At 41.1% G+C, this 142,498-nt stretch overlaps 7 protein-coding genes across 9 annotated transcripts; 4 read left to right on the top strand and 3 right to left on the bottom strand.

The window, feature by feature from the left end:
* Positions 1-2,109: 2,109 nt before the first annotated feature.
* On the top strand, positions 2,110-15,869 carry NFATC4 (nuclear factor of activated T cells 4). Its single transcript, XM_074234776.1, has 10 exons — positions 2,110-2,356; positions 3,627-4,725; positions 6,605-6,767; positions 7,395-7,594; positions 8,618-8,790; positions 9,213-9,353; positions 12,341-12,396; positions 12,628-12,754; positions 13,081-13,656; positions 14,571-15,869. Exons 1-10 carry the CDS (start codon positions 2,251-2,253, stop codon positions 14,636-14,638), a joined length of 2,709 nt encoding a protein of 902 aa, XP_074090877.1. The 5' UTR covers positions 2,110-2,250; the 3' UTR covers positions 14,639-15,869.
* A 33,505-nt stretch (positions 15,870-49,374) lies between these two features.
* On the top strand, positions 49,375-91,491 carry NYNRIN (NYN domain and retroviral integrase containing). Its single transcript, XM_074234772.1, has 8 exons — positions 49,375-49,503; positions 49,917-50,121; positions 69,685-71,633; positions 74,462-74,592; positions 74,805-74,901; positions 83,071-83,178; positions 83,581-83,682; positions 84,961-91,491. The coding sequence occupies exons 2-8, from the start codon at positions 49,933-49,935 to the stop codon at positions 87,803-87,805; spliced, it is 5,421 nt and encodes a 1,806-aa protein (XP_074090873.1). The 5' UTR covers positions 49,375-49,503; positions 49,917-49,932; the 3' UTR covers positions 87,806-91,491.
* Positions 87,827-98,314, bottom strand: LOC141521830 (cerebellin-3-like). 2 transcript variants are annotated; one of them, XM_074234775.1, is made up of 4 exons: positions 97,622-98,314; positions 95,640-95,846; positions 95,195-95,314; positions 87,827-93,511 (listed from the first exon to the last, which is right to left on the bottom strand). In XM_074234775.1, exons 1-4 carry the CDS (start codon positions 97,763-97,765, stop codon positions 93,446-93,448), a joined length of 537 nt encoding a protein of 178 aa, XP_074090876.1. In that variant the 5' UTR covers positions 97,766-98,314; the 3' UTR covers positions 87,827-93,445. The 2 variants fall into 2 exon arrangements, with proteins under 2 accessions (XP_074090876.1, XP_074090875.1); XM_074234774.1 differs by having other exon boundaries at positions 87,827-94,338; positions 97,622-98,307.
* Positions 97,135-99,895, top strand: LOC141521829 (protein KHNYN-like). Its single transcript, XM_074234773.1, is given in 4 exon segments — positions 97,135-97,369; positions 97,748-97,964; positions 98,448-99,497; positions 99,499-99,895. Coding segments are annotated over 3 exon segments (1,638 nt in total). The 5' UTR covers positions 97,135-97,369; positions 97,748-97,763; the 3' UTR covers positions 99,886-99,895.
* Positions 99,896-100,321: 426 nt separating this feature from the next.
* LOC141521826 (cerebellin-3-like) lies at positions 100,322-104,032 on the bottom strand. The gene is made up of 3 exons (XM_074234771.1): positions 103,338-104,032; positions 101,340-101,546; positions 100,322-101,014 (listed from the first exon to the last, which is right to left on the bottom strand). Exons 1-3 carry the CDS (start codon positions 103,479-103,481, stop codon positions 100,871-100,873), a joined length of 495 nt encoding a protein of 164 aa, XP_074090872.1. The 5' UTR covers positions 103,482-104,032; the 3' UTR covers positions 100,322-100,870.
* KHNYN (KH and NYN domain containing) lies at positions 102,892-119,391 on the top strand. 2 transcript variants are annotated; one of them, XM_074234768.1, is made up of 8 exons: positions 102,894-103,085; positions 103,464-103,680; positions 104,165-105,597; positions 106,768-106,898; positions 107,005-107,101; positions 112,544-112,651; positions 112,922-113,023; positions 113,529-119,391. In XM_074234768.1, the coding sequence occupies exons 2-8, from the start codon at positions 103,480-103,482 to the stop codon at positions 113,908-113,910; spliced, it is 2,454 nt and encodes an 817-aa protein (XP_074090869.1). In that variant the 5' UTR covers positions 102,894-103,085; positions 103,464-103,479; the 3' UTR covers positions 113,911-119,391. The 2 variants fall into 2 exon arrangements, with proteins under 2 accessions (XP_074090870.1, XP_074090869.1); XM_074234769.1 differs by lacking the exon at positions 112,922-113,023 and having other exon boundaries at positions 102,892-103,085.
* On the bottom strand, positions 114,345-119,844 carry SDR39U1 (short chain dehydrogenase/reductase family 39U member 1). The gene is made up of 6 exons (XM_074234770.1): positions 119,622-119,844; positions 119,343-119,449; positions 118,811-118,893; positions 118,469-118,590; positions 117,794-117,937; positions 114,345-117,422 (listed from the first exon to the last, which is right to left on the bottom strand). Exons 1-6 carry the CDS (start codon positions 119,635-119,637, stop codon positions 117,010-117,012), a joined length of 885 nt encoding a protein of 294 aa, XP_074090871.1. The 5' UTR covers positions 119,638-119,844; the 3' UTR covers positions 114,345-117,009.
* Positions 119,845-142,498: the final 22,654 nt, after the last annotated feature.

Genomic DNA, 142,498 nt, shown 5'->3' with positions numbered 1-142,498 from the left:
AACTTTTTTTGTGAAGGGTCAGGAAGACACCAGTAAGAACAGGGCAAGCTCACCTCCTAGATGCAGAGAGTGGAGGCACAGGGTAAAAAAGCTCAAAAGGGAAAAATCGACTAAGTTAGGAGGGAGGGAAGAAGGAGGAGGGTAGGCTGGGCAGGGAGCAAAGCCAGACACATGGAGAAATTGCTGCCCAGGATCAAAGGAAATAGTGACATTTGAAAAGAATGTGAGAGTACGTGTGTTAGAAGGAGGGGGGAGGTTAGGGGCAGGAGGGGACTGGTTCTTTTCTCTGTCTTCCTAGGTCTTTGTTTCCCTCCGTTCCCTGTCTGCTTGCTTCGTTTTGTTTTCTTTTTTTTCCAAGACTGTTTTTGAGTCTCTCCTCAATGTGTATCTGTCGTGTATCTGTCTGCGTTGGCTCTCGCTCTCCACCGCCCCTAAACTGCCTTCCTCCATCTTCTCTCCCCCCCCCCCTCTCCGTTATTTCCAAGATGAGCCTGGAAGGGAAATGTAACATGAGGAGGACTGCAAAAAAGTCAAACCAGACCGCCTCCCCCCCTCTGCCTCGCTCAACTCAGAACATTTTTTTGCCCCGCCCCCAGCCAGCGCACCGCGGTCCTGGGCTCAGAGCCTGGGCCTCTCCCGACGTCACTAAGGGGTCCCCCGGGGCTGGGGAGGGGGAAGGTCCCCCTGGGCGGGTCCATTGGAAGACTGGGAAGAAGGAAGCGTGAGTCTCCTATGGAGCTTCTGAGTCTGGAGCCGACAGCCCCTAGGCTGCCCAGTCCACCGCCCCCTTTTCCTTCTTCTCCTAGCTTCCCCCTCCCATCCCCCCTCCCACACTCGATGCCTGGTTCTCATTAGTGTAATGAGCTCTGCCCCCGCCCGGCGCTGGAGTGTTTGTAAATGTCTGACCTGGGGGCCTTAGTCGCTTAACCCGTTCTAGACTGAGGGATGGGATAGGGTTGGGAGCACTGGATTTGGGTTTGGGAGAAACTTGAACTTGTTGGAGAGATTTTAATAAGGAGTCGTTGAGGAAACAGGGTTTCCTGGCCCAAGCCAAACATTTCATCTTTAGCTTTTCCTAAATCCTAAAGCCTCCACTTGGGCCCAGCCCTTCGTGATCTCTCGTGATCTCTTGCTGCCTCCCACTCCCAGACGGCAGGTGTTGCTTCTCGAGGCCACCTAAGCACCAGTGACCAGGACCGTCATGCAAACCTAGCCAAGATTACAGGCAGAATTAGAGAAGGCTTCAGGAAAACCGGACTCTTCTCTCCCCCAAGCTGGGGCGTCAAGGCCAGGCTTTGCCCCGGGAGGGTAGTGGGGAAATAGGTTTACTAGTGAGGTTAATTAATGTCACTCACTCTTGTGGTTACTTCAAAAACTACGGGAAAGTAAGGCCTGGATCGCTGTTCAGTAATCAGTTGCCGTAGACTCTGATCTCTTCAGAGAGGAGAGAACTTGGGGAGCTCATTGAGGCCGATCCCCTCATTGTACCTAGGGTGGAGGACTCGGGGAGGAGGGATTATTACCGATGAAGGGCTGACTGTTAAGGGTTTCTGGTCCGGGTCCAGGTTTCAGGGCCGGACAGTTACTCCCTAGTAAATGCCTAGTTCCGAATGCGTTGTTCCCTATAGCAGTTAGAATGACCCTGGGTCAGGAGAATGGGGAGAGGGACTGCCTGTACTTCACTTCACATCCTAGGCACACCCTGCAGAAGGCAAAAAAAAAACCCCAAAGTTGCGGGGGTCCCGGTCCCCAAAGGCACAGTGACTTGGCCGCTTTAAGAGCTTCGAACCTAGAAATCCAAAACGCAAGGGGAAGGGGTTTAGGGAAGCGGGAGGTCAGGTTGGGCAGTGACTGTCAGAGCCATTGGCCAATAGGCGTCAATAAGATTGTACCACGCGGAGGCGTGCAGGAGGGACTATTTTCCAATTCATTTTTTTTTTAGTGGGAGAGGGAGGGGGAGAAAAGGAGGTGGCGGGGAGGGTGGACTGGGACGAGGGGCGCGTGGTTTTCCCATCTCATCCCAGGAGGAGGAGCTGGAGCATCCCAGACAGCCAATCAGAAACTGGCCGGGGGGGGGCTGCTTTGAAGAAGTTTGGGGGAAAAAGTTTGGAAAAGTTTCTATAATAAAGAGGGGGCGTCGGGAGGGTGGAGGCGGCGGCGGCGGAGGGGGCAAGCCCCGGGTGAGGACACAGAAGCCCCCCTCACCCCTCCCTAGCCCCGAGTAGAGGCCTAGGGGCTCTGGCCAGATCTATGGGGGCTGCGAGCTGCGAGGATGAGGAGCTGGAATTTAAACTGGTGTTCGGGGAGGAGAAAGAAGCCCCCCCATTGGGGCCGGGGGGACCTGGGCCTGGGGAAGGTTAGTGTGGGGTCGGGAAGGGTTTGGGGGTTCAGGGAGGAGGGTTGGGGGCTGTTGAGTCCTGGGAGCTAGCGAACCTTTGGGGTGGGAGGATATGAGGTTTGAGACCGCTTTGAGAGGGCTTCCGCGGGGTTTGGGGGTCGGGGAGATGGGACTGGGGGCATGGGTACCGCTTTTTCCTTTTTAGGTCGCGGCTCGGGTGGGGGGTTGGGGCCGGCTGGTCCACAGCGCACCGCCTCCCGCGCCGGCTGTCACTGGGATGGGGAACTGGAGGGAAGGAGAAGGGAGGGACTGGCGAATGGACGAAACCGGGTTGGGATCTGAGGGACATGGGACACCCCCTGGAGAAGATGAGGTCCTGCCTTGGGTCGTATCCTATCCCGTACTTCCCACCAGAAAGCTTCTAGGCCGGGGAGACGGGACAGGACTGGACGGAACAGGACTAGGGTGGAGGGGGAATCTCTGGTCCCGCCGGAGTTCCCCCACCGAGCTTCGAGGGCCCCCCTCCCTCGTCTGGCCGCAATGAGAGGCAGATGGCTGGGAAGAGCCGGGGGCGGCGGCCGCTGCTCGCACGGAATCCGCGGCCCCCCTCGAGCCCCCTCCCAGTCGCGGCACGCAACCACCTTCTCTCCTCCTCCGGATTTGGGGGAAGGGGGAGAGGGGACACCCCGCCTCTCTCCGCCCTCCCCCAGTCACCACAGCCCTCGTGCCCCCCCCTTCCCTGGGCCCCCGGGGCCAGGCCACGGTTACGATGGTAACAGAGGAGCCTGCCAGCGCAGTTTGGGGGTTTGGGAACCGCTGCTAATTGGGTTCATGTGTGTGTCGCCCCCGGCCCCGCCCAGCACCGCCCTAAATCCTCCTCTGCTCTGCACAAGCCTCACCCCGACCAAACCCCTCTTAGTCACGCCCGCGGAGCTAAGTCCCACCCCCTTCTTCATGGCCCCACCTTCTTGAAGCCCACCTTGGAGTTGAAGGTATCTTATTCTCTGGTACCCTCCCAGGGTCAAGCAATTAGTCTGGCTTTCCTAGTGGCTTCCAGATCTCCTGGAACACCTGTAACTAGAGGGCACTGTCTCCTTTGTTTTTATGTCTCAGGATACTCGGGATACTGCAGAAATCCCTCCACATTGGGGAGTCTGCTGGGTAGAGAGAACTTGGGTAATCAGAAGCCTCAGTGGGACAGAGATTCTATCTGCTGCGCCCCCCCCCCAATTTCTCTGTCTTATCTCCTGCCCTTCCCTGCCTTCTTTTCTTACCTTCTTTTTCACAGAGCTGGACACAGACGACTCCCCTTCTTGTTGCAATCTTGCCCTGGGTGAACCTCCTCCCTATGGTGCCTCCCCTATTGGCATCCCTCGGCCCCCACCATCTCGGCCAGGCATGCACTCCCCACCCCCACGGCCTGCACCATCACCTGGTACCTGGGAGAGTCAACCAGCCCGATTGGTGAGGCTGGGGGGACCTGGTGGGGGAGCTGGAGGGGCTGGAGGGGGCAGAATCTTGGAGTGCCCAAGCATTCGCATCACCTCAATCTCCCCCACACCTGAACCTCCACCCTCATTAGAGGATACCCCAGACCACTGGGGAGATGGCTCTCCCCGTGATTACCCACCACCTGATGGTTTTGGAGGCTACCGAGAGGCTGGGGGTGCTGGCAGTGGAGGCTCTTTCTTTAGTCCCAGTCCTGGTAGCAGTAGTTTGTCCTCCTGGAGTTTCTTCTCTGATGCTTCTGATGAGGCAGCTCTATATGCTGCCTGTGATGAAGTAGAGTCAGAACTGAATGAGGCAGCTTCAAGATTTGGCCTAGGGTCCCCATTGCCCTCACCCCGGGCCTCCCCTCGGCCTTGGACCCCTGATGATCCCTGGGGTGTATATGGTCCTAGTCCTGGAGGCCGGGGACCTGAGGACAGCTGGCTGCTCCTTAGTGCCCCAGGCCCAGCCCCAGCCTCCCCCCGACCAGCCTCCCCTTGTGGCAAAAGGCGTTATTCCAGCTCTGGCACACCATCCTCAGCTTCCCCTGCCCTGTCCCGTAGAGGAAGTCTGGGGGATGAAGGGCCTGAGCCAACTCCCCCACCACCACCACCTCTGGCCCGGGATCCTGGCTCCCCTGGCCCCTTCGACTATGTAGGGGCCCCACCCGCTGAGAGTATCCCCCAGAAGACCCGGCGGACATCCAGTGAACAGGCAGTGGCATTACCCCGGCCAGAAGAGCCCACTCCATGCAATGGGAAACCTATGCCTGGTGGGGAGGAAGCTGTGGCCCCTCCTGGACCTCCTCGAAAAGATGTACCTGGCATGGATTACCTGGCTGTGCCCTCTCCATTGTCTTGGTCCAAGGCCCGAATTGGGGGACATAGCCCCATCTTCAGGTGAGGGTAACATAGTCCCTACCCTGGGGAAGGGGAGGCAGCCATGTGCTATCTGCTTCTGCTGAATGGACTGACAGAGAGAAAGGGATAGGGCTCCTTTCTTCCCATACCAAGAGGTTTTTCCTTTGCCTTCTTCTTTCATAATAGACTAGAACTTATTTGGTGACTAAAACGAATATTTATGAATGAATACAACTTTGCAACTTAATTTCACGATACATCATTTTGATTTCGTTTATGTTTTTGCAAGGTAGTGGGGTTAAGTGACTTGCCCAAGGTCACACAGCTAGGTAATTATTAAGTGACTGAAGTTGAATTTGAACTCAGGACCTCCTGGCTCCAGGGCTAGTGCTCTATCCACTATACCACCTAACTGCCTCTTCATTTTTATTTTTTTGAAAATGCTATTTTTCTTAACTCTTCTACCTATCAAGATTCTTGTTTACTTATCTAGAAGTAACTACATAGCACAGTGGATCATTTTGTAGGCACTGGAGGCAGGAAGAACAGAGTTCAAATCCTGCCTCAAATACTGGCTAGCTATATAAACATGAGCAAATAATTTAACCTCACTTTTCCATAAAATGGATATAATAATAACACCTACCTCTCAGGATTGTTTTAAGGATAAAATCAGATTATATATGTATACACACCCACATACCCCCCATACACACACACACACACACACACACACACACACACACACACACACACACACAATTATTATTCATCTCTTCCATGTCTGATTGAGTTAATTCAGACTGGAAAAAACAGATTGGGATCTCTGCTACGTGTCTCTTGTCTAAAAGGAAGTTTGGAGGAGACCTTTGGTAAGATTCCTTCTCCTGAGTGATGTAAGAGCATATTGATTTACAAAATTTCATCCTAGGCAGTCAGGGTGCTGCAAAGGACTCCACTTTTAGAACTTTCAAAGTAGAAAAGACCTTATAGAGTCTTTTATGGAGAAGAGACCTTATAGATTGTGTAGATTTTTGTACCTGGAGTTGAAGATCTGGATTTGAATTCCAGTTCTGACACTAGTTGTACTGTCATTTTTCAATACTGTCTTTGTGGTCTCATTTGTGATCTTTTTGGCAAAGATCCTGGGGTGCTTTGCCATTTTCTTTACCAGCTCATTTTACAAAGGAGGCAACTGAAACAAACAGGGTTATGTGACTTGCCCAGGGTCACATAGTAAGTATATGAGGCAGGGTTTGAACTCTGATAGCTATGTAACTTCTGAGATTCAGTTTTCTTATCTGTGAAATGGCAATGATAATATATCACCTATCTCATAAGTTACCAGAAAAGTGCTTTGTAAACTTTAAATTACTATATAAATATGAGTTTTGTTACTATTGTTATTATTATTATTGAAAAAACTTTAGATTGAATCAGCAGGTCTGAATTCTTCCACTAACTCATATATGACCTTGGTCACGTCACATCCCACGTGACTCCTAAATTTCCCAAGTTGTTTCATTGATATTTCTAAAGTCTCTTCCTGCACTAAAATACCTTTGCCTTCTTTCTCCCTTGTACTGCAGTATATAGAGAAGGGAGTGGCTTTTTGGTGTAAGGAGTGAAAAACTTTCCTTTCCTTCCTAACTCTCTAACTCCAAATGCTCTAGAGCTCTACTTTCTGGGGCCTTGAAGAAGCAGAGAATACACTTGCCCCTGTCATGTTGCTACTTCTTCCAGAGCCTTGAGAGGATCCAGGTGTTCTGTCTCCTTTGTTCCTTTGAAGCTATTTCTTAGCTCTTAAGGGAGTTCAGGGGTGGGTGGGGGTGGGGCTATTTGGGTCAGGGTCAAGGTTATCCAGGTTTTGAGTTCAGAGAGAGGGAAATAAATTTTCCTTTTTGCTCCCCTGCCCCAGGGCCTCAGCACTACCCCCCTTGGACTGGCCCTTGCCCAGCCAGTTTGAACAACTGGAGCTGAGAATTGAAGTGCAACCCAGAGCCCATCATCGTGCCCATTATGAGACAGAAGGCAGCCGAGGTGCTGTCAAAGCCACACCAGGGGGGCACCCTGTGGTTAAGGTAACTAGAGAATTTATTGAAGGAAGGATTCTGTCCCTTCCCTACTTCCAGCCCCTAGGACAGATGGGCTCCAGCTGTGTAGCCCCATAATCATGCCCTTTCCCACGATCCCTGGCAACTCTGACCTGCCTGGCCAGCAGACTGGAGGAGGGGCTAGGCTGTTTCAAGGAAGAGAATAAGAGTGGGTACTCTTTCTTTCAGTTCTCTGATACTAAATCCTCCCCATTCACCCCCCTCTTCCCACCCCATGCCATTTCCCCCTCATTCCATCCCCTGGGAGTCTTTATGATCCACTTTAGAGAAGGATGGTCAGCTAGATGTCAGGGGTAAGGTTAGACTCCAGTCAAAGGTCAGTGGGAATTAGATTGTCACCGCACTGAGTTCAATGTCTCCTTCAGTTTCTCTTGCCATCTCCCCAGCCAAGTCTGGGCCCTTCTCCAAGAGCAACACTCTTACTCCAGGCCATCTTTTCCCAATAGCCCATGTTTTTACCTCCCCTGAGAAATATATTCCAGTTTTTATTTTATTCTTCACCCCCCCCATCCCTGGTGGTCAGAAAATCTTAGGGTATAGTATGGATGTTATTGTGGTAAACTCCAACTTATGCCCTCTGTTTCCTTCCACTAGCTACTAGGCTACAATGAGAAGCCACTTACTCTGCAGATGTTCATTGGTACAGCAGATGAACGGAACTTGAGACCCCATGCCTTCTACCAAGTGCACCGCATCACTGGAAAGATGGTGGCCACAGCTAGCTATGAGGCCGTGGTCAGTGGTACTAAGGTGCTGGAGATGACTCTGCTCCCTGAGAACAACATGGCTGCCAAGTAAGTCTTTATTTTCACTCTTCAGTGCCAGCAGGGCCTGGGGACCAGGAGTCTTCAATGAGGCCCAGCATCCAGAACCAGGTCATCCATTTCTCTTCTTCCTTCTCTTTCCCCTTACCCCCTTCCTCCAAAAGGATTAAGAATTTATCCCTGGGAGTTCATTCCTAAGAGGTGGGTCACAGATCATCTAGATCTAGATCATCAAATCACTTAGAGAAGTCTATTTGGGTATGAAATGGAAAAAGCAAATGGTGATGGAAGGGATCCCTTCTGCTTTTGGAGAGTTCATTTCTGAATAAGTGTAGCTAACTGTTGATCCTTCAGAATAATCAGGAGAAATCAGTTTAAAGGATTATGGGGGAATATATTTATAAGTCAACAACAATTTATTAAGATGCCAGCTGAGTGGTAGAGATATAGAGAAGGCAAGTTCTTGCCCTCAAGGAGTTCACAATGGGAGAGATAACATGCAAATAACTAGCTACACATAAGATAGATACCTAGAAGATGGAAGGTTACCTCTGAAGGCTGGCACTAGAAATGGAGGAGGGAGATGCTGGCAAAAGCCTTCTGCAGAAGGTAGGGTTTAAGATAAGCCTTAAAGATGGAGATGATAAGAGTGAGTCTTTGAAGGCATGAGGGACAGTCAAGACAATGGAGTACCCATGTGTGAGGAGTGAGCAAGAAGGTCCATGTCATTGGCTCATAGAGTTTATGTAGAGGAACAAAGTAGAAGACTGGCAAGATGGGAAGGGAACAGGTTATCACCAAACAGAGGTTCACATTTGATATTAAAGGTGATAGGGAATCATGGAAATTTATTGAGTGGGTGGGGAGAGCTGAGAAGGGGAGGGAAATGACATGGTTAGCTCTGGGCTTTAAGAAAATCACTTTGGCAGTTGAGTGGTAGATGAATTAGAATGTAGAGGGTCTTCAATGTGTTTCCTTGGAGAAGTTCATCTTGACCCAGGAAAGAAAGAGTAAAGGGGTTCTTAACCATTTCCCTTGACCCTACATGGACAGCATTGACTGCGCTGGAATCTTGAAACTTCGGAACTCAGACATAGAGCTGCGCAAGGGGGAGACAGACATTGGCCGCAAGAATACAAGGGTCCGACTAGTGTTCCGTGTACATGTGCCACAGGGTGGCGGGAAAGTCGTGTCCGTGCAGGTGGCTTCAGTGCCCATTGAGTGCTGTGAGCAAAGGGAGAGGGTTGTGTTAGGGTACCCCCAGAAGAGGGGTTAGGTTTTTCTTTCCTTCCATTTTCTCCTGCTTATGCCCTTCCCATCATCCCACCTAACACCTGCTCATCCATGTACCTCTATGTCTATCTGTTCACAGAAGTCTCTTTCCCCATGATTCACTTGCTTGTCAATGAATTCCCTCCATACTTCTAGAATCCTTTGTTCTATATTCCTGGAATTCCCTGTATGCATGTCCACTGCTGGGATGCCTATCTTGCTTCTCCCTAGAATGGGGGTAAAGGGTAGAATTTCCTCTCTGAGACCTTAGTGGATTCTGTGGCCTTACTCTAGAATCAGGGAGTGGTGAGGGAAGAGGGAGGCTGCTTCACATTCTCCACATCCTTGCCCAGTCTCTTATTTCTTCTGGTTGCAGCCCAGCGTTCAGCACAGGAGCTACCCCAGGTAGAAGCCTATAATCTGAGTGCCTGTTCTGTTCGAGGGGGTGAGGAACTGGTGCTGTCAGGAGCCAATTTTTTGCCTGACTCCAAGGTGGTTTTCATTGAGAGGGGCCCTGGTGAGTATTCAAGGGGGAGTGAGAGAAATGTGGGAGTAAAAGTGATGACTCATGCAATAGGAAAAGGGTTAGGATTAAGGAAGGTGTTGGGATTCTAGAACAAATTACCACCAGGTCACCTAACCTCTCAATGTTCAGTTTCATATCTCTAAAATGAATATAAGATAGTATGTGCAAGTGTACTTGGGAAAGCTGAATAAAGTACAAAAGTTAGAATTATATATACATACAAATCTATCTATCTATATGATCTCAGCAACCTAACTGCCCTCCTCTGAATATTCTTCATTTTGTCAATGTTCTTTATGAATTATGGCACCCAGTATTCTAGATGATGTCAAAATAGTAGGAAAGATAATACTACTATCATCTGGAGGCTTGTTTTAATTTTATACCATTCATCTATGTGAATCTTACTATCTAATTCTTTACTTCTTTCCACAAGGACTTATTAACTAAATTAAGGGAGGGCCAACCTGAGGATGGTTGGCTTCCATGAGATTGTGGTAGATTTCATAAGATCAGATGAAGGAGGGCAATCCAGGGTCCCCCAACCCTACTTTCCAAATTTTCAATAGCTTTTCCATTCATGCTGTAGCTTTCATAGCACAGAACATGCTATGAAACAGAGAAAGATTTATACACTTCCCAAAGATTAAACCTACACAGAGTTTGGGTGGTGGTTGGAATGGGAAAGTGGTTTTGGGCTAGGATGGCAAGACACATCTGGAGAAGGGGAGTAAAAGGAATTCTTAGGACCATACTTTCCATTCTAGGACTTTGAAGCCCTAGACATATGCTTCTATTTTTTTAGTTTCCCAAGAATCCTACTCCTACCATAGATGGAAAACAGGCTCTACTTAACCCTAAGATCTAATAAGAACTAAATCTAGGAGATACATGCATGTAGTCTTGTAGAAAGGGAATGGGAACTCATTAGATTGAGCCAGCTCTTCCTTTTCCATTTGCCCTGTGTTCCAGAAAAGGAGATTCCAGAACTCAAGTGGTGTTTTGGAAATAATCAAATGTTCTGGTTTTCACCAAAAAGCCAAGTCATGTGGACGTTGCAGTATCACATTAAGGTTGATGAGTCTACTTCTACCACTGACTCTAGATTTCCCTTTTCTTATACTCAGTTTAACTTTCTGTATCATAGTAACAAAATCAAATCTGATTCCTGGGATAAAGTATCTTAATTGATGAAGGCACCTTAGAAGAAATCATAAATCTAGCTTTTGACTTCAGACCTGTGGACCTGATAGGTCTCCCAAAGTCATGCTAGGCAGGTATCCCTTCATTAAAGCAAAAATCAAATAAGATCAATAAATCTTTACAAAGAGAATTATACACTTAATTGTTTGTCCTTTTTTTCTCAAAGAGGACCATGGCATCTAGGAGGTGATGCCATGATAAACAAGAATTTGAATTTAAGTGAGGGAGTGCTGTGCTAAGTCACCAGCTTTACTTTCTCCTCCGGAGTCATCTGGGTCCAATGGCCAGATATGGATCAGGATAACTGGAGATGGCCCTGCTTGCAGTGGAAGACCTTGGCCTTTTTAAGCTAAGGCTTTTTTCTGGATCTCAGTGTGACTGAGTAAGGCGAGTAAAAAAAGAAGTGAAGCAAAGAATGGCCTCTTGCATAGTCATAAAAAAAATCATTATGAGAGGGATAGTCTTCTGGGTTTCTGACCAAAACAAAAACAATTAACTCTGAACCAATTTGGGCCCAAACAATGACTGAGTAAGTCTTGGCCTGGGACTATCATTGGCCAATATAGGAGAGCCAGAGTAATTTAGGGTTAGATACAAGTAGATGAATGGTGTAAATGGAAGATAATCTTTCAGAATGAGAGTGGTGATAGTCTTTTTTTTTCTAGTCTATTCTGGTCAGACCACAAATAGACTATTGTTTTGTTCTGGGTGATCCATACCAGGAAGGACATTGTCAAATGAATGAATAGTGGAGGGTGATCACAACGGTTCAGGAACTTGGAAGCACTGGGGATACCTTGCTTGAAGACCAGGGAGAAATTGGACATGATAATTGCTTTCAAGTGTTTTACGGACTATCATTAATTAGACTGGTTATACTTGACTCTGGAGGTAGGGGCTTAGGTGTGTTTTGAAGAGAGGCAGATTTGCATTTGGAAGTCAAGTAGTTTAACTTTATAACTTTCCCAAAGGGGAATAGTTCTAAGGAATAGGTCCTTCATCACAGGAGACCTTCAAAAAGAGGTCATCATGGTCATTGAAGAAGTTTCCTATTCAGATATTTTTGTTCAGTCATTTCAGTTGGTATCTAACTCCCCATTTAGAGTCTTCTTGGTAAATACATTAGAATGGTTTGTCATTTCCTTCTCTAGTTCATTTTATAGTTGAGGAAACTGAGGCAAATAGGGTTAAGTGACTTGCTCAGGGTAAGTATCTGAGAGGCCACATTTGAATTCAGGAAAGTGAGTCCTCCTGACTCTAGGCCAGGTGCTCTATGTACTTACTCTACCTAGCTGCTTCAAACAGTGAATTATATATATATATATATATATATAATACATACATATATATTTTAAACATAACACGAGTTAGAAATTTCACATAAAACCTCATGTTTTTTATCAGATCTAATTGGAAATCACTGCATTAGTCCACTTTTAATCGAGTCAATTTAGCAACTGAAAAGCATACATGAGGAAGGGGTCTAGTGAGAGAACTGGACCCCTCTCCCCAAGATAGGAATCAACTGTCACAACCTTCAGATATGGATTGGATTAAATGCTGCAATTCTATGAAGTATAAATGTTTGAGTTTGGATTATACTGAACTAACTCTTGGTTTCTCTAGTTATAAGAAGTCCAAATTCCCCTTCTGCTCCAAATGAAGTGGTCCAGTTATATTTTGGGGCTTCTCTTTTGTATGCCTTTGCTTCTTTTTTCTGTCCAGAGTAGGGGGTTTTCTGAGCAGGGCTTGAGTTCTGTATCCCCTTCTCGCAGATGGAAAGCTCCAGTGGGAGGAGGAGGCCACTGTGAACAGACTGAAAAGCAATGAGGTAATATGGTATCCTTGGGGGACTCCCACATGCTTGGGGGAGGTGGATAGCCAGGAAATTCCGGACTGCTCAGACCCACTGTCTTGTGGGCTTCTGAAGTTCTACATTCTCTCCACAAGGGGGCAGTTTAGTAACCCTGGAAACGGATCTCTCCCTTTGGAATGAATGCTACCTGATAAGAGTAAGATTGTTGGTCTGTTCTTTACTGCTCATTTCTCCCCCTCCCCCCAGGTAACATTGACCTTGGCTGTGCCAGAGTACAGTAATAAACGAGTATCCCGACCTGTCCAGGTCTATTTCTATGTCTCCAATGGAAGGAGGAAAAGAAGTCCCACCCAGAGCTTCAAGTTCCTGCCTGGTATGATGCCAGGAGGGCGCAAGATCCTGGTGGGGAGGTGGGGAGTCTCCAGGGCACTTGATGAGAAAGAATGGCCCCTGAATCAAAAAATGGGCCTTGGGGTGCCTGCTTCTTGGCCAGACATTCCCTCCTCTCCCATCCCCACCCTTACCCCCAGAGAAGCTACCTCCATGTACCCCAGGGAGGAGTGGGGGGAGAACTGGGGAGAGCTAAGGGGCAGTGGGGAGGAAGAGAGATAGTGAGGGACCAGAATGCCACTCACTCTCAACCACTTGTTTTTCATTATTTTATCTGTGTCCTTCATGCTTTCCTCTCACCAACCCTAGTGATCTTCAAAGAGGAGCCACTCCCAGATTCATCAATCCGTGGTTTTCCATCAGCTCCTGGCCCCCCATTTGGTACCGACATGGACTTCTCACCACCCCGACCTCCCTATTCTTCTTATCCCCCTGATGATTCCTCCTATGAACCTTCCTATTTGTCTGAGGGATTCAACTTTGGGACTCCCCCGCTCTACCCCCAGACTGGCCCTCCATCCTATAGGACTGGCCTGAGGCTGTTTCCAGAGTCTACTGGGAGTCCTGGTTGCCCCCGTCCTCCTCCCCCTAACAGCTTTCTTCCTCGACCTTTCTCTGCTGATCCCTATGGAGGAGGTGGAGCACCCTTCTCCCTGGGGCTGCCTTTCCCACAATCAGCTGCCTACCAACCCCCACTGCCATCTTCTCCCCAACCCGAGGGGCCCTTCTCACCCCAGGGTACCCACCCTGCTGCTGAGGGGTATGATGAGGTGGGGTCAGGATATGGCACAGGGGAGGGAGCCCCAGAACAGGAGAAAGACAGGGGCAGCTATGGCAGTGGCTTCCGAGAGAGCGTCCCCATCCAGGGCATCACACTGGAAGAAGGTGGGTGGGTGGGGTCTGGGTGGGATACTATAGTTGGGGGGAGGCTATAACCAAATAGAATGGGGCTTAGTCTTCTTTTGGTGACAAAGATATGCCTTTCTGGGAACTGATCCTGTTAGTGCTTGAGGGTGGGCCAGGATGAAGGTGCTATAGGGAGGGAGATTATAAAGGACCTTGGGATCACCTCTAAATTCTTTTGCCAAATTGGGGCTAGACAGATTGTGTGTGTACACAATGAGGTTCCTTTGGTCTCTGGAAAAAGTGTAGGATCATCCCAAACCCAGGGGCCCTTTTGCCAAGTTGGGTCTAGGCAGATTCTGTGCAAAATGTGAGGTTCTTTTGATCTCTGGAAGAAGTATGGGATCATCCCAAACTCAGGGGCATTTGTGATGCTCTGTTCATCCCCTACCCTATCACAATCATTCAAAGCTCTGTACCTGCCTTTCTCAAGCTGATGGCCCAGGGGATGGGGTTTGGGAGAAAAGGACTGTGCTCTGCTACTGCTTTTGGCTGAGATTTTCCCCTTCTCCCACAAATTTATGCATGGAATCTCTTTCCTTCTTCACCATAGTGATGAAGGTCTGAGTTACTATCAGGAGCCATTCAGTCATTACCCCCACCTCTGTATGAGGCAGCATGCATAGGACCCTATCCTATGGGCCAAGGGGTAAGGAAAGAGAAGGGCCAACTTTGTCTTCAAGTGTAGAAATATGATTGAGAGTTCAGAGAATCTCAGTGGTGGAAGTGGAATAACTTTGAGATTATAGATCTAGTTCAACTCTGTTGGAGAAACTTGTTAGGCATAGGACCAAAGAGTCTTAGATGATGGCCTGCATAGCAGGGTCTGAGGCCTTTGGGGAGAGAGGAAACCCATTCCAATTTCCTTTTGCTCCTCATCCACCTCTACCTTCCAGTGAGTGAGATCATTGGCCGAGACCTGAGTGGCTTCCCTGTGCCCCCTGGAGAAGAGCCTCCTGCCTGAATTGTTGCTGAGGTGGTGTGCTCCACCTGCTTCAAGCTCCCTCTGCCTGGACCATGGCTCCTGCCCTCCTCTCCCTCACTCACTCCCACACTGCCCTTCCTCCTTCTTCTTCCTACCCACCTCTACCCCTCTGTATAGTTTTGGGGTAGTCTTCCTCTGGTGCTGCTTCATTCTACCTTTGAGTTCCTGGCCTCAACCTCTACCCATGGTCTTACCCCACCAAAGTGGTGCTATATAGGAATCCGTGGGGGCAGTGAGGACAGGACTTGGTATGGGGGGAGAGAGATTAGACTGGTGGGATCAGAAGTGAAGGGGGGGAAGGTTAGAGGGAGAAGGAGGCCAGGAAAGATTTAAGGAGTTTTGGGGGGATGGTCCCTTTGTTGAGAGAATGAGATGACATTTGGGCCAGGTAGAGGGGACCCCTGGGTCTCTGGCTAATAAGGGTAAGGGGTGTATATAGATCATATGTACAGGATGTGGTATATCAGATGTCAGGGGAGATTCTGTATTAATAATAAACTGCTCATTGATTAGCATAATTGACTCAGAATTATTTGGAGGGAGGTTATTGGGATTGGGATAGGTTGTTCCCTAGTCCTGCTTTCAGGAAGCCAGTGGGATTGGAAGAGAGAGAGAGGAAGGATGGGTAGTTCTCCAGATGCTGGCACTGAATTCAAGAGTTTCCTGGAGGAAGTGAGCTGGTAAAGGAAGGAACTAGAGATGTGCTTTGTTGAAGTTCATAGAGTTTGGGAATGGGAACTGGGGGTAGGTGGTTGAAGGAATGTTTCTCTTTAAGGCTCTGGTCAAGATAGAACTATTCTATCAGAGCTACAGCACTACTACCTGATAGAAGGTTATTAAAAGAGGTGAAAATTTCAGCTTTAGCTTTAGCATATGACTCCCACTTGAGACATTTCATCACTTGGTGGTGGACTACAGACCAGTTCCTATTGTTTGAAGACAAGAGTGGTAAAATAATTTGCCCATAGTCACACAGTCAGTGGTAGAACTGAGACTAGAACCAAAGCCAGGGAGCTTTCATAACTCAGTCTAATTCACTGAACATTTGAAGCTGTCCTTCTCTGTGATGGTATTCTAAGCCTGTGGTAAAGTGGAGTCTTTGTTCTTTATTCTTTGTTCTTTGAACTGATTTCCTAGTCCCTGGTGAACACACACTCAGACACAGATAGACAGACAGATAGACACACCCACACCCACCCACCCACAAACCCATACACCCCAGTTGGTCAGGATTAAGGAAGTAGATTATAGCTGGAAACCAGAAAGAAATGCTACCTGGTCCAGCCCAGCACTGGACTCCATGGTAGGATGCTCTGGCAAGTTTAGCTAACCCCCAAATTTTGCTATCTACAGCACTGGTACCCTCTGTAGGTTGAACAGGGACCTTAGCCAGTTGTAACATCCTTTTCTAGTGATATACCCAATTGCCATTTTGAATATCTTTTCCTATGATTTAATGTAGGATTCCCTTGATTTTAGTCTCAGAGTTAGTTTGGGGAAGGATGGGGATCCAATGAGTTCTTAACATCACAAGGCTACATGCTATTTTCAGGTGGAGGGTAAGATCCTGGGTTGTAAAAAATAGCATTGGTGACTTTTGTGAGTCTAACGTTTTAAATCTGTAGGGGTGGCTAGGTGGTGTAGTGGATAAAGCACCGGCCTTGGAGTCAAGAGTACCTGGGTTCAAATCTGGTCTCAGACACTTAATAATTACCTAGCTGTGTAGCCTTGGGCAAGCCACTTAACCCCATTTGCTTTGCAAAAATCTAAAAAAAAAAACAAAACAAAAACAAACAAAAAAATAGCATTAATGGTTTTTCATTTACAATCTAGTTAAATGACTACTACATTCTAAGTTCAAGGGATACAACAGAAAAAATATCAGTGTAGCAATAACTCTGGTTCTATTCTCCTGGAGTAGTCAGCTAGCTTACTCCCCGAGTTCTAGGGGTATTGTTGGGGGGGAGTCTTTCTTCTCTAACATTGCTGATTCAGCTTCCTGTTCCAGTATATTCCAGTTCCCTCTGTCATAAGTTATTAGTGCTCCAGTTCCATTTAAGCACTTAACTTCAATTAGCCATTACTAACAGCTGTTTACTCCAAAGATCAAAAAGCAAGAACTGAAACTACAAACATTTTTCTCCAACACTTTCCTTTTTGTCATCCCTGTCCCTCAGGAGAGTGGGCTTATAATTAACACAGTTTCTACATGGGAATGGGAACTGGAGGTTGGTTGAAGGAATGTTTCTCTTTAAGGCTCTGATCAGGATAGATAGTTTCTATGTAGCATTCACCCCATCAAGTTCATTTCTATATGATTGCATGCTTGATGGATGAATAAGTGTGGACCTCTTGGGGTGTCTCTCTTCATCATATGGCTTCTGGCAAATTCTGACATGGACTCCAGCTTTCAGACTCTGGGGGTTCACACTCCTGACCTTATGAAACTTACAAGGTCACAACCATATTGAATTTCCTTCCCCTAAAATAGGAAAGAATAAATTCAAGGAGGGTTATATTTATGAGGTAATATGTCAGCTTCCAATGGGAGGGATCTAGCCCTCTCAATTTGCAGCTTCATCTCTCTTACCAGAACAGTCAGGCAGACTGAAAATGAAAGAGACTGGGTTTGGATAGCTAGTGCCTTTTGAATTCATCCTCATTTGTTTACATAAACAACTTAAAAAGCTCTTCATCTCATAATTACTGAACCTGAACCAGTTAGAGAAAGTTGGTGCAAACTCAAATTTATGAAAATTGCAGCAGTAGAACATATTACATTGTGCAGATAAAGATCAGGATTATTGGTCAACTCAGGAGGACTGGGTTTATTGGTCACATATAAAAATATTTCTAAAATGCCTGCAAAATTTTTGGAGGGAAACCATTAGCAGCTGAGAAGAATGAGTTTCCAGGACAATCTACTTACCTAGGGCTGGTGGACTCAAGAAGATTTTCACCAATTCACTTCCTTGACTTTCTGTAGTATCAATCAGTCTCTGTGTCTGTGTCTGTGTCTGTGTCTGTGTCTGTCTGTCTGTCTGTCTGTCTGTCTGTCTGTCTCTCTCTCTCTCTCTCTCTCTCTCTCTCACATTCTGTGTTTGGTGGGTTGAGGGTAGGTAGGATGCCTATCTCTCTTCTATAGGTCCTAAGCACTGGTATACCCAGGAAACATTGAATACAGAGATTGGATAATTGCTCCTATCTTTGGACAATATCCTAGTCATTTCTTTGACCAGAAATCCCCTCTGACAAATTCAATAACTTTTACATAATATTTCCTGTGTGTAAGTCATTGGGCTAGGTGCTGGACCAGAGGAAATAGCATTATAAATAAAAAAATGGTTGGCTCCCACTAAGAAGCTGTTAATCTAGTAAAGGTGATGAAGACATAAAAGAGACTGCAAGGTAGAATGAGACAAGAGTCATTGAAGACATTAAAGTAAATTTATTTATTTTTTTTTTGCAAGGCAAACGGGGTTAAGTGGCTTGTCCAAGGCCACACAGCTAGGTAATTATTAAGTGTCTGAGAACGGATTTGAACCCAGGTACTCCTGACTCCAGGGCCGGTGCTTTATCCACTACACCACCTAGCTGCTTCCATTGAAGACATTCAAATAAAATGTAATAAAAGTTCAGAGAGATCATTCTGGCTAGAATAAACTTTATGGAAGAAGTGAAATTGTTAGGCTTTCAGAGTTGCTATAGTTTCATCAGGAAGAGACTTGGGAGAGACACATAACCTTGGGAGAGGGAAGAGAGTAAGCAAACAGCTTGAGACAGGGAAGTTTAGTGGACAGATGGTTGTATTTGGAGTCAGAGGACTTGGGTTCATAATTTGGCTCTGTCACTTATCTTGAGCAAATTAGTTAATTTTTTTGGTCCTAGTTTCTTAACCTGTAAAAGGAAGGGTTGGACTTTGTCTTCTTGTTCAGTCATTTCTGACTCTCTGAGACCCCATTTGGGGTTTTCTTGGTAAAGACACTGGAGTAGTTTGCCATTAATCCTCCAGCTCATTTTACAGATGAGGAAACTGAGGCAAAAAAGGATTTGGTGACTTGCCCAGGATCACATAGCTAATGAGGTCTGAAGTCAGATTTGAACTCAAGATGTCTTCTTGACTCTAGGCTCAGTGCTGTATCCTCTCTGCCAACCTAGAGTTGAACTAGATGACCTATATATTCTCTTCAAACTACATTTATGATCTTAAAAGCATGCAGGTTACTGAAATAGGGAATAGTTTGCTCTGACTGGAGCATGTAGTGTCTGAAGGGAATTAGTAAGAGATTAAATCTGGAAAAAGAGGTTTGGGCTCAATTTTGGAGACTCCTGAAAGTCAGGCTAACTGTGTTTTGTGAGCAGTAAATTTGGAAGTTTCTGAGAAGAGGGATTGTATGATCACAGATATGCTTTGGATAGTTCATTTATGGCAGTGGTGAAAAGGGCAGATTGGAGACAGGGGAGACTAAAGTCAGGTAGGTCACATCAGAGGACATTGGAGTTGAATAATTAAGAGGTAATGAGGTCTTGAATTAGGGCCAAAGCAATGGAAACAGAAAGGACTCAGATGCAAGAGACAATATACCTTACAGAAAAAAAAGATTGTTAAAAGCTATTGTTTCATTTAGTTGGAAAAATAAATAAAAAAAAGAAAAAAAGACATGGAAGAAGAATAGATAGGACAGGGATTTGAAAAGAACTGAAACTGACTCAGATCAGACAGATAAATTAGGAGTGCTGGGGGTTTTGGGGGGGGGTTGGGGAAGGAAATAATTATCTCAACTTTGGAGATAATGAACTTGATGTGCCAGTGGAACATTCAGATGCTGATCTCTAACAGGAAGTTAAATCTGTGAGTCTCAAACCCAGAGGAGAGATGAAGGTTTCAGATATGGATATGAACATCACTGAGGTGATAATTGAAGCTCTGTGAGTGCTTCACCTTGTCGAAGGAAGGAATAGCAAGAGATAAGAGAAGAGAGGTGACAATGTCTTGGTTAAAACTAACATTTAGGGTACAGTAGGAGGAAGAGGAGGCAGAATAATAGAGACAAGGGAGGAAAAATATGCCTGAAGTCCTAGTTGTCAGAGGAGTAGGATATCACGATGAAAAGGATAACAGTTAAAGGCAGGATGATAGAACAAAAAAAATATTGGAATTAGCGTCAGAGGACTCTGCCACTTATCACCTGGGTGACCTTTGTCAAATCTCTTAACCTCTCTTAGTTTCAGTTCTCTTCTCAATTAAATTCATTTTCAATTCAACAAAATTTATTAAGCACTTACTATTGTGCAAGGTCCTAGGAGCTACAAAACCAAAACCAAAACAGTCTGTCTTCTCTGGAGGAGGGAAGAAGGAAAACCAGGTAAAAAATATATGGTAAAGGAGATTTCTTGAATGGATGGGAAGGGGAATCAGGAAAGGACTCAGTCAGTGAATTTAGTTTTTATTAAATGTTTACTATTTGCTAGACATTGTGCCAAGCATGGGGGATACAAAGAATGGTAGCAACCACAAAAACAAGAAACCAAAAGAAATAATTTTTTAAGGTTTTTGCAAGAAAGTGGGGTTTAGTGACTTGCCCAAGGTTACACAGGTCAAATTTGAACTCGGGTCCTCCTGACTCCAGGGTCAGTGCTCTATCCACTGTGCCACCTAACTGCCCCCAAAGAATCCTTCTTTGTTCTCCAGGAGATTCTGGTGTAAGTGCTGAGCTTGAGATATAACTGAAGTTAGGGATTCCAAGAAGTGGAGGCTAGGCATGAGTGGTGGAGGTAGCCTGTGGACAGAAAAGGAGAAAAGACAAGGGTTATTTTTTTAGAGGAAGCAGCTAGTAAATCAGTTTAGACAGAACTGTGTGAACAAGAGTCATGTGATATGGATGAAAAATTAGGCTGAAGCTATAATGGGAAGGGTTTATAATGAAACAAAGGCATGCTGTCCTAGAAGTGTTATCCCGGAAGTAATAGGAAACCACTCTAGCTTATTGTAGGAAGCTAGGAGTTGAAGGGAATAGAGCACTGGACTTGTAATCAGGAAGACTCATTTTCATGGGTTCTAATCTGGCCTCAGACACTTTCTAGCTGTCCTTCTACTCTTGTCTTTTTTTTTATTTTAGGCAATGGGGTTAAGTGACTTGCCCAAGGTCACACAGCTAGGCAATTATTAAGTGTCTGAGGTCAGATCTGAACTCAGGTACTCCTGACTCCAGGGCCAGTGCTCCATCCACTTCGCCACCTAGCCGCCCTACTCTTGTCTTAAATGTCTCATCTATAAAATGAACTGGAGAAGAAAATAGCAAAAACCTGATGACTTTGTATCATTACATTCTAGTATCTCTACCAAGAAAATCCCAAATAAGGTCATAAAGAGTTAAACATGAAAGCAAAGTAGCTTGATGATGCTTGTCCTTCAGTCTTGAAGAAGTTCATGACATCAGGGAGGTGATGCCATGACATGCATGTGAATTAGATTTGAGTGGAGGGGGCAGCTCTTCTAAGTCATAAACCTCAATTACTCCTCTGGAGTCATCTGGGTCCAGGGGCCAGATTTTAATTAGAATGACTGGAGATGCCCCTGAATATGAGCCAATCAGGGTTAAACGACTTAAGCTTATTGAGCAGGGAGGTACTTGAGGTTGATTATTTTGGGGGCTTTATTGGAGGTTAATTGGAGAAGAGGGAGATGGAGAAGAGGGAGATTATAACTTAAGAAGCTATTATAATGGTCTAAATGAAGAGGTTGGACTAGAGATCTAATGTCTGAAATCTGAGGTGGGTCAAGAGGATAAGGACTGAGACAAGGCAACTGGACTTGGCAATTAGGAGGCTATTTGATGACCTTTAAGACAGCCTTTTCAATGGAACTGTGTGAATGGAGTGAAGAGTAAAAGCCAGATTTGAAGGAATTGAGCTAGAGAAGTGAAGGCTCACCTCTCTTTAGGTGAGTGGAAACTAGAATGGACAAAAGATATCTTTTGTTTTTAAGGAAAGGACATGAGACAATAGAAAAGGAACCATTGGAAAGTAAAATGAGGTTAAGAAAAGAAATGATTAGCTAAGATTTATGAAGAGGTGAGAAGGGATCAGAGAAAAGGGCAGAGGACTGGGGAAAGATAGGGTAAATCTTCCTCTGATAGGAAGGAAGGAGGAGAAAACAAAGATACAGAAACATTTTGAGGTACAGCTGAAGGGAATTGAAGGAATGCACAGTTCAACAAATGTCCTTGATTTTCTCACTTTAGTCAAAGACTAAGTCATCTACTCAATGTAAGAGTTGAGGTGGGGGGGGAGAGCATGAGACTGAAAGAGAGTAGAGAGTTTGTAACAGCTGCTGTGGGGAATTCATAGGGATGAATGAAATAATTGCCAAGGAGCAATGAGCATCTGAGGTTAGCTAACTTCAATTTTACCGTACTCCAATGAGTACAGTTTCATGACTTCATTCGACAACATGAGCAAACTAATGGGATGGGGATTACCCATGATTGGGGAAGCAGATGATGGGAGTGATCCATGATTGGAGATCAGCACAAAGCTCATGACAGGTCAAAGATGTTTTTGAGTTAACTTTTCAAAGTGCTGACTTTAGAGGGGGGTAAACTGGATAGGGGAGAAAAGAAAGCTGAAATTTTATCTTACATTAAAAAAACATTTTATTGATGTCTTTTTTTTGTTCATCAAAATCATTTTCCAGGGGTGGCTAGGTGGCACAGTGAATAGAGCACTGGCCTTGGAGTCAGGAGTACCTGGGTTCAAATCCGACCTCAGACACTTAATAATTACCTAGCCATGTGGCCTTGGGCAAACCACTTAACCCCATTGCCTTAAAAAAATCTAAAAAAAAATCATTTTCCACTATCTCCAAATGGAACCATCCCTGGTGATAAAAAAAATAACATTTCAGCAAAGTATTCTGATTTTAAGTCCATTTCTGACAGTATTCTTTCCTAATAGTCCACTACTTTTCTGCATTAAGAGAGGAGGTATATGATGTGACATAATGGATAGAGTGCTGACCTCAGTTTTAGGAAGACTTATGTTCAAATCCTGCCTCACATGCCTACTACCTGGATGACCTTGGAAAAGGCTCTTTACCTCTCACAACCTCAGTTTCCTCATATGTAAAAATAGAGACAATAATAGAACCCACTTCATAGGTTGCTGTGAGATTGACTGAGAAGACTTGTAAAAGATTTTGCATATATTAAAATGCTAAATCAAATTAACAAAATGGATAGTAACTATTATTAATTCTCTGAGATTTTTACTGGTTTTTCTGAAGAATTCAGTGAGTTGAACTAATAATTCAACTTCCTTTTCATGATCCTTTTAGTTACATTTTTGTAACAATTGTGAGTATTGGTTCCATGATTTTGCTTATTTTGCTTTGTCACATAACATAGAAATAATTCCCCTTTTTCTTCTTGAATTTCTCAAAGCTATCACTTCTTATTGCACAATAGTATTCCATTCTTGTCCTTTTGACCATTCTACCCCCCACCTTTCTAGTCAGTATAGTAAGTTTATAAGTAACCATTATAAATGGGCAATAGCAGAAAATAATATTGCTAAGGGAAATCTGGAAGTTGAGGACAAACTGCCTTAAAGATCAAAAGAGAGGTGGCTAGGTGGTGCAGTGGATAGAGCACCAGTCCTGGAGTTCCAATTTGGCCTCAGACACTTAATAATTACCTAGGTGTGTGGCTTTGGGCAAGTCACTTAACCCCATTGCCTTGCAAAAATCTAAAAAAAAAATCAAAGGATCGTAAGTTACAAATTATATTATGTATTAACCAAAATTCACATCCTATTACTATATGTTGAGTCAGGGGAAGTCAAATTGGTATTGCTTGCCAAGTTGATATATAAATTCCAGAAAAAATCTAGACCTCCACCAACAGAATATCAAAAAAGATGCTGATAACTTTGAGATGATGACTGAAATTTTAAGAGATGATTTGGATATATTAATGAACTAACCCCAAGATGGTCCCAATAGGAGTTGGTTTGTTTCCCCGCAAAATTATATAAAAATAAAATCTCAAACTCCTATCACCTGAGCCCTCTTCCCTCTTCATTGAGGTCATGGTGCTTCTAACTCCAATGACTGTCCCCAAGTCATGTCTTTGCCTCTGTACCTCTTTCAATGCTTGTCTCTGCTTTTTACCTCTATATCCTTTGTGTTGAAAGTGTAACTATTACCCAATTTCCCACTGCATTCCCACTTCTAAAGAGAGGTATCTGTGACCTTGACTTGACCTATTACCTATCCAGGTAATTTTGTTGGAGTCTCTCTTAAGTAGGGACAACTCCAAAGGTCATTCCAGGATGCTTTATTAGTGGTGCAAAGATTCTTAGCACTACCAGAGGCCAGTGGTGGATATGAACAAGGTCAAGAGGCCAGCAAGACATGTGGCAAAACCTATAATGAGTTCACCAGGAGGATGTTTCTCCTGCTCAGTTAGGGGCACACCATTTAGGGAGGGAGGAGTGCTTATATAGGTTCAGGAGTGACGTGTTTGTGTGTGTGTGTGTGTGTCTGTGTGTGTGTGTCTGTGTGTGTGTGCCCGTGCGCCCGTGTGCGTGTGGTCTAAAGCTAATAAGAAATAGTGCTGTCCCTTAGACTCTGGAACAGATCTTAAGTCATCGTTGTTTATCAATTTAACCCAAAATATTGTGGTTAAGCTAGTTTTCAGAATCAGGGTGCAAAATAGGATATGTTGACAACTTGTTTAAGGCTGTTAGAAATTTCACGCAGGAAGTCAATCAGGGGCCTAATAGGGGAGCATTAGCAGGTAACAGAACACCAGGATCAAGACCCTTAGAAGTTAAATAATAGCTGTAGCAAGGAAGAGCTGATCTTTGGGTATTAATTGAAGGTGGAAGACAAAAAAATGGGCAGGGATTGCTCCACTGACTAGAGTTGAGTGGTTTTTTTCTAGTGTATTTCTCCCAACCATCTGAATGGAGATAGGGCAATCCTCTTTAGCTTCTAAGTGTGGATGAGGTATTCTCATCAAGCATCAGAGTAGTGGTAAGGCTTATCTCTAGAAGCAAGGTAAGGGAAAGATCATAAGACCATCTTGATAGCAATGGTCTTATGCCAAGGAACAAGGTAATATATCAGAACATATAGTTAGGAGAGGCCCAGACATGGGAGTGGGACAGCAAGCCAGCTAGGATTCCAGAGACTCCTTGACCATGCCATTTCTTCCCCTGCCAAAGTTCCCTTTTACCTACCAATCAAGGAAATCACTGTCATTGGAAGTCATGAGAAGGTTCTCAAGTCAATGTCCTTTTATTCTATTTTCCTGATTTCATTTATGCCAAGAACTGGTTCTGGGTGTACAAAGGCAGAGATGCTTCAAATATATAAATCCATGTACTTCTTGTATGTTAGAGTTTTGGGAATTCTTTGGCACTAGGTCTTAGAAGCAAATCTGGTTCTTATGTCAACAAGGAATTCCATTTTCTTCTTGATTTCCCACTCTAGTTCCATTGTTCTATCTGATCTATAGTAAGTTCATTCCAGAAAATTTTTTTAAAACTATAATGCCTTTGTTCCTTCCACCCCCTTAAATAGTTCCTGTTGGTCTAAGACTTGGCAACTTTCCCTATTGTCTGTTTCTTCTTCTAGTTGTTTCTAACCATTGGACAGCCTAAGAAATTTTATATGGACCTGATTGACCACCAGGTGATAGCATTATTTTTTTGACTTTGACAACCCAAGGGGGAAAAAAATGCTCTTCAGTATTGTCCAACCCTCTTTTGCATCTGAAGTGACAGTGTAGGTATGATAGGAAGGTGGGAAGAAAGTACTAAAGATGACACATTTTTAGACCTTCAATAAACTATAATTTGATTGTTGATACTCTGTGTGGAGATCCTTGTCCAATGACAAACAAGAAATCATATAGCTGTTATACATGGAACCAGAAGAAAGATGGAAGTTGCAACAAATAGGATCATTCACAAAGAAAGGAATTGGGAGAGCGAGTTTTATTATATGATAAAATGCAATAAGAAGCATTATTTCATTGGATGTTTGGTCATCCCATAACCACTATATTGCAGTACTAATTATAAATATTTGCAAAAAGATCACCATGAAAATAATTACTGCTTATATAACAACATTGATTTTGGCCTATGAGTTGTTCTCAGTCTGGAAAGTCTGGAGTTTTGGAAATTGGGGCCTAACATTGCAATGAGACACTTGTCCTTGTTCTGATATAATGGAATCACAACTTTTTGGGTCCAAGGAAAGACCATTATTGAATTTGACTCATGACCTTTCCTGGCAAATTCAATCCTAACCCTATTTTTTTTGTTTTGCTGAGAGTTTCTATTTTTATTGTTAAAACAGTAAAAAAATGAATTCTATATAAATTTTTTTCATTTGACACCATTGATCACTCCCTTTTTGCTATTTTTTCCCTTAATTTACATGATAATGTACTCTCTTTGACCCTGCCCTCTGACCTCTCCAACCTCTTTTTCTAATTGTGACCTTCCTTCAAGTGTCTATTTTTTCTTTGTTCTTTTTGTATTCATTCTCTTTTGGTGATCTCTGCTTCCAAAGATGGATGATTCTTTTTCTTTTTTTTTTTTTTTCAAGGCAAGGGAGTTAAGTGGTTTGCCCAAGGCTACACGGCTAGGTAATTATTAAGTGTCTGAGGATGGATTTTCACTCAGGTACTCCTGACTCCAGGGCCGGTGCTCTATCCACTGCCCCACCTAGCTGCCCCAAGGATGGATGATTCTTAAATCCAAATTCCAACCTCTCACCTGCCTTAGGAATTATGGATATATCTTTACTTTTTATAATTACAAAATCTCAGAGTTGTCAGGAAACTTTGAGATCTTCCTGTCTATCCCTAGAATAGATGAAGCATGAATATCTTCTAAAAAAAAATCTTTGATTAGTAAATATCCAAACTCTGATTGATCACTTTCCAACAAATAGCAGTTCCACAGTGAAAACATGTTACAATTAGTAAAGAGACCTAAGTTGCAATCATAGAAATCATAGAAAGTATACACAGAAAAGTATAATTCCAGACACAACAGAATGGAGCTTTCCCATTGGGAGAGAGGTAATTCAGCACAATCAAGAAAATGTGGGATCTCACCTGAGGGGAAATTCTCTAAAATCTGGTGCAGCAAGCTAGGTATAGTGTCGTCAGCTTCTTCCCAGAGTGTTTTTTTCCCCTTCAACAACCTGAAGTGGCACTAGCATTATTAACTTCTCTCAAAGCCAGAAGTGCCCTAAACCTCAAGAAATTGAACAGATCAGAAAGGACTGTTTCTCTCCTCTTTCCCTCTCTCATCAACTTTATCTCACCCTTCACATAGGCTTAGAGCATTGATCTCCATCAATAAGAAGAGCATGCTATATCAATAAGTCTTTGGAACTCAAGTTACATATAACTTTAATTATAAATTGAATTCCTCCTCCATATTACAATCTATCATAGATTTGAAGATAGTCTCTATTTATTCTCCCTCAGCAAAGTTTTTCTTCTTTAAGAAAAATATTCTCTAATAATTACCTAGCTGTGTGGCCTTGGGCAAGTCACTTAAACCCACTTGCCTTGCAAAAAAAAAACTAAAAAAAAAAGAAAAATATTCTCGGGGCAGCTAGGTGGCGTAGTGGATAAAGCACCGGCCTTAGAGTCAGGAGTACCTGGGTTCAAATCCAGTCTCAGACACTTAATAATTACTTAGCTGTGTGGCCTTGGGCAAGCCACTTAACCCCATTTGCCTTGCAAAAACCTAAAAAAAAAAAGAAAAATATTCTCTCTTCTTTCAAATGAATTTTGGATGTGTAACTTGTGATCCAGCTCTTATAAATATCAACTTCACTTTTAGAATGTCTTAGCAATTATTGTCTTTGATTCATGTAACTAACCAGTTTCTCATAAAAATATCAGAGTATGAATTAAACCAAAGGGCAAAATGTCCTCTAGCAGTACTGCATTTAGATACTAAAAAGAATAATGCATCATAAATATAGAACAAGATTTATTGCATACAGGTAAGACAACACATAGAGGATCAACACCTGATATCTCCCTCACTTATTTTTAATATTCTCAAAAACCTTGATTGACAGCAGAGAACAAGGTAACATAATGTCTGGATAAATGTGAAAGTATAAATGGCCAGGAAATAGGACACAGTGGAGAGTGAAGGCAGAAGGGCTCCTAGATTGTTGCCCCATACTGCTAGATAAGATTGTCAGAAACAGGGGTTTGTGACCAAAGCAGGACTCATATCCTTTCATAAATAAAGATGGGGGGTATAAGATAGGGAAGTGGGGGTGGAAGAGGGAGAGATAAATAGCAGGACCAATATAGAGACAAAGAGAAAGAAGTAGTTGAAACAACTTGCCTTTCTTCTGTGCTTCTGACTCTCTAAGCTTTGATATCATGTTTCCTGAGTGAATACTTTCTATGCCTACCTTGACTGCTTTTCAATTCCTTTTTATATATTGTCTTTTTCAATAGAATGTAAGCTCCTTGAGGGTAAGTACTTGGGATAACTTGAGAACTGAGCTCCCTTTCCATAGGCCTAGATAGTCTACTACAGTAGCAGTGGTGTTAAGGTCCAGATTCATTTCTCCAAATGGTGGCTTTGATTCTCTCTGCTTCTATACTCTAGATCTTTCTTGCTCTTAGAATTCAAAATTGTCAAGGAACTTCTCTCCAAGAGGTTTGATCCCAGAACTTTGTCCATATTGTCCAGGAATCCCTTCACCATTGCCTTTGGTTGTTGCCATCTCTCTGGCCACCATGGTTCCATTGAATGGGCTGCAAGCCCCTATAGGCTTTCCTCTTGGTCTCCCTTTCTCTCTCAGCCTTTATTCTCTAGATCTGAATTTTCTCTCCCTCTTAAAGTTCATCTCTAAGAGTATGATTCTGATTACACTAATCAAGACTGAATCGATCATTCTCAAGAATCCTTGATGTCAATGAACCAACAGTACTTAGGGTGATAAAATTCATTTCACATCCCATCACAGAGATATCCAAATCCTGAATTTGGTATCAGTGGGGATATTTATACTGAGGGAATTGAAGGAATTTAGGACAGCAAATGGTTAATTGTGGGAAAACCACATCGACACCATCTTATGTTTCAATCCTGGAACTAGCTTTCTATTTAATTATGAATGAACAAAAGTAAAAGAACCTGACCATAAAAATCTATTATGGTGACAGGGAAGCTTAAGACACAAAATCAGGAGACAATTATTGTAAAACATCCACAAGGTAAGCCTCAAAGAAAAATTCAGACAAATACAGACAAACAAGAAAATTATTCCAATCTTTTGGGGTTATTCTCTAGACCCTGGTGGAGTGATAAAGTTAGCTACCAACTGGGGAATTGGGACAAAGATCCCCAGAATTTATGAAAGCTATGCAAACAAAATATTTACAGCAATTCTGTCTAATTAAAATTTTTATGCCAAGATAAGGGACTGATTCAAATTTCAGAGTAAGAGTGATTTCCCAATTGAAAAACAGAGAAAGGATATTGATAGACAGTTTTATTTAATATTTTTCCAATTATAGTCAATTTTTTACATATATTTTTTAAAATTTTGATTTCCAAATTCTCTCCTTCCCCTTCTCCTTTACTGAGAAGACAATCAATTTGATATAAGTTATACATGCACAGTCATGCAAAGTATATTTTCATATTAGTCATGCTTTGAAAAAAAATAGACCATCTTCCCCCAAAAAAATCTAAAGAAAGGTTTTTTTTTTTATGCTACATTCCATATTCAGGCTCCATCAGTTCTTTCTTTATAGGAGGATAGTATTTTTTTAATTGAAAGTCCTTTAGAATTGTCTTAGAATATTGTGTTGTTGATAATAGGTAAATCATTCACAGTTGATCATTTTACAATATTATTGCTACCATGCACAATGTTCTTCACTTTGTATCAGTTCAAATAAATTTTATCCCAGAAACCATCCTGCTCATCATTTCTTAAGGCACAAAAGTATTTCATCACAATCATATACCACAACTTTGTTCAACTGTTCCCAATCGATGGGTTTTCCCTCAATTTCTAATTCTTTGCCACCACAAAAAGAGCTGTTATAAATATTTTTGTATATTGAGATTATTTCATACCTTCCCCTCTCCAACACACTTTTTTTGGTTTTGTTTTTTGTTTCTGGGTCAAAGGGTATGAACAGTTTTATAGTCCTTTGGACATAGTTCCAAATTGCTCTCCAGAATGTTTGGTTCAGTTCACAACTTAACCAACAGTGCATTAGTGTCCCAATTATCTCACATCCCTTCTGACACTTATTTTCTTTTTCTGTCATATTAGCCTATCTGCTAGCTGTGAAGTGGTAGCTCAGAGTTGTTTTAATTTCTTTCTCTGATCAATAGTGATTTAGAGCACTTTTTTTCATATGACTATAGATAACTTTGATTTCTTTGTCTGAAAACTAATCCTAAGAAAAAATGGTCCTTATTAAATCTAAGTAGTTCAAGAAATACAAATTAAAGAAACACTGAGATTCCATCTCATACTTTCCAGACTGGCAAGGATGATAAAAAATAAAAGTGACAATTTTTGGAGGGGCTGTGATAAAACAGGCACATGAAGGTTCTATTGGTAGAGCTGTGAATTGATCTAGGTGTTTTGTAAAACTATTTGTAATTATGCACTAAAGCCACTAAACTTTACATATTATATCCCAGTGATACAACTGCTAATACATCTATGTTCCAAAGAGATAAAAGAATGAGGAAAAGGACCTGTCTGTTCCATTCTTTACTATTACAGAAACAGTTGCATAGTAGAGAATCTTTGGTGTCAGTGAACTAACATTACTTAAGTTAATAGAATTTATTCACACCCATTACAGAGACATCATCAAAATTCCCAAAGTGCTATTAATGAAGATGCTTATGCCCTGTAGAGGGAGACATCTTCAAGAATAACCTAATCTTTGTGAAAGTGACTGGCTAAATTATGGGCTCCTAGTCTCAGGAAATCATCACCCTGATATTTCCTCATCTCTAGCCTGATCATCTGCATCATCCTAGAAGTATGAATCCCCAAGGGATTGAGATCTCATTTCTAGAGTAGACACTGAATTGTGGAATAGCATCATGGAGGACTTGTCACTCCCAAACCTATATTATTGAGAATTAGACATATCTCCCCCACCAAGTTTTCAGGAATTCTCAAAATGTCCTAAAATAAAAACTAGGCACAGAAGGAAAAATTCTTTCATTTGTCTTCATTTTAACAAGGTATGGTGATGATAGCTGAGAAAGATAATTCCCAAGGGGTAACACAGTACCAAACTCTTCCCTCTAGCCCCAACTCTGGCTTTGTAGCATACCTCAGTTCAGGCTTATGCTCTGAGATCTACTCAGTAATATTTTTGTTGCTGCTCAGGTCTCTGTCAGCACACTTTGCCCCTGCCCTTGCCCCACCATTCTGTGACAGCAAACAGCAGACCTAAAATGTGTGTGGTTACTTATTCCTTGCTCTCTGTATCCCATAAAGGAGATACAAGTATTGAAATCCAAAGTTTTGGTTTGCTTTTGATCTTTCTGCTGCAGATCAGCCATAGAACTAAAGAACCAAAGAACTAAAGAAGGGACTGAGGTAAGGTGATATCATGTGGAGGTGGAAGCGTGGGGGTGGAGGGCTGTTCCAGGCCTGAAGGAAAAGGGACCAATATGCATCTAGAAACAGTTGTTTCTCCAGATGAAGCTTGAGTCAGGAACTGAAGCTGATAAAAAATTAATTTCCCAATTTGGGAGGAGGCTGAGATAGCTTTGAAGTCTAGCCCCGGGAAGATCTTCTAATAAAGAATATCTAGTAAGAGAGTATGTGATAGGGATATATAAAGGGGGAAAAAGGCTGAAATTACCAAAGGTCTCATAAAAAAAGACAAAATAAAAAACCTTGAGCTCAAGCAAATAAATCAAAAGGGGAAATTTTTTTTTAGGTTTTTTTTTTCAAGGCAAATGGGGTCAAGTGGCTTGCCCAAGGCGACACAGCTAGGTAATTATTAAGTGTCTGAGACCGGATTTGAACCCAGGTACTCCTGACTCCAGGGTCGGTGCCTTATCCACTGCGCCACCTAGCCGCCCCTAAAAGGGAAAATATTAATAACAGGAAGTCAACCTCCAGAACTTTAAAATTAGTTCATACATCTCTGAAAAAACATTACAAGACAAAGAAAAATAAAGCAAAATTTGATGAGGCAGCAAAACCTGTGGATTCTCTTTGGAATCACAGCAGGATGTTACCAGTGATATAAAAGAAAAATATAAATCTTGAGAGCAGAACTATATGACCTGTACAGGAAAAATAATTAGCAGAATGGAAAAACTTGAGTCCATGGTGGCAAATCTCTCCAAAGAAGCAAAAGGGAAAAAACCCTATAATTCCATGAAGAGCAAAAGAGTAAAGAAGAAATAAAAAAAGTATAAAGCCCCTGAATCAAAAAATAAAAATATAGAAAGTACAAAAATGAAGTTGAATTGAGAATAAAGAAATCCTTTTTAGGAAAAAGAAATAGAAGAAAATTTTTTTAAAACCCAGCAAAGTAAGTTGAAATGTAAGAGAGGAAGAAAGGAATTTAATTAACTACTTAATGGAGAGAGAGAAAAGAGGGGAGAGTTAGACAAATAGGTAAAAGGAAGAAAGAATTTATAAATAAAACTCTAATATAAAGGGTGGGTAGGAAGAGAAGTTCGGGGGTAGGGGAAAGAACCTATCAGAAGAGAGTTTCCTTAATATAGATTAAGCAAAAATGAGAGAAGAAAGTGTTCTTTCTTTTTTTGGGGGGGCGGGGAAGGGGGTTGCAAGGCAATGGGGTTAAGTGATTTGCCCAAAATCACACAGCTAAGTAATTTAGTGTCTGACTCCGGGGCCAGTGCTCTATCACTGTGCCACTTAGCTGCTCCAATAGTATTCATTTCTTTTTTTCTTTCTTTTTTTTTTTTTTAGGGTTTTGCAAGGCAAACGGGGTTAAGTGGCTTGCCCAAGGCCACACGGCTAAGTAATTATTAAGTGTCTGAGACCGGCTTTGAACCCAGGTACTTCTGACTCCAGGGCCAGTGCTTTATCCACTACGCCACCTAGCCGCCCCAATAGTATTCATTTCAAAGAAAAAAAGAAACAAAAAAAATCTTAATTCAGAAAATTTAGGGACATACAGAAAAATATAGAACAAATTCTCTTAATCTTAAATGCGAATGAATTAAACAATCCAATAACATAAAAGATAATTATAGATTGAATAAGAAAACAAACTCTTCATGATATGTTGCTTATCAGTTTTGCCATTTTTTTCTCTTCATCTTTTTTATTTGAGCAATGTAACAAAAACATAATCAATACAATTTTAAAAAGGATAAAAAAGCATAATCCTACTACTGATGAAGAGAAATGTGGATACTGCTTTCCCGGTTCTGAATCATGATTCATCGTGTGGCAATAATTGAACCCAAGAAGCCAGCAGCTACACTATGATTCATACATAAAAGATCATCTCATAAACAATTAAAGGATCAGGGAAGAAAGCATCTTTTGCAACTGTAAATAGAGGAAGAGTTATTGACCTAAAAAGGGATGGGGGAGGATTACAGAAGGTAAAATGGACAATTTGTATTATGTAAAAATAGAAAATTTTTGTAAAGTATTACTCTTTTTTTTTTGCTGCCTTATCTCACTGTTTACCCATTCTGGTCCCACTAAAACCTCCAATCTTTTTTAAAAACGGTAAATACTTCTTTGCTAATCTCATCTAGTAGAGAAAGAGAAAGGGGAGAGAAAGGAATAATCATTTATATAGCATTCACTATGTGCCAGGCATTTTGGTAAGCATTTTACAAATACTGAGTTCAAATCCAGTCTCAGACACTTACTAGCTGTGTGACCTTGGACAAGTCAACTGACCCTTTCTTCCTTGCATCCAGGGCCATCTCCATTCATCCTGATTCAGATCTGGTCACTGGACTTAGATAGCTCTGGAGGAGAAAGTGAGACTGGTGACTTAAGAACAGCACCTCCTCACTCAAATTGAACTCAGGTCCATGTCATGGCATCACCTCCCAAAGGACAACCATCATCGACATCATCACCATTACAAATATCATCTCATTTGATCCTCAAAACAATCCCATGTGGAAATTGAGTGAACCACTCAGAATCCATCTTGTGACTCAATTCTAGAGTTAGCCGTTTCTATTTGGTTATGAATTTAATCCAGTTTCTATCTTGTAAGAAAACTTTATTCAGTTATGGGAATTGTGAGAATACATTATTGCATTGTTTGAATCTAGAACATTTCTATCTATTGCTCAGAGACTTAGCTAAGGACCTAGGTTAAGCTGACCAGAAACTCAGTCAGATATGAAAATTGATGAAGAGTTTTCTTACAATTGTTCATCTTAAGCAGTCCATATGTCTTATCTAAAAATCACCCCCAGATTGGTTAACCACTTATTGCTTCCATGTTCCTTTGATGGAATATAAATATGTGAAGGGAATGGGGCATCTCTTTTTCTGATTTCAAGGAATTGCACCTGTTTGATCTCCCTTTCCCAACTTTGAAAGTCCCTCATCTTTCCTTCAAATAGAAGTCAGTTTACCTAATTTTGTTTTCTGATTAATTTTTTTCTTTTAATTGGTTGTATTTGATTAATTGTTTCTAATACATAAAAATATCATTTTGTATTCAGGTCTTTGAATTGACAGAGGAGTCCACTGACTCATTTATTATGCCTGTTTTGCTAATAAATCATATAGCTTAGATTCTCCATTCATTTATTGCTATCTATCATATCTTCAAGGTAGTTACTGTTCTTGTCTTAATTTTACATTTAAAGAAAGGGGTTTAAGTGACTTGTCCAGGGCTACACAGCTAGTTTAGGTGTTTGAATCTGAATTTGAACTCACATCTTCTGATTCCAGTTCTAGAGCTTTAATCACTGCACTATAAGGCTGTTCTAGTACTTATACAGCTGATATCTCAAAATAACTAGCAAAGCCTGGGTCAGATGTGAGGTGCTTATTTTAAATTCTCAATGATTAATTGATAAACTTCCAAAAATTTATTATTGTGTATGGTTTTTAGAAGGTGTCAAAGAAAATAAGAAGAGGTAATACATTCACATTTACACTTACTCGTTCATTTACTCAAGTACTTACTCACCCATTACAATCTTAGATTGGAATTTATTTGTTTCTGCAGGTTTATCTTTTTTTTTTTTGCACTTGAGTATTTTATTTTCAGTTCTATGTAAAGATAGTTTCAACATTCATTTAAAAACATTTAACCTCTTTTTTATCTTTTGAGACTTTTCTTTTTTTAAAAAAATTATTTATTTAAGGCAATGGGGTAAAGTGACTTGCCCAGGGTCACACAGCTAGGCAATTATTAAGTGTTTGAGGCCAAATTTGAACTCAGGTCCTCCTGACTCCATGCCTGGTGCTCTACCCACTGTGCCACCTAGCTGCCCCTCAACATTCATTTTTATAAGATTTTGAGTTTCAAATTTTTCTCCCTTCCTTCCTCTCCTCACCAAGATAATAAATAATCTGATTTAGGTTACATATGTAAAATCACGTTAAATACATTTCCACACTAATCATGTGGTAAAAGAAGAATCAGAATGATAGGGAAAAACCACAAGAAAGAAAAAACAAAAAACAAAAAAGTGGAAATAGTATGCTTTTATCTGCATTCAGAGTTCATGGTGCTTTCTCTGGATATGGATGGCATTTCCATCAGAAATTTTAGAATGACAGTACTTTATTGTTGAGAAGAGCTAAGTTGATTATTACACATTTTGTTATTACTGTGCAAAATGTTCTCCTGATTCTACTCACTCACTGAGCATTAGCTTATGTGTATGTCTTTCCAGGTTTTTCTGAAATCCACCAGCATACCATTTCTTTTTTTAAAAAGTTATTTATTTTGAAATTTACAATTTTTCCCCTAATCTCACTTCCCTCCCCCCACCCCCCACAGAAGACAGTCTGTTAGTCTTCACATTGTTTCCTTGCTATACATTGATATATGTTGAATGTGATGAGAGAGAAATCATATCCTTTAGGAAGAAAAATATAGTATAAAAGATAGCCAAATTACACAATAAGATAACTTTTTTAAAAAATTAAAGGTAATAGTCTTTGGTCTTTGTTCAAACTCCACAATTCTTTCCCTGGATATAGATGTTATTCTCCATCACAGATACCCCGAAATTGTGCCTGATTGTTGCACTGATGGAATGAACAAGTCCATTAAGTTTGATCATCACCCCCATGTTGCTGTTAGGGTGTACAATGTTCTTCTGGTTCTGCTCATCTCGCTCAGTATCAGTTCATGCAAATCCTTCTGGCTTCTCTGAATTCCCATCCCTCCTGATTTCTAATAGAACAATAGTGTTCTGTGACATACATATACTACAGTTTATTAAGCCAGTCCCCCAAATGATGGACATTCACTCGATTTCCTTTTCTTTGCCACCACAAACAGGGCTGCTACAAAGAGTTTTGTACAAGTGATGTTTTTAACCCTTTTTCATCATTTCTTCAGGGTATAGACCCAGTAGTGGTATTGCTGGATCAAAGGGTATGCACATTTTTATTGCCTTTTCCACATAATTTTAAATTGCTCTCCAGAAAGGTTGGATGAGTTCACAGCTCCACCAACAATGTATTGGTGTCCCAGATTTCCCACATCCCTTCCAATCTTGATCATTGTCCTTTCTGGTCATGTTGGCCAAGTCTTACAGGTGTGAGGTGGTACCTCAGAGATGCTTTAATTTGCATTTCTCTAATAAGTAATGGTTTAGAGCAATTTTTCATATGACTATGGATCGCTTTGATTTCCTCATCTGTAAATTGCTTTTGCATATCCTTTGACCATTTGTCAGTTGGGGAATGGCTTATTTATTTTTACAAATTTAACTCAGTTCTCAGGATATTTTAGAAATGAATCCTTTGTCAGAATACTAGTTGTAAAAATGGTTTCCCAATATACATTTTTTTTTTATCTTGGTTGCAGTGGTTTTGTCTGTGCAAAAACTTTTTAATTTAATGTAATTGAAATTATCTAGTTTGTTTTTAATGATGTTCACCATCTCTTCCTTGGTCATAAATTGCTTCTCTTTCCATAGATCTGACAGGTAAACTATTCCTTGACCTCCTGGTTTGCTTATAATATTGTGTTTTATGTCTAAATCCTGTATCCATTTTGAGGTGTTGGTCTAATCCAAGTTTCTTCCAATTTTCCCAATAGTTTTTTTTTTATCAAAGAGAGAGTTTTTATTCCAATAGCTGGACTCTTTGGGCTTATCAAACAGCAGGTTACAATAATCGTTTCCTGCTATCGCACTTAGTCTATTCCACTGATCCACCATTCTGTTTCTTAGCCAATATCAGATAGTTTTGATGACTGATGCTTTATAAAATATAATTTTAGATCTGGTAGGGCTAAGCCACCTTCTTTTGCACTTTTTTTCATTAAATGCCTGGAAATTCTTGACTTTTTATTTCTCCATATGAATTTACTTACAAATTTTTTCTAACTCATTACAGTAATTTTTTGGAATTTTGATTAGTAGGGCCCTAAACATGTAGTTTAATTTTGGTAGAATTGTCATTTTTATGATATTAGCAAGGCCTAAACATGAGCAGTTGATATTTGCCCAGTTATTTAAATCTGATTTTATTTCTGTGAGAAGTGTTTTGTAATTGTTTTCCAAAAGTTTCTGAGTCTGCCTTGGCTCCCAGGTATTTTATATTGCCTAAAGTGACTTTGAATGGGATTTCTCTCTCTAGCTCTTTCTGCTGCATCTTACTAGTCCTATATAGAAATGTTGAGGATTTATGACAGTTTATTTTATATTCCATGACTTTGCTGAAGTTGCTAATTATTTCTAGTAGTTTTTTAGATGATTTTTTGGAATTCTCTAGGTATACCATCATGTCATCTGCAAAGAGTGAGCAGCTCACCATTTCTTATAGAACAAAGGTATTCCTTCACCTTCATAAACTACAACTTGATTAGCCATTCCTTAATTGATGGGTATTCCCATGATTTCCAACTTTTTTGCTTCCATAAAAAGAGCACTGCAGACCTATTTTGGTCAATGTAACCACATAAATCCTTTGGTCCTGCTTCCCTAAATTTATGTAACTTGTGAATGTCAGAAATGAAACACTCTCCTAAGGCAAAAAAAAAAAAATCACAAAATTTATTTTGGTTCATAGAGACAGAATGTTAGCTCAATAAGAAAATATCTATTCCATCCACCTCATTTTACAGATAAGAAAATGGAGGCCCATAGACAGAGATATATAAGGATATGCTTATGGTTTTGCAACTACTTAGTGACAAAGTTATACCAGCCCCAGGTCTTCTGATTCTGAATTTAGGAATTTTTCTACAAACATGCTGGGTCAGTATTGGATTTAGCTATACTTTTAGATGAGAATTTGTCCCATTTTATTAAACTACTTGCCCCACTATCCTCCATTTGGATATCTTTCTAATACAAAAAGAAATTTGTAGTTTCAGAACCTACTTGTTGTGATCTAACATTCTGTGATTTAATATCTGTCTGTTGAGTGTTTCCATTGCAATGGAAATACTTCATTTTTAAAGTTGCCATCTTCCATATTATTCCACAGAACATTTGTATTGGAAGGGACTGTAAACATAAATAACCCAATACTTATTTTTTTTTCTTTTTACATCTTAAAAATTTTTTAATGCCAAATTCTCTCCTTCCTTTCTATCCCTCCCCCACCTACTGGGAATGCAAATAATATGACATCCATTAGACATGTGAAGTATGGGGGTGGCTAGGTGGGTGGCGCAGTGGATAGAGCATCAGCTCTGGAGTCAGGAGGACCTGAGTTCAAATCCAACCTCAGACAATTAATAATTACCTAGCTGTGTGGCCTTGGGCAAGCCACTTAATCCTATTGCCTTGCAAAAACCTAAAAAAAAAAGACGTGAAGTATGTAAAGCATATTTCCATATTAGAGATGTTACCAAAAAATCCAAGAAAAATATGCTTCAATATGCACTTAGAGTTCATCAGTTTTCTCTCTGGAGGTGGATAGCATTTTTACCATGAGTCTTTCAGAATTTTCTTGGATCATTGCATTGGTCAGAGTAGCTAAATCTTTAATAGTTTTTTTTAATCTTTAGAATATTGCTCTTATTGTATACAATGCTCTTCTGGTTCTGTTCACTTCATTTTGCATAAGTTCATATAAGTCTTCCCAGGTTTTTCTGAATTCATCCTGATCATCATTTCTTTCTTTCCTTTGGATTTTGTTTTTTTAATAAATACATTTATTATTCCAATTATGTGCAAAGACAGTTTTAAATCTTCAATTTTTGTAAGAGTTTGAGTTCTACATTTTTCCTTCTCTCCCTTCCCTCCTCTTCCCCTCTTTGACAGCAATATATAGGTTATACATGTATAACTATGCTAAATATATTTCCATATTAGTCATATTGTGAAAGAAGAATCAGAACAAGAGAGAAAAACATATGAGAGGGAAAAGAACATAAAGCATAAAACAAATTTAAAGATCTGACAATAGTATACTTTGGTCTGCATTCAGACTCCATAGGTCTTTTTCTGGATGTGGTTGGTGTTTTCTATTACAAGTCCTTTATAATCATTTTTTGTCATTGTACTGTTGAGAAACTGCTCATCATTTTATTTTTTTTATTTTTATTTTTTTAGGTTTTTTTTGCAAGGCAAATGGGGTTAAGTGGCTTGCCCAAGGCCACACAGCTAGGTAATTCTTAAGTGTCTGAGACTGGATTTGAACCCAGGTACTCCTGACTCCAAGGCCGGTGCTTTATCCACTACGCCACCTAGCCGCCCCTCATCATTTCTTTTAGCATAACACTACTCCAACACAACCATATGCCACAATTTGTTCAGTCACTCTCTAATTGATAGGAATCCCCTCAATTTCCAATTCTTAGCTACCACAAGAAGAGTTGCTATAAATATTTTTGAACAAGTTAGAAACTTTTCCTTTTCCTTTGATGTGCTTGGGATACAGATATAGTAGTGATATTGCTGTAGTTCAATATTTTGTATGAGATGATTTTACATAAACGAGAGAGTTTAAATGACTGATCATTAAGCTAGTGAGTGGCAGTGTTGTGAGAATAACTCAGGTACCCTGTCTTCTTTCACTCCACTTCACTATTCTATATACCACATCATACTTTTTCTTCAATTATACTTGGATGAATATTTATGATGATGTCGTTAAAATAACCAGAGAACTGTCTTTTAGGTTTTCCCCCTTTGTTTTTTCATAATTACTCTCAATTATTTTGGATTCATAATGTCCCCAAATCATTTTATTATACCATTCCAAGGATGGGAGATAGCTTTCATCAGTCATTCAGACCTTTCCTTATCCTTAATACATTTCTGGGTCATACATGAGTCCATAACCACATCAGAACATTTAAGAATATTCCATTTCTAGGAAGTTGCTAGTCTCATTCACTTATCCTATCTCCCCACTGATTCACTACTTAGTCAGCCTGGATAGATGGAAAGTAGGAAAGACAATGCTTCCTCTCCTCATAGCAGAGCTATGCTATATGATACCCATTAGATATATGAAATCATATAAAATATAGCAACTAAAACTGAAAGGAACCTCAGAAACCACCTGATCCAAAGGACCAAAAGTCAAATCCATCTAGTTTTATCCAACGTCCAAAAGAGACCATCTAGTTTACATAAAGGTGGAAATTTCAAGTTGAACTCATGTCTCTTGACTCCAAAAATTCAGTGCCTTTCCCATTATTCCATGCTGTATTTTTGTAAATTCCAGAGTTTGTGTGTTTTATTGTATCCTATAACTATTTCTGATGTTGATTCCCAAATTTTTACGTTTAACACTAACCTCTCACCTGAAATCTATCACTGAACTGCCATTTACCTGGCAGATATTTGACTCATGGGCATGTGAAACTTAAATCCAAAATGAAATTTATTAAAATGTTTTAAGCTCAATATCATATTTTATTTTACTCTTTCACATAATTCAGTATTAAAGTTTTAAAACCCCATTGCTTGAATTAAAGTACAAGTTTGCCAAGTCAGAAAGAGAAGGAGAAATTCTTTTTTTTTAAAGTTTTAGATTAGTCTGGGGTCAGTGAGAGCACAGTTATCTCTTCCACATCATGACTTTCCCCATGACTTTCTCTGGTTGCACAAGAAAGTAAATGGGAATTTTTAGGGTGAGCTTTGTGGAAGCTGCAGATGATACATGAAGGCCAGTAAATGACATGGATAAAAACTTAGAAACTCAGAAATGCATAAGATACATGTATATTATAAAACAATATTAATATATTTTATATTTTAATACCACAGTAATTAGGATGTATTCTCTGGCATAAAGGGAGGGTTAAATATTTTATAGAAATTTACCAAATCATAGGGCTCTGAGATGTGGAAGTGAGAACTTTTACTTTTACTTTAGAAAGAGGGATGGGTTCTGGGGCATGGCTTTGGTAGGAGTTTTTCTGGTAGAGGGACTGACAAGCTGCAATATTCCTTTCTACTCCTTTCAAGCCCTCTATCTCTAGGGAATGCTATCCTACTTCTCTGGGAGGACCCTGGAGTCTCTAACTTTTCAATTTATCCTAGGACTCCCTCTCTATTGTTCTAGTTCTGTGGAGGAGGGAAGAAGACTTTGTGTCCTGTAATTTCCTTCTCAAACTAATCTGAGTCCAAGAAGGAAAGGGCTGAAAGGGTTTTGGGAAGAACTAGATTTAATTTGCTTACTCTCCAGGCTCCCTCTATCTCCCTACTGCCTTTACTCCCCCCACAGCAGGAGGAATGCTCATTATCAGTCATTCCACTTCACTACTCCCAGGTCCTTGAGCATAGTATACTGGTCCAAGCACTTTATGTTATTAAGGAGAAAACTCTAGATTCAGTGGCTCTGGATTTGAGTTCAAGCTGTGCCACTTATCTTGGGCAAGTCATTTTCCTCCAATGGTCTTTTCTATCCTCATCTATTGAATAAAAGAATTGGACTAGATGACCTCCAAGGAATTAGGGATTCTGAAAACTTTGATCCATGGACCTCCCCAAGGGGTGGGTAGTGGGATCTCTCAGTTTAGGCAACTCTCTCTCTCTCTCTCTCTCTATTTATACAGATTGGCACTTGCTCTGTAACTTACAGACTTAGGAATTTGAGGTAGAGAGTAAGGTACCCTCTAACGTAGGTCTTAGAGGTCCTTTTGTCCTCTTTTTACAGACAAGAACTGGAGACTCAGAGCAATTAAGTGATTGATATTTTGAAAAATAAAAATGTCAGGAATACAATTTGAGCCCCAGTCTTCCTAATTTCAAGTCAAACACTCTATGTCTACCAAGAGCAAGAGCAGTGGAAAAATAAATTGCAAACAAGTCTTTTTGCAGAACCTTGAAGCACCTTGGACTATGATTTATAAGCAAGGGGAAGTGGTTAGTGGTTTTGGAGTAACCGAGTTACCTGGCATGTAAAATTTCTTACCTGGATTTTAGAGATTATTTAGTCCAATCTTTATATTTTATAAGGTGAGCAAACATATCCAGAAAGTGGCATTCAAGATATTCAACCAAGTAGTGACAGAACTGAATATAGAACTCAAGTTCTAGATTAACTTCATTAGCTTTTCAACTATGTGAAGTTGCTTTAGATTATATCACCAAGGAAAAGACTCAGGTGATAAGAGATTGTAATATTGGTTTTGTAGAACTCATTCAATTGCACCTTGAGACACATTTTTTCAGAAGCATAATGTGTGGGTACACAGGCTATTCTAACAGCCATGACACAAATCATCTCCAAGTAAACCACCACCTGGACAGTCTCAGGAGCTGGCTTGCCGCCCTGAGAGATAAGGTGAGCCGGAGTCCTTGGGAGCCAGAGTCCTTGGGAGCTGGACATTCCGCCCCACTGTCCAAGGGCACTAGACACAGCTGTACCTTATCATCTCCTCCCTAATGTACCCTCCTACCCTGTAATGCAAGAAGCTGCGTATACACATTGCTTGCATCCCTAACAAATACCTCATTATTCTTTGTTCTACCCCGGAAGACCTAACAGTATATATGTAATAGCTAAGCAATAATAAAATTGAGCTGGAGGCATAAGGCAGTAGTGGCTTGACTCCTTATTCTCAGCTCCCCTCCTGGAGGGAGGTCGCTGCTGTGGGCCCCAAGGAAGCAAGCCACAACAATAATGAATAGGAATTATAATGAATTGGAGTTGGGAAGATCTGAGTTCAAATGCTGCCTTAGATTCCTGCTAGTCATTTAATTTGCTGAACAATCTGTTTTTATGAATTGGCTCTAGCATTTCCCTAGATGATGGTGATGAATATAGGTTTGAATTAAGGAGATAATTGTGGAAATGGAAAGAAACAAAAGGATTCAAGAATCCACACATGGCAGAGTCTGCAAGTTGGGGAAAAAGGGAGGAGTTTTCTAGAGATGTAGGGAAGAGAACCTAGGAGTTTTGGTGGAGAATATTTTCCATCAGTTATTCAAAGATGGAGGTGGGGACTGAGTTAAAGAGTGTCATGAAACCCTTTGATAAAAGGGGAGGGAGCTGGAAAGATTGAAAGGAACTGACAAGCTATAAGAATACAGTATAAGGCCTCAGTTTTACCATCAGTTATTCTCTTTTTCAAAATAGTTGGGTATCAGGCCAAAGGAGGGGGAATCAAACCTGGGGAGGATGACAAATACCCTGCTTTTTCTTTTCCAAGTCCCACCTTTTGGGGAAATAAAGTAAATGAACTTCTTTTTTTCCTTCATTCCCTACCATGTGATCAGAAGACAGTACCCGACTGGTGGGTGTAAACTGGAATTGTAGAAGTACCACCAAGCTTGATAGAGAGAAACTAGTAGACAAACCCCCAGATATGTGTGGAAGAGTTCAAGAATCCAATATGATATTTTTTATAGGGGGGACCATGAGCTCCTTTCATCTCCAGTTCTAAAGGGGATCATAAGCCAAACTAGGATCTGTTTCTTGGCAAAAATCTACTTTTATTAACAGGTTGTTATTTCTAAAAGTCAGTCTGCCTTCATCTAGGACAAGTTTTATCTCTTATCCTAAACTTATTTTAACTTTAGTTTTTTTTTTTTTACGGGGTTCTTATAATAGCAGATCATAGAGATGCTATACATACCTCAAATTCAGCAAAGCATTTGACAAAGTCTCTCAAGTTTTTCTTGTGGATGACTGGAAGATCTTCAGAAGAGGGGGAACTCTTATGATTGGCTAATGGGGCAATGTTCGGCAACCACATCGACTTTGTTTTTTGTTTTCCACAGGTCAACAGCTACTTGTCCTTTTGTTAGCGGGTTTTTGCGGGCTGTCCATAGGCTTTAAGACTTTGTCATTAAAGTCTTGGTCTTACACTTACTAGGAAGATTCAGGGCAGCTAGGTGGCGCAGTGAATAAAGCACCACTCCTGGAATCAAGAGGACCTGAGTTCTTACTAATTACCTAGTTTAACCCTAACTAATAACTTAGTCACTTAATCCATTGCCTTGCAAAAAACTAAGAACTAAAACTAAAACTAAAAATTAAAAAATCACAATGATCTGAGTAAATACTGATTATTGAGTAGGGGCATCAAAATTATTTTTATAATGTGCAATGAACTAGATTACAATGGAAGGAAATGAACTAGGTTACAATCTAGTGTGGTGAATTTGGAGACTAGGAGGATGACTAGACACAACAAAATATTATTAATGACTTCATGTTAACTTGGAAAGAGATGTCTAGGGAAAATGAATGTCTCACTGAGTTGTTCTTGGTCATTTTCTGTTGTTTAAAGACTTTTTAAATCGGTGACTTGGGGGAAGGAATATATGGCATACTTGTTAGATTTTCAGATGACACAGAGCAAAGCAGAAAGGGAACCACATTAAGATTCAAAAATTTCAATAGGTCAAAATATGGACTAGTCTACTAGGATACAATATAACAGTAGGACCAAATTTAAAATTCCATACTTGGGTTCAAGAAACTAGTTAAAAAAGTACATTATGGGGTAGATTGTGACTAGACTCCATTATGTATAAATAAAACAGGCATTTCCATATACATAATAGAAAAAGACTGTTATTTACAAAATTATAAATCTTTATTAAGTACAGCTTGCTTTTCTTTTTAAATAATAATAATAATAATAATAATAATAATAATAATAATAATAATAATAGGGGAAGCTAGGTAGTGAAGCAGATAGAGCATTGACCCTGGAGTCAGGAGGACCCGAGTTCAAATGTGACCCCCCCCCCCCAGACAATACTTACTTAGTTTTGTGACCCTGGGCAAATATTTAACCCCATTGCCTCACAACTCCCCCCCCCCCCCAAATTAAAAACTAGGCTACTATGTGCTAGGCTGTACTAAGTACTTCTGCAAACATTATCTGATTTAATCCTCACTACAACCTTGTGAGGTAAATTTTGTTATTGTCCCCAGTTTACAGTTGAGGAAACCGTTGCAAATAAGGTTACATGATTTGCACAAGGTCACAGAGCTACTGTGTTTCTGAGGCTGGATATATCCACAATTCTATATGATAACAAATTCTCAGTGCTGTCTTGTTTGTTTCTGCTACTTCTTGGTCTTCCTTCTATTTGTATTAAAAAAAACCCAAACCTCAGTGACTTTCCTTCCTCCTTCCCTCCCTCCCCTCCTTCCTTTTTTCCTCTTTTTTCTTTTCTTCCTTCTTCTCTTTCTTTCCTTCCTCCCTCCCTTCGTTCTCTCTGTTTCTTTTTCTTTCTCTGTCTCTTTCTGTCTCTCTCTTTCTACCCTCTCTCTATCCAATGGAAAAGAAAAAGAAAGCCCTTCTAACAAATATATATAGTCTAACAAACCCCCACATTGACTGTATCTGAATATAAATATTTTATTTTGCTTCTTGAGTTCTATTACATCTATGTACTAAAATTTGTCTACTCATTCTCCAAAAACTGAGTTTTCCATTTAGTTTCCATTTGTTAACCAAAAAAAAGTGCTGCTATAAATATATATATATATATATATATATATATATATATATATATAGGTTGTATAGAACTCTGAACATGGAGTCAGAAAGAGCATAGTTCTAATTCTTCCTCAGGCACTTATTAGCTAGTCATATGAACTTGGGCAAAGAATTTAATCTCTTACAGCCTCAGTTTTATCATCTTTAAAATGGAGCTAATATTAGTACCTACCTAACAGTGTAGTTGTGAGAGCTAAAAAAGATATATTCTGAAAACTTTAAAGTTCTATAGAAATGCTCATTATGATTACTTACCCTTTCTTTAATTGCCTTTGAGAGCATAGGCCTATGGCAATATAGCTGGTTCAAAGGGTATGCAGTTTCATGAGATAAAGGAATTTTAGTAGATTGTAAACTCAATACAAGTTAATAATGCAAGATCTGCATTATTAGAGAGGCAAAGATATCAGAATGGAGGATGTGAGACTTCTGCTGTACATGACCCTGGTGAGACCACAACTGGACTATGTTAATCAATCCTGAGCACATCATTTTGGGAAGGGGAATTAAAGACCATCCAGGAGCTGATCTAGCTTGTGAGAAGCAATACAAAATGAGGATTGGATTAAGGAATTGGAAATATAATTAGCCCAGAGGAGAGAAGATTTAGGAGAGAAATGATAACTGTTCAAATATTTGAAGAGCTGTCATGTGAGAGAAAGATTTAACTTGTTTCCAGAGAGTAGAACTAGAAACAGAAGTTATAGTGAAACACATTTCAACTCACTGTATGGAAAGACTTCTTAAACCAGCTAAATAAAAAGGGCCTCCTTCAGTACAGATCTTTAAGTAAAGATTGGATGGACATTTCTCAGAGGTTATAGAAGACAGTCTTGTTCAGAACAGATTCAATACTAATTTTTATATAATCTTTTGCTTCATAAAGAAGCCCTAGAAAATATACTTTCACTGGTTTGGAGTATGTAGTAGAATGTGGTTATGTTTTGGGGATTTTGGGGGTTTTATAACCATTGCCCAAATAAATCAGAATAGGATACAGACTGGTAAATTGTAGTTTATTTATTCCCTCAAGACAGTTACATGAATCATTAATAGGTGATGGACATGTGTCACATAACTCTGCAAATGAGATATGTCATACAGATATGTAGGTATCTATATTGTGAGAAAGTATATATATGTATGTATATGTGTGTATATGTATAGGGGTACATATAATATGTGACACACATATATCTTGCTGAGGTATGTGACCAGAGAGTGTGACACTCAGGGAGCAAAACAGAAGTGATAGGCTTCTTACACATCTGTAAGGAATGTAGGTAGGAAAAGGAACCTATAAGGATGCTTAAATTGTTAGAGGAAAGAATGTAGCATAGACATTTACAGCAGACCAAAGAAAATACTATCTTCTTTTTTAATCTGTCAGCTAATTAATAAATGTTAAGCTCCTATAAGCTTTACTGGATAGGTCTAAAGCAGGTACCCTGAAGGTTTGGCCTGTATGAGACCTTTGAAATTGTTTGATCTAGTTCTACCACTGAAACTGCAAGCAGGACTTGAAATTCAATAAATCTAGGAGCCTGATGAATTAATTAAATGTTTGACTAAATATAGCAGGCTAATTTTTAAGTTGTTAATTTTTATGACCCCCAATGATATTATAAATATTCAGAAGTTCCTTGGCGGAAAAAAGTTCCCTACTCTTGGTCTGAAGTGTTTAAAAGGTTACTGACTGGGAGATTTGGGGAAAGGAGGCAAATATAGAACAAAATGGAGTCAGTTATGTTCTCCCCAAAATTCACTTCAATGGTAGCAAAGAAATAGGCAGTTGATGCTCAAATCAGGCAAGCAATTATAGCAATGCCACTTATCAGGAAAAAAAGCACAATTAGGCATTGAGCAAAATGGCATTCCCATTTTGCTATGTCCTTAGAGATTTACAGTACTACAGACTGTGGGTAGGTTAGATATTGCAATCCCAAGGACTATAAGAAATTACCTTTTCCACGGGAAACCTTGTTATACCTGAGCAGAACAAAGGCAAGCACCTGTTTAACCTGTGTAACTTTATTCTGTTAATCAATTACTTGTTCCTGGAATAGTCTAACCTCACTCAAATCTGCACTACCCTCATTTGTCTCTGTTGACATTTCCTCTGTTTTGATTTTTCCCCCCCTAGTAGCTGCAAGAATAAAGAATGCCTTGGCTAACTGAAAAAAAAAAACAACCAATCCATTAATTCTTCAATAGTGAAAGATAACAGCTGGGAACCAAGAACAGGGCTTTCTAGTTAGGTCAAAAGGAGCTAGAATTATGGATTTAAAGGTTTAGAGACAGAAGCATTCTTAGAAACTATCAACTTTGAACCTTCTTGTTTACAAAGATGAAGGTTCAGAAAGTTTTAGTGACTAAGGTCACAGATGTAGCAAATAAAGAACTACCTTATGAACCAGGTCTTCTTACTCCAAATTCAATGCTTTTCACATGTTGTCTTATTGAAAATCCTTATTAAGCACCTACTACCTACAAAACACTCTGCTAGATTGTGGATGCAAAGATCCTGTAAAGATACCTTCCCTCCTATCTGGGTTACCATCATTGGGCCACCTTTCTAGTCGAGTATAAGGCCTTGTTTCTGTTCTTCATTAAACTATTTGGGAAGATAACAGATTCACCTGAGGGAGAAAAAAAAACCAGGTAGCTTATATTAATGTATTGTAGACTATTTGAGAATGACCATATGTAAAAATGTGCTTTTGCCTCAGATGAATTAAATACTGAATAAGAGAACTAAAATCACTGACACACTGCCAAACCTATTTCTCTAGCTCACAGGTCTACCAAGACTTCAAGAGATGGTTGAGATGAATTTAGTGACCAATTTCTCCCTCGCGTGTAATTTTTCCTTTCAAATAGTAACTCATATTTACTGACTAAAAGACACTTAAAGACAAAGGTTAAGTCTTAAAAATCATCCTTCCTCTCCCAGACCCTCCATCTGAGGTCGTAGGGAATTTCAGATGACTGCAGAGCAATCCCAGTCTTTTTTGTGTCTTCAGGAATTTTGTAGGATGGTATAGGTCCTGTGACCCTTTAACTTCCTGTTTGTTCTCCTGACCCAGAGGTTCCCTAAAATCTAAGCTATCTTCCCCAATAATCTGTGTTAACTCCTTTCCTGCAGAGAAGGAATTGCAGGAGCCTGTTGCTTTGTGGGGTGCCAGTAGGTAAGGGGGGGTGGAGTTAGTTGGAAGTAAAATTGACCAATTCTCCCAGATTTCAGAGGAATGGGCTTTGCAAACATTCCTACCTCTAGACCTTGAACCTCACCACCATCCCTGTCCTCCTCTATTAAAGTCGTTTGGGAGGAAATTTAACTTTGACCCCTGGATTCTGGATCCTGGCCCAAAATTTAAAACTTCGTTTGATAATAACCAGGGACCCTCCTTTCTCCTCTTAAAGGCTTTCCCTCCACCTCCTTCTCCCTTTCCCCTCCTCCGCTAACTTCACAGCCTAAAGAGAGGAGAAAAGTGCATTCTGTTCTCCAGGAGCTTGAAGAACGAAGGCTGGGGGACCTGGAGTGGTAGAGGGTGGGCGGTGGAGGGGAGGGCGTAGGGGCGGGATTGAGTTTGGAGCCAGTCCCACCCCCCAGCCCCAACCCCAATCCCAGGGTAGAAAGAAAGTGCAGCTTGAGCGGGGTAGCCGAGTTAGTCGGGGTCTGGGGCCCCGGGAGGGCGGGATCCGGCGCCGAAGCTGGTGGGTCCTGAAGGAACTGGCTCGCTGGGAAGAAGTTTGAGGGGGCAAAGGCAGAGAAAGGGACCGGGACTCAAGTCCTGGGTTGGAGGGTCCCAACCACAGTGGGCAGGTCTCGAAATAAGAAGGGTGCTGAGGCAGGAGCCTCAAGAGCAGGGACGGGGACTGGTAGCGGAGCCCTGGCAAGAGGGATCCGTATTCCCAGTTGGTGGGTCCTGGAGGAAGCGGGGCTTCTGGGTCCCAGGAAGAGCACTGGGCCGGGGCCGGGGCCAGGGCAGGAGCAGGGGCTCCGGCGAGGCAGCGCAGTTAGGGAGTTGAGTTTAGGGGTTTGGGAAGTTGCGCGCTGCAAAAGGGGCAACGTGTCACCTTCCTCCGCCTGCCTCCGACCCCCGGGACGGGTTGTGTCTCTCTCCTAGGGTGGGCCGCGCAGCCATGCGGGGCCGGGAGCCCCCGGGACGCTTCACTGTGCCGGCCGAGGCGGAGGACTCGGTGCTAGAGCTTCGACCCCATGTGGAGCGCATCTTTAGGGTGCAGCTGAGGGTTCTCGGGGAGCCGGAACCCGGGGCCCCCAGCATTTGGTTGCAGCTGGAGGGCCCCCCGGAGAACGTGGGCAGAGCCAAGGTAATCGCTGCTCCCCTCCCCCCCTTGGCCTTTCTATTCCCCTCCCTCCCCACCCAGAGCCCCTCTTTGTGCGAGAGAGCTGGTCTCAAACTCTTGACTCAGCCGGAGGGTCCGAGGAGTTGTCCAGTTCTTTCCCCAATCTGCTTTGGATGGCGCCTCCTCAAAGTCTGGCAGAGGCCTCCAACTATCTTTTGGAGTTCTCTCAGTCACCGACCGACCCCTCAGCCTCCCTTTTTCCTGCCCCACCCTCCTCTCTTGCGTGTGTCCTCCCACGTCCATCCCCTCCCCTCCTGTAATGTGAGAACTCGACATGCTCTAACTTTGTGTATGCGTGCCTTGGGGGGTAGGCCTGTCCTCTGAGTCAGAAATTGGGGGTGTCTGTCCCCCGAGACACTTTCAACCTTGTTTTACGGGACCCTCTTTATTAGTTAAGGTGTGTTCTTTTCTGTGATCTCTGCCCCTCGGCCTCTGCTTTCAAAGCCAAGTTAGAAATCTGTTTCCACGTGACCCAGGGCTCAACCGAATCCGTTTTCTAAATTTTAAAACTTAGAAAGCTTGGAAATTATTCAACTCAATCCCTTTGCTTTGTGTAACATGAGAATGTGACTTAGCCAACAGCGTCTTAGGTTGTGGGATCAGGAGGAAACTGAGGTCTAGAGGGTTTGTGTGTTTTTTTTTTTTTTGCCAAGGAAATACAGTAAGAAGCACAGTTAGAGCTAGAACTCAGGTCTCCTGATTCCCAATATGTTTTAAAACCTTACCACACCACATTGCTATTCTTGTCCCTTGGGGGCTAAAGGAATGAGAATATATTGGGGCGGGGGAGTCAGAAGGAAAGGAGCTCTAGAGGGCTCCTGTAGCGCCTTGAAGTGGGCGGGGATTGGGGAGGAAATTGTAGGCTGCCAGGATGAAAGAGCCTGCTGTCTGTGGTTGGAAGTTTGACAGACCAGGTCACAGTGAACCTCTTTTTTGGTTCTGGCTGGTTTTCTCCACAAGTCTCCCCTTGGACTCTGCTGCCCTGTCCCCTTGGTCCCACCCACCCTATAACCCCCCCCCCCCCCCATCATTACTGAAGCCTCTCTCTTTCCCCTAACATTGAGGTCTCCTTCCTATTATCTTATCATCTAGATTAGAAATGCTACTCAGGCTTTCTCTTTCCTCTTCTACAGTTTCTCCCCCTCCCCCCTTTCCCAGCTGTGCCTCTACTATACTGTCCAAATGGGCCCTAGGCCATGGGGTGGAGGAGGCCTAGTTACACAGCAGCTGGGTTTGGATCTTCCACTAGACTTGTTTAAACACCGCAGTTTTCTAACTCTTCTAAGCATTTAGGGGTGACTTCATACAATTCAAAGAGAGATGGCAGTGTCCTACTGGCCCAGGGGACTGAGTTTTTCTTCAATTATAAATTCGGTTTGGGGTGGGTATTTTAATGAGAGGGCATTCTAATTTTCACGAATGTGAAATGAGCTGACAACCTTTTCTGGGAGTGTCTCCCATGTCCTCAAGTAATTGTTCACATTTATATAACATTTCGTGGTTTACAAAGTGCTATTAGTATCACATTCTCACAATAAACCTTTGACGTAGCCAGTACAAAGAACTGTCATTGCAGTTTTGCAGATGAAGAAACATGGTGGGAATGAGCTCATTTAATTAGTAGTTTTTAAGAAAAAATATTTTATTGATGTTCTTTTTTATTGCATTGTTGTTACTTTTCTTCTCCTTCAAGAACCCTCTTCCCACCCCAGAAGGACCATATTTTTTAATAAATAAGTACAGTTAAGCATAATATTGGCCAAGTCTGAAAATGTATGCTTTCTTATAGTCTATATAGTCTAGCCTCTCTCTGCTGAGAACTTGGGAGGCCTTATCCCAGTCCTCAGAGGTAATGATTACTTAAGTTACTGATCAGAGTTCCATAGTTTTTCAGTGATATTTTCTTTAACATTATCATGGCCACTGAATTGTTCTTCTGGTTCTATTTACTTCATTCTATATTGTTTTATAGGAGTCTTCAAAAGTCTTCCTGAATTCTTTTTTTAATTTAAATTTTTTTTTAACTTAACAGAAATGAAAGAAAATAGGAGTTTCCGTATGGGGAAAAAAAAAAGAAAAAAGAAGATTGTTCATGAAATTTTGAATCTCTAATACATCTAGTTTTCTCCTTCTATTATATGTTTATATAATAAATTAAAATATAATTTTCAAGCTTTTCCTATTGGTCTGAGCTTCTTTCTATTCTATCACTTTTAAATTGCTTCAATGACTCTCCAAACTGTCTTCTTTTTCTGTTTCTTGGCAACTTTCTTACTAGCTTTCCTTAATCCTTTCTTCCACACATATATTCATATATCTGGAATACATTGCTAGTATAATTCATGTGGGCAGTACTTTCCTCATCAATTTGATTGCAGAAATTCTTATAAAATAGATACAAATTCTTTATCACTTTTTATTCTCAATGCTATAAACTTCTTGACTGTTTCTAAGAGTGTTATTCCAATCTTGCAATTTTAATAGTGAATTCTTCAAGTTCCTTCAAAATCCTATCTTTATAAAGTACTAACCGAACCATGGGTTGTAAAATATTATTTTTATCAGCATGTGTCCATATCTTATTACTCTTTTTTCAGTTAGCTTTCAATTAAAATGACAGGTCCATTTGGGGGCATTGTACTTTAAGATATTTTGGAGAACTTGCGAAAGAGATTGATGAAAATGGTCATAAATCAATCTCAAATAAGTTGAATATGTCAATAGTTCAAAGTTTTAGTAAATGGTATTCATAACTTGTAGCCAAAACAAATTCATTTCCCTGTTGGTCAATCTTCTGGTGATGAGCATTTTCAAACCTTACTACAATGGTTCTGAAACTTGATCCTGAATTTTTATGTTCATAAGTTCTCAAGACATAGCATTAGTTTATCGCATTCATATACTAAAAAGTTTTCAGAGCTGAGACTTGATTGGGAAGATTGGGTCTGTGTGCTAGCCTGGGCAACAATAGGGGGATGTATTCTGCAAAATTCTTTGAAAACTATCTCCTTCACACCATCTTTCCTTCTAACCAAAGTTCCAATACTTTTGTTTCTTTAGGATTGTACCTCTCTTGAAGGCCTTGTCTAACATAATATTGTATCTACCTCCTTTTCCCATTCTTTTAGTTCCTTGGAACCCATCACCACTTCTGAGGAGTTTAACTCCTCAGGGTTCTTTTTTTCTTTCAATTCTGCCATTCTTTCACATATGATCAATGGATAAGTGTTTATGGAGCACAGGAGTACCTGAGTTCAAATCTGGCCTCAGACACTTAATAATTACCTAGCTGTGTAGCCTTGGGCAAACCACTTAACCCCATTGCCTTGCCAAAAACACCCCTAAAAAACAAAAAAAAAACCCCAAGTGTTTATGGAGCACCTACAATGGGCCTAGTGCTCTCATAAATTCTAGGGATACATTTAGAAAGAAAGAAACACACATGTATACAGATTTCTATGTTTGTGAACAACCATGACTCATCAAGAAGCCTGAGATTATAAGAGGTTTAAAGTAGAGGCATGGGAAAGACAAGGGATTTTGACAATATTGTTTATCCTCTTTTATTGAAAAGTGCAGGTACAGAGAATTTATTCCAAGTGCAATATGGGAGATGAAGATGTAGGCCAATATTAGAAACAATTCTTACTTTCTGGCAATTTAATCAGGTTCAATTGCCTTATCTATAAAACGGAGGTGTAACAGCAGCAGCAGTGGGAGCATCACACCTAAAATATCCCCAAGTTGAGCCCAAGATCATCATCCTCCCACAATTACTATCTAGCATATATAATACTTCAAGATATATAAAATATTTCCCCTATATTATCTCATTTGTGCTCACAACAACCTTGTGATATATATGCTATTATTATTTACATTTTATAGATAAGGAAATTAAGACTGGAAAAGGTTAAAAAATTGCTAGAAAGTGTCTGAGGCTGGGTTTGAATTTAGGTCTTATGCCAAGTACAGAGCTCTACCTTTCTGCTATCATCTGCTTGTGATATTTATGTAAGTCAAATACCTTTTTGTACCTCTAATTCTTTATCTTTTAAATGGAGTTGGACCGGAGAGTTAACATAACATTCAATGACTCTAAAGTGAATAAAATTTCTCAAGTATAATGATGGTGTACTATTGATCCTATTTAAAAATAAATTTTTAAAATTAATTTAAAAATTAAAACATTTTAAAATCTTTTAATGTGACAATTGAACAGCCTTGGTTTTATATATAACATGATGTGTGTATGTTCATAGCTATATAAATATATAAAGAAAGGGAGGGCAGAGTCAAAGAGGTCAATGAAAATGAAGTGAATGGGGGGGGTGACTAGAAATAAGAAGCTTTGGGAAATATTTGAGATGGAGAGGGAGGGTTCTAGTGCCTTTCAAGGTTAGAGGACCATGAAAGGTCAGATAAGTTACAGGGTCTTGTCCTCATATATGTATATTTTTGTTAGGTTTTCTGGTTTTTATAAGGAAATTTCTTTCTAAACCTCCAGGGGATCTCTAAACTGTTTTGTTGTACTCAGATTCTTAAAAGAATGAATACATTACTTGTGAATATTATTTCTGGGCAACAGAGAAAAACCCTAGGATGGCTTGGCTTTTCTTTGGTGAATTAGTGAACAAAAAGAACTCAGTACTTTTTTCCTTTTCAGAGAAAAGCTTGGGAAACAGACTATTCCCCATCCTTTTCCTTTCCCAAGTCCCTGGGTCTTTTTTTGTTTGTTTGTTTTTGTTTTTGTTACTTTTGTTTTGCTTATTTTAGTGAGTGACTTGGAAACAGAAGTTGGTTTTCTGGAGGGAAAGATTGTGGGGAAGATATTTTGTAAACTTTAGAGAGTTATAGCAATATGAACTGTGTGTTCTCATACTTCTAGTGGATTGTAACCTCTTTTGAGAATAGGGGGGTTTATGTTTTTTTCTGTTTAAAAGTTAAAAAATAAATATATATTTGTAAAAATGTTAAAGGAAAGAGGGGAAAAGGCAATTCAGCAAAAGTAATCAACACTGATTCTTGAAATATATTCAATATTCTGGATGAAGTTTTCATCTCATCTCTGAGACTTGTTTAAATTGTAGTTTTATATTGTTCAGTTTCAGTTTTTAAAATTTCCATCTACATTATTGCAATAATAGCAGTCTCCCCACCCCCCAGTTCTGCTTACTTTGCATCAGTTCACATGTCTTTTCTGTATTCATCATATTTCTTTTTCTTTTTGTTGAATAATAATATATGTTACTTTCACATGCCACAATTTATTTCAACACGCCCAATTTGTGGACATCTACTTTGTTTCCAGTTATTTGCTACTGTAAACAAGTGCTTTTGAAAATATTTTTATGAATGTCTGTGCTGTTCATAATCTTTTTTTTTCCCAGTCTGCTGCATAGTGTCTTGAACATTTTATGTACTTAATTGAATTAAATTGCATTGCATTAAGGTATTTGAAATAAGGAGAGAAGGACATGAAAAGCCACATTTCAACTTTATAGCTGGTCTTATAACCAAAGGGGAATCATGGGAATAGCAGTTGGAGAGGTGGAAAGGCACCAAAAAGTAAATTTACTTTCTTGGTCGGGGGTGGGGGGGTTAAGGAATTGCCTCTTGACTAGTGTAGAGGTAGTAGAGGGAGAGTGAGATAAGATTCTTATGAAAATCAGATTAAGACATGTGATGGCAGTGAACGATTTATGCTCCTATCATTGTATTTAATGATTTAATTCACAAACAAATATTATTTGTATTTATATGAAGCATTGTGCTAGGTTATAGAGGAGAAATAAAACTTAGATCAAATATTGTTCCCACTTTATGAAGTTCTAGTTGGGGAATATCACACACTATTATCTGTAAGATGAAGTAAGTTTATCAGAGAAGTGAAAATAAATTACTATATATAGTCAGAGGGTGTGGAGGAAATCAGGACATTATCAATTGGCTTGCTTCATGGAGAGAGAGGCTATTGCTTTTAATTTGGTTTTTGAAGGGTGACTTAGGAATTTATAAATTGGGGTGAGGAAAGGCAACATCTCAAGTATAGGTAGTAGGAACAGCAAAGGCAAAGAGGTGGGAAAATCTGGAGCCTTGCTTGATGGAGGGTGAGTAATCCATTTGACTGGAACATAACAGGTGGGGAAATTATGAGATGTAAGTTTAGGAAAAGGCAGGTTAGTTAAATTAGGGAGGATCTTGAATGCTAAGTTTGAGGAGTCTGAACCTAAGTAATAGAGAACCATTGAAACCTAATCTCTCTTCCGTATTTCAGATCTGAATAATCTACTTCTTACTGGGCACTTCAATTTTGATATCTTATTGTTAAACATTTCAAACTCAAGAAAATGGAACTCATTTCCCCTTCTCTGAATTTACCTAATTCTTCTGAAAATACCATCATCCTTTTAGTTGTCAAATTCTTAACCTTGGAATCATACTTGATGCTTTCCTTCTTGCCTACCCTCCTCAACCACATCCAAACAATTGCCAAGTCTTCTCAATTCTGCTTCTCTGATATCTGTTGAATCCTTTTTCTTCTGTACATTATTAATCTCTACCTTCCGTTCATGCTTCCATTGCTTCTCTCATGGAGCCAGGGTAACTCTTGAGTTTGATCAGCTGGAGAGAGATTTCTCTAAGGCTGAGAAAATCCTTTACCATTAATGGTAACCTACTTTTTCCCTCATGCAGTGAACTGTGTGTCAGCTTATATATTATATATACTCTTTTTTAAAATGTCATATTATTTTATTTTATTTTTACAATTGCATGCGTTTCTCTAATCATTAGCGATCTAGAGCATTTTTTCATATGATTATAGATAGCTTCGGTTTCTTGATCTGAAAACTGCCTGTTCATATCCTTTGACCATTTATCAATTGAGGAATGACTTGTATTCTTATAAATTTGACTTATTTCTCTATATATTTTAGATATGAGTCCTTTATCAGAAATACTTAGAGTAAAAATTATTTCCCAGATTTCTGTGTTCTTCCAGTCTTTGTTGTATTGGTTTTATTCATGCAAACCCTTTTAAATTTAATGTAATCAAAATTATTCATTTTGCGTTTTATAATATTCTCTATCTCTTGTTAGACCACAAACTTCTCTCCTCTCCATAGATGAGACAAACTATTCATTGTTCTCTTTATTGGTTTATGGGATCACCCTTTATATCTAATACTACTGATTTTGACCTTATCTTGGTATAGAATGTGTGATATTGATTTGTGCGTAGTTTCTGCCATACTATTTTACAGTTTTCCCAGAAGTTTTTTGTCAAATAGTAACTTCATATCACAGAAACTGGAGTCTTTGGGGTACTTCCACAGTAGAATAGTATAGTCATTTGCTACTCTGTCTTGTGAACCTAATCTATTCCACTAACCCACCACTCTGTTTCTTAGCTAGCACCACACAGTTTCGATTATTGCCACTGTATGTTATAGTTTTAGAATTGGTACCTTCTTTTGCAATCCCCCCCATTCATTCATTTCTTTTATATCCTTGATCTTTTGTTCTTCCAGATGAATTTTGTCAGGGGTGGCTAGGTGGTGCAGTGGATAGAACACTGGCCCTGGAGTCAGGAGTACCTAAGTTCAAATCCGGCCTCAGACCTTGCTGTGTGGCCTTGGGCAAGTCACTTAACTCTGATTGCCTTGCGAAAAACCACAATGGTCAGATGAATTTTGTCACTATTTTTTCTGGTTCTACAAAAGAATTTTTGGTAGTTTGATTGTTGGCAATGAATAAGTAGATTAATTTAGGTAGAATTATCATTTTTATTATATTAATGTGACCTTCCTTTGAGCAACTGACATTTTTTCAATTGTTTAAATATGACTTTATTTATGTGAAGAGTGTTTTGTAATTATGTTCCCATAGTTTCTATATTTGCCTTGGCAGGTAAACTCATAAGTATTTTATGATGGCTATTGTCACTTTAAGTGAAATTTCTCTTATCTCTTGCTGCTGGGTTTTGTTGGTAATATATAGAAAGGCTGATGATTTATGTAGGTTTATTTTTCATCCTTTTGATGAAGTTAATTGTTTCAAGTAGATTTTTAGTTGATTTTTCCAGGATTCTCCATATATACCATCATATCATCTGCAAAGAATGAGTTTTATTTCCTCATTGCTTATTCTAATTCCTTCAATTTCTTTTTCTTCTCTTACTACTAAAACTATTTCTAATGCAATATTGCATTCCTAACAATGGGAAACTGAAATCCAGGAGAAGACATGATTTGTTAAAGGCCATATTGCTAGTAAGGAGCAAAACTAGGATTCAAATCCAGATTCTCAGATTCTAAATTCATTGATTTTTTTTTTATTATGAAATGCTGCCATCAAAGATAAAAGAAATAGGCAATAAATAATGTAGAGAAACATACAACTTCATAGTTACATTAAATATATTGTTATTTCCCCCTTACAAACTCATTACAAACCACTTATTCTTCTACAATTGGATTATGTGATTAACTTTTAAGTTGCTGTTTAATGATAGAATCTGTCTATTTTATATGCATCTGTACTATTTGTCTCCAAGTCTTTATCTTATCTCTACAGTGGGTTAAATTTCAAGGTAGAATTTGAACCCAGGTCTTTCTGACACCAAGGCTAGTTCTTTATCCACTACCCTAAGTTACATATTAATAAATACTTGCAGATTGATGATGTAGCAGACACAGCAGCCTGACCCTGGAATCGGGAGGACTTGGGTTCAAACTCTGCCTTGGCCATTTATTATTATGTGACCCTGCAAGTCACTTAACCTTGATTGCCTCTAAAAAAAAAAGAAACAAAATAAATGCCTGTCAGGTTGTATTCAAACTTTATATATAACTGTCATGTAGAAGAGGGGTTATAGCTACACTTGATGTTGGGAACACAAAGGTGAATCTTTTTTTTTTCTTTTTTTTTGTTTTTATTTATACATTAGTAAAATATCTTTGTTTAAGAGTAAACATAATACTCCCCCCCATAAAAATATAAAGCCCTATGAGAAATAATGTAAAAGAAAGAGAAAAAGATATGTTTCAGTCTGTGTTCTGATACCATTAGCTCTGTCTCAGGTGGATCACGTTCTTTATCATAAGTCCATCATAGAAGTTACTTCCATATTTTTCCGCAGTTGCTGTTGCTGATTGTAACTCCCTCCATCCATTCCTTCCCACTACCATCTGTTATATTTTCTCTCTCCTTTCACTCTGTCCCTCTTCAAAAATGTACTGTGGGGCAGCTGAGTGACAAAGCAGACAGAGCACTAGCCCTGGGGCCAGGAGGCCCCAAGCCCACATTCCACCCCAGAGACCCAGCAACCCAGCAACCACCTGGCCCCATGGTCCCGGACACCTAGCCAATCCCAGCACCATGCAAAAAATAAAAAATAAAATAACACAACGGTAAATCTTAAAGCGAGTCCCTATCTTCAGTGAGCTTGCATTTTACTAGGGGTATCCCATATAAGTAAGTGAATATAGTCATGATTATTTGATGAGTTAGAAAGCACTAAGGAAGGATTAGGAAAGTCTATCATGAGAGAGAGTCTATGTGCTTTAAGACAGTCAGGGATTCTAGAATGCAGAGGTGAGGAAGGATTGCAACTCAGGGATAAGTAATAAAGTCAGGAAATGGAAGGTAGATTGCAGGTATCAGCAAGTAGGTTTGTTTAGCTGGAATGTTCATTTCATGAAGGGGAAGGATATGAAATAGGCTTTGAAAGGCAGAATGTCTCCAGATTGATAAAGGCTTTAAATGTCCAACAAGTTCTGACAATCAAATTTTACCCTAGATGTAATAGAATCATTGAAAGTTCTTGAGTGGGGTGTGACAAGGCACGATTTTTGCCTTAGGAAGATTAATTTGGCAGAAATAGGACTGATAAATTGGGGGTGGGAGACAGAGAAACAGAGACAGGAAACAGGGAGACCAGTGAGGAGGCTGTTGTAGTCCAGGTGAAAAGTGAGATTTCAGACTAAAGTGGTAGCTCCACTAGAGTATTGTGAGGGTGGGGTTAACTTCTATTATTGGTATTTTGCCTCTGTTAACATAGCCTAAGACTACATTAGTTTTTTGACAAATGAACCACACAGTTGATTCATTTTCAGCTTATAGTGTGCTGCAAATACTTTTAATACCTGGATTATTATTATTATTATTAATTTTTTTTGCTTTTTTTGGAGGGGGGTTGAGGGGAAGCAATTAGGGTTAAATGAATTGCCTAGGGTCACATAGCTAGTTATGCCATATTTGAATTCAGGTCCTCCTGATGCCTGACTCCACTGTACCAACTAGCTACCCGATTACCTGAATTCTTCTCTAGCCTCATAGTCTCTACATTTTAATTGTGCAGTTAACTATATTTAAAATTCAAGCATAGAACTTTGTATCTTCCCTTTTAACATTTTCTTTTACTATATTTGATACATTGTTCTAGCCCATCAAGGTGTTGTATCCCATCTCTATAGTATATTGTTAACTATCTCTTTTCTGCAAATTTGAAAAGCCTACTATTTATTTCTATATCAAAGTCATTGATAAAAATATTGAATAACTCAAGGCTAATGACAGATATTTGAAGCGCTCTATGTGAGACTTCCCTCCTCTCTAGATAAACTTTAATTCTTTTGTCACTACTCTTTGGGACTTGTCATTCAGTTTACAAATCCCTCTAGATGGACACTAATTCTTTAGTTACTGCTCTTTGGGACTGTTCTTTCAGTTTACAAATTCAAGTCTTGCTTAAAATGTGGTAACTTGAACTGTCATTTTGACTGTTGTAAATATACATACTCTCTTATATATGTATAATTATTCTATAAATTTATCAGCTCTCCTCTGGATGCAGATGTTGTCTTTCTTCACATGTCTTTTATTTTAATTAGTATATTCATAATAGTCAAAATGACATATTTGCTTGAAGTCATTCTCTTTTTTTTTTTTTTTTTCAAGGCAATGGGGTTGCCCAGGGTCACACATCTGGAAAGTATTAAGTGTCTGAAGTCAAATTTGAACTCAGGTTCTCCTGACTCCAGGGCCATTTGCTCTGTCCACTGTGCCACCTAGCTGCCCCTCCAAAGTAATTTTTAAAACTGTATTGTTTTTACTGTATACAGTGTTCTCTTGATTCCACTCATTCTATATTCTATATTATTTCATGCGTGTCTTTCCATGCCTTTTTTAATATCATTGAGCTCATAATTTCTTATAGCACAGGAGTAATCCAGAACATTTATACAACACAACTTGTGTAGTGATTCCTCAATTGATAGATATTCCTGCAATTTTTAGTTCTTTTCTGCCACAAAGAGAGCTTCTATAAATATCCCATTCACATTTAAAGTTATAGATACTATTTGTGAATTTCTCTTCATCTTATTTTTACTCACTATTTTCTTCCTCATATAATCCTGAATGAAAATAAAATGGACATGTGACTTTCAAGTATTTGTAACAAAAAGACTAGAACTCAATGGAAAATTAGATATAAAAGATCTATAAGAAATATAAGGAAAACATTAAAGATAAATTATAAGGTGCTCATTAAGGTCAAACTGTTTACTTATTATTTATATGAAAATGTAATTAGTATTCTTAAAACTCATCATTACAAGGATGGCTTGAAAGAAAAGTTGGGGCTGAGTTGTGTATAATGGAGTGATTCTAAAAAACAAAATTGGGTAGGAAAAGCTGACAGGTAGGAAAAGCTAATTTTATTATAAAATTAGGATGTGAAAGGAAGAATTAATATAGAGGAAGCAAGAATAGATAGAGGGCTGGTGATGTTGATCTCTTCTAAATGACTTGCATTTTGTGAGAGCACATAGGTACTCTTGGACTGTCATTTCATTTATCCTGGATCACCTAATTTCTCTGACTTCCAGATTACTCATCTACATGATGTGTGAAATGTGCATTTTTTAGTGTAAGGAGGCAGTGTCTTGTGGTAACATGTGTGAATTGAGTAGTGCAAAAACATATATTAGTTTAACAGATATAAAACTTGGAAGGGACTTCAGAGGTCATCTAGTTTAATCTCTTTTGGAAAAAAAATTTTTTTAATTAAAACAATTTCCTCTCCCTCTCATCCTTCCCACCATTTAATTCAAAACATACAATAAAGAAAAGCCTTGTAACAAATAGGCCCCAACAGAACAAATACCTACTTTAAAGGGTGTTTCAGAAGTCTTAAAGAAGAGTTGAGCTACTTTAATAGCTTAAACCCCCTGCTTGAAGACTTCTGCGATGCCTTATGTAAGTCTCATTCTACACCCTGAGTCCCTCACCTCTCTGTTAAGAAGTAGGTAGCCTTTTTTCTTCATCAATCCCACCTGAGCATTAAATGACTTCAACCCAAGGTCACATTTCCAGTAATTGTCAGAGGTGGAATATGAATCCAACTTTTTTGACTCCAGAGACAGGAGTGTTTCCATTATAGTGTATTGCAGGCAGATAGGTGGTGCAGAGAATAGAACACTGGATCTGGAGTCAAGAAGGGCTTGAAATCAAATCCAACTTCTTGCTGGCACCTGCTAGCTGTGTTATCTTTTGCAAATCATTTATAATCTTTTCCTACTCTATAAAATGTGAATGATAACAGGGCCTACTTCCCATAGTTATTTTGCAGCTCAAATGAGATAAGATCTGTAAAACACTTTGTAAGCTCTAAAGTGCTCTAGAAATATTAGCTATCATTATTTTTATACTGTCTTTGTTACTGAGGACCTATGTGACTGGGAAGGTGGTGGGTTTTTTTGTTGTTGTTAATATTTTATTTGTTTTCCAGTTATATACAGTAGTAGTTTTTTGAGTTTTACAATTTTCCCCCACCCTCCCTTTCCTCCCCCTATCCCCCCCACAGAAGGAAGTCTGATAATCTTTACATTGTTTCCATGCTATACATTGATCAAAATTGAATGTGTTAAGAGAGAAATCATATCCTCGAGGAGAAAATAAAATATTAGTAATAGCAAAATTATGTAGTGCATAAAACACTTTAAAAAAATTGAAGGTAATAGACTTTGGTCTTTGTTTAAACTCCACAATTTTTTCTCTGGATAAAGATGGAATTCTCCATCACAGATACCTCAAAATTGTCCCTGATTGTTGCACTGATAGAATGTGCAAGTCCATTAAGATTGATCATCAATCCCATGTTGCTGTTATGGTGTACAATGTTCTTCTGGTTCTGCTCATCTCTCTCAATATCAGTTCATGCAAGTCTATCTAGGCTTCTCTGACATCTCATCCCTCTTGGTTTCTAATAGAACAATAGTGTTCTATAACATACATACATACATATATATATATATATACATATATATATATATATATCACAACTTGTTCAGCCATTCCCCAATTGATGAACATTTACTTGATTTCCAATTCTTTGCCACCATAAAAAGGGCTGCTATGAATATTTTTGTACAAGTGATGTTTTTACCCTTTTTCATCATCTCTTCAGATAGATCCAGTTAAGTGGTATTGCTGGATCAAAGGGTATGCACATTTTTATTGCCCTTTGGGCATAATTCCAAATTGCTCTCCAGAAAGGTTGGATGAGTTTACAGCTCCACCAACAATGTATTAGTGTCGGGGGGTGGCTAAAAGCTAAAGCACCAGCCCTGGAGTCAGGACTACCTGGGTTCAAATCTGGGCTCAGACACTTAATAATTACCTAGCTGTGTGGCCTTGGGCAAGCCACTTAACCCCATTTGCCTTGAAAAATCCTAAAACCCCCCCAAAACAATGTATTAGTGTCTCAGATTTCCCATATCCCTTCTAATATTGAACACTGGCCTTTCTGGTCATATTGGCCAATCTGGTAGGTGTGAGATGGTACCTCAGAGCTGCTTTAATTTGCATTTTTCTAATCAGTAATGATTTAGAGAGCAATTTTTCATATGACAATGGATAGCTTTGATTTGAAGGTGGGTCTTTTTATTCAAATCCTCCTTTTTCCTCCTCTCCCACTTTGAGAACTAAGGGAAAAACAAAACCCATGTTGCCAACATATAAAAATAAGCAAAACAAATTTCTATGTTTGCCATATCCTAAAAGAATAAATGTTTCAAAATTTTGTTCTCTCCATCCTTTACCTCTGTATCAGGAGAAAGTAACATGGAGGTGGGCTTTTTTTTTTTTTAGGATTTTTCAAGGCAAATGGGGTTAAGTGGTTAAGTGGCTTGCCCAAGGCCACACAGCTAGGAAATCATTAAGCATTTGAGGCTGCATTTGAACTCAGGTACTCCTGACTCCGGGCCCAGTGCTCTATCCACTGCGCCACCTAGCTCCCCTAAGGTGGGCCTTTTTTGTAGTTGAAATGAGAGACAATGATAAGACATCCTAAGATAACCAAACCACAAGAGAAAGATCTCTATTGTTTTGGGTAGGAGGATTCATGGAAAGATATGAACAAGAATTTTACAAGCTAAGTCCTGGTAGAGTTTTGGAGTATCTTGATAGAAGGAATTTTTATAATGATGAATTCATTATAGTATCAAAACATCAGAATAGTAGCAATTATTGATTCTCTGTGAACTAAATAGTTGGAATTAAAGACCCAAGTTCTTAATCTTTCACTATTCTCAGACTCTAAGGTTAGACACTGTAGGGTGGTCAGTCTGAGTTGGTCAAAGGAGTTTCTTCACTTAGGAATTCCTAATGCTTGTGAAATCACAGAGCTGGTTAAAAAAAAGTGCTATATAAATTTGAATATCATCATCATCAGCATCATCATTCATGTTATCAATAGAAGTGGACAGTAGTTAATAGAAGATAGAAGTCAAGGAACCCAGGGTTCAAGTTTTAATATCTCCTGGCTTTGTTAATCTAGGCAGGCCACTTAGCCACTCAGTAACTTAAAGCAATTCTAAGAATATAAATTCAGATCAGGTGGCAATCCAAATTGGTAGAGGGAGTTTCTTCACTAGGAGTTTCCTACAATGATGTAGTCATAGGTCAAGATTCCACACTCTGCTCCAGCTCCTGCAAAGTCACCCAAGCTGGAGGTTGGATAGATTGCTGGAGATTTAATCAGGAAAGACCTCCATTCAAATCCTGTCTTCAGTACTTAGGGCCTTTGTGCTCTGAGCTGAAGTTTTCTCATCTGTACAATTGGGAATGGTACTTGCAGCACTTTACCAGATGTTGGGAAACTGTTGGGAAACACTTATACATCCCAGAGTGGCAGGTAGGTGGCACAATGGTTGTTAAAGTGATGGTCCTGGCATTAGGAAGATCATCTTCATGAGTTTAAATCCATCCTCAAACACTTACTAGCTGTGTGGCCCTGGGGCAAGTCACTTGTTTGCCTCAGTTCCTTATCTGTAAAATGAACTGGACAAGGAAATGGCAAACCATTCCAGTATTTTTGCCAAGAAAACCCCAAATGGAGTCATGAAGAATTGGACACAACAGAAACAACTAAATAATATACATCCAAGATGATGTATGAAAAATTCCTTGCAGATTTAATGTATTATATAAAGTCATTTTCAGTTATGAGTCTTGAGAAGCAGTTTTTTTAATTGATTAGAGAAGGAAAGGGAAAGGGAATAAGCATGTATATAGTTCCTACTATGTACCAACAAATTTTATAAATATTATCTCATTTGATCCTCATAGAAAGAAGTTAAGTGCCTTGCCCAGGATCACACTGCTAGTAAGTGGCTGAAGCCAGACTTTGTACCCTGATCTTCCTGACAACAGATCCAGTGTTATCTCCTCTGTGCCAGCAGCTTAGTCATAGAGATCTATATACAAGCAAGTCCTTTCTCTGATGTTTACTAATTTTGTAATCCTGGGTAATCTTGGGTGGTGTAGCATATAGAACACTGGCCATGAAGTCAGGAGGACAGGAGTTCTAATCCAGTTTCAGACACCTGCAATTTACTAGCTCTTTGACCTTGACTAAGTCACTTAATCCTGACTGCCTTGCATCCAGGACCATCTCCAGTTGTCCTGAATTATATCTGGTCACTGGACCCAGATGATTCTGGAGGAGAAGGTGAAACTGGTAACTTAGCACAATACTCAAATCAAATTCATGTGCTTGTCATGGCATCACCTCCTTGATGTCATGGTCTTCTTCAGGAATGAAGGACAAAATTCATCATCATAAAATCTGGGCAAATCACTTAATCTTTCAGTGCTCCAAGGACCTCACTGAAACTTTAAAAAAGCAAGAATGTGCTGATTTGAATTGGGAGAGGTAATTTCCTTTCTGTGGGTTCTCAGGGGTGAAGCAATTAGACATGTAGGTGGGGAATGTTTTGGTTTCAGCAGTCCATGAGGATTGGTATCCCATGTTAGTAGGGGATTGTTTTCCTATGGTAGAAAAAACTGGAGATTTATTGAAACTGGGGATTTCTTTTTTAAATTTTTTATGTCTTATTTATTTGTGAATTTTACAATTTTCCCCTAATCTCACTTTCCTCCCCCTACCCCCCACAGAAGGCAGTCTGATAGTCTTTACGTCATTTCCATGCTATACATTGATCTAAATTGAATGTGTTGAGAGAGAGAAATCATATCCTTAAGGAAAAAGTAAAATATGAGAGACAGCAAAATTACATAAGATAACTTTTTTTTTTAAATTAAAGGTAATAGTCTTCAAACTCCACAATTCTTTCTCTGGATACAGATGGTATTCTCCATCACAGATACCTCAAAATTGTCCCTGATTGTTGCACTGATAGAATGTGCAAGTCCATTAAGATTGATCATCAATCCCATGTTGCTGTTATGGTGTACAGTGTTCTGGTTCTGCTCATCTCACTCAGCATCAGTTCACGCAAATCCTTCTAGGCTTCTCTGAATTCACATCCCTCCTGGTTTCTAATAGAACAATAGTGTTCCATAACATACATATACTACAATTTGTTCAGCCATTCCCCAATTAATGGACAGAAACTCAATTTCCAATTCTTTGTTACCACAAACAGGGCTGGTATGAATATTTTTGTACAAGTAATGTTTTTACCCTTTTTCATCATCTCTTCAGGGTATAGACCTAATAGTGGTATTGCTGTATCAAAGGGTGTACATTTTAATTGCCCTTTGGGCATAATTCCAAATTGCTCTCCAGAAAGTTTGGATGAGTTCACAGCTCCACCAACAATGTATTAGATTTCCCACATCCCTTCCAACATTGATTATTGTCCTTTCTGCTCATAGTGTCTAGTCTAAAAGGTGTGAGGTGGTACCTCAGAGATGCTTTAATAATAAGTAATGGTTTAGAGCAATTTTTCATATGACTATGGATCGCTTTGATTTCCTCATCTGTAAATTGTGTCTGCATATCCTTTGACCATTTGTCGATTGGGGAATGGTCTGTTTTTTCATAAATTTGACTCAGTTCTCTATATAATTTAGAAACGAGTTCTTTGTCAGAAATATTAGTTGTAAAAATGATTTCCCAATTTACTACATTTCTTTTGATCTTGGTTACAATGGAAAACGGGGGATTTTCTAAGGTGTTGGAGCAAATTGGAGTCTTAAAGTGATATTATATTGTTTAGTTGTGTCTCACCCTTCATGAGCTCATGGATCATACCATCTGTGGAGTTTTTTTAGTGAAGATAGTGGAGTGGTTTGTCATTTCTTTCTTCAATGGATTAAGGCAAGCAGGTTAAGTGACTTACCCAGGGTTCCACAGTTAGCTGAGGATGGATTTGAACCAGGTCTTCTTGACTTTAGTCCCAGCACTCTATCCATAGTACTATCTAGCATAAAAATGCATGTAATTAGCAAACCCAAACAGCCTAAGGCATAAAGAGTGATTTGGGTGAGTACTAGACATAGATCTTCATAGTTACTATACCAATAGTCAGTCTTTATATGTTGCTTTAAGGTACATTATTTATAACCAGTTATGGGAGCGAGGGAATGAGAGGGAGAGAAAGTAAATGCTTGTTAATTGAAGGGGGGAAAAAGCTTATTTGGGAAAAGAGAAAGAATGACAACTTGATATATAACTGCTATATCTCAGGAATGAACAGGACCTTGGAGGTGATCTTATGTAATTATCTAATTATGGATTAGGAAACTGAGACCCATAAGGGATAAAGGACTTGCTCATGATCACATATCCACTTGACTACAGAAGTAGACTTAGAATTCATGTTTCTTAGCTTGGATTCCAAGAGAAGAGTTGAGGAGATATGTTCCTCTCCTCTTTTTTTTTTTTTTTTTGCAAGGAAGAGAAGAGTAGTTATGGATTATGGGAATGTACAGGTCCAGGAATTTTTACTGGTTTTCCCCATGCCTACAATGATCTCCCTCTTCCTTCTAGGCAAGGGGTACTGTAACTACTAACCTCCCTGACTTCCTATATGTTTCAACAAGATTCCATCATCTTCAAGAAGCCTTCTCCAAGCCTTCTTATTTCCAGTTCCTTCCTTCTTTTTAATTTCTTCCTATTTACCCTGTATATATATAGATTACTTTGTATATAATTGTCTACATGTTGTCTCCCCCATTAGATTGTAAATAAGCTCCCAGAGGGCAATCTTGTTTTGTATCCTTGTGTTTAGCACAGTGACTGGCACATAATAAGTACTTTAAAATTTTTTATTTTTTTCTTTTAAATATTATTTTATTTTTCCAATTACATGTAAAAACAATTTTTAACATTTATTTCTTATATAAAATTTTGAATTCTAAGTTTTCTCGCTCCCTTCCCTCTCTTTTCCTTAAGACAGTAGACCACTTAATATAGCTAACGAAAGTTTATTGCTTGATTATGGATGTGTAAAATTGGATGTACTATCAGTTATTGATGTTTTGATTAATTTTACTGACCTTCTTTCCCCTCTGTCCTTTTAAATCTTTGTTACAAGGGATGGCTTAATTAGTTGAAAAAGGAAGTAATGTATATTCAAGAATGGAGATAATATGAAAGCAAAAAATATGATTTAAACCAACCTCCCTCCCCATGTTGACTTAGACTATTTTTTTCACCTACCTTACAACTCTATTTTTAATTTTTATCCACAGTCCTATGTCCCTATTCTTTCAAGTCTTTCTTCCCTTCCCATTCTACACCCAATTTCAATTATCTCTATTATATTGAGAAATGGGTTTGTGTGACAGGAAAGAGAGAGATTGCTTTTAGAACTGAGTGGGGATAGATGCCAGTGTTGTGGTATGGGTTAGCCCAGGTGATTCTGAGTCCAGCTTGGACCTTCTAGCATCTTGAGTCCCTCTTAATCAGGGTATCCTATTTTTTTTTTTATGTGAACATTTTTGGCAATCTGGTGAAGCTTCTCAGAGTAATGTTTTTAATTGCATAAAATAAACAGGATTACAAAGGAAATAAATCATATTAAGATAAATTATCCAAATGTTAAGAAAAAAAGTTTGTAGACCTTGGCTTATGAACCCTTATCTTTGATGGGCTTTTTTCCCTCTACTTATATTTAGGCTGTGGTACCAAAGGCAAAGTCAAATTGGTGGGTGGTGAGTGGTTGGGAAAGAGAAAGAGAATTCTTAATTTTTCTATGTTTCTTTCACCAGGAATATGTGAAAGGCTTATGCAGTCCGGAGCTATGGGAGGAGGTCAACTACCCACCAGCCCTACACTGTATCTTTCTTGGAGCCTGCAGCCTCTTTCTGGATTGTTTATGTTGGGGCACCTCAGCCCATATGGTGCCCCAAGCTCCAGGCTCCCTGTTGCTGGGGGGCCTGGCTGAAGCTTTCTTCATGGCCCAGAACCGGGTAGAGGGACTGGCAAAGCGGCTAGGGCGTGACTCCTTCTCATCCCCCAAGTCCCAAGGGGTCCCAGAGGCTGAGGTAAATAAGGCTTTCCGGGCCCTGTTAGAAGGCCGAGAGGATGAGCACTCTGGGGCCCTGCTTCGCCTGCCTCTGGCTGTCCAGGAGGAGCTCTTGAGGTTGGTGCAGGAAGCTGTGAAGGATGGAGGAGATGCAGAATGGATGGGCCCTCTTGAAGCTCCCCTGGATGGCTCTCCCAGGCCTCGACCTGGGAGGATATCAGCCAAACCCCTTTTGGAGCTCAGGGCGCTCCAACGTGGCCAGTACTGTGGGTCACGTGGAGAACCTGGAAAGGTTAGCCAGACAGAAGATAGACAGGGACATGTAATTAGAGAGGGCATGACCATCCTAGAACTAGGGGGACGAAACAGGGGCAAACGTGTGTATAGGGAGATTCCTAATCTGATTCCCAATTGCAGGGGGAATAAACGGCCAGTCAATTCCCCTTCCTTTAGGGAAGAGATGCTTGGCTTAATAAGACAGGTCTTGGGGGATGGATTGAGCCCACTTACCCTCACCGGGCCTTCTAATGTTGCTAGTGCCTCAAAGGCACAAGGTTCCCATAAACCTTCCTCAGAACCCCGTATTCGTTGGGGGGATAGTTCTTCCAAGAGGAAGGAGGACCCTCATGGTAAGAGTTCAGAAGAAGGGACAGAGCAACACAGGGTAAATTTCTCTTCTGAGAATTATACGAAATTACGCTCTGCCCAAATCAGGGAGGTAGGGTTAGCACAGAAGCAGCTCCATAATTTCGAGGTAAAAACTGCCTTTAAGTCCCAGGCTACAATTCCATTTGCTTCCTGGAAGAGTGTGGGCTTCCCTGGAACCTGGGGGCAAGGTAGTCCCTGCAGACCTCTGTGGTTAGGGCCTCAGCATTGTGGTGTAGGGCACTCAACCTTCTGGAGGGTACAGGATGGGCATTCGTCCCCTTTTCCCTGGGGCCTAGAATGGGGGCGCAACTTATCGTACAATCAACCTAGGCAAGCAACTCCCCTCAAATATAAGGTGCAAGCACAAAGTTCTATCCCTGTGAGACTAGATTGGAAGAGTAGACCTCTCCTCAGGGACCCCATCCTGGTGCCCCCATCTTGTAACCCAGGGTGGTGGCAGGTGATAAAAACAGCTCCTCAAATGTGTCAGAGACCAGTGACCCTGACACCAGGGGGCTATGATGTCTGCTCAGGGAGCCTGCAGAGAAGCACTCTTGTTGGGGATTGGGAACCAGGGATACTTCCCACCTGGCTTCATGAACCAAGGTTGGTTAGTACTTTTGGTGAACAAGGACCAATACAAGAACTGGTGACCCCTTTCCCAGAGATGTCTCTTGCCAGGGCAGAGATCTTAACAGATATTCTTCGGGATGTGTCTTGTGGACAGCCCTTTGGCCCTGTCCCTGTCTCGCTGCTGAAGTACTTTGGGGAACCTGAGAAGCAGAGACAACCAAACTGCCAGCCAATCCACTGCTTTGCCAGTGGTCCAGTTTTCAGGGAGAATCGGAAGAAGAGCAAATGCCCCAAGACTGTGAGCAGTGACCAACATGTGCCATTTGTCCATCCGCAAGTGAATAACTTGGTGACCAGCTTCCAGCGTTTTCATGAGGCCCTGAGAGTACCTTTCACTTTGAGTCTTGAAAACATCCCTGGGAAACCAGGGCTTCGTCATATCATCATTGATGGCAGCAATGTGGCGATGGTGTGAGTAATAATGGGACTCTAGGGCAATGATTTTGGAGATCCGGGTATCAAGGTGTAATGTGGTTTACCAAGATGAAATTTAGTTACAACAAATATCAAAGGTAGCCTTGAAAGGGGAAAGAAGCTGTCAAATATGGAGAGCACCCCTATCTGAAATGTCCTTTCATCTCAACTAATCCAAGTGTTTTTCATTCATTTATTCAACATATATTTATTAAGCATCAGGTACTATGTTTACTATGAGAACTTAAAATTTAATAGAGATGATGAGATATATATACACACACATAAGAAAGATATAAAGGAGTGTGTGATTATTGTGAGTTGTTCAGTTGTCTCCAACTCTTCACGACCCTGTGGACCATGCAGTCCAGAGGGTTTTCTTGGCAAAGATACTGGAATGGTTTGCCATTTCTTTTTCTGATGGATTAAAGCAAAAAGGAGATTAAAGTGACTTGCCTAGGGTCATACAGCTAGCAAGTATTTGAGGACAGATTTGTACTTGTCTTCCTGGTTCCAGGTCCAGAATTCTATCTACTGAGATACCTAATAGATATCTTAAGTAGGAAGGAAGGAAAAAAAAACATTTCTAAAGCACTTGTGGCACAAGCACTGTAGCAAATGATTTAAAATATTATCTTGTTTAATCCTAACCAAAAAAAAGTCAGGTGCTACTATTATGCCTATTTTATAGTTGAGGAAATTGAGAATAGGTGACTTGCCCAGAATCTGAGGTAAGATTTAAACTTTTTTTTTTTTTGTAAGGCAGGTGGGGTTAAGTTGCTTGCCCAAGGCCACACAGCTAGGTAATTATTAAGTGTGTGAGGTTGGATTTGAATTCAAGTACTCCTGACTCCAGGGCCAGTGCTCTATCCACTGCACCACCTAGCCACCCCGAGATATATACTCTTGAAGAGAAGTCTTCCTGATTCTTAGTTCAGTGTTTTATCCACTCTACCACCTAGCTACCTGAAAAGAACCTTAGAAATACACTAATCCAGTCCATTCATTTTATAGATGATGAAACTTAGGTCCAAAAAAGTCGGTTACAGAGGTAAAATTTGATTTCAGGTTTTTTTTGAATCAAAAACCAGCACTTGTCTGTTAGATTGTGCAGTTTTGGACCAAAAATGAAAGGTATGATATCAAAGGACAGAGATGCAGGGAGAGCATTATAGGTATAGGGAACAGGGTGAGCAAAAATACTGAGGTGGGAAAAAGTGAGACAAAATTTGACAGGAATATGTGCCACTTAGCTAAGGCATAGTTCAGGGGCAGCTGGGTGGCATGTGGATAGAGCACGAACCCCGGAAGTCAGGAGGACCTAAATTCAAATCTGGCCTCAGACACTTAAAAATTATCTAGCTGTGTGATCTTGGGCAAGTCACTTAACCCCATTGCCTTGTCAAAAACCAAACAAGTCTTATATTTATTATGAAGCCTTCCCTGACTAAACTAACTCAGAGGGTATTCCTCCTCCTTTGAATGTATAGTACTTTTTGTCTGTACCACTCACTTGTCAAAACTGCCTTGTCACAGCTCTTCATATAATTTGATCTCGGGTGGGCTAGGTGGTGCAGTGGATAGAGCATTGGCCCTGGAGTCAGGAGTACCTGAGTTTAAATCTGGCCTCAGAGGCTTAGTAATTACCTAGTTGTGTGGCCTTGGGCAAGCCACTTAACCCCACTGCCTTGCAAAAAACAAAAAAACCTAAAAAAAAAAGCTATTCATGTAATTTGAAATCCTTTACAAGACTGTAAGCCAGGGGTGGCTAGGTGGTGTAGTAGAGCACCAGCCTTGGAGTCAGGAATACCTGGGTTCAAATCTGGTCTCAGACACTTAATAATTACTTAGCTGTGTGGCCTTGGGCAAGCCACTTAACCCCATTTGCCTTGCAAAAACCTAACCCCCCCAAAAAAAAGACTGTAAGCCTCTTGAGAGCAGATATATGAGCATAAATAAATGTGTATATATACCTATGTATATGGATTATGTATATATATTTTATATGCTTATATTAATATGTATATGTTAATATATACACACATCTACAATATGTATATAGGCATCTAGCTGCCATGATAGTATACTGATCCTGGAGTCAGGAGAACCTGAGTTCAAATCCAGTCTCAGAAAAGTATCTTTATAGCCCTGCAAGTCACTTAACCCTAATTGTCTCCTTCCAAAATATACTATATTTATTATATGTATATATATATAGAGGTAGGATGTGTAGTGTGTATATATTTGTTCTGAATTATCCAGCATAATGCCTTCCATTCAGTAATAAATAGGATGACTATGTGGTAGAGTAGAAGGTGCTGAACTTGAAGTCAGTCTAGACCTGGGTTCAAATTCTGAGGCTAATATTTAATTAGCTATCACAGAACTTTTCTGACTCTGTTTTCCCCTCTGTAAGATGAGGGAAATAATACCTATTCTATAGGATTATGAGAAAAAACTCTTTGTAGATCCAATTTTAACTCTTTGTAAGTGTGCCATTATCATGATGCAAGGAAGGAAATAAAGATATCAAGGAAGCCAGACCCAGACTTTTGGTAATAATTTCCTTTTTAGTGATTTCTAAGTGATTCCTTGACATGAGGGGGTTTCACTGGTAGTCTGTTGGGTTGTGGCCCAAATAAACATTGCCCTGATTTGCTATACCCTAGGGGTGGCTCTTGGGGGAGGTGTGTGGGTATTATAGGACATTATCAGGGATCAGAATAGGGCTCTAATTTGTCTTGTCCCCTTTAACTTGTGTTTTAAGGAAATGATGACTCTTTCTACTTCCATCCCTGACCACCCTTTCTTTTTTCCCCTTCTAGCCATGGCCTCCAGCACTTCTTCTCCTGCCGGGGAATTGCTCTAGCTGTACAATATTTCTGGGATAGAGGGCATCGAGAGATCACTGTTTTTCTACCCAACTGGAGGCTGAGGAAAAACAGTAGGGTAAGAGGTGAGGGCAAGTAAAGTCTTTGTACTTTTGTTAGTTCTCAGCCTTTCCCTCCCTTGGTGCCTCCCTCCCCTGCCTGGACTTGTATTATATCCACCTCTTCGTTCATTTGCCTCTTCTGCTTTCATTATCCCAGCTTTGACTTTATCACCCCCATTCATCCTTTGACTCTTTCATCTGGCACTGACCCCACTGCTCCCTCTCCCTTCCCCCAGAGGGTCACTACTTGACGAAGCTGCATTCTCTCAGCCTGCTCTCCATTACCCCTTCCCGATTCGTGGATGGCAAGAGGGTCACCTCCTATGATGACAGGTAACACCTTTCCACACAAGGCACTGTGGTGTATGATAAGGTTTTTGACAGAGTTCAGAAGACCAGAGTTTGAATCCTAGCTCTGAAACTCAATACCTGTGAGGCCTATAGGTGAATTATTCCCTTTAGACTCAGTTTTCTCATCTGTAAAAGGGGGAATGATAATACTGAGCCATCTACTTTCCAAGATCTCTGTGAGAAATATATTTAAGTTGCTCACATTTCTGTACAACTTTACTATTTCTAAAAGAAGACTTCTACCATCTTAACTTCTTGAGCCTTTTTGAAGTAGATTTTTTTTTTAGATTTTTGCAAGGCAAATAGAGTTAAATGGCTTGCCCAAGGCCATACAGCTAGGTAATTATTAATCGTCTGAGGCCGGATTTGAACTCTTGTACTTCTGACTCCAGGACGGATGCTCTATCCACTGCACCACTTAGCAGCCCCTCTTGAGCATTGTTGGAGAAGGATATAAGGAGATTGGGTTGGATGTAGAGTTTGAGGATGACATCTTAGGTTCTAGTACCAAAACAATTCTAAGAAAATGAAAAGGGGGGACGGCTAGGTTGGCATAGTGGATAAAGCACCGGCAGAGTACCTGGGTTCAAATCCAGTCTCAGACGCTTAATAATTACCTAGCTGTGTGGCCTTGGGCAAGCCACTTAACCCCATTGCCTTGAAAAAAAAACCCTAAAAAATAAAAAAAAAAGAAAAAGAAAAGAGACCCTGGGGATAATGTCCCTGGAAGATAGGGTCTGAGAGTAGTCCTTTCTGAGGGAAAACTAGTGAAGGGAAAGGAAGGTGGGGGGGAGGGCTCACAAAGGGAATTTCATTATGTTTGAAACCAAAGACTGGAATTTTTAGAACTAGAGTAGGTTTTTATATTTGTTTATTCAGAAAATCTTCATTAAGTTTCCCTTTCCTGGTGCAGGGCACAGTAGGAGATTCAGGATACATACCTTCAAGGAGTTTAAAATTTGACATTTGTAACAAAAGTTAGAATACATTAGTGCTTAATAAGAAGAAAAAGTGCCATGAGACTAAATGAAACATTTTAACTGTGGGGAAGGGGAGATTCTGATTATGGAAGACTTCATGAAAGAAGTGGCATCTGAAACAGAAATTTTAGAAGATAGTCAGAACTAGGGAGGAAGAACTAGGGAGGAAGAATACATTTCAGGTATGGTTATTAAAAATGAGCAATGAAAATGTAGGGGGCAGCCAACTAGTCCATGTTTATCTGGGGAATAGAATATGTGATGGAGACAGAGGTGAATGGGAAAAGTGAGGATGGAGTATGCAGGATACATTGGAGGTAGATTGGAGTTAGCTTAAAAACTGGTCTAAAGGTTTGGATTTTATTCTAAAGGAACCACTGAAAGTTTCTGAGTAAACAAGTAACATAATCAGAGTGGTATACTAGGAATATAAATTTGGAAGTAATTATATGAATAGATTAGGAGAGGAAAGATGGGGGGAATTTATAGAGATAATAACTTTAAAAACAAAGAGACACTGAATTAAGGTTGTAGCAATAAGGAGATTAAGAAAGAAATGGGGGCGGCTAGGTGTTTCAGTGAGTGGATAGAGCACCGGCCCTGGAATCAGGAGTACCTGAGTTCAAATCTGGCCTCAGACACGTAATAATTACCTAGCTGTGTGGCCTTGGGCAATCCACTTAACCCCATTGCCTTGCAAAAAAACCTCAAAAAAAAAAAAAGAAATGTTTTTGAAAGATACAGCACAGATCAATCAGTAAGCATTGATTAAAAGCCACTATATGTTAATCATAGTACTAGTCTCTGACAATACAAAGGAATAAAATTAATACCACTTGGTAACTGATAGGATATTTCTTAGAAGAGATAGTGACCAAGAAAGGGTGCAAGATGACTTCAGAAATGTAGGGGTAGTTGATTGGGAGAATGGTGGTATCATTGAAAACAGGAAGAGGAGTTTTTGGATATTCAGTTGTTTTGGTCATGTCTGAGTCTTCATGACCCTATTTTGGGATTTTCTTGCCCAAGATACTGGAGTGATTTGCTATTTCAACAAAGAGGAACACATTTATGGGAAAAGATGTTTGAGATCTTGAAAAATCTGTGGAATATGTTATAGGTAGTTGAAAATGAAATCTAGGGCAGCTAGGTGGCTTAGTGGATAAAGCACCAGCCCTGGAGTCAGGAGTACCTGGGTTCAAATCTGGTCTCAGACACTTAAGAATTACCTAGCTGTGTGGCCTTGGGCAAGCCACTTAACCCTGTTTGCCTTACAAAAACCTAAAAAGAAGAAAAAAAAAACGAAAATGAAATCTAAAGGTGGGAAGAGAAATCAGGGAGGGATAATAGTCCAAGTGTTAATTATACATCAAGGAAGATACTAGATCAGGGAAAAATCTAAAAAAGAGTATTGAAGCTCTAAGAGTGTATTAGATCACCAAAGGAAGGGTAGGGGAGAAAAGGAAAGAGGAAAAAATGACCAGAAAGACCTTTGAATATTGATCATGATAAAGGAGCAAGAAGGAGCCACAGTAGTAGTCAGAGAGATGAGAGGACAACCAGAAGCATGAATGTCAGAAACTAGAGGAGCAAAATATTTCCAGAAAGTTATTACTATCAAAAGCTGTATTGAAGGAAGATGAGGGTTTAGAAAAGGCCATTGAATTTGTTGATTAGGAGGTTGTTAGTAACTAGTGGAATGATAAGAACAGAAGCTAGGATATAAGGACTTGAGAAGAGAGAGATTGGTGAGGGAAATGGAAGCAGTGAGTATAGATATCTTGATCAAAGAGTTTGACAGTGGTGTTTCTTATGCAAGAACTTTTTTCTTTTCTTTTTCCCATTGGATGAGTATTTGTGATAATTCTCTAAATTAGGGAGTCTCTTTTGGAAGAACATAGGGCTCCTATTGATTCTTACATTCTACAACAGGGCTTTCAATGCCATGCTTTGCCAATGTAGCATAAAATGAGATGATGACATTAACTGTGTTATAAAGGATGGTTGAAGAACAGATTGATTTTTTTAATAGGATAGGGGGAAATATTTGTGGGGGAAAATTATTAATATGATGAATATATTTAAGACAGAAAAAGAAGTAGAGAAAAGTCTTGAAAGAGATGGGGACTCTGGGGCTTTGTCCATATTCAGATCCTGGTCGCAGTCTGGGCCCCCATACTATCATAGAGCAGGGACCCTCCTCACAGCCCTGGGGCAGAAGGGTGTGCTTGTGGTCATCCACAGACCAAAGCACAGGCCAGGAGAACCTTCAGAACCTCTCATAAGACCTTGAAGAAACTGAGGTCCTTGCAGGGGTGCCCCAATAATACTCATAATCTCAGGAAGCACCCACAAACCAGGGCACAGGCTGGGGAAATAAGTAAACAGGAAAAAAAAAGGAACCTAACCATAGACAATTACTTTGGTCTCACGGAGGATCAATGCATACTCAGGGGATGGAAAAAGTCAAAGCTTCTGCATCTAAAAACTCCAAGTAATATAGAACTTGGGCTGAGGCTATGACAGAGCTGAAAAAAGATTTTGAAAATCAAGTAAGGGTGGTAGAGGAAAAATTGGGAAGAGAATTGAGAACAATGCAGGAAAAACATGAAAACCAAATCAGTGGCTTAGTCAAGGAGATCCCCCAAAATGCTGAAGAATACATCATGTTGAAAACCAGTTTAGGTCAAATGGACAAAACAATCCAAAAAGTTAATGAGGCGAAGAATGTTTTAAAAAGCAGAACTGGCAAGATGGAAAAGGAGATAAGAAAGCTCTGTGAGGAAAACAAATCCTTCAAATGTAGAATGGAGCTCAAGGAAGCTGATGACTTTGTGAGGAATCAAGCTACAATAATTCAATACCAAAAGAATGAAAAACTAGAAGAAAATGTGAAATATTTCATTGAACAAATAACTGATCTGGGAAATAGATCTAGGAGAGACATTATTGGGCTACCTGAAAGTCATGGTCAGGAAAAGAGCCTTGACTTCATTTTTATTTATTTATTTTTATCAAATTTTACACTTTTCCACCTAATCTCGCTTCCCTCCCCCACTGCACCCCCACAGAAGGCAGTCTGATTTGACTTCATTTTTAAAGGATTTTTACAGGAAAATTGCCCTGATATCCAATCTCCTGAAAGAGATGCAAAAAAAAAAATTAATAACCTTCAGGAATATTATAGCCAAGTTCCAGAACTCCCAAGTCAAAGAAAAAATATTACAAGCAGCCAGAAGGGAACAATTCAAATATTGTGGAACTAGTCAGCTTAGAAGCATCCACATTAAAGGCTCATAGGGCTTGGAATGTAATAGTCTGGAAGGCAAAAGAGCTTGAATGCAACTGAAAATCAACTACCCAGAAAAATTGAACTTCCTCTTCCAGGGGAAAAGATGGTTTTGAATGAAATGGGAATTTCAGATGTACCTGTTGAAATGACTAGAGCTGAACAGAAAATTTGATCTTCAAGTACAGGACTCAGGTGAAGCATAGAGAGGGTGGACAAGAAGGATAAATTATGAGGGATTCAATGGTTATGAACTGAATTACAATTATTCCTGCATGGAAAGACAATACTGATAATACTCATATGAACCCTCTCATCTAATGCAGTTTTGGGTTTTGGGGGTTGTTTTTTTTTTGCAAGGCAATGGGGTTAAGTGGCTTGCCCAAGGCCACACAGCTAGGTAATTATTAAGTGTCTGAGGCCGGATTTGAACTCAGGTACTCCTGACTCCAGGACTAGGGCTCTATCCACTGTGCCACCTAGCTGCCCCTTTTAATGCAGTTTTAGAAGGAGCATGAGTAGACAAGGCACAGGAACGAGCTGAATTTGAAGGTATAATATATTGTAAAAATGGAGTCAATGGGTGAAAGGGAAATGAACTGGGAGTAAGAAAAAAGAGAGGTAGAATAGGCTAAGATATTTCATGTAAAAGAGTCAAGAAATAGCTTTTGCAATGGCATGGAAGGGGGGGAAGGTGAGGCAGAATAAGAGGATTCTTCTCATCAGAAATGACTCAGAGAGGAAACAGCATACATACTCAATAGGGTATAGAAATCTAGAAGAAAAAGGAAAGAAGGGAGACAGGGGAAGGAGAGGGGGAATGTAGGTGATAGAGGGAGAGGGTAGATCATGGGAGAGGATAGTTAGATGTAATATATTTTCTTTTTTACTTTTTTGTAAGGTGGTGGGATTGGGTGGCCTGTCTGGGACCAAGAAGCTGGGTAGTTGCTGGGTCTCTGGGTTGGGATGTGGGCTTGGGGCCTCCTGAACCCAGGGCTGGTGCTCTGTCCACTGTACCACTCGGCTGCCCCATAGCACATTTTTGAGGAGGGACAGAGGGAAAGGAGAGAAAATATAATAAATGGTAGTGGGGAGGAATACATGGAGGGAATTATAATCAGCAACAGCAACTGTGGAAAAATATGGAAGTAACTTCTCTGATGGATTTATGATAAAGAATGCAATCCACCCCAGAGATGGAGCTGATGGTATCAGAACACAGACTGAAGCACATTTTTTTCTCTTTCTTTCACTTTATTTCTCATGAGTTTTTTTTTTTATTTTTGTGGGGGGAGGGCAATTATGTTTTACTCTTACAACAAGAATATTTTAGTACTGTGTAAATAAATTTAAAAACGGAGTCAAAAAAAGAGATGGGAAAGATTAAGATTAAAGCAGTTGAGAGAAATGATTACTTCTCTCTTGTATTTAGTAACTAGTTAATTAGAATCAAGGTTTCTACTCTTTTCTACTTATTTATTCAGAAATCAATTGTAGGAAATCTTGGGAAAAACTTGCCCAAATTACAAGCAATACAATTTACAATACAACATTACAAATTATAAGTAAAACATGATGTTCCTAACTGATGAAATAACAAAAATAACAACATCAACTAGTATTTGTAAATTACTTTAAGGTTTGTGAAGCACTTTACAAATACTAAGTCTTTTATTCTCACCCCACCTTGGGAGGGAGGGAAGAGCTGTTATCCCATTTTGTAGATGAGGAAGCTGAGGTAGACAAACTGATTTGACCAGGATCATGGAGTTAATAAGTGTCTGAGGCTAGATTTATGCTCAGATATTCCTGACCCCAGAATTCATAGAACTTGACCAAAAAACTTAACTTTACTCAACAGTAATAATAATAATAACAAAATATTGTCCTGTGGGTTTATGAAGCAAATTAGAGCCATTTACAGAAGCAATCCTAGATCAATTTCTTCTAACCATTTCAATTCCGTCATTTTGCAACAAACACCTCTTAAATGAGCATCCTTATTAGGGAAAGAAAAAAAAAAGAGAAGACAACACATAAGATATGTAGACAAAAGACATTAAAGGATATGTCCCCAGTTGAAACTGGGGGGGAAGGACTGTTTAGTCCTCCCAATCTCTTTCTGAATTAATGTGTTGGTGTGGCAGCTACCAAGATGGCTTCTCAGCTTTCCTCTTTTGTTCAGACAAAATTCCATCTCAGAAATATGCTAAAAATGTTCCCTACTTTTAGGAAGTTCCAAGATACTGTTTAGTAGGGTTACAAGTGTTGGTGATCAATAAGGTTGTAGAAGGTCTTATCTATAATTTCTGGGCTTGGGCCAAGGTGGAGATTTACATGTGAAATTATAATTGAGGAGATTGGGAGTGTTCCCCCCCCCCCCTTTTCTACTGGTTTTAGGGATGAAAGCTTTATCACTAAAACTGCATAGTATATGGGCTAGTAACCAGTTTCTGTGGAAATGAGTCTTCTAGGAGTTCTACCTCTAATTTGCATGGACATTTCTCAGATAATAGGCTTGGGTTATTCTCTCAGATGAAGAGCAAGGGCTCTCTGATGGTATGTTAAGTTTCTTTCCCCTTGGGATATGAATGCTTAACTATTTCTTTGTTCATGGACTTCCAACATAAAGTAGTATATATGCTGTGCAAATTATTTTTACTTTGTTTCCACTGAGGGTACTGCTAAAACTATTGGCATGTGTAGGACTATTCTTTTTATCACTGACGTCCTTGGAGAATGTGCCTAGGAGGGACATCTTTGGATCAATATTATAGACATGATAGTCACTTTCTTAGCCTACTTCCAAACTTTTTCCAAGAATGTTTGGAGCAAGTCAAAGCTAGTGGGAATTGTGGGAGTTGAGTGAACTTCATCTTGTGATTTAATTCTGGAGCTAGCTCAGTTCCCTTTCTATTCAATTATTGAATTCCATTTAATGTCTGTCTTGTTAAGAAAACCTGATTGCATTGTTTGAACTTAGCCCTGTGGTTGGGAAACTGGACCATCTCTACCTGTTGCTTAGAGACCCTAACTAAATCTAACTAACCTAGGTCATGCTGACCAGATCTAATCAAATCCAAAGATTGATGCAAGGAGTTTTCTCACAATTATACATATTAAGTAACTCATATGCTTTATCTGAAAACTTGCCCAGTAGTGGGCAATAAGTTACTATTTCCTTATTCCTTTGACTGAATACAGACAGTTGGGAGAGAGGGGAAGTAGGGAGTGAGTTTGACATCTCTTTTTATGATTTAAGGGAATTATTACCTGATCATTCTTCTCCTTCCAACTGGAGAAGTCCCTAATATTTTCTTCAATTAGAAAATAGATTGTCTAATTTTATATCTTGGTTTATATCCTATTAATTTTTTCTTTTAATACATAAAAATCTGTCTCCCAAACTGAGACCACATTCCAATTTATTAAGCAACTGACTTGCATTGCTTAATAAATCGATATGCTTGGAAGAGCAAACTTTTGTTCCTTTAATTATTTCAGATTTCTCCCATCATAACTTCCACTAACAGAATATTACTGTGCAGTTACAAAACCCTAAGTAGCAAACATAGCTCTATACACATTATAAGAAAGGTCATAGAAACCACAAACTGGATATTGAAATGAATCTAGGCAGTCTTGTTTAACAGGTTCAACAATATGAGGAAAGCATTTGGTAGGTTTTTAAATATTATAGAAATGTCAGTCATTTTTTTTTCTCCAGCATATCTCAGTGTGAGATTGTTGGATATCTCCTTAATAGGTTCCCAATAGGACCTTTGTAGATCCTTTTATAGTGAACTCGAGCAGCCTGGAATTGAGGAGGTGGTTTTGAATCCAATTGATGAATTGATTTCTCTCCACCCCAACCTTGAGCAGGTTTATGGTGAAGCTATCAGAGGAGACAGATGGGGTCATTGTCACCAACGATCAGTTCCGGGATTTGGTGGACGAATCAAAGAAATGGATAGGGATCATTAGAGAACGGTAAGGGTGATGCTCCAGGGGGACCTGACCTTGTGGCCAGGTTTAGGGGGCTTTTCCCTCTTGCAAGACATGCAAGCTCTGTGGAGATTTGGGAGGAGGGGGAAAAGGGGAAAGAGACCCTTTAGGGAGAGGTGGATCTATGTCTTATCAGCCCCCTATGAGATGAGCTGTTGGGTTTTAACAGCATCTGACAAAGCACTTAAACCAAACCTGGGTAGGGCTGAGGATCTTGGGTAAAGTTTGAGTTAACTCCCTGATCCCCAGGAATCAAATGATAATATTTGTAAAAGATTCTGACACATAGTAGGCATTTTGTAACTGCTTATTCCTTTCCTTCTCCCTTCTAGGGAGTATGGAAAGGAATACTTATATGACTTGTCCTCCTCTCTTTCACTGGTCTAGTCTGCTACCCTTCACTTTTGTGGGGAACATCTTCATGGTTCCAGATGACCCACTAGGGCGGGATGGCCCTACCCTGGACATATTCCTGAGGAGAACAGATGGGTAATTGATTCCTCTCCCCAAGTAATACCTCTCTCGCTCTCTCGCTCTCTCGCTCTCTCGCTCTCTCGCTCTCTCGCTCTCTCGCTCTCTCGCTCTCTCGCTCTCTCGCTCTCTCGCTCTCTCGCTCTCTCGCTCTCTCGCTCTCTCGCTCTCTCGCTCTCTCGCTCTCTCGCTCTCTCGCTCTCTCGCTCTCTCGCTCCTTTAAAAAATTAAGACATTCCATAAAGTAACCACCTCGCAGAGATAGCAAAAATCTAGCACATTCTGCCCCCATGTGTCGGAATGAGGTAGTGACTATTCATTTATTTAAACCTAAATATCCATTAATCTTCCCTGTGTCTAACTGTAAAGGCTCATTTGTCCTTCCTGGGCAGGAGCTTCCAGCCACAATCCATTTGAGAACATAGCCAGTGGTGGCACTGAGCAAAATGTTAGAATAGATAAGGTGACTAAGTGGGTACAGTGGCTTTCTTAGGAATTCTTCAGTTGAAATTCTACTTCAGACACTATTTAGCTGTGATATTTTGATGTAGTCAGTTCACTTTTCTTTTCCTCAGTTTCCTCATATGTAACATAGGAATACTAATAGGACCTACCCTTACAGGATTGTGAAATAATGAGATAATTTATATAAAAATACTTTGTAAATTTTTTTTTTAAAATTTAAGGCAATGGGGTTAAATGACTTGCCCAAGGTCACATAACTAGGTAATTATTAAGGGTCTGAGGCTGGATTTGAACTCGGGTCCTCCTGACTCCAGGGCCAGTGCTCTATCTACTGTGCCACCTAGCTGCTCCTATGCACCAAGTAAATGCTATGATTCTCTTGTAGTCTCTTCCCATCTTCTTTTTCTACCTTCTCCACACCACATCCTGAATTATTGTCTTATTCCTGAAAAACTCTGTTCCCAACTAGTTTTCAGCTAATACCTGCCAATTTATTAGATTATATGAGTTTAAGGTGAATTCCTCTCCCAAATAATAACTTTTAAAGACTATAGTACCCAAAAGAATGTATTTCTGGTGGTGAGGTCTGGGGCATTATGAGAGAAGATGTAAGAATAATATTTTAAAGGGCAGAAGTTTCTACTTGGTATGTCTCAGATTATAACATGCAGGAAGTTACTGTTAGGTCTTGGTGATGCTTGAGGATGAAATGGGTGTATTGCTGTGTTTTACTCGTCATTTCCTAAGGATCACTGTTTAAAATAGTTATTCTTTTTCTTTCTCTCTCCATCTCTCTCACACTCCCTCTCCCAATCTTTTCTCATTTTTCAGGTTGGAATTGGCTGTTAGCAATTTTCTGAAGGTCTGGGAGACAAAGCCTCCTACCAAAGCCTCCTTTCTCCCCATAAAAGCCAAGGGGCTTCAGGGTAAGAAGCATCTCAAGAGAGGCTGCTATGGACCTCAACAAAAGGGGAAGGTGAAAAAACTGACAGAGGGTGTAGAGAAATTGATGGCCAAGGAGGAAGAATCTCTAGACACTTGCCTGTCCACAGTTTTCCGAGAAGAATGTCCCTTCCTTTCAGATGATATCCTCAGATATTTTAGCCTCCAGGACAATACTTCAGAGACCTCTCTCTCTCCCTGGAGAGGCTCTTCTCAACTTGACATTCCTTGGCATGGGGCAGGGCAACCCACATGCCAAAGGGTCCTTGACCACTTGGCTCAACTAACTGTGCCAACCAGCTTTTCTGCTCTCTCCTTCTTTGTGGGATTTATGGGATGCCACAAAGATGTGATCCCCCGCTATTCCTCACTTGTTGCCCCTCTCCATGGCCTTCTCAAAAAGAAGACACAGTGGCAATGGACACCTGAACATTCTCAGGCATTCCTGGCCCTTAAGCAGGCTCTGGTGTCAGCCCTCTCCTTGGTCCCCCCTGATCCCCAATTGCCCTACCGTCTGGAGGTGGCAGTGAGTGAAAAGACCTTGGCAGCTGTCCTAACACAGGAGCGGGCAGGGCTGAGGCGTCCCATTGCTTACACCTCAAAACCCCTCCTCCCCCAGGAGGGCAAGGCTGCTCTGAGCAGAGGTGGTGGCCTCTGTGCTCTGGCTTGGGCTGTGAGGCGTTTTGCTCCCTCGCTTGGATCTGTTCCTGTTGTTCTGGAAGCCTCCTATACCTCTGGGGAACCTGAGCAGAGGGAGAATCTAGAAACTTCTGACACATGGCTAGCCCGATGGTCCCTCCTAGTACAAGATAAAGATAGGAGGACTTTGGGCACATCTTTCCTCCCGGGGCCTTTGGGTGACAGTGGCCTCCCAATGCCCACACCTGATTCATTGCCTCAGTTTTTCCAAATATTGCCACCTTTTTCTGACTTGTCTTCCTTTGTATGTATTTACACTTCAGGGTACTGCTTTTACCAGGATACTGAGTGGTGTGCAGGTTTTGGGTTGTATGTCCTGTCTCCTGACAGTCCCCCCCTGTCCCTCTCTTTCTCATGTTCCCCTCATACACCAACCTATGCCCACCTGGCTGCTGTGGCTTGTGGCCTGGAGAGATTTGTTCATTCCTGTATTCCTCTAGTTTTTCTGGTTAATTGTAGTTGGCTTTTCAACATCCTTATAGATCTTCTTCCTCTCTGGCACTCTCGTGGTTTTCTGTCCTCAGATGGGGCTCCATTGCCTCATCCAGCCCTGCTATCTTATATTACTTCCCTGGCCTCCAGCCTCCCCACTTTGCCCTTCCTTTTTAAAGCCTCTTATAAGGGAGCCCTATTCAGTGTAACAGTAGAGTCTTTAGCCAAGCAGGGTGCCCAAGGGTCAGGGCCACTGTGGAAGTTGCCAAGGCATATCATGCCTTCTCTTGGAGTGGTCTCCAATCCCTTGGGCAGTAGCCCAAATCTTCAGGCACTACAGGAGAATGATGCTGTTTTGTTAGAAGCCATTTGCCAGCTGCAGGCTGGGCGTAAACTTCCTGGACATTCACCTCTTAAACCTTTTGAACCTGGTGTCAGTTTTGTTAGGGAGTGTAACCTGCTCATGTATAGAGAGATGAAAAGACCCAAGGTCTGGATTGTCCCAGAACAAATCCGGAAGGATCTGATTTATTCTGTGCATGATGTTCCTCCTGGTCCCCATGCTGACCCAGACGAGACACTCAGGAGGGTGAGGATGTTAGGCTGGTGGCCCAAGATGCACGGACAGGTGAAGGCCTACTGCAAATGCTGCTTGTTCTGTACCTCAATAAACAACCTAAGCAAGGAGTCCAAGTGTATGCGGACTCAGTGGAACACTACATCAGCAATGCCCTGGTCTAATCTTCAGATTGATGTGATTGGGCCCGTGCCTGCCAGTGAGGAGGGCCACAGGCATGTGCTGATTGTGGCCGACTCCTATTCCTCCTGGACAGAAGCTTTTCCACTGAAGTCCTTCACGCAGATGGCGGTGGCTCAGGTGCTGGTCCAGCAAGTGTTTTCCCGATGGGGGTTGCCAGTGAGGATGGAGGCAGCTCAGGGATCTCAGTTTGCCAGGCATGTCCTAATGAGCTGTGGTTTGGTGCTGGGAGCCAAGCTGGGCAGCATCTCTGGGGATATTCAGCCTGCTGAATTGAGGGACAGAAACGCAAACCAGGCTTTTAAGAATTTGTTGAAGGAGTTTATCATTCTTAATGGGAAGAACTGGGCCAGTTGTCTGCCCCTTCTGCATATGGCCTTTAGAGCCCTGGAGTCTGGACCCACACCTTTTGCGGTTGTGACTGGGAGTGAGATGAGACTGGCTGAATCCTTGTGGTGGGAGCTCAGTGGGGCCCATGTTGAAGGGTTGAAGATGGATGTGTTTTTACAGCAACTGAAAAGTAATATACTTGAAAGTCAACTGCAGGCAGCTCTGGCCTCTGGGGACCAGTCTATCATAGCTCAGAGTAGCTACTTCCAGCAAGAAGTTCAAGGGAAGGAGTGGAATGTGGGAGACCAAGTCATGCTCTTGAACTTCCCCAAGCCTGGCACAGCTCGGTGGGTTGGACCCTATTATATTGTAGACAGACTGAGTCTGTCTCTTTATAGGGTCTGGGGTTACCCAACTCCAGGTAAGCTGGGAGTCACATACCCCACTAACTTGATGAAGCTATATCCCCAGGGTGGTGCTCCCTTACCCTCAATGATATTAGAACAGTTGGAATAAGATACTACCCCCCCCTTTTTGAAATGGAGAAAAGGATACCTTATCTCTCCCCCTATTCATTACTCATCCACAGCCTCTCTTGGGCTTCAGCTAAGAACTAAATTTCTCCATCAGCAACCCTGACAACTTTGCTCAGGGGATAGTTTATACAGTACCTGTTATTATATTTGACTCAGCCAATCTATTCTTTCCTTTCCGTCTCAGAATCTCTTCCCTAACAGGTTTTAGTCCTCAGGATCTCTGAATGGGAACCTGACTCCCCTGGGGTGGTGAAATCTCAGCAGGGAGACTAGCTATTTTTAGCTTCCTTTAGCTATTTTAGTGTAGAATTATCTAGTATCAACTTTGCCAGGATGTTTCAAAGCCTAGAGGACTGAGAGCAGTGACCTCAATAGGTTGTTTAACAGATTGCATGGTCACTTCTCTCAGACCACATTTAGGTCGTATCAGTGACCCAGGCAAGACTGTCCCCTGTCCCACTCAGCATGTTAATGTTGAAAGGTGTTGGTATTAGATTCAGATACAACATACTTAGAAATTAATAGAACTGGGTCTGGATCTCATCCAGTCACTGGTGGCTTTTGATTCGGAATATAACCCAAAAAAAGTATTTTGACTCCTCCAGGGTGATTAATGGAAGCCTCTAGGCCAATAGTCCCAAATCACAGAAGAATAGGAGTTTTGGGAAAGGACTTTTCCTACCTAATTTTACTCCAATTCCCCAAAACTCATTCAATGAGAACACTCTGGAAATCTTGATGCTAAGAAAAGGATCAGTGAGCCAAAAGAGCTTGTCTTGACTTGACTTGACCAATTCTTTGTTACTTAAGGGATGGTAAAATTGAGACCTGTGTTGCTATGATACCAGAACTCTGCACTGGCCCTCCTCTTAAAAACACACTCACACTCACACTTTTTGAAATAGCTTTGCATTATACCTCTGTTGATGGGACCTTTTACACGTGCCTTCTATATAATAGGAAAATTGATTTGAAACATTTTTTTTTTTAGGTTTTTCAAGGCAATGGGGTTAAGTGGTTTGCCACATGGCTAGGTAATTAAGTGTCTGAGGTCGGATTTGAACACAGGTACTCCTGACTCCAAGGCCGGTGCTCTATCCACTGTGCCACCTAGCTGCCCCTATAATAGGAAAATTGAACTCATTCACTGAACCCTTACCTTTTCTTACCCAAATAATCCTGTATGAAAATAGCTTTGCCCTAAATTATGCCCTGGATGAGATATTATGTCTTCCATGTAATGGAAAAAATTAGGCTCACTCTTAGGGTCTCCTTTCATCCTCCTTACACTGCCCTACTGAGTGAAATAATCTTTTACCCACATTATTCTCTGAATGGGACTTTGTGCTTTTTGGGAAATGGAATTCATTCCTATTGTACTCAGTCTCCCATCTATAAGCCAATTCTTTTATTTTTCCTTGTAGTAATTGGGGTGTGGGAGTGAGTCTTATTTTGATTTGTAAATCAAACTGGAAGAAAGCTTGTGTTCTATTGGATAAAAATCAGGCTGGTATTGAGGAAGGGGGGGAAAAGTCTGAAATGGGATTGTTGACCAGACTTGATGAGTTTAGAGGTAGAAAATATCATTCATGCACCCACCCCTATTTTTATAGAAAAATAGGAAATTTTTTGATTTATCCAAAGTTACACAGCTAACTAATGGCAGAGTCACTTGATTTTCACTGCTATTTCTTTCCTGTTACTGTGGTTGAGAGATGAATGATTTAGGGTAGAAACAAAAGCAACTACAGACTTTTTTAGCAAGAGTTTAAACTTTTACCTCCTTTAACTGTACCATTGGAGAAAGTTGTTTCCTTATGTCCGACGTAGTTTTCACTGCTATTGGCTTTTCTACCATCTTTGTTACTTCTTGCCCTTTCTCTTGATAACCCAGTGGCCCTACCCTTCATCCTTCAGTTGATATCAGAAATAGGAGAGAACTGTTTGGCGAGATTCCTCTGTGCATGTGTTTAGGTTACCTGAACAATCTTGCAGGACTATCCATGCATTATCCCCCAACCCTCCCAAAGTGGCCCATGTTAACTACTATGGTACTACATCTTTTGTTGTTCAGTCATGTCTGACTCTTCATGATTCCATTGGGATTTTCTTAGCAAAGATACTGGACTAGTTTGTCATTTCTTCCTCCAACTCATTTTACAGATGAACAAACTGAGGCAAACAGGGCTAAACAACTTGCCCAGAGTTACACAACTAGTAAGTGTCTGAGGCTGCTTTTGACTCCCTTTTCCTGACTTTAGATCTGGCACTTTATCCATTATGCCCCTAGGTATAATAATCAGCGTTATACCTGCCCTCAAGGCAAACTAGTCAATAAACATACATACACACACACCCCATAATTAGGTCAGAGTTCAGCAAACAACTGATATGAGTGGCACCTCAATCAAGTGAGTTTATCTGGATCTGTATATCACATCATCTTCCACATAATTTGATGTGAAAATATTTTTCAAATGAATGATTGGTAGAACGTGTTGGAGGGAAAGAAAGCAGGGAGACCCAGTAGAGCTTAAAAGGTTCCCAAAATGGGTTAGGCAATGATTTCCTTTCCTGTTTGGACTTTTAAGGATCTTGCTTGTAACACCAGATTCCCACTGGAGAGTACCTACTACCTTGTTTTTCAGCTAAACCCATTTGCCTGATCAGAATGAAGGTTGCCTCTCTCCTTCCTCCCTCCCTTTGTGATATCACTCTTGGAAATTGAGGAAGTGAAAGAGGAGGGAAAGAAAGCTTAAAATTGAATTGCTTTAGCTTGTAAGAAGGAAGATCATTTCACCTCTGCAGATGAGGGAATCAAATGATTTTTGAGTCAGAGAAATCTTGGATTTATATACTTCCTGGTGTGTGTGTGTATATTCATATTCCCTGGATGACCTTGGGTCATATTTACATATTTACTCACCTCTCTGGGGACTCCATTGCCTCACCTGAAAAATCAGTATTAACTTCTAAGGTTTCTTCCAACTAAATCTATGATCCTATGAATAAGAATAATATAATGGCTCATGTTTCTACACTATATATTAAAGTTCTTTTTTTAGAATATTAGGATTGGAAGGAACCTAAATAAACCCCTTATTTTACAACACAAGAAAATTGTTATGTGAAGTGATTGACCTAAGTAAGGTCATATAACTCATGAGGTGTTGGAGTCAGCGCTACAATTCAAATTGTCTTCTGAGACCTAGAGATGTTGCAGTTTCTGTAAACTACAATATAATTCATGATATAATATCTGGTTCATGGTTGTTGTGAAGACAAATTCTTAGAATTTTTGTAACTGCAAGTGCTATTCTTCCTCTGGGAATGTAAATCAAATGATACTGCTTGCTGGAGATTTTGTTATACATGCATACAAAACTAAAAATTAGATAAATTACTAATTGAGGCCTTTCCTCCCATTCTAGGGGATTCTTGTATGTTGTAGAGTTTACCTTACCTCCTCTTCCTCTATAGAATTTGTTAACATTCATTTGTAGAATCTCAATTTTCATCTACTCTGTATGTATCTTGTATGTACCTATGTATATGCATGTTGTCTCTCTCCCAATAGTGTGTAAGCTCCTTGAGGGCAGCTACTATTTTTCCTTTGTATCTCCAATGCTTATAATGCCTAGCACTTAATAAATGCTTGTTGATTGATTAGTTTTATTTGCCTCAAGGAACAAAACACTAAAAATACCTGTCAGAAGGATTTTGAATTCTCATTTGAGAAAACAACCCAAGGCGTTCATTCTGGCAATGGTCAAGTAGTTAAGATCTAGAACTCCCTGCTATTATTATCATTTACTACTCATTTACCTATGTTATTATTTCTGCTTTTGTTAATCATTTACTACTCATTTACCTACACAATTTTCAATTGTTTTTCAATATCTTTTGCTTGTATCATTTGCCCAAAAAGCCCCATAGCTTCTAGGATGATACAAAGGACTTGCCCAACCATCTCAAGTCATTACAATGTTCCGAGATCACAGAATATAGATCTGAAATCAGAGGAAATACCTTGCTTCCCCAATTTGGAGAAGAATTGCTTCCAAGAAATGAGAGGAACAACCCCTAGCACATCATCAGAGAGGCCATTTTTGGAACTCCAAATCGGATTGGAGCTTTCCATTCCAATCAGAACACAGACCTGGAAGACCATATCATCCCTGGAGTCTCTTTGCTATTGTTAAATCATTTTAACCATATTTGACTCTTCAAGACTACATTTGTAATTTTCCAGGCAAAGATACTAGAGTGTTTTGCTATTTCCTTCTCCACCTTATTTTATAGATGAGAAAACTGAGGCAAACAGGTTAAGTGACATCCCCAGAGGCACAAATCTAGTGTCTGAGCAAGTTATAAAGACTAACCAATAAATCTCCTTAGGACATGTAAATCTTAGGCATGAATTTTCTTTTTCTTCCTCCAATCTCTATCAAGGGGGGGTGGCTAGGTGGCGTAGTGGATAAAGCACCGGCCCTGGAGTCAGGAGTACCTGGGTTCAAATTCGGTCTCAGACACTTAATATTTACCTAGCTGTGTGGTCTTGGGCAAGCCACTTAACCCCATTTGCCTTGCAAAACCCTAAAAAACAAAAACAATCTCTATCAAGGAAGATGATTTACACATAATTACTCATTTGGAGAGGTTCTTGCCAACAAATGTAGAAGTTATAATAGGTAGGATAAAGTGACTAAAGAAATAAAACCCTCATTCAGATTATTGCTTGAGTGGTCCTAATTTGGAAGCTTCTCTCATTTGGTTGTAGTTCCATAATGCCTAGTTACCTCCTCCTTTCCTGATATGTCATTTCAAGAGTCTCAGCACCAATTAAGGAGTTAGGAGTTAAATGGGAGGGAGAAGAAGAAAACTTTTTGAGTCATCCTTTCCATAGGATTGTCCTTAATTTCTCCCTTCATATCTGCTAGAATTGCTTCCTTTGTTTTCTTTCTTCTCCCACAGTCAAAGACTTAAGACCAGGGTTCCTCCATCCCACTCTTCCACTCTTTAGGTAGGCCAAATGGGAGCAACAGATCTTGGGGTTAACCAAGTAGGCACTATTCTGCCAAGAGGAGTCAGACACTAGCTGAGTGACCCTTGGCCAAATCACTTAACTTCTATTAATCTTAGTTTCTTCATTGGTTTAAAATGAGAATAGTACTTTGAAGCCTGGTTGTAAGGATCAAATGAAATAATATATTTATAGTGCCTCACAAACCTAAAAGTGCTGGCTATCATTAGTGTTTTTTTCTAATTTAAATATTTTGTTTTTCCAACTACATGTAACAGTAGTTTTTAATGTGTCTTTTTTTGCAAGGTTTTGAGTTTTTACATTTTTCTCCCTCCTTCCCTCCCTCTGATAGAAAGTAATCTAAGAGAGGCTCTACACGTATAAACATAGATTCAGATTGGCTGGCTATCATTATTGAAGAAGATCCCTGAAGTCCTTGGTGAGGAACTGTGCCATTCTAATCCCCTGGACCTGAAATCTTCCTTTAGCTTTAGTTTCTTCTCCCTCCCCCACCATAACTAACCCCATGGTCATCCGAAATACCAAGTAGCAGTTGGGCAGCACTGAGGATCTGGCTCTCTCTACAGGAAACAATTTTCATGCACTCTGGGGCTGGTACCATCTGGGTTTCTGTGGGGTTCCTGTCAGCCCAGTTTCTGCCACCTGTCCCAAAAGATAAATATTTTGGAGAGGGCAGTAGAGACAATGGAATTAGTAGCAGTTTTTTTTAAACCTATGCCATAAGTTTTTCATGGGTTATGGAAACAGAGAGGGAAATACAGGGCAAAATGGGATATTATGGTTGGGAGAGCATAACTGACTCTGACTGAAATTAGGAGGGATATACTGATGACAAAATTGGCTTTACATATGTAGTCAACTCATTTATTTATTTATTATGGAGGGTTTGGCACTTGAGCCCATGCAGAAGAATAGGATATGAACATATCAGTTATATATGCTAGAGTTTAAGTATGATCATAATTTTGGGGAAAAGAAAGGGTCCTCTTAATAGCATTTATCTAAAGGATAAGCTATTCTTGGACCATATTTGCATGTATGATTTGTTGGTGTAGAGAATACAGTCACACTCCCTGATCCAAGGATAGTACTGCTGGTGTAGAAATGAATGAAAATTAGAGACCCAAGATTAAATAAATTCCATCCCCCTTAATATACCTGCATTGAGGAAGGTGAAAGGAAGTGAAGAAAATCAGAGTCTGTATGTGGAGGGGATGGGGTGGGTGGGGGAGTGGGGTAGGTGGAAGTGGGCAGTAGGGATGCACTCTCCCTCAGAGAGGAAAGATCAGAAAGCCAGAGAAGCTAGAGAACTTCCAGCCACCAAGCAGGTTCCCTCGGCGCAGACGCAGGGACACACGATCCCCAGGGTCCAGGGGTAAGAGAACAGAACTAGTGGCTGCCTCTCTTGTCACATCAGGATCATTGGCAAAAGCTGAGATCACAGGCCATGTATTCAGCATCAGGCTTACCTGGGGATGGGAGAATTGGGGGTATTAGGACCTCTATCTTGTAGCTCCCACCTCCCTCTACAGCTGAAGAAATCTTTGGATTATGATATAGCTTCTCTTTCAGTCATCATCAATCATCATTCCTGAGGCAGTGGATAGGTGATCCAGTGGATAGAACACTTGGCTTAGACTGAGTTCAAATCCAGCCTGTCTCAGACACTTCCTTATGTGACCCTGGGCAAGGCACTTTTTTTTTTTTTTTTGCTAGGCAATGGGGTTGAGTGGCTTGCCCAAGGCCACACAACTAGGTAATTATTAAGTGTTTGAAGCTGGATTTCAACTCTGGTACTCCTGACTCCAGGGCCAGTGCTCTATCCACTGCGCCACCTAGCCGCCCCTTAGGCACTTCTATCTAACAGTTTCCTCAACTGTAAAAGGAGATAATAAATAATAGCACCTATTTTTTTAGGATTCTTGTAAGCTTAGTTCATGTCTGACATATAAATAGTCACTTAAATACTTGTTTCCTCCTTTTCTTCTAAATCCTAGCCCTTCTGAGAGAGCAAGGATTAACTAGGCTAACTTAGGGTTCTGAATTGCCTTGGGTCAGAAGGGCCCATTTCCCCTGACTTGACCTGTCACCACCATTCAACCTTTACAAGTGGTCTCTTTGACTTTGCCAGGATCTCCAACCATGCAATAGTCAGAGTTTGGCTAGTAGAGGTGATCCTGAGTCCTCTGGAATCCCTTGGTCACTGACTTTTTGTGGGATAGGTGACTAAAAAAAGTCAGAACTAGAAGTCAGAAACACAGCCTAAGTCAGGAATAGGGTTGAGTGTAACTTGTCTGCTTTCACCTATTTTTTTTCTGGGCTCACCTGAACTGTCTGGCGGTTGTATACCTTCACCACATGGAACCGGAAACTGTAGACACCCCGGACAGGGGCAATAAAGGAACCTGAGGTCCTGTCAAAGCCATTGCCTTCATTTACCAGAACCTAGGGAGAGGGAGATGGGGGAGGGAAAGAATAATATGGGAAGGGTAAGAACGAAGGTTTGGTAGTGAGGGAAAGGGTGGAGAGTAAGGGGAAGGAGTAGATGAATGTGATAAAAGGGCAAGGAGAGTTTTGAATAAGGATATTTGGGGGAAGTGGAGAAAGGTGTAGGAAATGGCAAAAGTGGAGGGACTATGGAGCTGGTTTTTCTTAAAAAGAGATGAACCCTGGGAGATGAGAGATTGAGTGGGACTCAGAATAGAAACCAGTTTTCCTCTCCATTCAGGAATCAGCAGGTGAGGTTGGTGGGATGGGGGAGAAATGTTACCTGGTCAAAGTAGATAGCACCACTCGTACCATTGCCTGTTTCTCCAGCTGGTTCGTGATGGTGGCTCCGGACAGCAGCAAAGGCTACCCTCCCTGGAGGAGCTTCACCCAGGGCTGCCCCACCTGGACTTCCTGTGGTTGCCCGACCAGGTTCACATACCACAAGGCACTCTCCTTCCAACATTACAGGTTCTGTCCCTTCCTGTGCCTGCCCCAATCCAAAGGCCAGGAGTATAAGTGTCAGGAAAGACATTACAGGATATTTCCCAGGGGTTTTTCCTCAGTGACCAGAACCCTTTTATCCCCAGTGCCTGAGATATGAAGCCCACTATATCTCTCTTTGATTTCTTTAGACTTCTTTCTCCCTCTTTCAGTTTCCCTCTCAAGTCTCCTTCTATCCTTCCTGCCCTCTTCTGCCTCTTTGGTCTCTCTTGGTCTTATACTAACTACCCCTCTAGTCTCTTCACCCCAGTCTTCTTGTCAACTAGTCTTACTATTTTTTGTTCCATCTCTACCTGGGACCCAGGATTTGTATGTTTGCGAGTTCTACCACTCACTGCTTCTTCTGCTGTGGATCCCTCCCCTTTGGCAGAGTGCTCTAGGCAGCCAATGGGCCCCAGGAAGGAATGGATGGACAAGGAGGAGGGATAGGAGGGACCATAGCCAGGACCCCAGGGAGAATCTGTCAGAGCCAATGAGGCAGGAGCCAGAGCTGATGAGAATATGTATGGAAGTCCTTTTCCCTCTGTCCCCAATTCCTTACAAACATGCTTTTCTCTTTATCTTTTACAAAGTGCTATGAAAACATAACTATATAGATATTTTTAGCAGTATTTTTATTATCTTGCTCCCTTTAATAAGCCTTATTTCTTCCTCTTCCTTTCTCAGTTCTTCCCCAGGTCTCCCTAGTATCTTTTTCTTGTACTGAGAAAATGTTATAAAGTTATGGAAAGAGGTAGCCATCTCTTTTCCCATGTGATTCGAGTGCTGGAAAGAAAAGTGAACTAGGAACCACAGAACATGAGTTCTAGTCTGTATTCTATCACTTATAAGCTTTATGACAAAAATTCACAAACTTTTTGTCCTCTGGACCCCTTTAAACTATTAAAATTATTAAGGATCCCTAAAGAGCTTTTGTTTCTGTGGTCTATATCTATGGTTATTTATTGTATTAGAGATGAAAATTAAGGAGTAAACTAGGGGAGATAGACCGAGAGGAGGTTTATGGAAAACAGAGGCAAGAAGAAGAGACAGGAGAATGGCAGGAAGAAGTCAGAAGTGAAAGGTGGAAGGAGGGCAAAAGGGGGACGGGAGGAGAGGATGCCCCGTTTAAGCAGGGCCTAAGACTGGATAGAGCAAACCTCTGGAGTTCTTCCTCACTACCGCTTCTCCCCCCCCCCCCCCCCCCGCTCTCCCCAAAATCCTGGTTGTAGACCCAAAGTCTCAGGCTAGGTCAACCCCAGGGTGGAGCTGGATAGACTCCTCCTCTGACCAGGAAGTGAGGAGCTAAGCAGTTGTGTACGAGAGAGAGAGAGAGAGAGAGAGAGAGAGAGAGAGAGAGAGAGAGAGAGAGAGAGAGAGAAGTCAGGAACCCTGTGCTCTGGAAGGGTCCAGTTGTACTACAGACCTGCTCCCTCTTCTCCTCTCAAAAGGGTGGGAGCAGAGGGTTCACGGGCTAGAGGATCCTTGAAAATAAGATCCAAGCACTACGCGAGCCCACTGCCAAGACGGGTAAGTGCCTTTCTGTCCTCCCATTCGTTCCTGTGGGTCGGATGGAGATAATAGGGGAGAGCTAGGCGACATCCAGACAGAGAGGATCAGGGTTCATGCGCCCCCTCGGGAGAGCCCCCATGCCCAGCTGGGAGAAGGGGGTCTTTCCCTTCCAGCCCATCCCGGGAGAAGGTGGAGAAGGCTGGGGAAGCGGGGTGGGCTGAAGGCTGGACCTAGGGGGCGGAGTAACGGGTGGGAGCAGAGTGGGATTACCCTTTGGGACTCCAGGTTCTGGGCCATGACGTCGGAGCTGGGCTGGGAGTCGGGTGCCGTCCCGGTGGCCGAGAGCATCGGGCCAGAGGGGCTGCCATGTCCCAGCCTCTCCTCCCACCCTCTCAGGGCCGGCTTCGCAGCCATGCTCCCCTCGGGGGCCTCTCCCGGGACCACGGACCGCTTCACGGTGTTGGCGGATGCGGAGGACGTGGTGCTTAACCAGCGGCCTCAGGTGGAACGCATCTTTCGGGTGCAGCTGAGCGTCCTTGAGAAGACCTGCCCGGGGAGCCCCCACATCTGGCTGCAGCTCGAGGGGCCCCGAGAGAACGTGGGCAGAGCCAAGGTAACCCTTCCTCTCCCTTTTCCCCAGGCCTCCTGGAGTGGCAGGATCGGGGAGGGAGAAGGTCCAGGGAGGGCCCACTCTCCTGGCCCCTTCCTCAAGCTCCTAGGAAGCCTGGGTGGACTCTGCTGCTCTTCCTCGGCCACTTCCTTTGCCTCTGCCCGTCTCTCTGGCAACCAGAAGGGCCCAACCCGGGGGATTTCCCGACTCTAGTCGTCTTTTGATTTTGGTTTCGTTTCTTTCGGTCTGCCAGATTTCAACTTTTCCATTCAGAGGCCGGGAGAGGAGGTTGGGGTGGGGAGTGAAGGCTGAGATTCCTTATCCTTCCCAAACATTGCTACCCTTCCCCCTTCTCTTTCCATTGGTTGGTCTCTCTCTCCCCCCCCCCCCCCCCCGTGTGTGTGTGTGTGTGTGTGTGTGTGTGTGTGTGGCCCTAGTACTGAAGCACTGTCAACTGGAACTATTCTTCCCTTTCCATTCCTCCAGGAGTACCTGAAAGGCCTTTGCAACCCAGAGGTGTGGGAGGAAGTCAGCTATCCTGCGGCCCTGCACTGTGTCTTCTTTGGAGCCAGAGGTCTCTTCCTGGACTGTCTATGTTGGGGTACCTCTGCTCATGTGGTGCCCCAAGCCCCTGGCTCTCTGTTACTTGGAGGCCTGATTGAAGCCTTTGTCATGGCCCAGAGCAGGATGGAAGATCTGTTAGGGCGATGGAAGCAGCAGTCCACAAGTGCCAGGGAACAAGTGATTCTGTCCTTCGAGGCCCTGGTTGGGAGTTATGGGGATGAACATTCCAGGGCTCTCCTGGGTTTGCCTGTGTCTATCCAGGAGTGGCTATTAAACTTGGCAGAAGAGGCAGGTAGGGGGCAAGGGCTGCTAGAATCTCCCCTGGGGCAAGAGAGGAGCCCACTTCTCTTGGGGAATGGTGGTTGGGAAGACCCTATCACAAAGACTTACATTGAGGGCAGAGAAGTCAGGGAAGGTGGCATTGCCTCATTGGGCACTAGGTCTGTGGAGAAGGAAGAGATTAGGAAACAGTGTCTGACTTCTGATCCTGGAGAGAGAGACTGGGAAAAACTGTGGTCCATGGAAGAGAAGAATTCCAGGATGATAGTAGAACTGATCAGGGAAAAGGATTGGCAAACACAGAATCTCTCTGGGCAAAGAAACTTGGAGAGAACAGGGAGTCCTAGGGAGGGATTTCCTAGGCAGAGGAATTCGGGGAGGGAAGGGATTCCTGAGGAGAGAAATTGTCCATCTAGGGAAAGGAACTGGGGGAAGGATGGGTTTCTTGGGGAGAGAGATTGGAATGGGGAGGGCTTGACTAGGGGGAAGGACTGGGATAGAGAGGGGCACTTTGGGCAGAGGGATTGTGGGGAAAAGAGACACAGTAGGGAGGAGGACCAGGACAAAATATGGTGTCTGGAAGAAAAGGACTTGAAAAGAGTTGAACTACCTGGTGAGATGCCTCAAAGAGAAGGGTCCCAGAGCCAAGATCAGTTCCCAAACCCACACACATTCAAGGCTGATTTCACTCTGGGGGGTGAACCAGGCTGCAGCTGATTCCTATGGCCATTCTCCTCAGGCAGTGGTGGGTGATCAGCAGTTGAAATGCCCTCTAACACCCCTCCTTCAGCTCAGGAATGGAGAATCCTCCTCACCAATGGGACTCAACCTTCTACCTGGGTCTCAACCCACATGGGTTGTTTCTCCAAAGCCTGGGGATGGGCAGTCTGTGGGACTAAAGAGGCAGGAGCCTCAAAAGGGAAGCTTAGGTGGCACCACTGGTGGCAACTATGAGGTGACCAAAACCCAGCGCTTTCTGGAGGCCTTGAAGACCCCGTTTTCCTTGAACCTCACTAATGTGCCTGGTACAACAGGTCTCCGACATGTTATCATCGATGGCAGCAATATAGCCATGATGTGAGTATTCCACTAACCTCTAACTTAAAAAACACTGCTTAGGAAACTACCTGAGGCATAGGGGCTTAAAGAAAATAATAATAGTAATCATAATAGCTAATATATATAAAGTACTTTAAGGTTTGCATAGAGCTTTGTTCCTACTATCTTACTGATCCTTACAGTAACACCATGAGATACTATTTATTACCCCCACTTTTGAATGGAGGAAACTGAGGCAAACAGATAGGTGACTTATCCAGACTCATCTAGTTAGGAATTATCTGAGATAGGATTCCAACCTTAGATTTCCCTGATTCCAGGTTCTTTGCTGTCTTGTGTTCCAACAAAACTATATAATGAATAAGGTAATGAATGGATTATTCAGTGCTGTACTAATAGCTCAAAAGGTTTTTTTTTTGCTAGGCAATGGGGTTGAGTGGCTTGCCCAAGGCCACACAACTAGGTAATTATTAAGTGTTTGAAGCTGGATTTCAACTCTGGTACTCCTGACTCCAGGGCCAGTGCTCTATCCACTGCGCCACCTAGCCGCCCCTTAGGCACTTCTATCTAACAGTTTCCTCAACTGTAAAAGGAGATAATAAATAATAGCACCTATTTTTTTAGGATTCTTGTAAGCTTAGTTCATGTCTGACATATAAATAGTCACTTAAATACTTGTTTCCTCCTTTTCTTCTAAATCCTAGCCCTTCTGAGAGAGCAAGGATTAACTAGGCTAACTTAGGGTTCTGAATTGCCTTGGGTCAGAAGGGCCCATTTCCCCTGACTTGACCTGTCACCACCATTCAACCTTTACAAGTGGTCTCTTTGACTTTGCCAGGATCTCCAACCATGCAATAGTCAGAGTTTGGCTAGTAGAGGTGATCCTGAGTCCTCTGGAATCCCTTGGTCACTGACTTTTTGTGGGATAGGTGACTAAAAAAAGTCAGAACTAGAAGTCAGAAACACAGCCTAAGTCAGGAATAGGGTTGAGTGTAACTTGTCTGCTTTCACCTATTTTTTTCTGGGCTCACCTGAACTGTCTGGCGGTTGTATACCTTCACCACATGGAACCGGAAACTGTAGACACCCCGGACAGGGGCAATAAAGGAACCTGAGGTCCTGTCAAAGCCATTGCCTTCATTTACCAGAACCTAGGGAGAGGGAGATGGGGGAGGGAAAGAATAATATGGGAAGGGTAAGAAGGAAGGTTTGGTAGTGAGGGAAAGGGTGGAGAGTAAGGGGAAGGAGTAGATGAATGTGATAAAAGGGCAAGGAGAGTTTTGAATAAGGATATTTGGGGGAAGTGGAGAAAGGTGTAGGAAATGGCAAAAGTGGAGGGACTATGGAGCTGGTTTTTCTTAAAAAGAGATGAACCCTGGGAGATGAGAGATTGAGTGGGACTCAGAATAGAAACCAGTTTTCCTCTCCATTCAGGAATCAGCAGGTGAGGTTGGTGGGATGGGGGAGAAATGTTACCTGGTCAAAGTAGATAGCACCACTCGTACCATTGCCTGTTTCTCCAGCTGGTTCGTGATGGTGGCTCCGGACAGCAGCAAAGGCTACCCTCCCTGGAGGAGCTTCACCCAGGGCTGCCCCACCTGGACTTCCTGTGGTTGCCCGACCAGGTTCACATACCACAAGGCACTCTCCTTCCAACATTACAGGTTCTGTCCCTTCCTGTGCCTGCCCCAATCCAAAGGCCAGGAGTATAAGTGTCAGGAAAGACATTACAGGATATTTCCCAGGGGTTTTTCCTCAGTGACCAGAACCCTTTTATCCCCAGTGCCTGAGATATGAAGCCCACTATATCTCTCTTTGATTTCTTTAGACTTCTTTCTCCCTCTTTCAGTTTCCCTCTCAAGTCTCCTTCTCTCCTTCCTGCCCTCTTCTGCCTCTTTGGTCTCTCTTGGTCTTATACTAACTACCCCTCTAGTCTCTTCACCCCAGTCTTCTTGTCAACTAGTCTTACTATTGTTTGTTCCATCTCTACCTGGGACCCAGGATTTGTATGTTTGCGAGTTCTACCACTCACTGCTTCTTCTGCTGTGGATCCCTCCCCTTTGGCAGAGTGCTCTAGGCAGCCAATGGGCCCCAGGAAGGAATGGATGGACAAGGAGGAGGGATAGGAGGGACCATAGCCAGGACCCCAGGGAGAATCTGTCAGAGCCAATGAGGCAGGAGCCAGAGCTGATGAGAATATGTATGGAAGTCCTTTTCCCTCTGTCCCCAATTCCTTACAAACATGCTTTTCTCTTTATCTTTTACAAAGTGCTATGAAAACATAACTATATAGATATTTTTAGCAGTATTTTTATTATCTTGCTCCCTTTAATAAGCCTTATTTCTTCCTCTTCCTTTCTCAGTTCTTCCCCAGGTCTCCCTAGTATCTTTTTCTTGTACTGAGAAAATGTTATAAAGCTATGGAAAGAGGTAGCCATCTCTTTTCCCATGTGATTCGAGTGCTGGAAAGAAAAGTGAACTAGGAACCACAGAACATGAGTTCTAGTCTGTATTCTATCACTTATAAGCTTTATGACAAAAATTCACAAACTTTTTGTCCTCTGGACCCCTTTAAACTATTAAAATTATTAAGGATCCCTAAAGAGCTTTTGTTTCTGTGGTCTATATCTATGGTTATTTATTGTATTAGAGATGAAAATTAAGGAGTAAACTAGGGGAGATAGACCGAGAGGAGGTTTATGGAAAACAGAGGCAAGAAGAAGAGACAGGAGAATGGCAGGAAGGCAGGAAGAAGTCAGAAGAAGTGAAAGGTGGAAGGAGGGCGAAAGGGGGACGGGAGGAGAGGATGCCCCGTTTAAGCAGGGCCTAAGACTGGATAGAGCAAACCTCTGGAGTTCTTCCTCACTACCGCTTCTCCCCCCCCCCCCCCCCCCCCCGCTCTCCCCAAAATCCTGGTTGTAGACCCAAAGTCTCAGGCTAGGTCAACCCCAGGGTGGAGCTGGATAGACTCCTCCTCTGACCAGGAAGTGAGGAGCTAAGCAGTTGTGTACGTGAGAGAGAGAGAGAGAGAGAGAGTGAGAGAGTGAGAGTGAGAGAGAGAAAGAGAGAGAGGAGTCAGGAACCCTGTGCTCTGGAAGGGTCCAGTTGTACTACAGACCTGCTCCCTCTTCTCCTCTCAAAAGGGTGGGAGCAGAGGGTTCACGGGCTAGAGGATCCTTGAAAATAAGATCCAAGCACTACGCGAGCCCACTGCCAAGACGGGTAAGTGCCTTTCTGTCCTCCCATTCGTTCCTGTGGGTCGGATGGAGATAATAGGGGAGAGCTAGGCGACATCCAGACAGAGAGGATCAGGGTTCATGCGCCCCCTCGGGAGAGCCCCCATGCCCAGCTGGGAGAAGGGGGTCTTTCCCTTCCAGCCCATCCCGGGAGAAGGTGGAGAAGGCTGGGGAAGCGGGGTGGGCTGAAGGCTGGACCTAGGGGGCGGAGTAACGGGTGGGAGCAGAGTGGGATTACCCTTTGGGACTCCAGGTTCTGGGCCATGACGTCGGAGCTGGGCTGGGAGTCGGGTGCCGTCCCGGTGGCCGAGAGCATCGGGCCAGAGGGGCTGCCATGTCCCAGCCTCTCCTCCCACCCTCTCAGGGCCGGCTTCGCAGCCATGCTCCCCTCGGGGGCCTCTCCCGGGACCACGGACCGCTTCACGGTGTTGGCGGATGCGGAGGACGTGGTGCTTAACCAGCGGCCTCAGGTGGAACGCATCTTTCGGGTGCAGCTGAGCGTCCTTGAGAAGACCTGCCCGGGGAGCCCCCACATCTGGCTGCAGCTCGAGGGGCCCCGAGAGAACGTGGGCAGAGCCAAGGTAACCCTTCCTCTCCCTTTTCCCCAGGCCTCCTGGAGTGGCAGGATCGGGGAGGGAGAAGGTCCAGGGAGGGCCCACTCTCCTGGCCCCTTCCTCAAGCTCCTAGGAAGCCTGGGTGGACTCTGCTGCTCTTCCTCGGCCACTTCCTTTGCCTCTGCCCGTCTCTCTGGCAACCAGAAGGGCCCAACCCGGGGGATTTCCCGACTCTAGTCGTCTTTTGATTTTGGTTTCGTTTCTTTCGGTCTGCCAGATTTCAACTTTTCCATTCAGAGGCCGGGAGAGGAGGTTGGGGTGGGGAGTGAAGGCTGAGATTCCTTATCCTTCCCAAACATTGCTACCCTTCCCCCTTCTCTTTCCATTGGTTGGTCTCTCTCTCCCCCCCCCCCCCCCCCGTGTGTGTGTGTGTGTGTGTGTGTGTGTGTGTGTGTGCCCTAGTACTGAAGCACTGTCAACTGGAACTATTCTTCCCTTTCCATTCCTCCAGGAGTACCTGAAAGGCCTTTGCAACCCAGAGGTGTGGGAGGAAGTCAGCTATCCTGCGGCCCTGCACTGTGTCTTCTTTGGAGCCAGAGGTCTCTTCCTGGACTGTCTATGTTGGGGTACCTCTGCTCATGTGGTGCCCCAAGCCCCTGGCTCTCTGTTACTTGGAGGCCTGATTGAAGCCTTTGTCATGGCCCAGAGCAGGATGGAAGATCTGTTAGGGCGATGGAAGCAGCAGTCCACAAGTGCCAGGGAACAAGTGATTCTGTCCTTCGAGGCCCTGGTTGGGAGTTATGGGGATGAACATTCCAGGGCTCTCCTGGGTTTGCCTGTGTCTATCCAGGAGTGGCTATTAAACTTGGCAGAAGAGGCAGGTAGGGGGCAAGGGCTGCTAGAATCTCCCCTGGGGCAAGAGAGGAGCCCACTTCTCTTGGGGAATGGTGGTTGGGAAGACCCTATCACAAAGACTTACATTGAGGGCAGAGAAGTCAGGGAAGGTGGCATTGCCTCATTGGGCACTAGGTCTGTGGAGAAGGAAGAGATTAGGAAACAGTGTCTGACTTCTGATCCTGGAGAGAGAGACTGGGAAAAACTGTGGTCCATGGAAGAGAAGAATTCCAGGATGATAGTAGAACTGATCAGGGAAAAGGATTGGCAAACACAGAATCTCTCTGGGCAAAGAAACTTGGAGAGAACAGGGAGTCCTAGGGAGGGATTTCCTAGGCAGAGGAATTCGGGGAGGGAAGGGATTCCTGAGGAGAGAAATTGTCCATCTAGGGAAAGGAACTGGGGGAAGGATGGGTTTCTTGGGGAGAGAGATTGGAATGGGGAGGGCTTGACTAGGGGGAAGGACTGGGATAGAGAGGGGCACTTTGGGCAGAGGGATTGTGGGGAAAAGAGACACAGTAGGGAGGAGGACCAGGACAAAATATGGTGTCTGGAAGAAAAGGACTTGAAAAGAGTTGAACTACCTGGTGAGATGCCTCAAAGAGAAGGGTCCCAGAGCCAAGATCAGTTCCCAAACCCACACACATTCAAGGCTGATTTCACTCTGGGGGTGAACCAGGCTGCAGCTGATTCCTATGGCCATTCTCCTCAGGCAGTGGTGGGTGATCAGCAGTTGAAATGCCCTCTAACACCCCTCCTTCAGCTCAGGAATGGAGAATCCTCCTCACCAATGGGACTCAACCTTCTACCTGGGTCTCAACCCACATGGGTTGTTTCTCCAAAGCCTGGGGATGGGCAGTCTGTGGGACTAAAGAGGCAGGAGCCTCAAAAGGGAAGCTTAGGTGGCACCACTGGTGGCAACTATGAGGTGACCAAAACCCAGCGCTTTCTGGAGGCCTTGAAGACCCCGTTTTCCTTGAACCTCACTAATGTGCCTGGTACAACAGGTCTCCGACATGTTATCATCGATGGCAGCAATATAGCCATGATGTGAGTATTCCACTAACCTCTAACTTAAAAACACTGCTTAGGAAACTACCTGAGGCATAGGGGCTTAAAGAAAATAATAATAGTAATCATAATAGCTAATATATATAAAGTACTTTAAGGTTTGCATAGAGCTTTGTTCCTACTATCTTACTGATCCTTACAGTAACACCATGAGATACTATTTATTACCCCCACTTTTGAATGGAGGAAACTGAGGCAAACAGATAGGTGACTTATCCAGACTCATCTAGTTAGGAATTATCTGAGATAGGATTCCAACCTTAGATTTCCCTGATTCCAGGTTCTTTGCTGTCTTGTGTTCCAACAAAACTATATAATGAATAAGGTAATGAATGGATTATTCAGTGCTGTACTAATAGCTCAAAAGGTTAAAGCAGATTTTAAGATTTTCAGTGTGAGTATTTACCCCTCAAAAATTGGCAAATACCACTAATACTTCTGTTTATTGCCTAGACTTCAGAAAATGCTAATAATGCAAATGTGTCATAGATATATATACCTTTTCCCCTAGAGCGCCAGTTAAATTTTGTCAGCACCCCTCTGATAATTGTCATTATTTTATAGCTGAAGAAATGGAAATAGGCTCAGATGTGATGCTACTTGTCTCCAGTCATGTGGTTGCTGGTTGGGGAAGGAACTAGGATCTGAATCCAGGTCTTTGTTCTAGTCTCAGCAGAGTGACTAATTTCCTGTGTGATCTTGGGAAAATCATCCTCTCTATGTCTTAGTTTACCAGAATAAACAAGAATTTTATCAGATCATCTCTAAAGATAATACCTCATTTAAGACATAGAGGGTGGCATCAGATCTTGAACATGGATCAGTAGAGCATTCTAATTTTTGGCTTTAAGAGAACCTGCTTCCAAATGCCTACTCTGCCATTTTCTTCCTATGGAGACTTTGAGCAAGACCAATATCCACTACTTCAATTTCCTCATCTATAAAGTGGGTTAGACTGGATTCTATGTTTCTGGCTCTCTGACCAGTGATCTCTTTTTCTATCACATTGGTTGTCATTTTATCCAGAACAGTGGTGGGACAGCAGACAGGTTGGTCTGCCCTCTTTGAGCCTTCTGGAGGATGCTTTAGTCATAGGAGTAGGGATGGAAAATCTTGTCCTTAATTTGAACAACTTGCTTGCTTTCTCAGCCATGGCCTCCAGCATTTCTTCTCCTGCCGGGGCATAGCCTTAGCTGTGCAGTATTTCTGGGATCGGGGACACCGAGAGATCACAGTCTTTGTGCCTCAGTGGCGCCTTAGGAAGGATGCCAAGGTGAAAGGTGAGCAGAGTTTCACCCCAAGACTATTTACCCACTACCTTCCCTACCCAGGGACTAACAGACCATTCAATCCCTTCCCACCCTCATCCTGATCCCTCCCCCACAGAACGTCATTTCCTGACTAAACTACAGTCCCTCAGCCTGCTCTCTGTCACTCCCTCTCGAATTGTGGAAGGGAAGAGGATTACCTCCTATGATGACAGGTACTCCCCCAACCCAGCCCTAATCTTGTAACAGGGAATGAAGGGAGGGACAAAAGGGCCCATGCAGGAGGGGAAGTTAGAAGAATCTATTTTTAGTCTAATTTGGGTAAAGTTGGTATCAGTGCCCCTTCTTGCCAAGTCAGTTAAGACAATCAACAAGCAATTTGTTAAGTGCTATGCACCAGGGAAAGGCTTAAGTGTGGGAGGATACAAAGGAAGACAAAAACATGGAGCTTATATTAATTGTTCTAGTTCCCAGTTCTCCCTCCACTGTGTGTATGTATGTATGTCTGCCTATGTGTCTTTGTGTCTGTGACTTGCCTCTGTCCTGTCTCTCGAAATTCAGCAAAAATGCTAGAAAGTATATTTTTTCCCTGTGACCATGGAAGTTAGGGGAGGACCATCACTTTCTCTTGGGTTGGGTACCTCTTTTCTTTGGAGAAATGGTGCTTTACAAACTTGAGACAGAGCTAAAAATAGGTCTACCACCAAATCTCAAGGGTTCAGTTCCTTCATTTGGATAATTAGGGGCTTGGATTAGATGACCTCTAAGGTCCTCCTAATTCTAATAAGTGATGAATCTAGCTACTGTCTGGGATAGAGGGGCTGACTTTTGTTCCTTAAGGTCCCTTGAGCACAATCATATCTGATTCTATCTCGGATCTCTGATGATTCCTTCCTAGGCTAGAAACCTGTTCTGTGTTCACTAATTCAAATTACAATTGGAGAGCACTAAATTTCACAGTAAAAAGGAAGCTCCATGGCAGCTAAGGTGACTGTGTATATAGAGTGCCAAAACTGGAGTCTGGAAGACTCCTCTTTGTGAATTCAAAACTAATCTCAGATACTAACTAGCTATGTGACCTTGGGCAAGCCACTTAACCCTGCTTGTCTCAATTCCTCATCTTCCACGTGAGCTGGAGAAGGAAATGGACAACCTCTCCAATATCTACCATATAGACCCACTTCCACTTGTACTTGAACAAAAATCTCACTACCAGCCTCCCAACAAATAAGTCTTTCAGTCAAAATTTAGAGAAGTCAAAGAATGCCTTTTGAGGGAGAGCCTACTACCTCCCAAAACTTAAATTTCAAATGGCTTTAATCGGTGGAAAATTTCTGAGTGTTCAATTTTATCTTTCTTTGCAAGACACATGCAGCTTAATGTCCCAAGCCCTTCTATCCTTATCTCTTGAAGTCTGTCCCAGTTCATGTTTGTTGCCACCATGACTGCTCTCTATCATATCCTCTGTTCTCCCCTTATCCTTTTGCCTTCAATCTTTCCCAACATCAGGTCTTTTATGAGTCCTGTCTTCTCATTATGTGATCAAAGTATTTAAGCTTCAGTTTAGTTTTTGACCTTCCATTGAATAGCCTGAATTAATTTCTTTAGGTATTCACTGATTTGATCTCTTTACTGTTCCAAAGATCTCTCAAAAGTCTTCTTCACCCCAATTCCAGAGCAGCAATTCAGAAGCATTAGCTTTCCTTTTAAATCAGTTTTTACAACATAATAACATAACAAAAATCTCCTGGAAAAACCAAAGCTTTGACCATACTGACCTTTGTCTGCAAGGTGATGGCTCTGCTTTTTAGTATGTTGTCCAGATTTGCCATAGAAATCTTTATTTACATTCAATCTAGTTCTCATTAAGAAATGACCCTCTGCCTCTTACATCCTTTGTTTCTCTGTCCTTTGGCTTCAAAGCAGAATTATTTTGAGTTCCAATGGGAGTGGGGTGAAAGATTTCACAGACCTAAAGATTCGAGTACATATAAGTTTATTATGCCTTTGCAAAGCTATTGCAAACGAACTGGTCCTTCAACAGAATAATCAAGGTGGGGGGGATATACTATGACTTATATAGGGGAAAAGGGTATAGTATACATGCTGAGAGAGACAGGGTTCTTTGCAGACAAGGATGATTATCTCACTATTGAGTAACATTGTTATAAATTTTTTTGGGGTACCTTAGTTTCACTTCCAGGAGAACCTGGTGATCCTGGTCCCTGTCTGGGGCAAGATAGCTTTTACATGATGTAGGGGAATATAGGATGGATATAGGGTACATGATGTATGGGAAAGTTTCTGACCAGATTCAGAATATGTGAGATACACAGATACAAAATATCAAGTTTTCCCAGAAATGGCATAAAACTTCACTGTTCCTTTAGGTCACACAAGATGGGCTTTCTGTGGGCACAAAGTTAGCTTGTAAAGGTACAAGTTAATTATTTGTTTACTGTTGGCCTAGATTTCATCATCAGAAATGGTTTCATCACATCCTTCCTAAGTCTTCTCTGGGATAAATTTTTCCAAGTTTCTGCAACCAATGCTGTAGTCTTAAAATCCCTTGCAAGCCTAATCCATCACTTTTTTTTTAAGGTTTTTGCTAGGCAATTGGGGTTAAGTGGCTTGCCCAAGGCCACACAGCTAGGTAATTATTAAGTGTGAGAAAGGATTTGAACCCAGGTACTCCTGACTCCAAGGCGGGTGCTTTATCTACTGCACCACCTAGCCGCTCCTTTAATCCATCACTCTTACAGTGCTTGGAGACTAGATTTTTTTTTATATATTTTAAAATACTTAATTATTTTCAAAAAGCTGGGGACAGTGTACTTTTCTGTCCAGAGCAGTTTTCATTTATAATTTCTTGAAATGTAAATCTAGAAAAATTAGACTTTAAAAAAAGCCCATTAGGTTTCAAATGAAACTACTTAACTAAGTCTTTGAATTCTAATCATTCTGGCTTTCATTGAATGGCCAATAATAACTTCCAGCTCTTGCATCTTAGGCTCCTCTTTATTTAGATTTAGATTTAAAATGTGAATAGCAATTGTTTTCTCTTCTGGCCTTTAACTCTGAGAATGTTCCCTTCCCAGATTGTTGTTTAGATGAATTTTTGTAATTTTGTCTACTTTTCTTGACCCCTTTGGGGTTTTCTTGGCCCAGGTACTGAAGTGAACTTGCCATTTTCTTCTCCAACCCATTTTAGAAATGAGAAAACTGAGGCAGATGGGGTTAAGTGACTTACTCAGGGTCACACTGTGTAGGGAGCTCCCTCTATCTAATGTGCTTTTTGTGGTCTGGCCACTGAGAGATTATATAACTTTCTCAGGGTCCTAGAGCCAATGTATGTCAGAAGATCTTGGACTCAGCTTTTCCCGAATATGAAGCCAGCTTTCCACCTACTATGCCATGCAACCTCTATGTAAATATTTGCAAAAAAAAAAAAAAATGAGGCGATTTTGAAGCAGAAACACTAGCTGGGGAGGTCAGAGGGGGAAAAAATCTTTTGTAAGAGGTGGAAGAAGAATTAAACACTGAATTCTAAGTCATGGAGTTGCGGAGGGAATGCATGCCAGTCATGGGGACAACCTAAATAAATACCTGAAGAGAAGAAATTGTGGAGTGTGAGGAAGACCAATTTGGCTACATGAAGGGGAATAGCTTATAATAATCCTGAAAAAGTAGATGATAGAAGGCCACTGAGGATGGATTGGAGAAAGAAAAATTTTGAGGTAGGGAGACCAACTTGGAGGGTATCTTAACAGTTATGGGGAGAGGTGATATTTGTATTAGAGTGGTGTCAATGTGAATGGAGAAAAGGGGATGATGCTAGATATGGTTGAGGTAGATATTGATTCATTAGGTACCGACCTTCTCCTCAAGGAATTTGTAAAACAAACAAATTAAAAAAAAAACAAGCTATCAGGCAAAACCAGAAATATTTAGTTATTATACCAGGCAGGTGTAAGAAAAGTACAAACATAATGCTATAGGAATTTTTTTTAAAGGCCACACATAATAAGCTGCAGTGGGCTGAACCAATCCAAGTGGCTGCAGTGTGTCTGCAACTCCTCAAAGCTGGGTTGGAAGCTCTCCTGGATGGCTCTCAGTTGTCTTGTAGATCTCAAACCTGGATGGTCTTCCCCATTCCCTTCCCTTCCTTGTGGCCACATACCATATTGATAATACAAGTAGCCCAAGATACTTGTTCAAAAACTTTGTCAAAACAGTCCTTAGCGTAGAATTGAAGACCTTTCATATTCTGAATGTAACTTTCATTTTCAGTCTTAATTTCTACTGTTCTCTTTCACAAACCCCTTAGCTCTGGCTAAACGGGTTTTCACATTGCCTCTGGCATATGTCATGGACATTCCTGCCTTCAAACTTTGCCATTTCCCTTTTGGATCTCCATATTCTACTTATCCCTTCAAAGCCCAGTTCCAATTTAAGTTCAATCCCATTAAACATAAAATTTTTCCTGAACATCATAACATATAATTATACCTCCTTTCTCTGAGCTAATAGTAATAACACTCGTGGTTGATACTTCTGTATTGCTTGAAGGTCTGTAAAAGAATTATAAGCATCTCATCTGGTCCTTGATACTACTCTGTGAGCCAAGTATTATCAATGTGAGGAGCACTGAATTTGAGAGTCTAGAGAACCTAGGTTTGAACCCCACCTCTGAAGCTTAGTACCATTGTGTCCTTGGGCAAGTTACTTAACCTTCTGGACTTAGGTTTCTTCTTTTGTAAAATGAGGGCAGTGAATAAATGACCCTTAAGGTTCCTTCTGGCTCCAAATCTCTGATCCTTTGCTTTCCATTTTATGGTTGAAGAAACTGAAGCTTAGAAAAGTTATATTTGAGTACTTCAAGATCACCTGAATGTTTTTCTTAGTGCCCTTTCCACTATTTCCACATTATTTCTCAATAGTTCTTGGTATCCCTGGTTTATAAAAGAGTACATTGGTATCATAGAAGTCTTGTAACTTACTTGGTGTCACAAAGCTAGTAAATGATAGTTATTTGAATCTAGGTCTTTTGATTGCTTTCCCCCCCACTATTCCATTCTGCCTCATGTATGAGTTTGATGTGGCTCCTAGGTGTAAAAGAAACCTCATAAGGACAGGGGCAAGATGATGGTGTCTTTTACACAGTAGGGAACAAGAGAGTCAACAAATAGCTGCTGTATGAATGAAGGAAAAGAAACAAGAGTTGGGTGAAGAAAAGAGGGTGAGAAGAAAATGGCAGAAAGCATAGGGAATGGAAGGCAGCCCTGGATCTCATGAACTAAGGCCCAGGAGTTATTATTTGTCATCTTAGGTCTCTCATGAGTTTGAATTTGGAGAACCCAAGAGAACTCTCAAAGTTCTATGAGGATATTCTTTTGGGTCTGTCTTCTCTTTGGTGTTTCCTGGGTTCCTAGATTCCTAGGTTCCTATTTCACAAGTTTTAGATAGTTGATGGTGGATAGGCTAATGTGAGGTGAAGGGGGAAAATGAGAGGAAGCCCATCTCATTCCAGAAATATTGATTAGTGGGAGTAGGTCATGTCTATGGGACTCCCCAGGATTTGAACTGTAGGGAAGGGAAGGGGATTTTTAAAGTTCCAGGAATGAACAAATCCATTACTCTTTACCTCATATGGGCAGGTTCATGGTAAAGCTGGCAGAAGAAACTGATGGAATCATCGTTAGCAATGACCAGTTCCGAGACTTGTCAGATGAATCTGTGAATTGGGCAAAAATCATCAGAGAGCGGTGAGGAAGCCTTTCTTAAGACAATGGGGCACAGGATTTCTTACATTCTTCAAAAGCGGTTCCAATTTGTCCATGGGGGATAGGGGCAATAAGAAAGTGGTTGGGGCTATTAGGGCTGGAAATGGTTCCTGATAGTTCTGGTGGGGTGAGTTGTTGAGTCTTAGACTCATCCACAGTGTCTGGTGAAGCATCCCTTGGGGTAGGATGTCAGGCTTGGGGGGGCTGTTCTTGATGGTTTCAGTGATGGTATCTCTTCTATCTCTGGCCTAGTCTGCTGCCTTTCACTTTTGTGGGGAACATCTTCATGGTCCCAGATGACCCATTGGGGCGTGAGGGCCCCACCCTGGATGAGTTCCTCAAGAAACCAAATGGGTAACCGGTCTAACTTTCCCCCTCCCTTGTTCCTTTTCTCTTGCCACTCTGTGGTCCCCTCCTACAGTCTCCACTGCACAAAACTCCAACCCAGCTTACTTGGGTGGCATTGTGACCTCTTTCTGAGTCAGTTGTCTGGGCATTTGGATGAATTGCTAGGGACTTGTATTCAAACCACCTTTCTAGGGAATTCTGAAACAAAAATTTCTGGACCAGACAATATTTCAGGGCCCCCACAAACAATAGGAGTTTTTGATCAGGGTATTTGGGTTTTGCAGGACTTAAAGAAGTTGAGTGAGCCTATTTTGAACTAGACCTTTTTTTTCAAAAGGGAGTTTTTTTTTATCTTTGCAGGCTCTGCTAAGAGGTGGGTTTTTTCTTTTTAGTGTTCAGCTTTGAGAACTTCCATGGTTATGGCCCCACTTTTCCTCCTTCTTCAAGGGCACTTGGGGAATGGTCTCAGCTCTCTTATTGACTCTTTAGTGTCTTGGTCCTCTTTCCCCAGGCTGCAGATTTCAAGAGGTCGCTCAACTTCGAGAGGTCGCCGAGGGCCTCCTCATAGTCGACCTTCCCGACCCAGCTCCAGGGCCCGATCCCAGGTTCGATGTGGAACCAACCCTCGACCACTACCTCGACCCCGATCTCAGCCTCGACCCCACACCAGGGGCCTGTCAGATTTTGAAATTCAGCCAAAGCAGCAGGAGCAAAAGGAGGAAGATGAGGGAATTAGTGGCTTACGAAGGGCAAGAGAAACTGAGCAGCTTCGACACAAGCTGCTGGAGGTGTTTTGGGGACAGGACCATAAAGTGGACTTCATCCTACAACGGAATCCCTCTAATAGGGACCTAAACCAACTCTCAGAGGCCCTGCTCAATCTGAACTTCTGAGCCCTTCAGAGGATGGGGGTTGCTGGTGAGGTACATCCTGAGATCTGGATATTTAGGTCCTATTTCTGGCTAAAGAGTAAGATCTGGGGAACCCTGGACAAAACAGGGGCAGGAAGTGGGGCCTCTTTTTCCCCTTGGCAAGACTGCTTGGTCTAACTTCACAACTAACTTGGTTCCTAGGAACTTTGAAAGGAGTACAAGATTCTGCCAAATCCCCAAATTCTTAGTGTCATGTGACCCACATTACATGTGGACACAGCTGGGAAGTAATGAAAATTACACTGCTCTAGGAATCAGGAGGTTCTAAGCCTTGGGTCTAGTACCCTTGGCAAGGGGGGTACTCAAGTAACTTTAGGTTAATCCTAAAATTTTATATTTCTCCCATGGTAAAATGGAAGTAAAAATACCTGTGGAGGAGAGTCTTGATCTCTACCATTTTTCTGGTATGGTTATCTGCTGATTCTCACAGGGTTCATTTCCAGGAAAACTTTAGTATTCAAGTGGGTGCTTGGCAGATCTTAGTTTGGCTTCTTCGTGTTAGAAGTCCCAGACTGTTCCCCTTTTAGAGAACCACCAATCCAAATATATCCTATTGTTACATTTGGGTTTATATGTGATGGAGTTTACAAAAAATATTTTCAGGGTTCATTTAAAACGGCAGCTTTTGTCCAAGGTATTTGTTTGTTTATTGATCATTACCAACAACTTGACAATGTGGCTATGGTTAAACTTGCAGAAATATTGGGGAGCAGTAATCAGTTGGATGATAGATAATAAAACATCTCTGAAATGATCACAGGTTATTATATTTGATTTAGTAAAATTTTTATGTAGGAACAAATCAGTTTTGCGTGTGTGTGTGTGTGTGTGTGTGTGTGTGTGATGGTGATATATAGGTGTATATGCATAAACAATAGGGTTGGTTACCTGATTATAGAACGTGGTTATCAGATGTCTTTGGGGAATGAATGTCTAGAAAGGATGAATTGGGAGGGTTCATGTTTTATTTCCTTTTCTACCTTGACAATTCTTTCCTGGTTTCAATTTTTTCTTCTCAGGGATTCCTCACAAGTACCTTCTGATGATAGCTAGCATGGGTGCTTTAAGTTTCTCTAACTAGGAACAGGGTTATTGGGTTCTAAGACTCCCATCTTTAGAACCCATTCCCTGTTGAACTTGGGACTTTTTTTGGGGATGGGCACCCCCATTAGTGATAGCATTGTATACCTATTAAAAGGCCCCTGGGGAGAAAGATTTTGGACAGTATTTTAGAAACATGTGATATAGTAGAGTTGTGATTGGTAGCAAGATAAGGACCATAAATAAAATTTCATGCCATACTTATTTATAAGATCATTGAAGCATGTTTCTGGATCAGATAATTCAGTTGATGTTTCCTTAAACTGTAAAATGTCATCTAAATGGGTTTTGTTGAGACTTGCCCTTTGAATGTATCCTTACCTGTTATTTGGAACTTTCTTAGGTAGTCTATCCTAGGTCCTAAGGACTGTGGGAAAACTGGATTGTAATATTGCCCAGGTACTTGGGTCAGCTCTTGGTTTTTCTGTCCCTGTTTGGGAAATCTTGGTCTCCTTGCAAGTTGACATTTTCCATTTAAGATCTAGGTAGAAATTAGATAATTTGGCAGCTTCTGTGCTTTCTTAGCTTTTTTTTTTAGGTTTTTGCAAGGCAATGGCATTGTGACTTGCCCAAGGTTGCACAGCTAGGTAATTATTAAGTATCTGAGGCTGGATTTGAACTCAGTTCCTCCTGACTCCTGGGTCAGTGCTCTATCCATTGTGCCACTGCTGCCCCAAGTTTTGTTCTTTTAATTCTTGAAAAATGGTGTCTTTACCACTACCCTGCTAAAGGCTGGGCTATAACTACCTGTTGCTTTGAATAATCAGTCTATAGAGAAGATCTTTATTTATAAACAATATTTGTAAATATTTTTTTCTAGTCTCATTTTAGTTCAGACATTATGATACATTTAATTTCTAGTTTCCCTTTGTGACTTGTCACTTAAACTAAAATTGTTTTTTCATCTATGGAATGAGGATTTGATTGTCTCTCATAGAAGTATAGTGACAAATGAGCTTTAAAAACTCCATCACAGGTATGGGTTTTTTCTAATTTTCTGAGAGGCTTAGAGCTTTGCCTGGGAAAGTAGTTCCATAGTGACATCATTGTGTCTAGAATGACCAAAAGGTTCCAGGAAAAGAGGTGATTTTTGGTTAGTACTTGGAAAGGAAAATAAAAGAAATTTAAGGGAAAAAAATGTGTGATCTAACTCTTGGAACCCTATGTAGAATGGTGAAATCCTGCAAGGACCATTGTCCTCTAAGATTAACTAAAGAGAACTTGGCCTAGGACAGTACAGCCAAAAGAATGGACCTGTTGGAAGCTCATTCTAAGGCCTTGTGGCCAGTCCAGAGGTGACAATTTAAATTGGTTAAAAGTTTTAACCTGATTAGTGATTTGTGAGTTGTTTAACAAAAGTGAAAGATGAAACAACAGGGTGTATTTATATAAATACACACACACATGCACAAGCATGCACCCATAAATAGTATAACTTTTAGTGGAATAAAGAAACCTGAGTTTCATCCAGACAAAAATGATTTATTTAGGACATATAGCTCGAGATTGGGTCAAAGGCTCTTAGTAGCTAAGGACAATGATCATAAGGTTTCTATACACAGTTAAAGTACAATTTGGAGGGAGTGAAAAACAGGAACAAGATAATAGGGATTGAGATACTCGGTTTCTTATTGATGGAGAAGATCGGGAGATACCAAGATGAGAGGGAGGGGGTGGTTTTGTGAAATTCCTTATGTTGAGCGACAGGAAGGGGAAATCTTGTGAGCTTCAAAATTAGAGAACTTCTAAGAAGTTGAAATTTAACTTATGAAATGGTGGATGGGGCAAAATGAAATCACTAATACTAATTTTATTATTTTAAATATATGTGTTTCTAAACACACACATACACATACTCTGAACGTTTCAGTAAAATAACTTAGGAAACTGGTTACATACACAGGCTCAAGATCTAGACAGGATAGCCCCTATCAGAGAAAAAAGATAGTTAAGTCCCCTTCAAGACACAACCTGTTTCAGGGCAGCCTTCAGTTCTGGAAAGGCATACTGATAGCCACTGGCCAGAGTCCTTCGAGGTATCACCTTTTGGCCCTCCAGAAGCATGACAGCACGTTCCCGCCCAAAGACTGCTTGGACAGCAGTAGTGGGCAGGGGGAGGAAGGCAGGGCGGCCCAGGGCAGCACCCAATGCCTTGGCAAATTCAGCATTGGTGGTAGAGGCTGCTGGGGAAACCCCATTCAGGATCCCATTAACATGATTCTTCTCCATGGCATGGACCAAAATCCCTGACATGTCTTCAATGTGGATCCAGGGAAAGAACTGTTGGCCTGAACCAATAGGCCCACCAAGGCCTAGGCGGAAGGGCAGCAGCATGTGGCCAATGGCACCACCCCCTTGGCCCAGCACAGCACCTGGCACACATCAGAACAATATACAGGGCAGGGCTAACAGCTTACTGGTTAGTCCTATTGTTTCCTTATTCTGCCCCTTAGATTCTTTTTTCTTGGTATGATTCCCATTTTATCTTTCTATTCTGCTGTAGTTTGCCAGAATCAGCAATTGGGAGATTCGGTTTTTATTTCTTACTCTCTGGGGCCTTAAGGTCTATCAACCTTTCCCTCTGCCCAGAAAGACTGGCTTTAGGGCAGTCTCTGGACTTTTCTGGAACAGAGATGTTATAGTTTCCTTTTTAAATGCACATCCCGACAATCCCTAACTTGGCTTTTCCCCACTTACTTCATTCCAACCCTAAGGAGTTTGAAACCCAACCTAGCCCCCTCACCAGATCGAACCACCACCTGGCGTGTGGCATCCCCAGGAAGCTTGGCTGCTGATTCCCACTTAGAGACCAGGTTTGAGAAGAAGTCAAAATCACCACCAGGACTGTCCTCATCATACTCTGCAGTCAGGCTGGGCTGGTAATAGGCTATTAGAGAAAGAATGTCCCTGAGTTGGCTACCTTCCCAAATGACTTCTGCGTTTGGTTTTTGCAATGACTACTACTATATTGGCACCCACAGACTCCCTTTAGCACCTTGGATTTCTTCTGGCACTTTTCTTAAGTGATACTAAAGATGATATAGCTAGTTCATCACCTCCCTTGATGCTGATGATGGAATCCAAGATGGGAGTTTTCCTTCAGCTTTGGAACATCTCAGGTAAATTATATTTTTACTGGACCTATTTTGCATATGTATGGGGATTAGAAGAATGGGGTAGGAAAGGGGTTATGACTTCCTGAAACTAAAAGGAATGTTATCCTTTTCTACTTTCTTGAGATTACAGTCCCACAGTTGACAGCAGGAGGGTGGGAAAAGTCAAACTGTTTCCAGGGGCCAAGTGATTCTCCTGGCATTAACATTAAGACCAGGCTTCTGGTCTCACTTAGGTGGGAGCAGAGCTCAGGCTGCAGTCCTCCCTAATCCCCCTCAAAAAGGAGATAAGGTCCAGGATGTACCTATGCCTGTGACTAAGACCCAGGCCTTGGGAGGGTCTTTAGCCTGGCCAATAGCTGTGGCCAGTATTCTGGTAGTGTCTAGCCGGCTGCTGAGTAGGTCCTTCTGGTAAGCTTCATTCCACCTGTAGACAATGCAAAGAGGTGAATCTTGAGAATCTCAAGTTACCTAATAGTCATTCTCATTCTGACCATTTTTTTTTCTTTCCTAGTCCCTGCTGATGTGTGACACTGAGAGTCCTCAGAAGGAATGACCCCCTAACTCCCATTCTACATCAATCGTGGCTTTTTGAGGACTCCCTTCAGTCCCTTCCCTCCACCACTGAGGATACTTTCCCAAGTGACCTTCGGAAAGGGTTGAGGATGTTCTCCCCAGCCAGGTTGACCACAGCTTCACAAGGGGGCAACCCGGAGTAGGTAAGTTCATTCTGTGAAAAGAAAGCAAAAAGATGGGTTCCAAAAGGGCCAGTTTTCCTCCCCAGTTTTTTTCCACCTCTGGGATATATTTCTTTTTTATTTATTTTGAGTTTTACAACTTTTCCCCAGCCCCCACAGAAGGCAATTAGTCTTTACATTGTTTCCATGGTATACATTGATCCAAATTGAATGTGATGAGAAATCATATCCTTAAGAAACTGAAATATAAGAGATAACAATATCAGACAATGATACCAGTTTTTTTTCCAAAACAGTGCGACATATACTTTGAAGGATGCTTTTTTTACCCTTGTGCCTCCAGTGAGAATACGGAGTTCTATCCTGGCACACTTCCTCAAACGTGGGCTCCTCGTGTACCCGCTTTGAAATCCCAATTTTTATTTCAAAGTTCAGTTTTGACAGTCGGAGGGGAGGCGGATCTGGCAACGCCCTCACCTACCCAAGTGATGCGATTGGCCCCGGGCCGGCGGGAGACCAGGGTCACCTCGTGGCCTCGGGAGAGCAGCAGCTGAGTCAGGGCCCGCCCGATGAAGCCCGATCCTCCGCCTGGACACAAAGCAGCGGGGCCCTCACCGGGGGCACAGGGCCCCTCTGGCCCGCGCCCCCCGCTCCCCGGGGCTGATCAGAGTCCGCGGCGGCCCCCCACCAGGCTGCCAGCAGACAAGCCGGAATCGCGCCGGCGGCTCCCCGCCCCCTCCCTCCGCGGCGCCCCGCTCACCTATAAGCACCTTCATGGCGGCGGCGGGCGCTCTCTGCGGCTGCGCAGCCGGAAGGCCCCGCCCCTTCCGGGCCCGCCCCTTCCGCCCCCGCCGAGCCCCGAGGGGCCTGCTGGGACAAAGGAGAGGAGTTCCACAGAGTCCGGCTCCGCCCAGCCGAGAGTCTTTAAAGGGACCGGGACGGTATGAACCTGGCAAAGGAGGGAAGGGGGTCCTGGGCCGGAAAGCCTGGTAAACACGCGAAGCCTCCCCATTTAGGATGCCATTCCCGAAGCTGTACTGTTGCTAGGGTGGACCGGGCGCAGATGCTGCCATCTGTGACTGCTCTGTGCCTCAGTTTCCATCTCTGTAAAATGAGGGGGTTGGACTTGGGGGCATCCAAAGCCTTTCTCAGCATTAAAGTCTAACATTCCCCTTGACAGTTGTAAAGAGAAGGCCTCGGGGCCTATGGTGAGCTAGGAAATGAGGGAGGACCAAGGTGGACTGATGGGCTTCATCTCCCCTGGCTCTGGGTTCCAATCCTGAACCCTCAGAGAGGCCAAGAGGCGTGCTGGGTGGCCCGAGATCCCCCCCAACTCTGAAATCTTTGATTCCTTTCCCCTATAGAGATGGAAAAATTGGGTTTAAAGACTTGTTTCATCTCCTTACTCATAAAATGAGAGAGTCAGACAGTGTCTTGTGGAGCCTTCCATTCTGCTCTCAGCCCCTAGGGAAACAGCCAAGAGTCTGAAATGTGGGATCTCGAGGCTGGGACGATAGATTCTCTTCCTTTAGAATTTAGGAGTCCTGGACTCAAAAAAGTCAAAATGATACATTCCCTTTGGACATGCCGAGTTCAAGACCTCTACCGGACAGGCAGTTTGAGATGTCTCAAATGCAGTTGGAGATTCAAGGTTGGAGGTCAGCAGGCAGTGCGGCAGGATAGTTTTGAAAATCATAGTAATTAATTCCTTGGGAAATGAAATCACCAAGTGAAGTCTGACAGGCTAAAGAAACAACAGTACAAAACTACATGACTTTTGTTACTTCTTAAACTTGAGATAAACCAATGTCCACATTCTCCTTCACAGCCTGTGAAGCCAAGTGGCTATGTTCATCAAATTTGCAAAAGGAAGGAACCCCTTTCTAAAAGTTACCTACCTAGTCTGGAAACATCAGACCATCTTCCTCTAGAAAGGACATTTTGTGTGGTTTACTCAGAATATAATTCTCCCTAGGCTCTTCTCCTACCCATACTATGTGATGTTTTGGGCTTTTCTGGGAGTTCAATATGTTCTAAGTTTTCTTTTCAGTGACCTTTTGATCTTCCCTGCCTTGTCCTTTAAGCATGATGTTTCCCTAGTATTTTTTTTTTTTTTTTTAGGTTTTTGCAAGGCAAACAGGGTTAAGTGGCTTACCCAACAAGGCCACACAGCTAGGTATTCCCTAGTATTCTGAAACATTCTCTTTATTCATACTATTTCCTCGGTGATCTTTTCTGCTCTAGTCCCTTAATTTTTATCACCTCTATGCAGAAAACCCTCAAATCTATGTCAACTTCCATTTTTCCTCCAGCATTCTGGAGATCTTTATTGGGATATTCTCACCTAGAAAAATCAACAGTTGTAAAACAGAAAATATTCTACCAGGACCTCCCCTCATTTTCTCTTTTCCTTAATGACACATGCCACCCAGGTGCATTACCTTTTAGTCATCTCTGATACATTCTTACCTGTTCTAAATTTAATCAGTTAAGTCCTTTAGTTTCCTCTTCCTCCTGGTACCTCCTCTTTATTCCCATTTCTGGTATAGTTTCAGTCCTCTTCCTCTTTCTACACTGTTATACAACCTTCTTTAATGCTGGTTTTTCTCTACATCAATCTATCCTCCTGGTTTCTTTCATGTTTCAGCTAAAACCCTCCCTTTTCATGGTTTTCCTAAATTCTAGTGCTTTCCCTATGAGTTTGCATCCAGTTCATCCTGTATATTATATCTTGTTTGTACATAGTTGTTTGCATATTGTTTTCCCTCCTTGAGTGTATAGCAGGGATGGTTTTTGCCTTTCTTTGTATACCCAGCCCTTAGACACAATGTCAGGCCTTAATGTGTGACTTGTATTCCCAAATAATTTTTCTAATGATTAGTTCTCCCCCGAGGTCAACTTCCTTACTCTGATTGCTTCTGTCAGTCCAAGATAAGATCTGTGTGCCTATGATGGGAGGCAGTATAGTTGAGTGGAAATCAAACTTTGGACTCCAAAGAGTTCTGGGTTTAAATGCTGCTTCAACCACTTCCTGTGTGATAGGTTCATACCTATCCAGGGGACTAGTCTTTTGAGTGTGAGATCCCCAAGTGCAAAATGGAAATAATATTACTCATAGTAATTGGACTAAATATATGTAAAAGCTTCTGCCACTTAAAGTATTAAAAGGGTGTCCCAAAAGTTCTAGTGCAATTTAAATTTAGGATCTGTAAAATTTTAGCAATTTCTACCCCTAACATTTTCTGTTAGTACTCTGAATCTTGTATATTTCTGTAAATATTCCCCATGCTATGAGGGTTACCTGAAATTTAAATACAATGGTTTTTCTTAGTTTCTGAGACTATCACAATTCTTGGTACACTGTGGGTGATTAATATTTATTGATTGAAAGTCCCTAGTCTACTTTTGCTGCTACCTCAGTTTTTTTAAGGTCCTATAGATCTTATACTATAGACCAACACATTTTTACCATTTTAAGACTTAAATTTCTTAAAGATTATTGCCTACAATAAGACAAAGCATACTGAATTTTAAAAATAGAATTGATTTTTTTAATAGAATACTCTCACAAGAATTGATAGACAGGAGCTTATCTTTTGATAATTTATATACAGGCAGATCTTGCTTTAATGTAAATTTGCATTATGCCAATTTTATTCTCTATCCCTAGGCTGGACTCTGGCTCAGTCTGGTAGTAGGATCAGGGCAGCAGCTCTCTGCCTGTGTTCCTTTTCTTGGTTGGACTTTGGGAGGCAGAAGAGCTAAAGAGGTATCAGTGCCATGGGGACCCTGCCAGGCTAGAGGGAAGTCTGGAGAGCTATCTACTTACTAAGCAAGAACAGGCTATCTACTTTCTTACACAATGCTTTCCCTTTTGGGCATGACTAGCAACTTTGATTTTTTTTTTATCTAGTATTAAGGACCAGGCAGTGTGTTCAAGGGTGTGCTGGTAAATGTTTAACAACCAGCTATGCAAAAAATATTTTTATTTTATTTACAGTCTTAAGTTTAGTCAGCATTATAACATTTCCCCCCATCACTTTCTTAAGGCTAGACAATCACAAGAAATCAAGTTGCAGTGTAAACACTCACTGACCAGTGTATGACAGTGACAGCTGAACTGGTTGCAGCACACTGGGAATGGTTATATAGTTTGGAGAATTCCTTACTCTAAGCTCTGGTGATAACATGAGCTACTTCAAGTGGCCGAGCTTTGCTGGCTTAATCCTTGGCAAAAAATTTCCAAAGATTTTATCACAAGATGTTCCTAAAATTTATCCTGTAAATCTGAGGGTTCCCCAATAACTTTGTCTTAAACCTTAATAACCACTTTCAGCTTCAGTGCTCAAAATCTGACTTTCCCCACTCAAAGAAAAAACTGGGGGTTTTGGAGGGTGAGAATGCCTGGGAGTTCTTACATCCTTGGTCAGAAACCACTTGCCAGCATTTAAGTGTCTTTAGTGGTAATTAGGTAGTTAAGGGAATTATAAGACCTTAGTTTGAATCCTACTTCAGATGTATGATCTTGGACAAGTAACTTAGTTACTCTGTGCCACAATTTCCCCATCCATAAAATGGGAATAACAGCACCCTATAAAATTTCAGCTATGTTGAGATTGATTACTGTTGATTTGACTTAAATATGCTGTCATTGTTCACATAATTTAAAAATTGAATTCTTCCTTCCCTTATATACCTCTCCTATGGAATCAGTTGCCAAGTCCAGTTGATTTTACATTTGTAATGTCTTCCCTTAACATTTTTTACTCTTAATTCCTACTCCCCACTATCCTAGTATACAGACTTTCAGCACCAATTGCTTGGACAGTTGCAATATTTTCCTGATTCTACTCTCCCCTAATCCCCAATCAATTTTTTACACCATTGCCTAATAATGTTTCCTGAATTTAGATCTGATCATGTCTCCCATTTTAAACAGGTCTTAGTGGTTCCCTCCTGCCAATCAAATAAAGATCATACTCCTTTGTCAAGCATTTTAAGGCCTTCCTCAATCTGGCATCAGACTTTTTCTAGTATGAATTATATGCTGTGTTGAATATAGAATACTTCTTTTATACTCTGTGCATCGGTAAACCTGAACTGCTTGCTGGTCCTAACCTCATCCTGAATTTTTACTTTTTGCTACTTCCTCCCAACTGTACCCTATCCCTATTCTCCATTTTATTAAATTCCTTAAAAGTCCAACTTAAGTAACAGCATCTCTATTGTCTTTATCATTCTTCCATTTGATGATCTATTCCTCCCTTATTCTTCCACAGGAGTTTTTGTACCTCTTTACTGTTCTTATCCTGTATTATTTTGAATAATAGTTCAAATAATCAGATCTAGAACTGGAAAAGATCTTTCAAAGGCATTCAGCCTAACCTGCTTATTTTCCAGATGAAAACTGAGACCTAGTCAAAATCAGTGACTTACCTAAGGTCACATGAGCCCCATATGGAATGGATGAAATTTGAACCCAGTTCTCCTGACTCTAGTTACATATATATCATATTCCTTTTCTTGTGTGATGAAAGTAGATGAACATGAGTATTGCTGAGTTTTGGAGAAATATTCTTGTGAGATAAAGTAGCTTCTGAGACAAAGGAAACAGCTATATGGTTTGTACTTGACTTCCTTCTTTAATTGACAATAGCTAGATGAAAAAATGAAAAAGAGGCCCCTTTTCCATTTTAAAGGATTTCCTGATAACATAGGGAATTCTGCTGAGACTAATCACAGAGAATTTTTATTTCCCACAGGAACAAATATTACTTTTTGGAATTTCTGTGACCCTCCTAGCTAGCATACTTCTTGCATTTCTTTTTTGCAACTGAAGAAGAGATTATTGCTGATTGTGTAAAAGTTTTTTTTTTTTTTCAAGGCAGTAGGGTTAAGTGGCTTGCCCAAGGCCCCACAGCTAGATAATTATTAAATGTCTGAAGCTGGATTTGAACTCAGGTGATCCTGACTCCAGGGATGGTGCTCTATCCACTGTGCAACCTAGCTGCCCCAATGCCACCTAGCTGCCCCACTGCCACCTAGCTGTCCCTGTAAAAAGTTTTAAAAACCTAATTAGCACTCTGAGAAACTGCAGCTGCTAACAGGGAGCACCCTTTCTTAGAATACTGATTTCTTTACTTTTCAGTCCCCCTACTCATTTTTTGGCCTCCAATCCTGAATGCATGTTGATTGATAAGATTCTACCTTGGTTCTCAAGGAACTTAGACTAGGTAACACCAAAACACCAAACTTGAAGCTACCTGAAGGCAGGCACACCTAGATATTCTATTTCTATTTCCAGCTCAGTTTTCTGTACATGGTAAATACTTAACTAATGTTTAATAGATCTTGGAGTGTCTGTAGATTAAAACCTCTAACATTAGCTTAATTTTATCTTGAACCATGATCTTTTAGTGGCTCAGATTGATGGTGCCTCTGATTATCATATCACACATAGATTTATAAAACTCCATATGACCCTTCTTTTATTTGTGTACAAGAGGGAATCTGGAATTCTTAGAAGCTGGATTCTCAGGATAATAGCATATCACAGCTGAATATTCCAGTTGATCGAAGTTGACTTTTTCCTTCTCCTATAGAGATTGTGATCAAGGCTTTTGATGCTTGAAGGAAAACCCCTGAATTCTGATGTTTCTTATGGTCTGACTCTGGGATGTAATGGAGCTGAGGAATGGGGAAGCTATCTAGATAAATTTTAGGACTCTAACTGGTGCAGATAAGAGGTATAGCTGGGGAAGCAGAGTTATTTAATTTCTGAGTTACATAGGGTCATAGATTTAGAGTTGAAGGGACCTTCACAGATTTAGTCTGACACTCTTATTTTAATCAGTAAGTGGCACTGCTAACTGCTAACTTCATTCTATTTCTAATAAAAACCAAGTTGTGGGAAGGCTCCCCTCCTGTTCACCCTGATGGTGGTGTGTTCCACACAACACCAGACTTCTGGGGAATTCTTTATAGTTTGTAGTGTGATGAGTAAAATCTGAAATTGAGGAAACAAATTGATAAAAGCAAGTTTCTAAGCATATTGATTAGTTAGCTATGCATATTAGAGCTTTGCTCTGGACTTGAAATACAGTAGTAGACAAATTTTTATGCATTAAAAGAAAAATAACAGGATATAAAACTAGTTAACTTTTTTTTTTTTTGCAAGGCAGTGGGGTTAAGTGGCTTGCCCAAGGCCACACAGCTGGGTTAAGATCGGATTTGAACTCAGGCATTCCTGACTCCAGGGACAGTGCTCTATGCACTGCGCCACCTAGCCTCCCCATGAACTTTTAATTGGAGGAAAGATTAGGGATAGCCCATGCTGGGAAGTAGAGAGTGAACAGGTACAATTTCCTGAAATCAGAAAAAAGGTGTTTCACTCTCAGCTTCCCCTCCTCCCCAAGTGTCTATATGCATGCAGTCAAGAAACAAGGAAGCAGTAAAGACCAGTTACAGGGCTAATTTTCAAACAAGACATATAGGTTGCTTGAGATGTATAATTATGAGAATAAAACTCTGCATAAACCTTCAGATCTGACTGGATTTCTTCTGGTCAGTATAACCTAGATCTTTAGTTTTCTCACAAATCCCATAATTGAATAAAATTTTTTTGCAAGACAGAAATTGTACTAGACCCAGAATTGAGACACAAGATAGAATCATTGTAGTTTATTCAATTCCCACAATTTCCATAGTAGATAGTGATTATTTTCCTCTCCAAATCTCTCTGGATGACCCCTTTAGACTAAGGGGTCTGGTTAATGTGGGTTTAAACAAGAGCCCATATCCCACATTGGAAACCCTACCTCCCCCTTTAATTCTACTGTGTCAATGAAGAATTTTAATCATAAGCAATATTATAAAATGGCAACTTTGACAAAAACAGACAAGCATGAACCCTCTATGTAGAAGTTTTTACTATTATGCATTCAATCAACAAAACTCAAAATTGGACATACATTTAAAAACTTCCACACAGGCCTTAATCTTTAACTTGTCAAAGGTTTCTGCTCAAAACCAAGAGTTCTAGGATTCAGTTTTAGGTTCCCAGACTCAATCTTGGCCTATAAGGTGAGAGGTTAGCTATAAATCCTCTTCTATACAGTTGAAAAAACTCAAGCCCAGAGAATGAAGTGATGTGTCCAAGGCCACAACACAGCTAACATGTCTCTGAGCCAGGATTTCACCCCAGGTTCTCTTGACTCCAGATCCAGGGTTTTTCCCACTATACTTTCCTTTTCCCCCCAATTTTTCCCCTAAGAGTTACAGTGCTTGGGAAATAGAGGCAGATGCAATATAAGTTCAGAAAGGCCAACTTTTCAAAGTAAAGCAGACTCCTGTTTGCATTTAGACTGCCCAAGTTCACCATTCTCAATCAGGAGGAGAGCCCTTCTCCTCATTCATTAATTCATTCATTCAACAAATATTTATGGAGTGCTTGCTATGTGCAAGACAATGTCCTAGGAAATGTAGAAACTACTAAAATAAAACACAATCCTGTCTTTCTAGGAAATGTAGAGAATACAAAGACAAGAAGGACCTAACCCCTATCTCTTTGAATGAAAGTTCCCATCTAGGGAGGGAGATGGCCTACATACAAATAATTCTAAAGCCAATGTATTGTGGAAGTGCATTAAGGCAGGTACAAGGTACTGTTACATTCAAAGAGGGAGAGTTTGCTTCTCTTTGGGAGGAGTATCAGGGAGAGCTGTCACTGGACTTGGGAGACCATCCCCCAAGGATGGCCAGATTGGAATTCTCCAATCGAGCCAAAGAATAACACATTCAAAACTCCTTCAGGATTTTAAACTCAATTGTGTTTCTGCTTAAAGAATCTCATCCTCCTCTCCCTTTTAAGGATTGAGGCCCTTCCGGCAGATCTCATGCCACAGTTTCTTTTTTGATTTAACTCCATTCTAGCCTTCCTTTTGATTCTGCCTTGTCCTTGTCCTTTTGGGGACATTTCTCTTGAATTCAGGCCCCTTCCCCTAGTCTGTTACCTCTCAGTGCCACTACTATTGTTATGAAAAGTAACTTTCTTTGTATTTTTATAAAATTCTTCCAAAGATAATCTCAAGTAGAACTTTACTAGTCCCTTTGGAAGGCAGAACTTGATTTTCTTCTTTTATGTTGGAGAAATTCTCCAGTAACCTCCTGGTTTCCAAATCAAGCATAGAGCTACCCCTCCAAAATAACTCCACTACTGCTATGCTCCTGGTTTTTCAAATGCTGGGGACAGATCACAGCTACACATGGGCTTTCTGTATGCAGTATATGGGCCGTGAATCAAGAGTGAGTATTAACAGATGGACAGCCTGCAATACTCAAAGGAATCAGAGAAAGGCTTTCACATGGTTGGGAAGATTCCCTCCAGAAAGGAAATAAATGGACTAAAATTGCATCCAATGGGAAGGTGAGGTTGTGATCTGTACTAGTGGAAGGAATGTACGTTTTGGGGGTGAGATTCATAAAAGATTGGACTCTCTTCTTTTCTGCTCACATTTTGCATTAGACTGTATTCAGCCCAGACTAGTCTGTGTTGAACATGTAAATAAGAACTAATCTGGACATATTGGGGAAAGCTCTAGTCTTCCCTCCCTCACTTCGCTACCTGACATCGCAGCAGTAGCAGCTGTTCCAAAAGTCTGCTGCTATTTTTGGAAGGACTAGCATTTGTAATGCTCCTCTAGACTTCATTTCACTACCTACTCCCATTTTTCTCCATGTGTAATCCTTGATTCTCCTGCTAGGATTTTTAGTATAACCCCTTTTGTGAGGAATCAGTGGAAGGAAAGTGGTAAAGAACAACACATGAACTTGTTTTGTATCACCTTGGCCCTGTGGATTGTTAGAGAACCTAGGCTCATCTTTTAATTCTACTACCAACTTTATGATCTTGGCCTCCTTGGGCTTCCATTTCTTCCACCTATAAAATGAGGGAATTAGACTAGATGATCTCTAAGATCTTTTCCATCTTCTACCATTTTGTGATGATGGCATAAACTATTCCAGTGAACTAGTATGAAAATCCTATGCCAATGGTGTGTCATCATGGAAGATGATGTGTCACACCTGTAGCATGGGCATGAGCTTTTGGGGTCCATTAAGAGGGGAAAGGCAAGGGGCTGGAGAACAAGGATATTCTGCTTCTTAGATTTAGGCTTCTTTCCTACCTGATAGCCTCTGAAGATTTTTTTCTGTTCCTCTCACATTGTGACTGAGTTGCCTAAAACTTAAGATGGCCAAAAATGCACCCTGTTGGTTTATACCACACTCTAGACTACAGACTTTGTGTGGAAGGTAGCATCTTCTCTGTAGGTTATCTTAGTCCTTTTTTTTCCCTTGGGAAAACTGACTCAGACTTTCAGAGTTTGACCATATTGACACACTGACAGAATAAGAAAGTTGATGTGGTAGAAGACCCTATATCTCTGGAAGATCTTGAGCTGAAAGGAGGAAGATTCTCAGAGCAGACTTAAGTGCCCAGACTTAAGTGTCCTATTTCTCACACTTAGTTTCTTTTTGTCTCCCCATCTTGCTTGCTCTCCTCAGAGAAACCTATATTCCATTTGACTCTCGGTATCCTATACTTCTGAATTAAAGAGCAATATTACCCTCAGAGTCTGTTTTAGGGGGGAAAAAGAAACAGCAGACAGTTCTGTGATTTACTATAATTATGTCAATGTATAGAATATAATAATGCCATGGCATTCTTTCCTCTTAGGAACTGAAGTGATTAAATGATCCAATCGCCTTTGGCAACTCAGGGGTTTAAATTAAAGGAAGGTCACTTATGAATGTAAAGTCACTTCTGAATGTAAAAATTACCTGCCTGTGCTTTGCTTATGGATTGGAAGGGATAATGAAAATTATCTCTGAGAAGGTTTTGCAGGAATCCAAAGGAAATAGATGCCTAGGAATCAGAAGTTTCAGGCAAAGAAAACACAAAGTACAGGAGAATAGATATAGGTAAAAGAGGCTGAGATATAGCTAAAGAGGAATAATGTAGGTTTGTTGAGTGTTATTGGAGGGGTACACCTTTTCTCACTCTTACCTTATGAATGAAGAGCTGGGAATTGGATCACTCAGACACCAAATCTGGCATCTTGCTCGAGGCTCTGATTCCTTTTCTTTCACTTTTGTGAAAGATAGAATGAAGAACCAACTTAGCAAGTATTGTGAAATCCATCCAGGTAGGTAGGTCTATTTAGGGGTAAAGGGTTCCTCATTTAAGTAGTGAGCAAAGAGGGAATTAGTGTGATCTTCCCCCAAAGGATTAGATTGTAGGACATAGAATTGAAGGTGCTTAGTGCCAATGTCTGGGAATCAGTACATCTGACATTATTGACTAGTTCTCTGTTTGAATCCTGAGGCACATAAAAGGTCAACCTCTATAGAAGGTAGAAGCCTTTTCATTTTTATTTCTTATAGTGTTCTGGACACTGATTTCTTTGAGGACTGACAGAATTGATATGGGAAGTCAGATGTCAGGATCTTGGGCTTTGGAGTAAGGTACCACAGGTGACAAAGTGGGAATAATTGAAAACCAACTCTCCTTCCTCTCTCTTCTTTCTCTTTCTGTTTCTAGGGATAGAATGGTGGTTGTGTGTTGGTTGGGGTAAGGGAATGAATGGAATAGGCATTTATTAAGTGCCTACTATGTGCCAGTCACTGTACTAAAGGATTTATATTTATAAACCTCTAATTTGATCACTCCAGCCCAGTAAGTAGACCTTCCTCCTAGAAATCCTAGTCCAGTTCTTCACTTTGGGATTTGGAGGATGGGATTCTGATTTGGAGGATGTCAAAGTTGGGGTATTTAGGATGGAGAGGCCAAGGGAATTTCAGAGACCTCTTGGGTATGGGCAAAAATTTCACAATTTCACAATTTCACCATCCTTTTAGTATCTTAGGCTTCTGCTAGTCATTTAATGATTGTTGCAGTTTGGAAGAAAAGAGAATCTCTAGGTTACTCCCTCCTCTGTTTTTCCCTTCATGGAAATTTTGAGACTCAGATTTGTATCCTGTAGGTCCCTACCAAAATCTGAAGCATTTTATTGGAGTATATCTCTATATTAACCTTAAAGAACTTCCATATGTTTGTTTTAAAGCAGAATCTTATTGGGATTCAAGATTTCAATCATTCTCAGAGTATGAGATGGAAGTATGAATGCCTTTCAATGAATTCGGAAATCAAGGCTAGGAAGATTCCTAATTAAACCCAATTACTGTAGCTCCTCTTTTCTCCCCTCCTATTTCTTTCTCATTTTTTATTCCTAGCTTCTAGTAAAGGACGCTCCATCTTCATGCCTGCATTTTCCATCATATTCCCATCAGCCTCTTATACTCTCAGGTTGCATTCAAGGGTTAAAATGATATGAAAAGTCATGGGGTGGGTTAGCAGTGTAAGGACCTTTCCAAAGAAGTTTAGACACATTTTCCTGCTATTTGATCAGTGAGCAAACCTTCCAGGATTTCATCTTGTTTTCTAGAAAGGCAAAAAAGGTACAAGTGATTCTCCCAAGCTTCTTGGCAGCAATCCAAGGCCAGATGACTAGAGTTTTCCTATCTCTTCTGGTTTTTCTTCCTAGGACATAGGAAGAGTAGCAGAGGGAGAAAGGACATTGTAGGAATTAGGAAAGGGAAGGTATTTCAAACTTTGAGTATGTGCTTTAGGTAGATGAGAGGAGAGGCTTCTTCTTTTGAGTTGGAGACCCTCTAAGCATATCTCATATAACGAATTTGATTTTTTTCTCTTGGACAGAAAATGCTATCATAAGATTATGTGAAAATGTCTTTTAGTGTCCACCTTCTGATCTGGTTAGAATTGTTTTCCCATCCCAAGACTATTTGACCATGTATTATTATTATTAGTGTACAGGAAGCTAGAACAAGAGGCATAATGTAAATGCCCAGCATGCTCTTGGCCAACAGGCATACTTGCAAGATAGGGCAGAGTAGAGCCACTCTTTACATAGCTGCTCATGCTATCTATGTATGCTTTAGGCAGTTACAAGACTACAAATTGACTTTAGGAATTAATCTCAGTCATAAGGAACTTGGCCAGTGTGGCTATGTTCCAGGGTATTGACATGGCAGGGGCTACTTTGTGTCCTAGTCTGCTCCCTCCCTGCTCCACACCAACCTGCTCCATGTGGTACCTTACTCTTCAAGGGGGAACAATTGTCCTTTTAGGTCCCTCTGACTACTTCCTTTCTGTTCAGTTAGTACATCATCCAACAATTTATCCAACAATTACCCTCTGACTACCTCCTTTCTGTACAGGTAGTACATTACCCAACAATTACCATAGTGCCTATTGAGTGTATCCAGCTGGCAATTTAATTTTAGCCTCCTTGCAGATGTTCATTCTTTCTGGAGGTAAGAAGATAAGAGCTGGTAGGAGCAGCTTTTCAAAGGTTTTACATTAGAAATAACTTAAAAGAATTAAACTGAATGGCTAGAGAATGAACCTCCATTAGGTTCCTAGCTTGAGAGACTTTTTAGGTAAGATCTCTATACTTTGCTGCTGTTCCTCCTCAAGTTGGGGAGTTATCAGGGTGATGGAACACTAGAATTATGGATCCAGACCCTGGACCTCACCTTCCCATGTGAATAGAATGAACACTTTGTCTTGGGGAGGGAGTGGTAAAGTCCTCCCCTGCCATGGCCCAGAAGCTTTGCTGCTCCTCCTAGGGCTCAAATGAGTGAGTTGAGGAAGGAGAATATACAGAGCAAAGTGTTAATGAGGTGGCAGGAGTTAATGTTATTGTAAGGCAAAGAAATTATGTCATTATTCTTGCCTAACCAGTGGGCTGTCTCTAGTCAAACTCAACTATTGTCATTTAAAGGCATGAAATATTTCTGGGACAGGCAGAATTCAGTATCATGCCCATGGTCTGGATTTCTTTTTAGGGAAGCTCATTAGAGGATATGAAATGCAGCCACCCCACTAAATCTAAAGATAAACAAGAAAGGTGCTTCTGATTGTCCCTAGTGAGATCTTGGCTTGAAACAGTTTTGTTTTGACAGCTACTCTGTAACCAATGGGGAACCCCAGCTCCTTTGCTCTTTCTCCTTGTGCACTTCCTCCTCTTTAGGGTGGGTTCTGTAACTTTGGGTATTGGAGACCTAAGGAATCAATTCAAACTGGGAGTAAGAGGTTTTTGTGGAGGGGAGAGCAGGTTATCTCTGCATCAGTGAAAGGCAAGATCTCTTCAAGAGAGATCAAGCTCTCTTAGGTAGTTTTCTTTCCGAGGTTCAGTTCATTTCCTCCTGGAGCTCTAGACTTCAGAATCCTTAGATTCTGCTGTGACTGGGGAAATGGGCAGCTGATTGTTGTTCCTCTAAATTGTCAAAATGTAGACTACTGGAGCTCATAAGGTTTTTGATTCCTATGAAATGTATAAACTTCTCTGCTATATTGTAAGTTACTTAACCACAAGGACCAAATCTTAATACTTAAAAATTCTTCAATAATGCCTTACAGATTGGTGCTCAAAAATGTTGAATAAATGAATGTTAATCTTTTAGACCCACCCACATGGGTGAGGTTGGGTAGTATTTAACCGCTTTTAGATGTCAGCAGTGATGTTGTGAGGTCCGAATTGTCAAGACTAGGATGAGTTAGAAATTAGGGTGAGCCAAATCATAGTTGGTAAGGATACAGAGAGGTTTAATAGGAATTTACAGTATCAGTGTCCTTTTGAGTTACTGAAGGACTCAATGAGAATGAGGGCAAAATGAAGGAATAGGGCAATGCCTTACAATTTAAATTTCTGGTTATTACTATCCAGAATTCTAGCAAATCTAACTATACTGCTTCAGTACAACTTTATGTGGAAAATCCCAAGGTGAGAGGGGGTTGGTGGTTTAGGGGGGGTCAGAACAGAAACAGTGAAATATTTAAGGCTGAGGAACTATTTCCATTTTAAGACTGTGTAAGATTTATGTTATAGATTGCCTCCTCTGGAATTGCTACTACACTTACACTCTTGAAGCTGTTCTCAGCCCTCAACCCTCATCAAGAGAAGATAATCATCTTCCTCTCAGCTTTTCCCCAATCTGAAACTCTTGTCTAGTAGTCAAGCCACTTAGTATTCATTCTTTAGCATCCTAGAATTCCTTGCCCCCTTGAACTTCAATTGTTTCTTTCCATCTCCTAACCTGGGTTAGCCCACAAAATTGAATTTACTGTTTGCATTCGTGGGTGAGGACATTTGTACCAGTTAACCTTACCCACAGAGTTCTTCTGTGTTACCTCAGTATTCCTTCTCTGTAATCTTTTTATGTTCCTTTTCCTTTCATTCCCACCAATTGCTGTCCTAGGCTTTTTTTTCTTACTTCAAAACTTTAATCTACACTCTCATCTGTTTCCCTTACTACTTTTAAAGGACCTTAACTTTTATTTTATGACTGTCATAAGCCCTCTCAACTTCATACTTCAAAATTTCTATCTTTAGCCATCTTCTTCCCCCATTTCAAGAAGATGCAATAGCTGCTCTTTTCCCAATGGTACACTTCCATCTGGACATTTAAATTTCATCTTTGGGACCCTGTCACTTTCATCATCTCCTCTTGTGCATACTTTCCACCCTTTCTCCTTTCCACCCTTCTCCAGTGGTTCTTCCCTCTCTCATTCTCCATTGTTGCCTATAATTCTGTTTTGATATGTTCATCCTTTCACCAGGCTAACCTCATTAAACTACAACCCCCTTCCCCCCAAGCTCTGTCCTCTTCTTTCTGACACATCTAGAAATAATCCAGTGGGAGTCATTTTACATAGGAATTAGGTTTTAAAAGTCAGCATATAAGACAAAAATGAGAATAGAAGATCACTTTAATGAGCCCTGGTATTTTTAACAGGTGTGGCAGGTAAGGGGTCAGGGGCCAGTATTTCTTGAAAGATTGTATTAGAGAGCAGATGAATCTGAGACAGTTGCTATAGAAACAAGTGAATGTAAATTTTATTTTTCATTCTACCCCTTAAGCTATTGATTAGGAGACAGGTAGGAACCAGGGCTCCTATTTAAATAGAAAAAAGCAAAATAAGTAAAGATTCAGCTCTCAGGAAAGCTGTTGATTAGGGAAAATAATACTCTTGAAAGAGCTTTATACTTAAGTATGATTTTATCTGCAAATGATCACACCACTACATAACTGTTTCTTCTTCCTGAAAGGAAGGATATACCAGGAAGTCAAAGGAAACAAGAAACACATTAAGGGGTTTTCTAGCTGACCACCAGGAAGCTCAGCCAAGTTTGTCCATCACTTAAGGTCCAACAGCTGAAGCAAAATGAATGGATTGTTGATGTGATGAAGAGATTCTAACATCAAACTAGCATGGTGAGATGCTCATGTTATGGGAGATGTGCTGATGCAGGGAAAGACTGAAGGTTAAGCAGATTTGTATCTTATAATTATTTAATATTTACTCCTTTTATTCCCTGACTTAATCCCCCACTCCACCCCAAATCCCTTTGCTGGGGAATATAGCTGAATTCAACCAATTAAATGTTTGAAATATTGATCAAACACTTATTAAGGTCTTACTTTGTGCCAGATACAATGGACACTAAATGACTAGGTCTACAAAGAAAAGCAGAAACAGTTCCTGCCCTCAAGGAGTTAGAATTCTAAAGGGGCAGTTAACATGCAAATAAACAGTATGGGGCTATTAGATTTTACATCTAGAGAAAAACCTACACAGGGTATCAGGGAGGCAGAAACTTGGAAAGTTCTTTTGCACATGCTGAGATTTTAGTTGAGACTTGAAGTTAGGGAAACCAGGAGGTGGAGGTGAAGAGCAAGAGCATTCCAGACATGTAATAGCTAGGGAAAATTCATAGATCAGGAAGAGAGAATTGTTTGAGGGACTGTTAGAGTATTCTAAATTTGATCCTGGATACAAATAAAACCACTGTTTATTGATAAGGGTGGGGTGATATGGTCAGACCTGCAGACTTTAGGTGATCACTTTGGTAGCTATGTGAGTGACAGACTGGAGTGGGGAAAAATGAGACTGAAAGAACTATTGGCCGTATGGTATCCTTTGACCGTCTCTAATTCCCTCTTTCAACACCTTGTAATTAAGACTTCTCTTTACTGAAACTATTTTGTAGGGATGGTAGAAGGGCCTTGAGTTCATCCCTGCTGCCTTTTTCTTTTATAAGGAGTAGGTGATTTTGCCTGGTGGGTTCTGTTGGGAATCCACAGGGGTAGAATTAGCAAGGGTAAGAAGTAAGGAACAATTAATTATCTGTTATCTAGATATTCAAGGATTCATTTCATATTCTATGGAAGGAGGTTGAGATCCCTAAGATCAAGTTGTAAGTTTTGTTGTTTTTTAATTTTATCAACAAGGAGATCACATTTCTTTATACAAAGGCAGAAAAAGGATCATATGTAAATTATAAATATCTTACTGAGAATGATGTTTAGGAATACATAATTTTTAAAGCTTGCTTTCTTCTCCAATAGCTGGGTGGATTTGGTTTTTGAATGAATGAATGAAAAAAAAATCAAGTGCTTATTATTTGACAAGCACTGTTCTAAACCCTGGGGATGCACATACTTAATACAGTTCATGACTCAAGGAACTTGCATCCTAACAGGAGAGTGGAAAGTTCCTGGGATTGGGGAACTCGGGGAGCATACTCATCCTTCCTGGAGTCATAGCAGAGTCAATTTAATTATGCTTCTGGAAATAGAGGACAAAGGAGAAAGAGTGAGAGAGTATATGTGCATATTGAGAAGATCATTGAGGAGTAGGGAGTGAAGAACTGAAGCTTGGCTGAAGTGTGCCTCAAGTAATGGGCAGTCACCAATTAGGACAGCAGAAGTTAGGACAGCAAGATAAGTCTGACACTGGAAACTTACAGACCCCGTTATCCCTAGGTATCTGGGGCTATAGTTTCTGCTTTTGAGACTTGTTTCAATTCAGTTTTGTCCTTTCTTCAGCACAAATCACAAAGTAACCATTTCTTTCTCCTTTATACTCAGCTTTCCCAGAAGATGGAAAGGAAACAGTCTGGGTAGGTTTAGTTGATGAATAAGATATATATCCTGAGATGAGTAAGACATTTGTCTTAGGGATTAGGATCAGGCTCCCCAATTTCTTTTAGTCTTTTATGTCTGTGAAAGGTCCTTGATGACCTAGAAAGTTGTGTATTTGCTTATAGACTGAGGAAATGCTATAAGAAAAATTATTTTTAACATAACCCAAGATTTGTCTTCTTGAGTTCAGGATTAAGTGTTTAATGAGAATTAAAAAAAAGATCTAGAGAGAAGAATGTGGCATTGGGAGTAGTAATTCCAGTAGTTTGGGGGTTGGGGGGGGGAGTTCCTAACTTTGTCTTGGTAAATTGGTTTATGGAAAATCTCAATTGATAAGTACATGAATTGAAATATGATGAGAAAGCTGTGAGCCAGCTCCAGAGATGAAGTAGCCATATTGCCTTTGAGTAATTGGATTGGGAGAAAACAGATAGGAATGGAGATGGGGGCTTTTTTTTCCTAATAATTTTTCTTGAGAGAATTGTGCAAAACTGAGATCTACTTTATGAAGTATTGGGGAAAAAAGATAATTGACTATTTTATGAAGCCAGAGCAAGCTCAATCATAAGGCATGCAGGTTTTGGATCATCCTGGAATAAGGGAGAATGGCTTTATTTAACCCTTTCAAGATCAGAACCTTACTAAATATCTGGAGTTTATGAGTTTATGAGCGGAATTCCTAAAAAGGTTAGAATTCTTCCTGAGAGATTCCATTCTCTCTTTAAGAAACTTCTTCAATGAACAGACCAAGTCCAAATTCATTATATCTTCTGAAAAGTGGGGCTCTTTTCTGCGACTCTTTGTCCCCCAATTATATTGCAGTGATGATGGTTCTGTGGAAAAGTAGAACAAATGTTGAGCCAAAGACAAACAAGGCCTTTTCAACAGACAGCCCATGGACTTCAGGTTTTGGCAAGGGGGAAGCTAGAGAGAATATAGTCCATAGAAAAGGTGGACACCATGAATAAATGAGTATTTGTGAAAGTTACTTTAAGTATGTATAATTAGGGAGCTGAGGACAAACATCACCTACTTCACAACTTTGCCTACCACTGTCCCAGAAGACAGCCAGGGTAGGAGTTAGAGGAAAGATTTTCAAAGTAGACTAGGCCTGGACTGTAATTTCCTGCTCTGGGGCAGAGATTGCAGAGATGGCTCAGATTTGCCTTCCCCAAAATAATAGGCCAATCAGTAGATTTGTTACCAGGCCCTTGTCTGTTGGGAAGGAGTATATTTAGGGGAACAGGGTTGAACATAATTCCTCCCAAGTCCTGTATCTGTGGGCCTGAGAATAAAAACTCTGGTGGTGCCCCATTCCTGTCTTTTCCCAAGTTCTTCCTGTGGCTGCCCAAGGCCTTCTTTCTTTTGCCATCTGAAGGAATCAGATATCTTTGAGGGGTTATTTCTCTCTCCAAAATCTCTTCTTGCCTAGTTTTGTGTCCTTCACCCCATCCAACCATCAGATTTGGACCAATAGCTTATACCTCCTTTTTGTCTGAATTCCCACCTTGATTCAAATGCTGTTAAACTACTGTCAACTGCCTACTGTCATACTCTGGCAATTTGAGTTTAAGTTAGCAGTCTTATCATAGCTTTATCTATCACAACACTCCCAAAGACCTAACAGACATATTCTAGATCTAGAAGCCTCTGATATTTGGGAAGGATGACATATTTCTTCATTGATTTAATAAGAAGTTCAACATCTGGTGTTTTAGTGAATGGTAAACTAGAAATGAAGGCTGGTCTATGAGTTAGGGTCTCTGGAGGGCTGATCCTACCCCTGTCACTTGAGTTTCCCCATGTTGTTGAGTTCTCATTTCCTGGGGGAATGGGTAGCAGCTATCCAACCACCTAAAGAGGTTCTCACATTGAACATCAATGGAGAGAAAGTCTCTTCAGAGGTCTAGAACCCCTCCATAAATCATCTTTTGTCCAGCCCAACCACCAGACTAGATCCTGAGCTCCTCAACAACCATCTACCTCCCATAAGATTAGGAACTCTGGGAGCTCCCTCCTTTTGTCCTGAGGAGATTGAGTCCACCCCTAGTGGGAAATCAAGGAAATCCACCAGTTGTAGATTGGAATCTCAGATCTTCTTGAAGACTGAGTCCATCCCTAGTGGGAAATCAAGAATCGAAGACTGGTTGGTATTTGGGATCTTCCTCTCAAGTTAAAGAACAAAGAATTCCCATTGCCCAGGAAAATTAAGGAGAAATGTTTTGACTTGCTTTTACCTTGGGCAGGAGGAGGACACTGAAAGAGGAGCTAAGGAGAAATACATCTTACCTCCTTTAGTTTTGTCAGAAGCAGACCCTACTAAGGGTCATAACAGCTCTGTATTACTGTGTGGGGCCCATAGCTAATGCTCAAAAAACATTTCTTGAATTGAAAAAATACATGCATTCATTCATATGAATTGGCCTCTTACAATCACAATGCTCTTAAGAATAAGTATGTGGAATAAAATTTAATTTTTACATGTATAATGTTGCATTGGAGAGGGGTCCAAGAAGTATTCTTGGGTTGAGAGAATTAAGGAAATGGTTTGTGAAGTTTGAACTAAGGAAGGAGGATGATTTAGTCACAGAATTATCAAAAATTAGGATGGCCAGAGCAGTAACTAGCAATTTCTGCACCTGGGACAAGTTGGTGTGTATGGGGCAGGGGTAGTAGCAGAAAGGGGAGGGCTAGCTTATCTGAGCTTCTTGGGAAGGAATTTAATCCTACTTAGGAACCTAAATGTTTCTAAGCTGCTGGAGGGTGAGGAAAAATTCTCCAAATGAGGCATCTGTGAGGATTTGGAGGCAGGGAAGAGAGGAAACAAGAGTTTTTCCCATAGTTAGGGCTCTTTAAATTTTCTGTCCGGGGCAAAGTTCCGACTGTTCTGCCCTAGGAATGACTCTGGGGATTGCTTCAGTCTCTTTTGAAGAGGTACAATCACTGAGAAGAACTAGATAAGGATTTATATATCTAGATATAAAATGTTAGAATTTGAAAGTTCACCTTACTCATAGGAAAAGCAAATAAAACCTATATGGTGTGGAATTATACTAAATTCATTTATCCAGCTCAAGCATCTAAAAATGTGAACCACCTTGGGACAGGTACTACCATTATACCCTACTTGAGAATATGTTTATCAGATACTTTCTGGAGAATAGGTATTTATTTATACTGGTTTGAGATAGGATGGGGTCCCAGGAGAAAAATAGGATCACTGCTAAATTGAATACTCTCTAGGGCCACCCTAAGAATTTCCTCCTGATAAGGGCTAAGGGTATATTACCTCCTTCAGGGATGTTTCCAAACTTATTGGGGATTATCTCTAAGGGTGAAGTTTTAAACATTGCAATAAACTTGTTTTCGAGATTGGGTTCTATGCTACTCAGATTAAGCTATGTAGGTGGCTCATCATTGCAAAATGGAAATAATCTTATCCTACCCTACACAGGGCAGCTCCCAAATGGAATGCTCTCCCAGCTCTCTTTTTGCTGCTCCTTATTCAATGACTTTCCATTCTCTTTAAACCAAACCCAATTGGAAGCAAACTCTTCCTCAAACACCTTTCTTCATACCTTTGTGGTTGTGGTCATTTTCTTTCTCCTCTTTTTCCAATCAGTACCCTATTGTATGTTCATTATGTTCATAACCCATTCCCATTCAGATACACATCTAATCAATATTACCACGTCGCAGATTATCCCTATAGTTAATTTTTAAATATACAGCCTTGTCTAAAGCAATGAACTTGGCATAGGTTTAGTACCCTGTGAACATGTCCATTTCTGTCAATCATTTCTATCACTAATCCTGATCCTAGGGCTCATTGTCCTTTACTGCTAATAACCCCCCCCCCCCTTCTTTTCTCCCTACAGGTTTAGGATAAGTCATCTTCTCCAACCTTTTAGGATCTTGACAAAAGTCTTTCCCTGTTTGGGTTCTAGGTTCACTCCTTTGATTTTAGGTTGAAGTTGTAGCCTGATACCAAGTCAGCCAACTGGGTCCTTGCTGAGTGTGCCTTCAGGAAACCTTTTGAGAGTCTCCCCCCCCCCCCCATAAATTAGGAGTAGAATCTTGCTAAATGTCCTTTAGTAGAGTATCCCATTTCCACTTGCATATGTTGGCTCTTCCAAAATCCCCCTCAACTAATCATCAGCCTCCCCAGGCCAATATGAAGGATTCTCAACTAACTTACTTTAAACACTAATCTATCTACCTCACCCTACACAATTAGTTGAACCTTTGTTAAATTCACTCAGGTACAATAAACTTATAAAATAAGTATTTCAAATAATCCAACAACATTCATAGTTCAATTTTTTCAGGCTCTAGTCAGATCAAACAAGTCTAAATCCATTATGACTTTTTTGAAAAATGTATATTCTCTTTTTTAAAAAAAATCCATACGTGCCTTTTTGATAAAACTGGCCATAGTTTTTTGAAGGCGCAGTCAGAAATGTTTGTCCATAGTTCTGGGAGAACGGATGTATATAGCCACAGCAGAAACAATAATCTCTAGCCCCCAGGATCGTGATTTTGATGAACAATGGAACTGAATGTCTTCTGGCAGTGGTCAAAGGGGGGAAAAGTCTAGCTTTAGTATAGTGAGAAAAATCAGAGAGAATAGATTGATTGGAAGAGAAGATAAAAAGGAGAAATCAGAGCTTGAATATTTAATGACCTTATAAACCTCCTTACAAGTAACCCTTTCCCATCCCAGTTATCTGACCTTGTTTTTTGAGATCCCATATTTCCCTGTCCTTTAGTGGCCAATTCACCTTAAATGTGGATTCAGACAGTAGGAGGATGGAGAGAGAAATGAATGAGTAAGATTATTAGTTTTAGTTTTAGGTTTCTTTTCCAGGAAGTATAAGGGAAGAGGAAGAGGTGGGATATGTTTCTGACAATGTCCAGCATCCTTCATAACCTCTTAGCTTCTCCAGTTTGGAATGTGGTGAGAAATACAGGAAGTAGGCTATATAGTTCAAGATTATATAAGCAAAGTTCTTAGGGATAGATCAGCAATAGGGAGATATTGATGGTTCTCCAGGCCCATCTTACATTTCCAGAGAGATTTCTTCTCTGTGTGTGTGTGGGGGAGGATGAAAGGAGAAGATCAAGAGGGTTAGAGAAAAGCCCACTTAAATTCAGGTATAGATCCCAAAGCAGGAAACTCTATCCTTTGCACAGCCCAACACTTTCTACATGTGACTATGATAACAATCCCAGTCTGCAAGGTATTTGTTTGGGTTTTTTTTTGTTTGGTTAAGACAGTTAATTAAATCATATGAATGAAAGAGGTAGAAACCAGACAGCTATGGCAGAACATGGTGAGCCCCACTCCTAGCATGGGAGGGTGTAAGGTATTTAATAAACTCTCTGGGTATTTGGACTCCCCATCTCACATTATCAACTGACATAGAATGTTGTAGAAGAAATCGCTTCTCTGAATTCTGAGGGTTACCTCCTCTCTGAAAATCAACTGTCACAGAATTGTTTTTTCTTTTGAGTATGATTGTGAATCCAAGGATTAGATTAGCCTCCTCTCTGTCTCTGGCCCCCCACACT

The sequence above is a fragment of the Macrotis lagotis genome, chromosome 4 (assembly GCF_037893015.1).
Source record: "Macrotis lagotis isolate mMagLag1 chromosome 4, bilby.v1.9.chrom.fasta, whole genome shotgun sequence".
Lineage (NCBI taxonomy): Eukaryota > Metazoa > Chordata > Mammalia > Peramelemorphia > Peramelidae > Macrotis > Macrotis lagotis.
The sequence above is the reverse complement of the archived record's forward strand: the minus strand, read 5'-3'. Positions and strand labels throughout refer to the sequence as shown.

Bases quoted from the DNA above. Each gene is read 5' to 3' on its own strand.
- NFATC4 (XM_074234776.1), top strand. From the start codon at position 2,251: ATGGGGGCTGCGAGCTGCGAGGATGAGGAGCTGGAATTTAAACTGGTG. The intron at 8,791-9,212 runs GTGAGCAAAGGG...TTCTGGTTGCAG, and splicing joins TTCAGTGCCCATTGAGTGCT to CCCAGCGTTCAGCACAGGAG. The intron at 9,354-12,340 runs GTGAGTATTCAA...CCCTTCTCGCAG, and splicing joins TTTCATTGAGAGGGGCCCTG to ATGGAAAGCTCCAGTGGGAG.
- NYNRIN (XM_074234772.1), top strand. From the start codon at position 49,933: ATGCGGGGCCGGGAGCCCCCGGGACGCTTCACTGTGCCGGCCGAGGCG. The intron at 74,593-74,804 runs GTGAGGGCAAGT...CCCTTCCCCCAG, and splicing joins GAAAAACAGTAGGGTAAGAG to AGGGTCACTACTTGACGAAG. The intron at 74,902-83,070 runs GTAACACCTTTC...AACCTTGAGCAG, and splicing joins GTCACCTCCTATGATGACAG to GTTTATGGTGAAGCTATCAG.
- LOC141521830 (XM_074234774.1), bottom strand. From the start codon at position 97,765: ATGGCTGCGAAGCCGGCCCTGAGAGGGTGGGAGGAGAGGCTGGGACAT. The intron at 95,847-97,621 runs GTAATCCCACTC...GGATTGGGGCAG, and splicing joins AGAACCTGGAGTCCCAAAGG to GCACAGGAAGGGACAGAACC. The intron at 95,315-95,639 runs GTAACATTTCTC...CCCTCTCCCTAG, and splicing joins GTGCTATCTACTTTGACCAG to GTTCTGGTAAATGAAGGCAA.
- KHNYN (XM_074234768.1), top strand. From the start codon at position 103,480: ATGCTCCCCTCGGGGGCCTCTCCCGGGACCACGGACCGCTTCACGGTG. The intron at 105,598-106,767 runs GTGAGTATTCCA...TTGCTTTCTCAG, and splicing joins GGCAGCAATATAGCCATGAT to CCATGGCCTCCAGCATTTCT. The intron at 107,102-112,543 runs GTACTCCCCCAA...TCATATGGGCAG, and splicing joins ATTACCTCCTATGATGACAG to GTTCATGGTAAAGCTGGCAG.
- LOC141521826 (XM_074234771.1), bottom strand. From the start codon at position 103,481: ATGGCTGCGAAGCCGGCCCTGAGAGGGTGGGAGGAGAGGCTGGGACAT. The intron at 101,547-103,337 runs GTAATCCCACTC...GGATTGGGGCAG, and splicing joins AGAACCTGGAGTCCCAAAGG to GCACAGGAAGGGACAGAACC. The intron at 101,015-101,339 runs GTAACATTTCTC...CCCTCTCCCTAG, and splicing joins GTGCTATCTACTTTGACCAG to GTTCTGGTAAATGAAGGCAA.
- SDR39U1 (XM_074234770.1), bottom strand. The intron at 118,894-119,342 runs GTAGGTGAGGGC...TTCTTTTCACAG, and splicing joins GGGCCAATCGCATCACTTGG to AATGAACTTACCTACTCCGG. The intron at 117,423-117,793 runs GTGAGGGGGCTA...GATGTGTGCCAG, and splicing joins CCAGGTGGTGGTTCGATCTG to GTGCTGTGCTGGGCCAAGGG.